Source organism: Marmota flaviventris, chromosome 9 (assembly GCF_047511675.1).
Source record: "Marmota flaviventris isolate mMarFla1 chromosome 9, mMarFla1.hap1, whole genome shotgun sequence".
Taxonomy (NCBI): domain Eukaryota; kingdom Metazoa; phylum Chordata; class Mammalia; order Rodentia; family Sciuridae; genus Marmota; species Marmota flaviventris.
In genome coordinates this window covers 118,228,501-118,372,679 of record NC_092506.1, presented here as the reverse complement: position 1 = coordinate 118,372,679, position 144,179 = coordinate 118,228,501, and the positions used below count along the sequence as shown (strand labels likewise).

The 144,179-nt window shown below is 44.2% G+C and overlaps 2 protein-coding genes across 2 annotated transcripts; both read left to right on the top strand.

The window, feature by feature from the left end:
* The first annotated feature begins 50,938 nt into the window (after window positions 1-50,938).
* Igsf9b (immunoglobulin superfamily member 9B) lies at window positions 50,939-98,452 on the top strand. Its single transcript, XM_027945534.3, has 20 exons — window positions 50,939-51,002; window positions 61,551-61,748; window positions 63,588-63,734; window positions 69,529-69,680; window positions 70,011-70,128; window positions 71,273-71,414; window positions 71,730-71,875; window positions 74,476-74,618; window positions 74,914-75,054; window positions 75,139-75,255; window positions 75,538-75,688; window positions 76,809-76,920; window positions 79,408-79,583; window positions 80,963-81,189; window positions 82,023-82,107; window positions 84,167-84,328; window positions 84,701-84,746; window positions 85,322-86,968; window positions 95,270-95,391; window positions 98,244-98,452. The coding sequence occupies exons 1-20, from the start codon at window positions 50,939-50,941 to the stop codon at window positions 98,450-98,452; spliced, it is 4,305 nt and encodes a 1,434-aa protein (XP_027801335.1).
* Window positions 98,453-137,732: 39,280 nt separating this feature from the next.
* Window positions 137,733-141,987, top strand: Spata19 (spermatogenesis associated 19). Its single transcript, XM_027945424.1, has 6 exons — window positions 137,733-137,810; window positions 137,981-138,037; window positions 138,696-138,788; window positions 138,944-139,035; window positions 141,444-141,521; window positions 141,921-141,987. Exons 1-6 carry the CDS (start codon window positions 137,733-137,735, stop codon window positions 141,985-141,987), a joined length of 465 nt encoding a protein of 154 aa, XP_027801225.1.
* The last annotated feature ends 2,192 nt before the right edge of the window (window positions 141,988-144,179 follow it).

Below are 144,179 nucleotides of genomic sequence, written 5' to 3'. Positions count from 1 at the left end.
CCCCCTCCCCTTCCCTCTCATCTTCCCTCTCTACCCCATCTGCTGTTGTTTAATTCTCTCCCTTGTTTTTTTTTTCCCCTTTCCCCTCACAAACTCTTATATGTAATTTTGTGTAACAATGAGGGTCTCCTTCCATTTCCATAGTTTCCCTTCTCTCTCCCTTTCTCTCCCCCCCTGAGGTGAAATTCTGAAAATCTGTCCCTTTAATTCTTCCTTCCTCTTCCTTCTTTCTTTGGCCTGCTCTGGCTCCTGTCTCCTCAGGTATTTAACCTACTGTGTGAGAAAATGCTGGTGTGGTCATACTGAGACTTAACCCATCTCAGGCTGCATATTCATAATAAAATTCACATTTTTAACAGAAAACATTCGGAAACAGTGCTGGAATTCAAGGGAGGGAGAGACCTCAAGTCAGAGCAAATGATTTTCATGTTAGTAAGCTATAGTAATACTATAACAAATACCTGAGATACCAACTTATAATGAGGAAAGGGTTGTTTTGGCTCATGGTTTGGGAGTTTGCGGTCTATGATTGATTGGCTCCATTGCATTTAGGCTTGTGGAAAGGCACCACATCATGGTGAGAGTATGTGGCAAAACCACTAACCTCATAACTGAGATGGTAAAGATAGGAAGAGGAAGAGAGTGAGGTCCAATGTCCCCTTTCAGGACATGCCCTCAGTGACCAGTGACCTCCCACTTGGTTCACTTCTTAAAGGTTCCACTACCACCCAAAAGCACCACAGGCTGGGGACCAAGCCTTTACCATAGAGGCCTTTGTGGAACACTTATCCATCTATAGAAAGCTGGTTAGGATATGTCACTGACGTTTCTTAGTGTATTTTTTTTTTGCTCCCAATATTTGTGGTCTTATTTAAGCCCACTGTTTTCTACAGATAGCTTAGAACTTAGTTTCCAGTTGGGCCATTAGATAAAATATTTGCTGCTGAGCTGGGGATTTTTGGTTAACCCAAAGCCTGATGGAGCCAGTAAAGAGATGTTTGGGATCAAGTTGAAAGTCAAACCAACTTGGAAACACTCTCCTTAAGATCAATTCCTGGGGCAAAGAATATCTGTCCATCTGAATTTAGGTGAGTATGTCCATGAGGCAGTCTGAGATTCTGGAAGCCTAAATTGGAGGCAGTCTAGAGAGAGTGAGAGTGGTAAGTGCCCATGTTCCTTGGCTGCTTCCTGTCTTGACAACTGAACTTGATGAAGTATTCAGAGAGACAGGGAAGACTCAAGCTGTTCTGGGATGACAGATATGAAGGGGCCACTCAGACAGGTGGCCCTGCTGTGGTCATTAGCACACTATTAGTCAGACTTCTGGAGATAAGCAGGGTTCAGAGTGGGACAGGATCTAACCCCCAGGAAAAAGCTGGAGAGTCAAGAGCAGAGGAAAGGTTGTGTCTCTGTGAGCAGACTAGAGGTAGAAAGAGGCCACCAACCCTGCCATGGGCAGAAACAGAAGTCTGGGCGTAGGCAATGCCTTGGTAGTTATGTAGATATCTGTTGCTCTTACTCAGGAATGCTAGTGTCTAAGATAACTTTTGCCAAAGGCACTCAAGAACCTACCCTTTCCCCCCAAAGGGAAGAGCTTATTCTACTTTGCATCTTTCAATGCCCGCATGGCATCCAGCACAGTATAGGTCCCCAATTTACATTTGATACATATTGACTTGGGCTTCTATTGTGTTATGAGAATATAGAAATGGGTGACTTGATGTCCTTACATTCTAGTGGTAGTAAAGAGACAATGGAACAGTAGGAAGCAAATGGACATTAGCATTTCATAGGGAATTCAGTGCTTTGTGTAAGGTAAAACAGATGGATTAATGTGTGTCTCAGGTGAGGGAGCATTACCCTGGATTTGGGTGAAGAGAGGCCTCTGTTACGTGCTATTCTATAAAATACCTGGTGAAAAAGCAAGAACCAGCATTGTGACCATTGTGGGTGAGCATGGGAGGGTGGGGTGAGCACAGGAGGAGGGGTGATTGCTCCAGAGTAGACCGTGAGTGAAAAATACCTACGCAGCCACTAGTGTGGTGTGTTTGAAGGACAAAAGGAGGCTAGTATTGCTGTGTGGATCTGGCAAATTGAGCCAGGCAAGAGTGGAGGGGATGAATTTGAAGAGTCTGGCAAGGGTTCCAGTCACACTGTCTTAAAGGAGTGTTTTAATTGAGATGAACATGGGGATTACGTGTTTATATAGAAACTTCAGGCCTCACCTACGATATGTTAGTAGCACCTCCTCTCCCAAGTCATTCTGACAACCAAAAAATTCCGCAGCCATTTTCATTCCCACACACTGCCTCATGAAGCCCCCTGGAAGATCACTATATTAGTCATGGTTCTTCAAAGAAGCAGAACCAATGGGATGTGTGTGGATGTGGATGTATAGAAACACACAAATGGTCCCAACTTACTATGGTTCGACTTAGAATTTCTTGACTTTACAATGTGTGAAAGCTATACGCATTTAGCAGAATCATACTTTTTGAATTTGGCTCTTTTCCTGGGTTAGTGATATGTAGTAGCACACTCTCTTTGAGGTGTTGGGCAGTGGCAGTGAGCCACAGCTTCTAATCAGCTGTAGGATCCCCTGATGGGTATTAACTGAACAGTAACTGAAGGCAGGTAGGGTGTGGCTGGAAGAGGTGAGTCATGAGGGGACATGCCTTTGGGGTATGTATTTTGTATCCAGTGAGAGGAGTCTCTATCTGCTTTCCGATCATCACGTGAGCCACCTTCCTCCACTGCACTCTTCTACCATAATGTTATGCCTCACCTTGAGCTCTAAGGAATGGAACCAGTTGACTATGGACTGAGACCTCTGAAACACTGAGCCTCCAAATAAACTTTTCCTCCTCTCAGATTGTTCTTATGAGGTCTTTTAGTCATAGCAGCAGCAACAACAACAACAAAAAAGCTGATTAAAACAGGTATATTTAACGTACTTTTACCTTATAATATTTGCCAACTTACAATGGGGCTATTGGGATATAACCCATTGTAAGACAAGGAGTGTGTGTGTGTGTGTGTGTGTGTGTGTGTGTGTGTATGAAGAGATTTATTAGAAGGATTTGGCTCATGCAGTCCCAAGTTTCATTTGAGTCTGACGGCAGGAAAAAGCCAATGTCTTAGTTTGAAGGGAGTCAGGTAGAAGGAATTCTCTTTTATTTGGGAGGGGATTATCCTTGGTGTTCTAGTCAGGGTTTCAACTGCTTGGAAATTCCCACCCCATAGGGAGGCTCACCTGTTTTACTTAGTCTATGAATTCAAATCATCCAGAGACACCTCGCAGACACACCCAAAATAATGCTTGACCTAATGGGCACCTCATGGCTCAGTCAAATTGACACAAATTAACTATCACAATCAGGTGGGGCCACAATATCCTTCCTGTGAGTCTGAGCTTGCTGGGCTAAGCCAGGAGCCACCACGGAATCTGAGTGGGGAAGGTAGGAAGAGACAGTCCCTGTCCATTAAAACTCAGTCCAGCTTTCCCATGATCAGGTTTGGGGTGAGTCATAATATAGGAATAATAACAGCAATAAGAATAACATGATTTTAGTTTCTCATAGGGTTTTTCCACTTGCAAAAACTGAAAACTTCCATGCACATAATCTCATTTTGCCACCACAGTAATCTTGTGAGGTGATCAAGTAGGCATGCTGTTGCTATTTCAGAGAGAAAAGAATAGATTTAGAAAAGGGCAAGAGATTTGCCAAGGTCAAACACATGGCTGCTGTATAGCAGGACTAGGGACAACTCAGGTTTCCCTTGATGCTGGGGAGTTCAGGGTAGAAAGCAGGATAGCCACAGAATGTGAACAGAGCTGTAGTGGGTGAAAGGACAACCAATATGCACTGCAGGCAGGAGAAAGTCAAGGACACTATGTGCTGCTCCACTGCAGTGAGGTAGCAGAGCTGTCACTTATTGAGGAGATAGTTGTGGCCGACAGAGCCTGCTGCGAGTGGCAGCTGGGGTCAGGGTGACTCAGAGGGAGCAGAAACCCAGGGCTGGCAGGGAGGCAGCCAGACGGTGGATGAAGAGCAGTCAAATCTGTCACCAATCAAGGGCAGGCCTGAAGCCTCAGGGGGGAGACCAGAGAGACATGCAGGCAGCAGCTCAGCCCTGCAGCCTTTTCCTGGAGATCTACTGCAGGTTGCTGCCCAATTCTGCTCTCCTACCGGGTTGCCTGGGCTTTTCATATTGATGGAGAAGGGACAGAAAAGTCTGCTGAGCTAAGGTCTCCGTACATCTCTTGTTAAAGTGGTCCATCTAATAGGATCCGATCATTTCATGCTGGAATCCCTGACACCTAGTACTGTGCCTGACACTTGAGAGACCCTTGGAATATTTGCTGAAGGCAAAAAACTAAAAAACTCTCTAGGCAGGGGTGTTCAAGAACAGTCTGAGTTTGTTGGGGTTATGGAGAAAGAAGCAATGAACTCTGTCCCAGGTTTTTGGTGTTGCTGGGGAGGACAAAATGCCATCTAAGGACATATGAGTGGTTTCTCAGGCAGGACCAGTTATGTCCAGGGAGCAGAGAACACTGTGGAGTGGGAACCACAGGATTCCCAGGAGAAGGGAGAGACTCAGGTGACTGGAGAAGAGGGTCAGGAAGGACAGAGGAAGTATCTGAGATGAGCAAGTTCACTCTCAGGCCAGAGAGATGAGCAGAGCAGCCAGGTTCAGATTTTGTACTAGGCAGGGGGAGTGTACCAGAGCTGGATGTACAGGAGACATGGGTGTGACAGCCTTGAACAGCATGGCACATCTCCTCTCAAGGAAACACAGTAGCGTGGAGAATTAAAAGAGGAAAACTTGTGATTTTGGAAAATGATAGCAAGAATGGCTCTTCATTCCTCTGCACACTCATCAGAGGTGACCTGATGGAATGGGGGACACAGATTTTGGAATTGGACCTGGAGTGGAAACAGAGTCCCACTTGGTGTGGATCACATGCTGGCAGAGATGGTTTTTCTCTGCCCTGTCCCTTCTGCTCCCATCCCTGGCGCTCTCTCGTTTTCATTGTTTGACTCTGCATTGATCTTCACATCTTTGGTCTTATGGTCATGAGTAGGAACGCTCATCTCTTTGCCAGTTTGACTGACACCAGCCGCTTGGGGTAACCTCTTGTTGCTTATTCTATCATCTATGCTAGTCAGCCTGAGGACATTGGGTAATGTCTGGTCAGTCTTCTGCAGTGCAACAAACACTCAGAATTGAGTCATGACTGACCCAAGACCCTTGGGGGAGATTTTTTTTTTCTGCCATTCTTGGAAAAATGCTTTATTTTTAAATACTTAGAAAAACAAACTTGCAGGAAATCTCAAGTACATAATATCTGAGTTATAACCTTCCATTTTGTGAAAGCTCATGCTTAGAAATTGGAAGGCTTACCATCTTTGAAAAAAGCATGGAGCAGAAAGAAACATGGAAAGAAAATATAATGGTACTTAAATATATTTATTTATGTATCTATATGTACATGTATGTATGCATGTATGTCTATTTACATTTTATACAAATATGCACATACACACATATATTACACATATATATTCTATGTAGACTTTGATGTCAAATTTCAAGTAACTCATTAATGAACTAAATTTTTCTTTTTTAGAAACAAGAATTAGATGAGGACAAAAAATACTCAGATTTTTAAAAAGAGTAAAATGTTCTTTTCCACCCCCAGCTTTATTGCAGTATAATTGGCAAATAGAAATTGTATAAATTTAATTTTTGCAACATGCTGCTTTGCTCTATGCATTCTCTGTAAAATGATTATCACAATCAACCCAATGAACATATCTATCACCTCACACCTTTTGAGGATGTTTTGGTTGTTTTGCAGAAATGGAGATTAAACCAAAGGCCTCAGGCATGCCAGGCAAGTGCTCTACCACTGAGTTACATCCCCTACTCCTTTTTTATTTTGAGATAGGGACTTGTGTAATTGCCCAGGTTGTCCTTGAACTTATGATCCTCCTAACTCAACCTCTTAAATAGCTGGGTTTAAAGTCATATGCCACTATACTGGCTCTTTTAAGGAATTTTTGATCAAGAAATTAGGCACAGACATGTCCAGATGACTGTCCTCCTCAGACCTATTGCTCCTCCCTCTTCCTCCTCTAGCTGGGGAATATCAGCTCAGACCGAGAACATGCCTGTTGGGTCAGTTTATAGAGGCCTTATGCTCAGCTTATTGTTGGTTTTTTAACTACCAAGGGTCTGGGAGCATATTAGCAAGAGTTCACCAATGAAACAGAATAGGTGATCTATATGTAAAAGATCTATTATGAGGAATTGGATCACATGATTATGGAAGCTAAGAAGTCTCACAATATGCCAAACTCAAACTGGGAAGAGAGAACCAGATTCATTCCAGTCTGTCCAAAGACCTGAGGACCTGGGTGGTTAGGGTAAATCCCAGTCCAAGGGCAGGAGAAATGACATGAGATGTCTCAGCTCAAGAAGGTAGGCAGGAAGAGAGAAAATCCCCTTTCCTCTGATTTTTATTCTACTCCTGGTTTGGTGGAAAAGGCATGTTTATTTACATGCTGGTTCTAGCTCCATGGGAGAATATCCTAGGAAGCTGCAGAGCTCCCTATAGCAATGCCCTTCTAATGCCCATTTTGTCCCTGTGGTCACCACTGACATTGGGTGAAGAGTCTGCAGAGTGGGGAGGCAATCTATTTTACTGAATCCCTGATTCAAATGCTAATCTTGCCCAGAAATGCCCTGAGACACACACACACACACACACACACACACACACACACAGAGAGAGAGAGAGAGAGAGAGATTATGTTTAGATTATGTTTATTCTGGACATCACCTTTTCCTCATGAGTGCCTGAGTATAAGACTTCAGTCCTGCCTTGCTTCCCCCAGGGAAACCTGTCCTTGAGGAACATTCCTGCAGGTCACATCATAAGGACTTGTGATGGATTGGGCAGAGCAGGGTAGTGGTTGGAGGTCTGTGGTAGATGCAGGGGATGGATGGGGCTTGGGCATGGCCACATCCTGCTCCTGTTTCAGGGTCCTCACACTCACTTGCTGTGTCTTAGGTACCAGGGAAAATGGCTGCCTGTTGCTGGTGACAATGGCTGTTCTGCCAGGCAGGTGGATTAATCAAATACACCACTCATCAGGTGGTATTTATAGTCATTTCCTCCAATTCTAATGTTCAAGTTTTTATTTTCTAAGTAGACATTTATTACCCCCTGCCATCATTTCTATGATAAAAGTGGGACTGTTAACTTGGATAACATTCAAGCTCTAATATCCTCTCAAATAACAGAGGTATTCACTAAGAAGGGACTTCCAGAACCTCCGCTCTCTGCTCTATTTCAAACCCAGCCCCATTTTAGCAAATCTCAAAGTTGAAAAGGTATGATTGTATTTAGTCCTCTAATGGAACATCAGTATCATACTAGACACTTTTCAAAGGATCCAAGGCACCTCCTACTATTTAATACTGTTTCCTTTAAGAGTGAGGTTTCTTTTTCTCTGCAGGGTAGGAAAACTGTACCAATAGACTGGAGTCTTGCCCAACTTCTGAAGTTGTTCAGGGCTTCAAGTTGACATAGACCTTGAGAAATACTCTCCAAGGTGAGAGAAGAGTCAGTTTCCAATTCCATCAGAGAATACACCTGGAGGCTGCAGAGCTCCCTATGGCATCTCCCTTCTAAAGCTCATTTTGTCCTGCAGTCGTCACTTAGTTTCTGACTATCAGCTGAGAGCAAGGCACTGGGCTGCATGCAAAGCCTCCTTCAACCTCAGGGTTGGCAAACATACTCCTTCCATATATATCCCAAATCTTAAAAATCCCAATGTGCAAAAAAGACATCTCTTCCCAGCTCCCACTCCCCCTTTTTTTTCTGGCAACTTCACTTATGATGATCTGAATCATGTGGTCCAATCTCCTGCTTCTAGTCTGCACAAACCAAGCTATAGAGCAGGCTCCCCTTGGCCTCATCTACACACTGGCTTGCTCTCTCCTGCACATTAACAGCCAGGGAGAAAGGAAAGAGGCTCTGGAAAAAACCCAAAATGGCCATTAGATGATTGTTATTATGTTGGTGCCTATTGCAATGATATAAGTCTGAGGTTTTAATAAAATCCAACATTTTCCAATTAGCTGTTGCTTAACTAGCACCATGAATATTCAGAGCCCGCACGCCTTTTTGCATTCTTCCCCCTTCAGCCTCTCCTCACACAGGCTGCTACATCAGATTGCATTAGTGACACTCTGCAGGGGTAGTGGGCATGGAGACACTGAGAGCTGACTCTCCTACCACTGTTTCAAAGTTGGGGGCATGTAGGGAGCCTGAGATTTAGCTTTCACAGTCTCCCTTCAACTTTCAGACACCTGAAAGCTCAGGCCATCAGATTGACCCATTATCAAAAATGCAAGATTCATGGGTTACCTTAGTTGCCAAAAAGCTTATGAGGATAATTATTTCTGAAAAGGGCCCATCCTGAGCTGTAGAATATGGGATTATTTAAGCGAAGACTACAAGAGCAATTAGAAGTCTGGTAATTCCCTCCCTCTCTCCCTCCCTTGCTGTCTCCTTTCTTTTCTCCTTTTCTTACATTTTTTTTTAAATGAGCAACAGAATCTTCTTTCAAAGACATTTTCCCTAGAGCCTGCCTCAGTATACATAACAGATAAAAATGGCACAATACCACCTCTTCTGCAATTGAGACTACGGTGTTTTGAATTTTTCACCACACATCCCATAAGATCACTTCTGTGATATAATTTTTCTGCAAACCTGAGGGAGTCATCTTCCATCTTTGGGGTTGAAAACATTCTTCTTCTATAGAACTCGTCAATCTCAGAAATACCAAAGTGCTGAAAAGACAACACCTCTCCCTGGCCTTCTCTTTTGGAAACTTCACACTTGATGATGTGGATTGTCTAGTCTGATCTCCTCTTCTAGGCTGTACAAATCAGGCTACAGAACTGCCTGCAGAACATGGACTAGCATTCTTTGTTTCCTAGGAAAGCAATACAGGGCCAGGAAAAGGAGGTAAGTTGCCCAGTATGGGAGGGCTCATTAGAAACAGAAGAAGGAATATAAAATTGGTGTTACTGTCTCCTCATCCAGGGCATTTCTCAGGTCACTAACCTGGGAGGTTAGACAAAAATGCAAGCACAGGAGGATTAGTACTCAGATGGAAGCAAAAAGGCTCTCTCCTTACTGCACTAAGATCCATTTTGCCTCCCCACCAGACAGTATCACTTCTCTCCACCCCTGATTAAGGGAAGAGAGAAGAGGAAAACTTCCATTCTCTGCCCTCAAAGTCCCTTCCCTGGCTGCCTCTCACCCCACCAAGGTTGAGTCTGTTGCAATGGCTATAATTTGGGCTTAGCTTGGAGGTAATTTCCTGGTGGTGCCTGCAGCTTCTTAATGCAGGCTGTCAAAATGATGTAGAATTGTGCTCTGCCAGCCTCCCGGCTGACTTTATTCAGATACATCTAATGTGACAATTTTGTCAAAGCTTGTTTTAAAGAGCTGTTTTGACTGGGTGTTAATGTAGCCTTCCTAATCAGCCAATTGCTGCATCTGATCCCCTCATACTAGCAATGAGACGATGTATTTTTCTCTGTAGAAGAATGTTTCTGGCCTCATCTCCCCTGTGCTGTGGGGGGCTCATCCCATTGCAGAGGCAGGTGGTGGGACAATGGGCTGAGTTCTGTGCAGCAGCCCTGACTCCGGCCTGGCTGTGATTACACCACTGGGATGATGGTCAGGTGATTGGGTGTAGGAGCTGAACAGAGAGGAACAGATTGGAAGCTGGCAGAGCACACAAGGAAAGGGGCTCAGGAAATTTGTATTAATGAGAAAGAGGTCCCAGATGCTCAGGGGGATGTAGTGAGTTAGACACATGGGGCTGGGAAGCTCCCAGGCTTGAGCTGAGGATCCTCCTGAGAGCAATACTGGGCAGGAAGAGTAAGAGGGAGGGCAATGGAACAATGACAGAGGTTGAGTGGTGGAAGAATGCTGCCCCAGTGCCCCAATTTTTGGTGAGGGATTGATATTCCTGTAACAAAAGCTGGCTTATAGTTTGATTAGAGATTTTTTGATTGGTCTTGAACCAATCTAGTGACGCAGGGGACAAGCATTAACAGAAGGCCTATGACAAGGAGAGGGATCAGGAAAGGAAGTGCCCACTGAAGAAGGGAGTTACTTAAATGCCATCCTTCAGTAGCGGAGAGCTGTTGTTTCTGATGTTCAAGATCCTGTTGGAGTTGTTATCTTGTCCTTTACTATACCAGATTGATTGACATAAAAATTGCATTTCTCCTGTAGGTACAAAATCCACCTTTTTTCAGCCATAAAAAGATCAAGGCCCTTTGGATTCTGCAAAACCACAGCAGCTAAAGAATCAAGCTGGGATTGTATGAGTAGTATGGTTTGAACAAGTTGCTGTAAGTCTCCTAGAAATTGGAATGATAATTCCTAGTAATGGTACCCCTGAGAAGTGAGTGCAGAATACGGAAGGAGGGCAAGAGTGAAAAAGGGAAGGATGGTACTCATGGTTCTGCAGTGTCTTCATGGTCCTCAGAGTACGAAGGAAGATTGAGGGTTCTGGCCTTGGAGAAATGCAGCATGAGAGGCCTGAGGGTGTCACTGTATAAAAGGGCAGAGAAAACCATTTTAAATGGGGTTATGAACCCAATAAAGGATGCCTTCAAGGCGGGCTGCTGAGGGAGTGATAAGAATGACCTGGTAGGGTCCAGTCCATTTTGTGGAGAGTTGAGAGGAGGAGTGGGGCCTGTTTGGGGGTTAAAAAGTAGCAGATTGCCAGGAGACAGAGTGGGAGAAGGGGAAGAGGCAGAACTAGGCTTTGCAGAACAGCATTAGTGTATTGCCAGAGAAAGTTCCTAATGTATGTAAGAAGGGGCTAGAAAAGATGAGGAGCAAGGGGTAGTGGAGAATCAGAGGGTGGTGAGCTGAGCAGGGAGATAGGCCTTCCATATAGGAGCTCAAAAGGGGAGCTGTTGAGTGGCTTCTTTGGAGGGGCTCGTAACCTAAGAAGAGCCAAGGGAAGGAGTTTAGTCCAATCTAAATGTAATTCAAGGGATAGTTTAGTGAGAATGTTCTTCAAGGTCTGGTTGGTATGTTCCACCTTCCCAGAGGACTGGGGATGGTAAGGGATATGAAAATGCCAGGAGATGGTGAGTGCCTTAGATACAGACCATGAAACATGGGAAGTAAATTCAGGACCATTATCAGACTGGAGCGAGGAGGGGAGGCCAAATTGGGGAAGAATGTGTTCAATGATGATATTGGCCACTGTAGGGGCACATTTATTGGTGGTAGTAAAAGCCTTGACCCATCCTGAGAAGGTGTCCACAAGTATCAAGAGAAATTTGTACTGCTTGACTGGGGGCATATGGGTAAAATCTAGCTGCCAATCAGAGCAAGGGAGATGTCATCTTGCCTGATGTAAAGGAAAGGCAGGTGGGCAGAGATTGGAGGTGGGATTGTTTTTTTGGAAGATTTCACAGGAGGCAGAGAGAGTAGAGAGAAATTATAGGTCCTCCGGAGAGAATTTAAGGTGGGAAGTAAGAAATTGTTTTAAAGATGTGGTGTTTGCCTCTGTGTCCTCTATTCTGTACCATTGGTCTGCCAGTCTGTTTTGGTGCCAATACCATGCTATTTTTGTTGCTATTGCTCTGTAGTATAGTTTAAGGTCTGGTATAGTGATGCCACCTGCTTCATTCTTCCTGCTAAGGATTGCTTTAGCTATTCTGGGTCTCTTATTTTTCCAGATGAATTTCATGATTTCTTTTTCTATTTCTATGAGGAATGTCATTGGAATTTTGATTGAAATTGCATTAAATCTGTATAGTGCTTTTGGAAGTATGATCATTTTGATAATATTAATTCTGCCTATCCAAGAGCAAGGTAGATCTTTCCATTATTCTAAGGTCTTCTTAGATTTCTTTCTTTAGGGTTCTGTAATTTTCATTATATAGATCTTTCACCTCTTTCATTGAGTTGATTCCCAAGGGTTTTTTTTAGGCTATTGAGAGTGAGGTAGTTTTCCTCATTTCCATTTCTGAGGATTTGTCACTGATATACAGAAATGCCTTTGACTTATGGGTGTTTATTAAAACTACAATTATCTTATATTAGACAAAGGTGCCAAGAATATGCATTGGAGGAAAGATAGCCTCTTCAACAAATGGTGCTGGAAAAACTGGAAATCCATATGCAACAAATTGAAATTAAACCCCTATCTCTAACCATGCACAAAACTCAACTCAAAATGGATCAAGGACTTAAGAATACAACCAGAGACCCTGTGTCTAATAGAGGAAAAAGTAAGACCTAATCTCCATCATGTCAGATTAGGCCCCAAAATCCTTAATAAGACTCCTGTGGCACAAGAATTAAAATCAAGAATCAATAAATGGGATGGACTCAAACTAAAAAGTTTCTTCTCAGCAAAAGAAACAATCTGTGAGGTGAATAGGGAGACTACATCTTGGGAGCAAATCTTTACCCCTCACACATCAGATACAGCACTAATCTTTAGGCTATATAAAGAACTCAAAAAGCTAAGCACCAAAAAAACACACAACCCCCCCCAATAACCCAATCAATATATGGGCCAAGGACCTGAACAGACACTTCTCAGAAGATGATGCACAATCAATCAACAAATACATGGAAAAATGTTCATCATTACTAGCAATTAGAGAAATGCAAATCAGAACCACTCTAAGATTTCATCTCACTCCAGTCAGAATGGAAGCTATTATGCCTACAAACAACAAGTGTTGGCGAGGATGTGGAGAAAAAGTTATACTCATACACTGCTGGTGGGACTGCAAATTGGTGCAGCCAATATGGAAAGCAGTATGAAGATTTCTTGGAAAATTGTGAATGAAACCACCATTTGGCCCAGCTAGCCTTCTCTTTGGTCTATACCAATAGGGCTTAAAAACAGCATACTACAAGGACACAGCCACATCAATGTTTATAACAGCACAATTCACAATAGCTGAATTGTGGAACCAACCTAGATGCTCTTCAATAGATGAATGGATTAAAAAATGTGGCATATATACACAATGGAATATTACTGAGCCATAAAAGAGAATAAAATCATGGTACTTGCAGGTAGATGGATGGGTTAGAGAAGAAAATGCTAAGTGAAGTTAGCCAATCCCAAAAAACCAAATAATGTTTTCTTTGATACAAGGAGGCTGATTCATAGTGGAATAGGGAGAGGGAGCATGGGAGGAATAGACGAACTCTAGATAGGGCAGAGGGGTTGGAGGGGAAGGGAGGAAGCATGGGGTTATTAATGATGGTGGAATGTGATGATCATTATTATCTAAAGTACAGGTATGAAGACATGAATTGGTGTGAATATACTATGTATACAACCAGAGATATGAAAAAATGTGCTCTATATGTGAAATAAATTGTAATGCATTCTGCTGTCATATATATATATATATATATATATATATATATATATATATGATGTGGTGTGGTGTTAGGGTGAAAGAGATTGTGAAGGAAGATAAGCATCTGTTGAGTGTCAGGTGGGTAAGAGTCCACTGGGGGACTAGCAAGGCAGAGGATTGCAGGTGGAGGAGGCTTTTGGAGGACAGTGGCCCTCGCCTCAGAGTCTGCCTTGTTGTTGCCGGGTGTCACAAAGGAGGTGTCTGTCTGATGGGATTTACGATGTGAGATTCCAATGGCAGTGGGAAGCTTTGAGGCCTGAAGGAGGAGATAAAGGGAGCATTGGTAATTGAAGTTCCCTTAGTGGTAAGGAATCTGTGCTCCTTCCAAATAGCAGAGTGGGAGAGAAGTATGTGGAAAGTGTATGTAGAGTCAGCGTAGACACTGAGGAGGCTCCCTTTGCCAAAGTGGAGGCTCTGATGAGGGCAACAAGTTCAGCCTGCTGATTGAGTGTATTATTGGGGAAGGGAGCCACTTCCACAACTGAGGTTAGAGAGACTATAGCATACTCTGCCCAATGAACTCCCTTCTGAAGGAAGGAGGAGCCATCTATGAACCACGTGTATGGTGCCTGGAGCAAAGGGGTCTTCCTGTATGTGGGAAGGATGTGGAAGAAGCTCCTCCAGAGTTTCAATCATGAATGGGTAAGAGGAAAAGAGGTGGAAGAGTCCTGAGGAGCAGGGAGGAGAGTAGCAGGGTTTAAAGGTGAGCTCATGTGGAAAATAAGACTGGGATCTTCCACCAGGGAAACCTGTAGAGATAAAAGGTGACAGGGAGATAAGAAATGTAAGCACTTGTAGGTGAGGAGTTCCTTCAGATAATGGGGAGCCAGGATGGTGAGTGGGGCTCCAAAGGAGAGTTTCTTTGACTCGTTAATGAGTAGAGAGTCTGCGGCCCATCCCTGAACAGTAGGGTCAAGACCCTTAGGGATTCAGAGAGTGGGCCCTGGGCCTCATCATATAGAGGCTTAGCCAATATAGAGTAGTTAGGAGTTCAAGCTCTGATCCTGCCATACCTACTACTTCCTGAGTAGATGACATTGGTATATTAGCAATAAGGCCCTTTCTAACAACCATAATGGCTTTGTGTGCAGGGGTCAGGAGGAGGCCTAGGTGTGTTACTATTGCCAAGGAAAGCTGTACTTTGGATGGAGAAACCCTTTAGCCACGGGCAGAAAGGAAGTTAGGAAGTTTACAGGTTCCTGATGACTGACCTCAAAGGAGGGACTGCAAAGAAGGAGGTCATCAACATACTGTAGCACCATAGACTGAGTGAGATGTGTGGATGCTAGGTCCTTAGCCAAGTCCTGTCTGAAGATATGAGGGCTGTCTTGGAACCCTTGGGGGAGAACTTCCCACGTCAGGTGAGTGGAGTTATAAGACTCAGGGTCTGTCCATGTAAAGATGAAAATGTCTTGAGAGTCAGAATGGAGGGGAATAGAGAAGAAGGCATCTTTCAGGTCTAGTACTGAGAGGTAAGAGGTCCTGGAAGGAATGGTGGAGAGAAGGGTATAAGGATTGGTTACCATGGGATGGATTGGGACAACCACAGAGTTGATGGAACAGAGGTCTTGGGCCTAGCAGTAGGAATCATCAGGCTTTTTTACTGCCAAGATGAGGGTGTTATAAGGGGAATCCCTTTGGCAAGAGGTCTTGAATGATAGACTGTATGCCTAGGAGTTTTTGTCGGGAGAGTGGGTTTGTGATTGGACCAGAAAATGGAGGTGGTCTTTGAGACAGATGTGAACGGGCTTGTGGTGTGAGGCGATAGAAGGACTCGAAACATCCCAGACAGTAGGGTGTACTTTGGAAGTGGGTAATGGGAAGGCACTGGCAGACAGAATAGGGGATGGTCCTGAGGTAAGAGTGAGGATCAGGGGAGCAGCAGGTGAGTCTAGATGGAAGCATATGTGAGGGGAGAAGGAAAGCCTAGCCCTTTGTGAGGATGTCCCTTCCCATGAGGGGAACAGGGCACTGTGGAATGACCAAAAAGGAATGAGTAAAAATTAGAAAGCCAAAAGTGCAAACAAGGCTAGGTTTCTATAAGGGATGTAGAGTTTATTCTCTACCCTGACAACATAGGTCATAGAATGAGTAGTAGGCCCCCAAAACTCCTTCAGGACTGAATATGTAGCCCTGGTGTAGTTACCCTGAACTCCTGTGAAGTGATGGTAGTGGTCAGGTGATGGGGACTTGTCAGTCCTCTGTAGCCAGTCCTAAGATTTGGAAAGGGCAACCAAATGGGCCAGATGGCCGGGGGCCACTATAGGCTTGGGAACAGTCAACAAACCAGTGTCCCTTCTGATGGCATTTAGGACAAGAACCTGGAAGCTTGTGAGGCTTAGGACATATTCAAGCCCAGTGACTCACCACATTTAAAATAGGGTCCAGGCAGTCCAAAGGGACCCTTCCATAGGCCAGTAGAACCAGGGACAGATGCTAAGGCCGGCTGGATGTCTTGAGTGATCATCTGATATTTCTGCTTCTGGGCCTTCTTGACTCTCCCCTTATATGCCCTAAAGTCCACTTCCAGAACCTCAGCTTGGGGAGTAAGGGGCTCTCTCTTGAAGTTAAGCCTTAATATCGGGGAAACTCTGGAGAAAAAGTAGGTCATTCGTAGTTGTCTTCCATCTGGAGTTTCAGGATCAGATTAGTATATTGTAATAAAGTCTTGGTCAGGCGGTCTAAAAATGTTGAAGGGTTTTCATTCTTATCTTGGAAGATTTCCTGGAATCTTTCATAATTGATAGCCTTATGGGCTGCCTTTCTAAGTCCTGTCATGAAGCAAGTAATGAATTGGTTTCTACTAGTTACTCCTCTAGGCGAATTATAATCCCAATTGGGGTCCTGACCAGGGACTGCTTCAGTGCCAATTGGATGGGCAGGGGAGGTCTGATGTACCTCATCAGCATAATTTCTAGCTTGCTCCCAAACTCTCCTGTGCTCCTTGGGCAGGAGGGTGTTAGAAAAGATCATATGGACATCGTGGAAGGTGAAATTTTTTGATTGAGTCAGATATTGAAACTCTTTAATATATGTGGTAGGACTTGAAGTATAGGATGCAAGCCGCTTTTCTATCTGTGAAAGATCTGACAAAGAGAAGGCACATGAACCTATATTACACCAACTACCCTAGCCACCTCTCATAGAGGACACAGAGATGTGGGTTGGGCAGCTGCAGCCTGTGAGCATGTGGCAGGATGAGAGAAGCGTGGAAGGGCTGAGGGACAGTTGCTGCAGAGGCTTCATCAGAAAGAGAATTGTGGTATTGCGGGGGCTCATCCTCTGTATTGAAGGAGAAGGAGTCCTGGGTAGGATCTTCTGTCCCTTTAAAAGCAGGCGTAGGGGAAGTGAGAACTAAGTGGACTTGTGCAGGAGAGCAAGAGTTGCAGAGAGGGCTTAGAATGCAGAAAGGAGAAGGCCTGAACATATGATATCTCTTTCCATTTCCCTGAATGCTCACAATAGTTGAAAAGATCCCTGATAATATTGGGATATAGAGTGCTGTTAAGTGACCATTTAGATCACTTAACATTATCCAAAGGATATTGAGGCCTGATCTGATTGCACAAGCAGATAAGTTTTGGGCGGTTTATGTTCAGGATGAGAGAGAGAGACCTCAGGTTAGCCAGGAAGCAGACTAGGGGACTAAGGGAGGGAATGGATGAGAAGCTGCCCATGGTGAGACGTAAGAGGTGAGTTTAGAGGTGAGGTGTCCCCCAGTCTCTAGTATCACCTAGTCGAGACGATGGTTATGCTCAGGGGGTCGTCACCACCGCTGGGTAAGAGTTGGGGCAGGTGCCCGTAGAGGCACTTGGGCACCTAGCCCGGACTACGTAATAGGGGCAGAAGCCTGTAGAAGGGGCAAAAGCCCATAGAGATTAACCCAAGACCACGAGGTAGTCTCACCAGGAACAACTCTCAACCATCCTCGGTGGTTCTTTCTCAAAACACAAGACACAAATAAAAGACCACCTATAGACCCCCGTCTACAGTAGGGATCAGCTGTACCTGTGAAAGCTGTAGCTGGGGGTGCCCCTGACCACATGGTAACCCTGGGAATGCCGGTCACTTCCCAGGACCTGTAGGTCGTTTAGGTTGACCAGAGACAGAGGTCTTACCTGAAATGTCCAGTGGTAGGTGCAGAGAGGGCGTTTGGCAGAATGGAGGGTCTGGTCCCATGATGGAATCCTGATTGGGGCCTGGGATGCTCAGTGATCCTTGAAGAGGGGAGCAGGCACACTGGGGAACCCGATCCCGGATTTTGGCTCCAAAATGAAGGGAAAGCAAGGAATGAGAGACAGGTAAGCGAGAAATGAAAGACAGACCAGGCAGAGATACATAGAGCTGACAAAGGCCATCTCACTAAAGGAGAGAGGCAAAACAGTCTTGAGTTCTGGGACTTTTATGGGGCAGGCTCAGGAATCAGGGCTGGGTGGGTCCTAATGAGGGCAGTTAAGGATTGGGTGGGTATGAAGGACTGGTGAGTCTTTCCCAGAAACGCCCTTGGGCAGGAAAGCGAAACTTTTTCCTTAAAATGACCACTGTCACTGAAGATGGTCATCCAGATGCTAAGCAAGGACCTTATAATAGTAAACACACAAACCAGTTTTTTATTATCATTGTCAAGTATTATGTGCTGTACATATTTGTATATGCTACACTTTTACACAATCAGCAGTGCAGGAGGTTTGTTTACACTAGAATCACCACAGACACGTAAGTAATGCCTAATGCCTTATACTATGACCTTATCATGTTGCTAGGTGATAGAAAATTTTCAGCTCCAATAGAATATATGGGACCGCCATCGTACATGTGGTCCGTCATTGACCCAAATGTCGTTATTCAATGCGTGTCTCTATATTCCAGTGATTTTATATATTCCTGAAGAATACTTGGTGCCTGATTTAGTATGAGAAAGTTCTCATACTTGATATTTAATCAAGATTTTTATCTTCTGTAATTTAAACTAATTTCTCTAAGAATTAGATTTTATCTTCAGAGGGAAATAGTATGAATGAAAAAATAAATGCTTGTTGAGCAGCCCTTATGCATTAAGTGTCCCATATAGGTGACACACCTGCATCATATCACCTAGCTGAGGTTCAGGAGTTGGGAAGTGATTGAGTTTGGATATGAGCCCATGTCTTCTATCTCCAATGCCCAGATTTGTCCTTGATATCATTGCTAATTATGAAGGCACCAAGCGTAACAAGCCATCATTGTTCCAGCACTGAAAAATTAGCATTCTGTACCTGGTCTGGAGAGGTGTGGGTTTGGGAGGTGATCTCCAAATCATCTGTGGGCAACTTGTGCTGAGGGGCTGTGGGGTTGGTGACTCTCCTTGCTAGGCTTTGGAACTTCCCATTTCATTTGCATTTCAAAATGTCACCTCCTTTTTCCATGCCGCTGGTTATTGATGTTTATTTTTAACTTGCATGTGATTAAGATGAATCAGAGCTCTCTCTAGCAGCTGCAGATGGGTATAATTGGTGTGTTGGGGGTTCAGGTCTCTATCCTTTTTGGGGGTCCTCTCTATACATGATCAGTTGAACAGCTCACACACATCTGATTTCCTATACTGCTTCAGGAAGCTGCTGCAAGAAATTCTTGATCTGGTCTGAATGCCCTGTCCCCTCCACCTCCACTTCCTCTGCACCCCTGGGAACATCTGTGCTACTAAAGGCACTTTATGTGTCTTCATGAAACAAGAGTTAAAAATAAAAATCAATAACCACCAGATTACCAAGAGAAGATTAATTCTACGTTTGTAAATGTTAATGAGATTTGGAACCCTTGCCAGTGAGACAGGCATGGATTAGTACCCTTCTGCCTGCTTCTAGAAGAGCTTTATGAGAGCTCCAGAGCTCTCCTGAAGGACCCCTCTGCTTCTCCAGCCTATGCTCCCCGCACACACACTCAGACTTGACTCGCTCCTGCATCCTACCCTGGGCTTGTCTGTCCTGCGTTAGCTGTCCAGAGGTGAGTAAGAGACCATGATCTTGGATGCTCTGAGGTGTGGCAGCCAGAGGGAACTGGGGAAGGCATAGTGGTGAAGCACCCTGTCTTGAAGAACTATAGCAGAGCCTGCCAGGCCTTACCATTCAGGGGTCTTTTTTTTTTTTTCTGCCAGATGGCTGTTCTTCCCTGGGGTACTGGCAAAGCTCGCTCACTCTTCTGTGAGGTTCTGTTTGAATATCTCCTTCTTAAGGGAACTTATCCTGACCACCATCTCTAAACCACAACTCTTTGCAACATTTCTGACTCTACATACCCTTCTCTATTTCCCCCATGGCACATATCACCTCTCTATTTCTCTTTTTCTAGTACTGGGGATTGAACCCAGGGGTACTCTACCACTGAGAGGCATCTTTTTATTTTTATTTATTTACTTTTTTTTGAGACAGGATGTTGCTAAATTGCTCAGGCTGTGATCTTCCTGCCTCAGCTTCTCAGGTCACTGGGATTACAGAAGTGCATCACCATACCCACCTCATACCTCATTGCTCAACATCCCATGTCTTTTTATGTATTATGCTTGTCATATACTTCTGTCTCCTCCCACTAGAATGAACACTCCATGAAGGCAGGGATTGTTGCCTGTTTTGCTTATTGTACATCTCTAGTCATTTCACAAGTGCCTAAAATATGAAAGATACTCCATAAATACCAATTTAATGAAAGATGAAGGCATCAAACTGAGCCTTTTCTTCTTGATTTAAGGTACTAAGGATAAGAAAGATATCAAGGATGTATGAGGTGGACCACAGGGGCAAGGGAGCAACTGTGGCTCATCCATATCATGGGACATTGCTCAACAGAAAAATAAAATGGGCTAATGAGTAAGGCAACAGCTTGGGTGAATGAAACCAGTCTCAAAGTATTACATACAGCATGATTTATTTGTTATACTGGATGAGACAGTATTATACTGATGGAAAACAACTTAGCGGTTTCTATGGGTTATGAATTGAATGAGGGTTTGAGAATATAATGTTAGCTTGAGGGAGTTTTGGGGGGACAATGTAGCTGTTATGTATCCTGATTGTGGAGTGCTTATATGATCCTGCACATCTGCAAAAATTCATAGAGGTATAAACTAAAGGAAAAAAAGAGTCAATTTTGCTATGTAAGGTTTTTAAAATTAATCAAAATATCTTTTAAAAATGGAAAGGGTAGAGTTTATTCAGTAGCACATATTCTGGGATGGTCTGTAAGTGGAGAATTAGCCCTGCTTAGAAAAGAGCTATTTACTCTGTGGAAAGTACTCTTCCGCATACCACCTTCATTAGAACTTGTGAGGCCCCACATTAATGAATGAGAGCCATGGATATATTTCTCTTTATGTACACACAGCAGATATAATGCATGGGTGTCTCTGTGCAATTTTGAAAGGACAGCAGGTTTTTAATACAGAGCAATACCATTCTGGCAGACCATTTACTGCGATAAGAAAGAAATATATTCTGAATAGAATTTTCTTTGCAAATCCCTTTTCCTGGCCTTAGAGCCAGTTATGGATTTCCTGCTGTTATTAGATTTCAGTTCTTTCACTGTCCCCCTCTTGCCTGTTCTGCCACTGCCTCTTGACAGCTCTCATTCCCCTGTAGGATCTGCCCTTCTCACTCACCACTGGGCCCTACCTTTCTATTTAGCCTGAAAGCCAGACAGAGCAGGAGTAAGTGGCAGATCCGCTGACTAGAAATATTTTCTTCAGTGGTGCCAAGCATTCTGTCATCAGCTAGTCCTGCATGTGCGTTAAGAGCTTTTTTATGCACTGCTGCTATCCCTAGACATGCAACCCACTAAATGAGTTTACTGATTCATAGGAGGGCAATGCACAGGGCAAGTTTATAGCAACCTTTGCTTGTCCACCACTGTTCATTTATTTTCTTCATTTGATCCACAAATGTTATTGAGCAACTTCTACGTGTCAGCTCTTTGCTAAGGCTAGGATGAGACAGTCTCTACCTTCATGTACTGCTTCTTCCACCAACCAAGTCAGAAACCTAGGCATGATGGATGTCTGAGCTCTCTATGTCCACCCTGACCAGTTGTCCCTAGTTCTTGGTATTCCATTGGAAACTTTATTCAGATATGCTTTTCCCCACCCTCACTGCCATTGTCTTAATAGGAACTGGCAACACCTGGCACCTGGACCATTGACCCGGATTTCTAAGGTCATCCAAGTTCCCTCTTTGTAATCTTTTCTTGGTGCCCTGCTATTGCTAGGGTTACTCTGCTCAAAGAGTTTATAGGTGCATTTCTCTGTTTAAGAACACTTAAGTTTAAAACTTGCTTATAGAATAGGTCCCAGCTTTTGTACGGAGCCCTTCAGAATGGAAGAACAAGCACCTTCTTAAATTAATAATTTGGTACTGCAACCCTCAACCCTCACCTTGACCTGCCCTCTGGCCAGCACCTGGACCAACCCTGGAATACAAACTGTACTTCCTGCTGTGACTATCTGCCCTGTGCAGGCTAGCTACTCTCTTTACATCATCCCCAACCCACACCCCAAGGGTCACATATAGCCTTCTCAGAACTCTGCCCACCAGGTAGAATTTAATCTTTTCTTCCTCTGTGCTCATATTTTACTAATGGTGTTGCAAGTATCCTGTCTGCATTGATCCTGGATAAGCTTACAGAGGGCAGGGTTTTATTTTGTTTTTCTTGGCATTTCTTTGTCATTTTCTTGGCATTGCTAGGTACTTGGCATAGAGGAGAACATTTAATGTATATAGGTTTGTTGAATTGAGTTGATTTCAATTTCCCAGATACCCTCTTCTCCATAATTTGTATGTTAGAGCTGAAGTGTAAGAGGGTAATGGAAAGAAAGAGTGACAGAAGAAATGAGGTCTCCTCTACCATTTGTCCTTAAGCCATCCCTCCCCTCCTGGGAGGCAAGTCTTTGTTTTAAGCTCATTGTTATTAGGGAAGGTGTTAGGTATCAGCTCACCTCTTCCCCAGCTCCAGGTTTCTTACTTCAAGTACATAACAGCTTGGTCATGGGGAGGCCAGTGCCTAATCCTGATTCCCCTTCTGTTGGGCAGTAGTCACCACAGCTCAAGGTTCTCTGGGGCTGTCTTCCAGAAGGCTCCTTATCAGCTTCGATAGTAGTGACCACAGGCTGGGATCAGGGTGCAGCGTGGGAAGGCAAGGTTGCTTCTTCCCTAGGGAGAGAGCTCTAGGCTTCCATTTCTGAGATTGTGTGAATGCAGAGTAAGCTTCTTGCCTTTCCCATCTGATTTTCAAGCCCATGTTGAATTTCCTGGGGAAGGGGAAGCCGTATAGTTAAGGAAGAATTTCTGTACTTTCTTGTTCAGAAATTCATGAGTTCTCCTGAATTATAGAGTTCTAAAAATGAGAAGTTTTCCACTTCTTCTACCACCCTTGCCCTTTTTCTCATCCCTCAAATCTGCCAAATGCCTCCAGCTGAGAATGGGGCTGTGATGGGAAACTGCTCTTCCTGTGGCTGTTTTATTATTTTGAGAAATTAATTTTTGTTTTTTTTAATGTTTTTTTTTTTTTTTCCATCCCTCTGTTTTCTAAGAAAGCGGCCAGGTCTTCCTTCTGTGTTCTCTTGATGACTAGACGAGATTTATATTGCCAAAAGAGAAGTTGCTTTTATAGACAAACTTCCTTTTTGGGTTTTGCTTTCTAAAAGTCTGGGCTTCTTGGAGGAATGATGCTGGGCTGGGGCCAGGTGGAGGGGAACTTCCCAGGGGAAGGATGCCCCTGGGTGGGGAGTGGGACAGAGGGCCTGGGATCTGGGAAGATGGGCATAGCCTCAACTGTCTGGTGAATGGGATTTTTTGCAGTTTTTGTTTGTTCAGTCTAAAATGTCCTTCCCTCAGATAATCATATGATTTGCTATTTTACTCCAGTCAGGTCTCTGTCACTTAAGATCAATCTGTCACTCAGATCAATGTCACTCAAGATCTTCCTGAGCAACTATGTAAAAGTGCTACCTTCATTAGTTTCTTTCATTTTTCCTGATTTATGTTTCTCTTTTGCATTAGAACTACCACATAGATTATATATGTATTTGATTATTCATTTATGGGTATTTTACCCTTTTCTAGTAGCTCAAATATTTTTGTTTGTTTGGGTTCACTTTTGAATCTCCAGAGCTTAGATCAATTAACAACATCTAGGATGGCTAATTTTATGTGTCAACTTGGATTGGCCATGGTACCCAGATATTTGGTCAAATACTAATCTGGATGTTGCTGTGCAGGTATTTTTTAGATGAGATTAATATTTAAATCAGTACACTTTGAGTAAAGTGGTCAGACTCTGTGTTAGTTTTCCATCACTGTAATAAAATTAACTTAAAAGGAGGAAAAGGTTTATTTTGACTCATAATTTCAGAGGTTTCAGTCCATGATTGATTGTCCCTGTTGCTTTGGCCCTACGACATCATAGTACATCTTAGCAGAGGGCATGACGAAGGAAAGAAAGAGGGTCCCAAAATACCCTTCAAGTGTGTTACCAAAAGCTTGGTTCCTAGGTTTGATGCCAATTCAATAATGAGGACAGGTTTTAAGAAAAAGGAAAAAGGAGTTTTATTGCTTTGCTACCAAAGGATAAACACAGGGGAGTCCCATCCAAGAGTCTGTGATTCTGACCATCAGAGAGAATACTGGCTTTTAAAGAAGTAATTCAAAGTTTGCATTTCAGATGTGCCCTGTGGAGGTCATAATTCACTTGTTGATTTGAGAGATACTTGTTTCTTAGGTCTTCTTACAAGTCCCTGAAATCTGAATTACTTTATTCCTGCTGTGTGTGTTTACTTAAGAACAGATAACTCAGCTTAGGATGAAAAAAAAAAAAAAGGGTAGTTGTCTTTCCCCCAAGGTTAGGGAGGGGGGGGATGCCAGTTTTAAAATAAGCTGCAGAGGCAGAGCAGCAAGGGCTATGTTCAAAGAATGAAGCAGACCCCTGTTTCAAGGGCACACCCCAGTGACTTCCTTCTACTAGAACCTCCTTCCTTAAGGTTCCATCACCTCCCAATAGTGCCATGAGCTGGGAACCAAGCTTTCAACCCATGGACCTTAGGAACATTCAAAATCCAAACTATAGGACCCTCTTAAATATGGGCATGCCTCTTTGAATCAATTGGAGAAAAAGATTGATCTTCCCCAAAGAAGAGAGAATTTGGCTAGTAGATGGCTTTTGGATTTGAACTGTAACATCACCCCTTCTCTTGGTTTTCAGTGCTAGTCCATGCTACAGACTTGGAACGTGGTGATTCCATGGCATGGGCCAATTCCTTGAAATCTCTTTTTCTGTATCTCTCTCTCTCTTTTTTTTCTCTCTCTATACATGCACATATATACACGGTCTATCTCTAAACACACACACACACACACACACACACACACACATACACATACACCACACACACTATTCATTCCGTTTTTCTGGAGAGCCTTGCTTAATACAACACTTAATATATATTGTTGAATAAATAAATGAATTGTGAGACCTCTCCAGGGAATGGCTTCATTGTATTTTTAACAATACTACTTTTGGACAGTGGGACTCCCAAGAAAGTTGTTACAGCTGTAGGCAAACTGGCTTTAAAGAGTCCAGGTGTGTGGGCCTTGAGGATCAGAGATGAACATATTAGACTTAAGAGTAGAGGCTCTCCCAATAAGGTTCTTTCCAAGATTCTTGAGGGAGGTTGATGTAGGAGTAGACAGGGGTCTTGGGTAATAATAATAACTTGGAATCAATTTATTCTTAATTATGGAAAAGAAGTATTCTGACATTTCTGGAATACACAAGTTTGTGGGTTAGGTTTTGTGTCTTTCTAGGTTTTGAGTATTGATTCTCCTGACTGGCCATTCCCTCTCTCCCATCATGATCACAATGTCTGACTTACTATCCTTCTGCTAGAAATAGCATTCATTCTTTCACCAATGAAGCATCATTTCATATGGCATATTTCAGTAATGATGTTATTGCTAGGGAAGTGTATTAGTTATCTCTGCTGTATAATGTATTATCCCTAAACCTAATGGGTTAAATAAACCACACCCTTTTCTTACCTCTCATAGTATCTGTGGGTCAGGAATTCAGGAACGGCTTGGGTTGGTGGCATGGATTCTCTCAGGAGAATATAATCAGAAGTCAACCTGATTGAAGGCTTGGTAGGCTGGAAGTACTGCTTCCACAGTGGCTTACTCACCTGGCTGGCAAACTGATTTTGGTTCTTGGCAGAAGATCTCAGTTCCTTTCCACATGGACTCCTGCACAGGGCAGTTAAGTGTCACATGGCATGGCAATGACTTCTCTTCAGGTGAATAATCTGGGGACAAAAGCAGAAGCCACAATGGCTTTGTGATCCAGCATTGAAAGTGACATACACACCATCATTTACATGGTGTGTCAGCTGAAGGAAGGGGACTATATAAAAGCATGTGGATACCACAAAGCCAGGAACATTGGGGCCACATTTGTGAACTGCCTGCCTGAGGGCACAAGATAAGTAGTGTGAACAATTATCTGTCATGCTTATATTTGGCAAATACATTTGTGTTTCTTGGGTTTAGCATATGCCAATTTATGTCCAGGTGCAATTTTCCTGCTTAGGAAGCCCTTTTATCTCTAGTATCATCACCACCAGCAGCTTCCTTCTTCTTATCATGGTAGCATTATTCGTAACTTTCAAGCAGAGGACATCATACTTTATGTCTGAGCATATTCTATGCCTTAGTTATATTGTGGATGAACATGTACAAAATAACCTTTATGGCATAAAGCATTCCTGAAAAAAATGAGGTCCACAAGGGTAAATTATAAATCACAGATGTGGAATCTGTATCTGTACAAATTCACTTAGAGACATCTTTCTGGATAGCTCCATCAGACCCATCTCATTGGTATATCCCTTTGGTCTTTCTTTGCCTGGTTAGTTGTACTGAATTCATTTGTACTTCCTTTCTACCTGACTCTACATTCCTTGAAGTCAAGGAGTGGGATTTCTTTCTCTGTGTTATTTTTTTCTCCTTCTGATTTAGCACCCTACCGTGGACTCAGACTTCCCTTTGAATGACTGGTTTGAACTATCTGAACTAGAAGGTCAAAGACCAAGAACTTCTGCTGTATCCCCTAGGTGTGACATTAAACCTCTGTCAGGAATAGAGTATCATGAGGGTAAGGACTTTGTTTTATTCACTTTCCCTAAAATAGTAATTGCCAAGGAAAGGTTTAAAAAATACTTACTAAATGAGTGAATGAATGCCTAGCACAAAGTAGTGCTAAATCAGCCCCTAGATGAGTCAACAAGTCCCAGAGAACCACTGATCCAACCTTGTTCTTCTTCTTTTGGGTCCCAGAAAACCACCCAAATCACCTTTCACCTTTTATGGATTTTATTTTGACTCCTGGATCTTGACCACCTAAGGATAAGGAAGAAGGATTAATGGGTATTAAATATCTGTGAGCTCCAAACCCTGGATTTGGATGTTGTTAGTTGGAATGTAGACACATGAAGATGACCCTCATCTGACCTTACCTGTAAGAAGGAGTGCTGAGAATAGAGCTGACTCCTGAGGGTGAGATGGGGTGTGGACATTGGGAGAGCAGATAGGTGCCTCAAAATCCAGGTGAGATCTCATATAAACTAAGGAGAGTAGCAGGGTTCGTGTACATCATTAGCCTATGATTAAGATATAGTAATAGAGTAATCACCAGGCAGAACTATGTTAGTACAACATTATGCAAAGAATAATATCATTTGAAGCCTCCCACAGCATCAACCATTTGGCTTTTCTTACTGTTAGCTCAAGTGAGAGTAAGAGGACCTGAATATTCTGGAATTTCAGACAGGGACTAATATTCATGTGGGAGAGTGCTGAACAGCCTAGGGATCTAGTTTGGCCTGCAACCTGGGAAAGCATCAGGATTTCCCTGCCTCCTTTTTGCCTCCCTCATTTCATGCACAAGTGGAAAGAAGATGGATTTCTTTAGGCCAACGACAAGGATGGTTTGGAACCAAGGTGCTGTAGGTGTGATGCCTTTCCTTCAGGATTTGGTGGCCTGGGACTTGCCTTCATATTGGTGAACTGTTCTGACTTATGGAATCCTGGGTGGGGTTCTGGACACTGGTCTCTAAGAAGAAATGCTTCTGCTTTCATATTGCACTTTTACTTGGATTCCCTTACTGCTGTGCTCAAGTGGGTATAGATCTGGAGAGAAAGAAGGACACCTGCTATCTGGAACTGGTCAAAAGGGACCTGTGTGTCTAGGCTGCTCAGCCAGGAACATTTGGGTTTGGCAGCATAAAATTCAAGATCATGTTTTGGCCTGACTTTGTGCTGCAAATATCTATCGCTGTAGCAACATCATAGGGGTTGATGAGAACTGAGAGTATCTGTGGCAGGCATGATTCAGGTGCACAGGACTCTGGGTCCTTGGCCAAGTATTATCTTTGCTAATGTGACTTACACAAATGAAAAGAATGCCTGGCACTCTAAGATGTGTAAGTCTTGGAGGTAGCGGGATGGGTAGTGGCTTGCCCTCTGCAAGCCCCCAGAATTCATCAAGTGTGTAGCATTTCTGGTTTGTAGCAGTTGTCCAAAAGAAAATGGCTCAAATGAGAAGCAGCAGCATTTCTGAATAGTATTTGGAGTGCAGCCAATGGTGTGTTTGCAGTGGGAGGAGCAATATCCCAGAGAAAAGTGGGAAGATACTTCCTGAAGGACATGGAGGACATAAAAGGAAAGAAAGGCAGATTTTAGCTTTAGAGACTGACCAAAGCCAATCAGTTGATTCAGGCAAACTATATACTTGTGCCCCCTTCCCCTTCCCCAACAGCCCTGCACCCTGCTAAACCTATGTTCTGGAGTCCTGCAAACCCCTGACCATTCACATCTCCTTTCCTTGGTGCCCGAGCCCCATCTTCCTGGTTAAACCTTCATCTTTAGCAGTTACCAGATGGGGAACACTACTAGATCTGTTGTAAAATGTGACCCCTTTTTTACTGCTACGGCTCAGTGCTCACCATGTAAATAAGAGCCAGTTTGGTTGTTGCTTATACAGCAAATTAAAACAATATACAATGCCAGCGTGGTGAGCAGGGAGTCACCAGTGTCTTGTTTTCTCCAGACATGAGTGGGACACCTGCCAAGGCCCTGGGGCAGTGGCGCCGGGTGCAGGTTTAGTTTCTTTGGCATCTTCTGTGTCTAGACAGACACAGATTCTCTGAGACTCGCTGCTGTCACTTACTCTTTTTGGCCTGAAGAGATGCTCTCTTGGGCCAATTCCTCTCTGAGAGGAATCTTCACCTGCTTCATTTAGGCAGGGTGGGAAAAGGCAGGGATGGAGGTTGAAGGCAGGGGAGAGAGGCTGAGAGCATGTTAAAAGAGACTTCTGCAGAATTCTCCTAACACTTCTTTTCCTGATTTGGTGGCTCTGAACCCATAGAAGTCTGTTGTGGAGAGTATAGGATTCAGGATTTCTGGATTAGGTATAACAACAAAAACGAAAAAACAAATCCAACATTGGAGCTCCACCTCCAGGCGGGCAGCACTTGTCCCTGAGATCAGTTCCCTGGACAGAGAATCTGGGGCAGCCGGTCACTGTGGCATTGCTCCTCTTTGCCAGGGTACAAGGCATCCAGGTCACTCTGCAGCCTCTGGGTCTGCATTTCTTCTCTCTGGACGAGGCCTGCTCTTTCTCATTATGGGCTCACTGTATCTTCACTGGGATGCACTGCACAACAATAACAGGCTTTTCTTGCCCATCCTCAGCTTCTGGGTGTTAACAAAGCTACCTTCTAGCAAGGGAAGAAGGTGAGATCTCACTACAAACTGATGAAACTAGTTTTGGAGAGATGGTAAGTGTATGTGGCTCTGTGATGCCTTTTAGGTACATTATATGTGCCTTTTCAGAGTACAACCCCAGATGTCCTTCCTCCACTATACTCCTGTAACAATCAATGGCACATAGTTCCCAATGAACTGTTCAGAATTCATGGCCACCTAAAAAACAGCTCTGTTTGTGGCATATAATAAAAAAAATCCTGTGACTTCATGTTGCTTAATTAATAAGCTCATTATTAATCCCCAATACCAGTATACATAACCAAATCTTTGTTATGACCATGTGCTGTCTTGGTGAGAATCTGATCATCTCTCTCTCTGGCTTAGCTGATGGGGAAGAAAAATATCTGGATTAGGAAACTGCTATCTTTTTCTTGACCCCATTCTGTCCAATTCTTATTCTCTAGGAATCCTATAGTGCATTTGTTATTTTATACTTCTTGCAATTGGAGCTCCTCCAGATCCTTTTTTTTTGGGGGGGGGGGAGGAGATGCTATACCTCTCCTCAGTGGCTCTGTGAGATTTGGCTAGTATTGCTCAGAGATAGACCCATCCTTTCAGGGAAATGCCTGGGAACTTATGCTTGCCCTCCACCTGGGGTCATCTGCAGTCATAATGAACTGATGCAGATTACAAAAGTCCAGCCCCTTTTCTTCAGTGTGGGACAAGTCTTTGGTGCCGCTAGTACTTCAAAACTCTAAAAATGAACTGAAGCCAGACTTCAAATGAAACCACATCCTCCTTGCCTTCTTCCTCTTCCCATCCTGTTTTCCTCAATTCCCTAAGGTTCCTCCTGAGAGCCCTCCCTCAATAAATCCCTGTTATATGAACCCCCTATCTCAGAATCTTGTGTTTGGGGACCCTCCCCTTAATCAAATACAGACGGTTCCCAACATAACAATGGTTGAACTTAGGATTTTTCAGCTTTATGGTGGTGCAGAAGCTGCACACATTCAGTAGAAACTCTACTCAGAATTTTGAACTTTGATCCTTTCCAAGGCTAGTGATATGCAGTATGATTCGCTTAGTGTATTGTGTTGCTGTGATATTTGATAGGTTAAGGGTATTAAATGCATTTTACACTTATGATATTTTCATTTTACAATGGGTTTATCAAGATGTAACCTTAATGGAATCAAGGAGCAACTGTAGTTTACTCAAGCAGAGTGTGTGTGTGTGTGTGTGTGTGTGTAAGAAGAAATGCTAGGATGGGAATCAGATTAATTCAACATATTGAATAGTTTCTGTGATGTATAGAACAAACACATTTATGAAGGAGATTCTGAAAGACCTCTTGGGAAGAGGCATGTGAACAAAGAGTGCAAAGGAGAGTAGCAATGCTGGAGGAAAGCAAAAACAACGGAATCTTTTGAATTGTTGCAATTTGGACCTTTAATGTGCCTGAGAGAGCTTATGTGTTGGACAATGCAGGAATTTTCAGAGGTGAAATTATTAGATTATGAGAGTTGTAACCTCATTAGTACATTAATTCATTTGATGGATTAACAATTTGAATAGACTGCTGCATGGTAATTAAAAGCAGGTGAACATGACTGGAGGCAGTCATAGTTTATGGGGGTGGGGTGTGCCCGTGGGGATTATGTCTTGTTCCTGGTTCCCTGCACACTCTCTGCTTCTTGGTTGCCATGAGCTGAGCAGCTGTTCTCCACTATGACCTTCTGCCATGATGTTCTACCTCACCTTAGGTCCAGTGCAATGAATTTGGCTGACTATGGACCGAACATCTAAAACTGTGAACCCCAAATAAACTTTTCCTCCTATAAGTCAAGCATTTGGTCAGGTATTTTGGTCACAGTGACAAAGAGCTGACCAACATATGAGTGAAAGCACCTTTGCCCAAGTTCCACAGTGAGCATGAGACCCAGGATTCAATACTTCTGATCCCAAAGGCTGCCTTTCCTTTGCCATATGGTCCTTCCTCTGAGCCCAGCTGACTGGGTAGAGACTGGGACATCCTTCCCACATCTTTCCTAACCTGAACATGTCAGGACATTGATTACCTGTATGCATGACTTACTTGTCTCTAAGATTACCTCAGCCACAGTGCCTTGTAGTTAAATGATTGATACTCACTAAATATCTGTTGAGTGGAGTTGACAGCATAACTGCTCTTAACTCAGCTTGTACCTTGTATGTCAATGTTCATTGAAGGGAAAAACTCTAGGTTATTCAAGCACAAAAGGACTTACTACAGAAATTTCAGTGCTTACACAATGGTTGGAAGGGCAGAAGAAGTAGGTTAAGGGATGAGATTACTAGAATGATTCCCACGACAATAAAGGATTTGGGAAGCTGTAACTTTGATACTAACATGGGGGCTTATCCATCCAGATAGGAACTGCCCAGAGAAGCCTCTGAAGAACTGAAGATGGGAGAAGAGACAGTAAAAATCTTTGATGAGGCAGTCAGATGAAGAGGCTGCTGAAACTTTGTTTTTCAACTCAGAAAGTGAAAGACTGTTCTGACTTTGATAACCACAGCATCCAGGGCTTCAGGAAGAGTACCTCTGCCTCCGTTTGTCTTCCAAATCTTGTGTGAGTACATGCAGTTGGTGAAATCAAACGCACACCTGCAAACATAGATGAGAGGAGATTTGGGAAATGCTTTCCAGTTTTTCATACAGATGGTGGGGTGGTGATAATGACATGTGGATGATAGAGCAAACCATTGGGATCTCAAAAAGGCCTTCTTCTGTTAGATGGACTTTCTATTGTGTTGATCTGCAGGGAATGATAAAAAATTCCCCTCAGTCCATCACTTATAGCTAGTGGGGTGTGATGGATTCAGGGGGTATAGCTGATGGTTCTTATGTCCTCAAGGGAGGGTATGGAAAAAAAGAAGCTCTGAATGAGGGGTGGGAATAGATTACACAGAAATGAATGTGAAGATCATGAAGACAGAGATTTCCATTTTCCATGCTGGGATGTAGGATCCAATGCTGGACAAGGTTTGGGCATGTTCATGGTACATGAGCAGCACTGAAAATGTCCTCTCTCAGACCTCATATATCTTATATCATCTGTTATAATCCTATTCACTTATTTTATTGTGGAGGAAGTAAGGCCCAGTGAGATGCAAGAACTTCCCAATGTTAGATAGAAAAATTAGTGTACAAAATTAGAGATGAAACTCAAAATTATACTTCTTTCATAGTTTGAAAAATATAAATGGAACTATTCTGAAAAGACCCTATATTTTATGTGAAACAGTACAATATTACTCCAAGTATATTGTGGTGAATTAAAGATTCATATTGTAAAATCTTAAAATATCAAGTAAAATAATTCAACAATAACAAAAAGAAAGATATATCTCAGACTTTTTCAAGATCTTCCCTTTGGATTTGAGAGGTCATAGAACCTGCATATTCTTCCAAGGGTCATTTTACTTCCAAGGTTCTTATCCGTCCCTGCAGAGTCTCATACTGAGAACTATGAGGAGAGATGTAAAATTGTGGTCCAACCCTTTAAGCAGATTTAATAGGAGGACCCATCATTTAGAATTAAATAACTTCTAGAGCTACTCAGGTAGAAAACTGACTTCTTGATGAGAGTTCTCCATTCCCCATGGAGTCTGTGAACATGTGCAGTATGATGGACAGTCATTTGTTGAGAATGTCAATATGAAAATTTAGACGTTGAAAGAATGCAGGCAGGGAGTGACTTGGTCTCCCAGGATTTTCTACTTCTGATGTTTTGTGTTTCTATGACTTACATACTGGCATGAGGCCAGTGGCCTAGGGGTGTGTGTGTGAGGGATAGTAGATAAACTTGGCCACAGGGTGGGGGCAGTGTAGTATGAGGGCTTGGGCATCTTGGTAGTCCTATGCTGCCTTTTCTCTCTTTTGTACTTGGGTCCCCTTTTTTGTGCTGGATGGGAGTGGACTAATGACTGTCATCCTGTGTTGATATGTGTAAGATTTGGCACCTCATTTCCAATTGTTTGAGGCCTCAGGTGCAGATGTACTCCAAGCTCCTTTGAGAACAGAGGTGTAGAGAAAGCCCAGCTGAGTTGTAATGGACCTGTCTGCTGGAAAAGTGGTTGGGCATTTCTCCAACACCCCTAGAGACTGGAGGCCAAGATTAATAGGCAAGGCATATCCCAGAGGAGGGAAAGCAAGGGTCCTCCCTGGCAGAAGTGCTTCTTCTCAGAGGTGTGTGCTACAAGCAAGCATGCTGGGGTTGTCCCATCCATGATTGATAGGTAGTATGTGCTCCAGAGCATGCAGCTAGCAGGGGTCTTGGAAAGGGGATGGTGATGTATAAGAATTCTGCTTGTTTCTTGGCCAGAGCACATTTTTTTTTGTGGTTCCAAAAGTGTCCTCTTCTTCTAGTCAGTGGCATGTGTATGTGTCTCTTTGTATGAGTGTACTTGTGTGCTTTTCAGTTATGTGTATAGACATGAGGGTGTCCATGTGTGTATATGACACTATATATGTGCATGTGGATACCTAGGTGTGGCCCTACACACATACACACATACGTGTCCTTGTGCTTCTTGGGCAAAGGAATGAGTGCGTGTGTGCACTTGCGTGTATCTGTGTGTGCTTGCATATAGTCACATGTTCACAAACATTCAAAGTTTGGGAATACAGAACTCTGTTGGGCTTGTCTTGGGCCACTGGCTTCCAAGAGGGTGAGTTTGTATTTGTCCTCCCTTTCCCAGATCGATGGCATTGATCCAGGAGGAGTGAAGAATCGATTGTAATTTGGTTGGCGGGCCTGGCTCCAGAGTGTGTAAAGAGTAATTAGAGGGAGAGGAGCTAATGCAGAGGGCTGGGCCCACTGCCCTTGTTGGGGGCTGGTGGCCTCTGGGCATATTGAGGCATATTGAGGCATATTGAGGGAGACTCATTCTAGGAGACCCAGGCAATCCTTCCTTGAATTCGTGACCTCTAGCCCAGCCTTCTTTCCTCTGATGGACCCCGGATGAGCTCTGAGGAGACTCCCAGGGAGTGGTGTGGACTGGAGGCCAAGCTTCACGCAGTTGTGGGACCAGAATCTCCTGACAGATAATATATCTTTCATTCTCATGCATTTTTTTACTTAATAATAAAATGTGTGTTCTTTATTCAAGTCTTCTGGCCTTTCAGTATGCTTTCACTTTTCTTGTTTGAAGCCTACATCATAATCATAAAGTGAGAAACAAGTATCATGCCCCATTTGATAGCTAAGGAAACAGAGACAAATATGTGTGGCAATATGCCAAATTCCTGTGGTAAGTTAGTGGCAGGACTGGGTTCACTGAGTGTACCCTTATTGTAAGTTGAGGAGCCTCTGTAATTTACTTCAATGGTGTTCTTGTGTGTCTGTATACACGTGATTACAGGGTGACTTGAAAATTATCTTCAGAAATCAGATGAATTCAACCAATTGAACAGTTTCTATGAAGTACAAGGTTCTCCTATAATAGCGATTCTCAAATAAGTCAAAGAGCTTGTATATTTCAGGATCATCAGATCCTCATCTGGAAGAAGGCTAATGGGAAGTGAAGTAACCCAGGTGGCTTTAGAGAATGGTTCCTGCTACTATTAGGGCATTGGTTCCTCAAGCTGTAGAGTACCTGAGCCACTGGGAGGCTTTGCAGAGAGCAGGGACTCAAGTCCTGCCCCTGACTTCTGATTCAGTCTGTCTGGGGTTGGTCTGAGCTGAGATAGAATTTATTCTGTGTTCCATGTGATTCTTACGCAGGTGGCCCACGAGCTGTGTTTGGAGAAACAGGGAGTGAAAGGAAGAGAGAAATGTCAGGAACAGGGAGTACCAACTCAGGGCAAAGTGACTGTCAAGAGGGAAGCAGGAGTAATGGGGCATTCTGTATGCCAGTGGCAAGTAGAAAAAGAAGGGAAGCTTCTAGAGAGAATAGGAGAGCCCAGTCATGAATAGAGGGAGCAGTGGAGTGACAATTCTAAAACCCAGGCTAGCCTGAGGTTCACTGGGATTTTCCCCTAATATTTCTAACCTCCCTCATTTAGTGGAGGTTCTTGAAGACTCTCATTCCTTGGGATTTAGTGGAGAAGCTATTTCATTTTTCTTAGGCAAAAGGGAGATACAGGTGAAATTGGAGGGAAGCCCAATAGGAGATGGAAAAGGAGCGAGAGCAAAATAGAGAGCTTGGATTGCTTGGGTGCCTTCACTGCACTGCTAATGGTGACAGATTCACAGCCATTGCCATTAAATGCCTGAGATAATTTTGCCAGCTTGAGGAACACAAGAAAAGAACTCTGTCCTAATGGATTCATCAGGATGGAGAGGAAGGAAGGGGGGCCAGCCTGGGGAAGGGGAGGACTGCTCAGAATTCTAGAAGGAAAAGGAGTACTGGGAAAAAGTAAAAGCGGGGAGGTTGTAAGAGGGGTTTTGAACAAAGATCCTCCCTCCCTGGCCAGTGACTGTTCTGTCCTATATTGTGGTTAGCCAAGAACAGAGGCACAAAAAGATGGGACTTGTCCCTGTATATATACATAAAATGATTCTTTTCTGAGAATCAGGAATCTTCTATGGGAAGCAGTAGATTGTTTCAGACTGAGTCAGGTTGGAAGCCAAACAGATGTCTCTTTTTTTCTTGAGAGATTTGCAAAAAAAGTTTCTGTTTTAATCAGCTTTTTTTTTTTTTTTTGACACTGTGACCAGCACAATTGTAGAGGAGGAAAAGTTTATTTGAGGGCCCATGGTTTCAGAGGTCTTAATCCATAGAAGACTGGCTCCATTTCTCAGGGCTTTGGGTGAGGCAGAACATCATGGCAGAAGAGTACGGTGGAGGGAAGCAGCTCACATGATGTTCAGAAAGCAGAGAGAGAAAAACTCCACTCTCCAGATACAAAATATGTACCCCATAGCCACACCCCCAATGAACCACTTCCTCCAGCCACACTCCACAGGCCTCCAGCTACCACCCAGTTAATCCCATCAGGGATTGATTAACTGATTAGGTTAAGGCTATAGCCCAACCATTTCTCCAAACCTTCCATTGTCTCACACATGAGCTTTTGGGGGACACCATATCTAAACAATAACAGTTCCTTATCTCCATGTCCTATTCTTGGAAACAGGAAAGATACCTTCTCTAATCTATTAAGGCCTCTTGACTTGGCTATATTTCTAAAACCTGTCCTGGGATGATTATGGGTTAATGAAGTGGTTCTCTTCTGATTAGTGATTCTCAGTATGTTACAGAGCAGGTGACACATCCGTGATGGGAATGTGGTCCAGGAGTGGTGATAGGAGGTACTGAAGGGGAAAAAAGATTGTTGAGACAATGATTATAATTAACAGGTGACTTGAAAATTATTTTCAATTTCTATAAAGTAGTTTGGGCTTCAAGCTATAAATGCATTGACTAAGGAAAGAGGCAAAAACCATGCAAGGATGCATGGTTGCTTGTCCCTTTTGGTCCGTCCTTTACCTATTTCTCGCTTCTCAGTGTGATATAGCAGTCCCAGATGGTACCCATCACCATCCTGATTCCTATATTTATTGCAGTTCTTACTCTTTGTACAATTACTTATCCATGAGCTAAGCTGGGATGCATAACAATATACCCCCATATTTGTATAATGCTTTGCAATCTTCAAAGAAGTCTTATACCTATGTGTCATTTGATGCACACAACATGCCATGAATGATGCAGTGCAATGTCATGAATTAAAAAACAGATTCTGCGAGGTTTTAGCCCTGTCTTTTTTCCTTCTATAGGTCTGCTCTTAGGCAAATATTTTTATTTATTCCTCTATAAAATGGGCAGCATAACAGATCATTCCATTTAGTGTCATGCAAATTCAATGATTTAATCTTTATAAAGTGTTTATAGCAGGTATAGCATATGGGAAACTCAACATTTGTGTTAGTGTGATTATTGTGATCATTTCAGGTTAATAGAAGGAGAAACTAAGTCTCAGATGGGGTAAGTGGTTTGCCTACATCTTAGAGTTAATTTGGCAAGATTAGACTGGAACCCAGATCTGCCTCATGACTCTACAATATGGTAATGTCATGGCACCATGTTAATTAGTATGTTTACACAGACGATTCATCTTCTGATAGTGAAGTTCATGGGGATGGAAATCAGAGCCTTCATTATCTTTATTAAGAATCTATCATGTGACAAGTATTGTTCTGAGTGCTTTGTAGATTTTCAGTCATAGGGTCCTCAACAGCCCTGAGAGGTAGGCATTTTATTCCTTCTTATAAGACTCCTAGTTAAAGGGGTTGAAATTTGGTCATATCTGACTCTAGTTGCTCTTCTGGATGCAGATAATGGGCTTCAGTGTCTTGTAGCTCTGAGTACTGTGCAGGGGCTTCCTGTCCCTGCTATGAAAATGCTGTCCACAGTGCTGGAGGACTCAGGAGGACCCATGTGGTGGGGATTGCTTTCTTCTATTCTCCCATTCTTCCTATCCTCAGACAAGAAGGGGGTGCTCTTTGATCTCATCCCCAGAGGCTCAGAAGCTAGTATGCTGTACAGATCAGAAAAGTCATATCTTTTCTCTTAACCTCTCTCTTCCTCTTTCCTGGGAGTGTGCAGACATGAGGATTTACCAATATACACAGAATGTTCAAGAGTGCACACGTGAGCCTGTACATGTTGAGCAGTATATGTCTTTGCCATATCTATATGTATCCCTCAGGTTCTCTACGGGGCCATATATAAGTGTGAAAGTGTGTGGGTGGGCAGGTCTGTATGTGGCAGCACAGCACCTGTCTGTGTGGGTGGTGTGAGAGTGTGTATGTGTGTGTGTGTGTGTGTGTGTGTTTCCCTGGAGTGTATGTGGTGTGGGGAGTGTGTGGGAGGAGGCTAACAACTGTGGTGTGTGCATTGCTGGCAGAACTGTAGTTGTGAGGAGTCCTAGTTTTCTCAGCTTCATCTTTATTCCCTCCCTGAATGGCAATGTGTGTAGCAATACATGCAGACATATATGTGCACAGACATGCTGAAGCTTTTTTAGACATGCTTTGCCCATATCCACTGAGTCATAAGTAACTCCTCAGCATTATAGTGCAGTACTCAGATGTGCATGCAAACAACTAATGTTTGTTCACACAAAACACGAATGTACACACACATCTACCACGGAAGGCCCAAACAGAAAGTGCTGCACTGCTCCCTCCCTCCCTTGCTGAATATCTGTTCTCTCCCTTGGGAGTGACTTTCCTTGGCCTGGGTGTTTGGTAGATCCACTCACAGGGACTTGATCTTGGCATATTAAGGAGAGTTACTTGCCTACTGGCAGGACTGTGTTTCCTCCTAGAAAAGTGGATTTTTCCTCATTAACGCCAATTCAGGTTACATGAGCTCCTGCTGGCGCCACCTGCTGGTGAATGTCCCCTAGCATCTGTAGCTGGTGCAGGTTGGGGAGCTGGGTACCCCAGAGAGCAGACCTGGACAATGGGCTCTGGGTAAGGGTGAAGAAGGTGGATTTCATGTGAACAAGTGTTCTTGGAACAAAACTTGGGCAAAAAAAAAATGTTATAGAGCTATCCATGCTGGAGTTTTGGTGTGGGAAATCACAAGGTCCCATGTACAAAAACTGTGGTTCAATGTTTGTTAACTTCACAATGCACGAGGATGAAGCACACAGTTTCCAAGAGAATACCTTCAGAGGGTGTGGACTCTTTAGGTAACACATGTGATAATACAAAGAGATTCAGCTCATGACTGTGTGCAAGAGTGTCCTGCATTGATGTGTACATCTACACACATGTGATTTTGCATACATGAGTTTGTCCCTATAGCGAGTATGCGTGTACTGTGCTGCTTATGTGTGTTTGTTTGTGGAGATATATGGATTTCAGTTGTATTAATATAGCATATGGTAAAAGCCTGGGCATTTCTGACTATACCAAACTCTTTAATCTGAAGTCCTGAAAAATTGTCAGCATTTTCTTCCACACTGTAAACTCCTGATCTCTTTCCTCAAAGGGAATCTTCACTTGATACTCAACCCTTTTTCCTTCTCTTCCTTTGTGCCCTTCTCTAAATGCCCATAATTTATAAGGTGGAGTTTGACTCTGTGGAATTTCACATATAGAGATTTCCCAGCTACCATCATCTCAGGGCCCAAGGCAGCTGAACCAACCCCTGATGTCCTTCTCATCCACCAAGAGTGGATGATTTGCCAGAGTGGATGGTTTGCCATTCATCACTCAACCAAACCACCTACTCTGCTTCCTACCCCCACTAATTTTTTTTTTTTTTGCAGGGTACATGCCTCAAAGAATCTCTACAAAGGAACAGCAGCCTCGGGCAGAGAAAAGTCCCTTCTCCCTGCAGCAAATGCTCTTTTCAAACCAGCCTCCCTCATGTTGGAATGTCGCAGAAGCTGCTTGGTGCCCCTACATTAACCTTGGGAGGTTGCCAGGGGAGCAGCCTTCACAGCAGCCTGGCCCTCTGTCCTTCTTTTTTCTACATTCCTCCTTCTATCAGCTCATTGTACTGGATTCCTTATGAGGCTCTCTTTTCAGAGTCTAAACTGGCCTCCCCCGCCCCCCTCAGGCTTCCCTGGCAGCTGTGCCTACCCGCAAGTCCATCTTTTTAAATTTTTTTTTATTTTACCAAGTTGATTTCCTAGAAAGGGATCATGTGTATTTGGTGGGGGAGTCTAGCTTCTAAGCCCTCTGAAGTTAGGGCTCTGGATAAACTCTTCTCCTTTCCCCCAATAGGTCCCATCACTAGTTATATATCCCTACCACCCCACCCTAGGAACACATCTTCTCATATACACCCAAAATCTCTCCTATAGAAAGAACTTCCTATGTCAGATGATTTTTGTCTCATTGTATGTTTGTCTTTGTTCTCTCATGTTGTCACTTGTTTCTAACCAACTAGAAGCAGATTCCAGGCAGTAGGCAGGCTCAGAGATTCAGCAGCATCCCCTAAATTTTAACCATGGCCATAGCAGCTGCAACTCATGGAATACATAGAAGCTATACTACGCTCTCCTCCCTGGGATTCTGATATATCTTGTGTACATAGCACCCCTTGAATGCCAACTGTGAACTGGTTCTGTACTAATGCTAAATTCACTCGACTCTGTGGAGCAACCCTATTGTCTACTAACTGCAAGTTCTGTGATGGCAAAGACGATGACTGCACTGATTATATGCACCCATAAATAATAATACATACTTGGAAGTGCAGGCTGCAGATTTAAAGGGTTGGACATTTATGAAATTCCTGATGAAGTTGATTAAATGTTTGGACATTTTTAGAATTCCCAGCAAGGGAGGTTACACAGCTTAAGGATATGCTGCTGGTGAGGTGAGGCAGGGATCAGACTCAGGTCTTCTGACTCTGAGGCCAGTTATCTCTCCTTAGACTGTATTTGCCTTGTGTCCAAGCACCATGGAAACTTGTTGCTGTGGTACCCTCTGTCATGGACATTTTCCAAGAATAAATCCAATTCTGTCTCTAGGCTCTCTGTACCACTCTGAAGCCCAGCAAAGTGGGGGGGGGGTGGATAGAGAGAGAGAGGAGAGAGAGAGTCAGAGAGAGAGAGAAGGAGAGAATTGAGAAGGGAGGTCTTGTGCTAGGGGGGCTGTGAAATCAGGATGGGGACAGAGGGGCAAGGGATGAATGATGGGATCACACTGAGGGTCAGAGTGGAGGCAGCAGGGGGAATGGAAGCTGACTGTTCCCTCTGACCTCTGGCTCCTGTCTGGTGGCCAGTCCCTCCCTTCCTGTCTCCTGCACCTGGTAGAGCGAGACTCATGCCAAGGCTCTGGGAAGGGGAGGGGAGCAAAGGCATAAAGATGCATTTGGCATCTCTCAACACTCACTCACAAGGCCCTTTTGTGTGGGGTTGAGAGCTAAGTGTGGAAAGGTCCATGAATGAGAGGTCTGGGGTCTGATGGGTGCCAGAAATAGACCCCCCTCAAGTCCTCCAGCTGTGTCTCCCAGGCCTTTCCCCCTCTCCCCATCCCCAGCCCATCCAACTGTAATTCCAAAGCAGAAGCACAAATCTTCTGTCACCATTACAGGGGCTTTTTATTCAATGTTCCAGCCCCCACCTTGGTGTTCCTCAGCTTTGTTGGAGCACCTTAGGTTTTCCTTAGGACCTGCTTTAGTCAGTTTTTTTTTTCTGCTGTGACCAAAAGACATGACAAGAACAACATAGAGGAGGAAAAAACAATTTTGTCACTCATGGTTTCAGAGGTCTCAGTCTCCACAGATGCAGACTCTAGTTGCTCTGAGCATGAGGCATGGCAGAACATTATGACAGAGGGCATGGAGGAGGAAAGTAGCTCAGGACATGGCACCAAGAGAAGGGGGAATGCTAGTTCTGCTCACCAGGGACAAAATATTAACTCAAAGTCACACCCTATGACCTACCTTCTCCAGCCATACCCTACCTTCAGTTTCCACTCAGTTAATCCCTATCAGGAGATTAATCCACTGGTTTGGTTATAATTCTCATCATCTAATCATTTCACCTCTAAAACTTCTTGCATTGTTTCATACATGAGCTTTATGGGGACACCTCATATCTAAACCATAAAAGGACCAAACATACTCCTCACCTCCTCCAGTTAACCCCTCCTCATCATCTGCTTATTCCAATTTGCCTACTCTTCATTCTGATCTTTCCCAACTGTGTATTTTTTCACTTACCCCAGAAGTCTCTATTCTGAACACAAAAACCCCTACTTTGTGCTACGGACTTCCTAGCCAGGTCAATTTATTATTGCCTCTGCACATCCATTTGCCTTGAATGCTTATTGAGTGTTCACTCTGGCCGAGGCACCAGGGATGCTTGGCATACCAGTTGCTGTCCTCTGCATGTTGCAGACCAGTGGTCTCCCTCTCCTGCAGGCTCATTTTGTCTACCCCATCTCTTAATTTTTGACGACTAAGCTCAGACTTGACTCAGCCTCACCAACTTGAACCATCTTCTTGCAGGTCTATTGCAATCAAGCTTGGGTTCTGGGATTTGGATATGATTTGTCCCCCAAGGATTCATGTGTTGAAATATTGCTCATTAGTGTGGTGGTGTTGAAAGTTGGCAGGACCTTTAATCTTTAGTTGTTGAGGACATGGGAAATACTCAGATCATTGAGGGAGCTGCCCTTGGAAGGAATTAAGGCAGTTCTTGTGAGACCTCTCACTAGAGTAAGTTGTAACAATGAGCCCCAAATCTGAAACCCTCTCTGGCTTCCTGGATTGCAGTAAATTCTCTCACTCCCACCATAATACAATCCATTGTTGGGCTCTTACCAGAGGCCAAACCAATGAAGTCACCTGATCTTAGATTTTTATCCTCCAAACCTGTGAGCTACATAGACATCTTTTCTTTATAAAGTTAAATCTCTCCCAGTATTCTATTATAGTAACAAAAATGGACAGGGCCACTATCTCTCTTGAGGTTCTATGTTGACAGAATTTAGTAATTGCTGTTCATGTGGTCAGCCTCAACTCTCCACCTAGATGCTAAGCTCCTGAGGTGATGAAGATGGTGGTTTTCACTACTATGTCTTCTACAATGCTTGGCATGGTGCTTATTTCAGATTGGTGTTCAGGGGCTACTGGTCCACTGAGAAAGTCCTTCTGTTGATTCTTTCTGGGCCTTGGTCCTTGGTCTCCCATTTCTGGTCTTCTAGTGTGAACTGCTCCTGGACTGAATTCACTATCTTCATTATTTTCTTTTTCCATCAACCTTTTGCCAGTTACAATGATGCCAGCTTTCTGACTTCATCATCTCACATGCTACATAGCTTCTATGCTATATTAGAATCCCTGGCCAAGAAATCCTTTGAGATAAAAGTCCAGGTTCAATTTGCCTCCTATATAGTATCACAGGGATATAAAACTTGGTTGTTGGGGAGTCTATGACAGAAAAACTTCCCATCAGAATGTTCAAATCCTTCTCTCCTGCAGACTTCAGTTCCTACCACATTCTACTGCTCCTTCTATGAATGGAAGAGGAAGAACTCAGTTGTAAGGGAATGGCCCAGACCTACAACCTACTAGGGCCAAAGCTTGCATGGTCCAGTAGAGACCTGACTTCTAGCTGTCTTTTAGACTCCCATATGCCAGCGTGTATACATGTGGATTACTGCTGCCCATCTGTACCTGCAAACCTCACTGATGGAGCCTTTACTCATGGGTGGGCACATGTATGCTCAGGTGGGCCAGAGTTGCCCAGGAAGCCTGAGCATCACACTTTCCATGAAGTGGTCTTTGGCAAGGTGAGGAATTGCTGAAGAGTGACAGTAGTGTGTTTCTGGGGGCAGTTCACAAATTTCACACAGAGCATTGAACCCCTTTTCTGCATTCCTAGATGAAGCCACAAAAACATGAAACATGTCTTCTCAGAGGTTGTTAAGAATTGACCTGGAACAGTGAGAAGAAAGAGGAGGAAGTTGAGGGTGCTATCTGTCTGGTTTTCAAATAAGCTTATCCTAAATTATAGATCTACTTTCTGCCTTGGGAAAGACTTGTTCCTTTTTCATCCAGAAAAGAAATGAATACAGTTTGACTAAAATTTCAGGAACTGGTTTCTTTATCACTTAATTTCTACTACATTGCCATAAACACATCTTTAAGAACTCCAACTTCAGGCTCAGCATGAAAGAATTCTACTCTGTAAATATACATGTTCATACACACCTGTGCAGATTATAGAAGAGTGGCATCCATCACTTGCTTTCAGGTGAGCTGTATCTGATATATATGTGTGTGTGTGTTTGTGTGTGTTTATCTGTCTGTCTGTCTGTCTATCTATCTATCTATGCAATCTTAGACTGCATGCCCGCAATGGATGTGGTTCTGGTAGATCCTCTTCCTTGGTGTTATGGTTTGGATCTAAAAGTGTTCCTCAGTAAGCTTGTGTGTGAGACAATGCAGAAATATTTAGAGGTGTAATGATTAGATCATGAGAGCTGTAACCCACTTAGTGAATTAATCCATTTTATGAATTCATAATCTGAAAGGACTACAAACAAGGTGTCTACAAATTTTGAGTCTAAATGGATAAAATTTTGAGTCTAGATAGAAATCTAGAACCATTCCCACCATGCCTGTCCAAATTGTAAATACATGCACAAGCAAATGACTTGTTATTTTAAGCCACTACATTATTTGAGGATGGGTTTTTGTATTACAAGATAACTTATACAGTTTTCTAATCATATAAGTCCTAACACTGTACAGAGTGTTAACTGTAGTCAGGTAGGGTGTAGCTGCAGGAAGTATTTTACCGGGGGCATGCCTTCGTGGTTTATATTTTGTCCCTGGTGCCTTGATGTCTCTCTTTCTGATTCTTAGCTGCCACAAGTTGACAGCTTTCCTTTACCACACACTTCCACCATGATGTTTTGCCTCACCTAAAGTCCAGAGCAATGAATTTTAAGATTAGATATTCATGTTTTAGATTCTCATGGTTGGACTGAGACCTCTGAAACTGTGAGCCAAAATAAACTTTTCCTCCTTTAAGTTGTTCTGGTCAGGTACTTTGAAAATCTGACTAACATACTGGGCTATGGACTCATCTGGACAAGATGTCATGAAATGATCCTACAGTGGTCCGAACAGGTATCACATGCCAAGAAGGACTGTTTCAGTCTCTTGAGTCATTCAGCATCATTCAACAAGACTTCAGGAGTAATTGCAACTGAGGAGGAGAACTCTATAAGTCTTTAAGAACTAATGTTTGGGGCTGGGGATGTAATTCAGAGGTACAACACTTGCCTAGCATCCACAAGGCCATGGGTTCAAGTCCCAGCACTACAAAACAACAACAACAACACCACAAATAACAACAGCAACAATGACCCACTTATTTTTGAAGAGGGAAAGGTGGACTATTAAAATAGCTACTTGGGTCCATAAAAACAACTTATGATCCTAGGTCACCTGCCCAAGAGACCAACAACTATTGGCAGAGAAGGAAGCCAAACAAGGTATCTACAAATTTTGAGTCTAAATGGATAAAATTTTGAGTCTAGATAGAAATTTTTCATAATAAGAAGGTTTGAGAAACTTGCAGAGCTTTTCTCCACTTCATCTGCATCAGATCTTAAGATTAGTTTTTTATATTTTGGAGACCCAATTTCCTTTATTTTCTTCTCTTCTAAGTTGTTTTAAAACATGCTGACTGGTATCTCTGTATATTTCACAAGGTGAAAGGGGTAGTATTTTATCAGGGCTAAGGGCACATCCTCAGGACCTGGGATTGAATTAAAGCATCAGGTCCAGATACTGTATGTCAAGCTCTTTATGACGGTTAATTTTAGGTGTCAACATGACTTCGTTAAGGGGTACTCAGATAGCTGGCAAAACATTATTTTGTGTGTGTGTATGTCTATGAGGTTGTTTCCCTCAAATGAATGAAAATTTGAATCAGTAGACTGAGTAAAGAAGGTCCACCCTTACAAATGCAGTGGACACTGTCCAATATGTTGAGGGCCAGGATAGAACAGATAGACAGAGAAAGGGCAGATTTTCCATCTCTGCTAGTGTTGGGGCATTCTCCTGAGCTTCAACATCAGAACTTCAGATACTCAGATCTTTGGATATCAGGACTTAAAACAGTTTCTCAGGCTTTTGGACTCAGACTGACTCATGCCAGCTTCCCTGAATCTTCAGCTTTTTGATGGCATGTTGTTGGACTTCTCAGCTTCCATAATTGCTGAGCCAATTCCCATAATAAATCCCTTTCTTTCTTTTCTCTCCACTTCCCTCTTCTTGCACACACACACAACACACACACACACACAGGTTTTATTTATCTGAAAACTGTGACTAAAAGCTAAAATCTAAAATACCTTTCTAGATATTTCCTCTAGAATGCATTTTTGTTTTAATTTAAAAAAATGTTTTCATGGAAATTTTTTCAGTTCCAAAATTGCAACACCATCTCCCATCCCACAAACTCTTCTTGTAATGTGGAACAGATATTGCTGTTTCAAGAGGATAGGAAAGGTAGAAGAACACAACAGTCACTAATATGGCATTATGTAAAAACGTGGATGTGTAACCAATGTGATTCTGCAATCTGTATTTGGGGTAAAAATGGGAGTTCATAACCCACTTGAATCTAATGTATGAAATATGATATGTCAAGAGCTTTGTAATGTTTTGAACAACCAATAAAAAAAGAGATGGAATCTACATCCTCTCCCTTTAAATTGGGGCAAGTGTTTGATACCTATGGAAGTGGCACTACGTGTCTTCCCAGTCTCCGGACATAAAGGACAGTGTATCTTCCAGCTGGTTCTATTCAGATGTGAGGTCTTAGAAGCCAGACACCAAGTCATATGTAAGCACAAGCAACCTATAGAGAAGTTCACATGAGGATAAAATACCACTCTTTGCTGATAGCCCTGGCTAACACCCAACATCAACTTGCCATCCATGTGAGTAAGCCATCTTGAATACATCCATGTTCTAGTGGAACTGATGCCACATGGAGTAGAGGACCATTCCCACCATACCTGTCCAAATTGTAGATACATGCACAAGCAAATGACTTGTTATTTTAAGCCACTACATTATTTGAGGATGGGTTTTTGTATTACAAGATAACTTATACAGTTTTCTAGTCATATAAGTCCTAAACACTCTTTTGTGTTCATTTGGGGCACATTCTTTGATTTAAAATTTCCTCTTTTTCCTGGAAAGAGCTGTCCCAATAACATTCTACAAAAAAGACTGGAATCATTGAGGAAGGTTAGAAGTGGGAGGTAAGCAAACTAATGTTTTTGAGTCATGCTTGTTCAGTGGATGGGAAGAAGGAATGAGGACACTCTTCTCTTTTAGACTTGACTCTCCTGTGAGTTACCTTTCCCATTTGTTCTTCAAGAACCTATGGGCATGGTGTATGGCTAGGTGTGGTTTTACATTGGATAACTAATAAGCCTAGCATTCTGTATTTCCAAAAAAAACAAAACAAAAAAAAAAAAAAAACACTTCTGTGAGGTTAAGAGAAGATGACAGAAGTTTCCATACCTGACATATACAACATTCCTAGATAAAGCACCACATTTATTAGGGACATCAGTGAAAAGCTAGGTGCATCTTGGAGTTGTTCTTGGAGTTTGGTTATGTTTCTCCTTTGATAAGTTGGGATCTATGCTGCCTTTGAATACTCAATTTGGTGTCCATGTGAGGGAGGAGTTTCCATCCTTCCTGGATTCAAAGCTCAACAATATGTTAAGAGGAAAACATTTGATTGGTCTCATTCCTCATTGTCAGTTGATACAGCATATCTCTCCTGAGCTGATCTGTAACTCAACTGACACAAATTTGATGATAAAGATGATGCTAAATTTCCCCTTTGTATCCTGAATTTTTCCTTTTCCTCTCTTTCTTCACTTCCTTGTTCTACTCTACTTCCAACAGACTTATCCAGAAAGTTATTCTCATTTTAAGAGGTTCCTTTGAACTATCTCATGAGTTATGCATTTAAGCTATACTGTGTACTTTTTTCTTTCCAGCCTGACAGCTTCAGTTTCCTAGCAGAAACCACCACCTTGAATAGGACAAAGTGGATGGCCAAGCAAATACGACCAATTTGGATGGTGATAGAGGCTCTGTCCATTTTCTTCAGTTTGCTGCTATGAGCCCAGATGCTTCGCATTCCCCTACCTATTCATGCCACTAAAGAATAAGGAAGTAAGGTTAGACCTAGAGAACCCTGTAGGCCATAATGAGCTGCTTATAGGTTTTGGAAGGGGAAGAATCCTATTATTACCATTTGTATTAGTCAATTTTCTTTTTTTACCTTAACAAAATGCCTGAGACAGTTAACTCCATAAAGAGAAGAGGTGTATTTAGCTCATGGTTTTGAAGGTTCAAGGTCATGGTACTTACAGTTCAGTTCTGGTAAGGACCCCAGAGCAGATAGCAGATGGCAATAATGGTGACATGTGTTAGGGCTTGAGGTTACATTTCAACACAAGAAGCAGAGAGGAAGGAGCCAGACTTGCTTCTTTTATAACAAACCTTCTTGGGAGAACTAGCAAGGGCTCCCAACAGAACAGCCTTCTGAGACCATTCCCCTAAGGATTTAGCACTCATATCTTAAAGGTTCCGTACCTCCTAAGACTGCTGCTTTGGGGGTCAAGCCTCTAATCACATGAACCTTTGTATTATGGTTTGGATGTGAGATGTCCCCCAAAATGTCACGTGTGAGACAATGCAAGAAGGTTCAGAAGAGAAATGATGGGTTATAAGAGTCTTAACCCAGAAAGTGAATTAATCCCCTGATAGAGATTAACTGAGTGATAACTGCAGTGGTGGGGTGTGGCTGGAGGAGGTGGGACTTGGGGGTGTAGCTTTGGGGTATATATTTTGTATCTGGAGAGTGGAGACTCTCTGCTTTCTGATCATCATGTGAGCTGCTTCCCTCTGCCACAATCTTTGCCATGATGTCTTGTCTTATCTCTAGCCCCAAGGAATGGAAACTGCTGTCTATGGATTGAGACTCTGAAACTATGAGCCTCTAAATCAACTTTGCCTCCTCTATAATTGTGTTGGTTGAGTCTTTTAGTCACAGAAGCAAAAAAAGTTGACTAAAAACACTTTGAGTGAGCACAATTAAACCATTTCCAAACTATAGCACCAATCCTGCAAATGGATTCCAGTTAGACTTCACAGTTCTAGGATTCAGGGAGATTGTGCGTGTGTGCCTGTGCTAAGGGTGGAGTTGTTATTTTGGGGGTATTCTGTTTGGGAATTAGTACACCAATGAGGCCTAGAGCTTCCAGCTCACTTCATAGTCCCAAGAAAGGCATTTGGTCTTGAAAGAGAACCTAAGTCAATGGTTCAGGTAGAGTTGTCCCCAGAGTGATATATCTTTAGTGTGTTTGCATGAATAGAATGGGTGGGTAGGTAGCAGGTTACTTAAGAGTGCTACAAATATTCTGGTGCTACAGATAATATTCAGATGTCAAACTTTATTAGTGTATTTGCTATTCTGCTTGGGGTCCCAGCTTTCTATCTCTTGTCTGGTAGTGAGCTAAGAGAGTTCAAGTTTCAGGGAAGGCTGTTTCTCCATCTTCAAGACTACTTTCTATGCAAGGTGTGTGTTTCTGTCTATGTGTGTTTTCCTAAGAGCAAGTCTCCTTGTTCTTTTGGAAGCTTCATGTTCTAGAGGCAGGGCTTTGTGGCTAATGAGTGCTCTAAGCTGGTGAAATTCCTGAGCTCTCCTTTGCTGTCCCTTTGTCTTCCTTCCTAGGCCAACAGCCCACCTTAGGGAGCAGTGTGATTCTTACCACTGCTTTCACTCCTTGAAAGAACAAACATCTTCACTGCAGCCTCAGCATGCTGGGTGTGAGGTGATTGTAGTAGATGTTTCCATGACACTCATTTATTCCTTCTGCAAATACAACTGTATTGGGGGAGGGGATGAGGAGAGGCTAAAGTATGCAGATTGGGAAATATGAAGACCACCCAAGATCTGTAATTATTTTTCTCTGTAGGAATAAGAGGCTCTTCCCTTTCTCTGGGTCTTCTCCACCCCCAAGCCTCTAAACTGCTCCCCAAATTCATCTTGGTTTCAAGTTGCTGAGAGGCGGCTAGGCACTCAGTAAGGTGGGGAGGGTGGGATCATGTGCAGGAGGAAGCAGCGTTTATTTAGGAGAGGGGGAAAAACTTTTATTACTGAAAGTTGGGATTTAGTAATGATGAGCAAGGAGGACCGGCACTGGGGGTGGCAGTGTGTACATTGTGTTCTAGAGGGGTCTATGACACGCCTCAGCTGAGTCAATGACTCATTTAAAATCTAAGCGACTTTTAGAGGTCATTTTAGTCATCCCCCTGCCTTCAGGCTGGATGGAGCCTAACTTGATATCACGTTTGGTGGAGGTGGTGTATCGCTCTGGGCTAAGAGTGTCTGTGTGTGTAAAGGAGTGGGGGTGGGGGAGACAGCGCGTGACCTCTTTGGAAAAGATCTCCAGCGAAGGACATTCCCGAGCTTCCCCAGGCTGCCCGCTCCAGGGTTTCCCCATCACTGAATCAGCATGGTTCTCCCGGGAACTGCTTTTTGCTGGATGGAAACCGGATGTTGGGTTCCCTGGGTGGGCGGGGGCTCCATCCCCTCAGACTTGTCAGGGGTAATTGAGACTCTTACGGTCCCGTTAGCCAGCCCGAGAAGCTAGCTCTTCTTTCACCTTTAACTTGCCATGCAGTGTGAAGAGAGAACGGAATACAGCGAAGACGCTACAACGCCTTCTCCCAGGCAATGCGCATGATTCTGCGGCTCTATGCTCGCCACACTTCAACGCACCTTGAAATGGGCTCGCCTCCTTCGCGCCGCAACGGGCAGATCTTTTAACCAATCGGTCCGCAGACTTATGAAAACAGACCAATAAATAGGCGGCGGGGGCGGGCCCAGAGGCCGGGCTAGGCTTCACCGTAGAACTGGCTGTGCTCTGCCTCCACTAGTAGTGCAGGTGCCGCTGCGCTGGGGCCGGGGAGGCTGCGCGCCGAGCCAAGCTGAGCCAGGGAGGGATGGAGAGCGGGCAGCCCGGGTTGCAGAAGCACCGGCGCGGGTCGTAGGCGGGCGAGATACGGGCGCTCGGGCACGAGAAGTGTGCGGGTGCGAGAGCACTTTGAGATAGGATGAGGCTCTTGGCTGGCGCGGTAGTACTATGATTTGGTATGTGGCCACTTTGATAGCAAGTGTGATCAGCACCCGAGGTCTTGCGGCTCAAGGTGAGTTGAAGTGCAGCGTCCCTCCTCTGCCCCTCCCGGCGCTCTCAGCCCTTTGCTCCTGGCTCTAGCTCCCCGACTCCGCAGAACGCCGCTGCTTATTGCGGGTGAGGCTCCAGCTCTGGCCAGGCGCGCCTCGGGGCACTATTGGGGAGGGCCTGGGGGCCGCGGGCTGGAGGACCCCGGCGGGAAGGGGCTGGAGCAAATAGGCTACCGGGCACTTGAGGAAAGAATGTTTTGGAATCGAGGTCGACTTCGCTCACCTTGGGCCCTATGGTCCACACCGGCACATCGAACCCGTTGCCTCTAGTTGGAGCAGCCTCCTATTCGAGCTTTGGGGGAGGCAGTGGCTCTCCTAACTCTGGCTGCTGGGGAGTTTGCAGGTCATCAGGCAGTCCGCAGCACGCTCCAGCCCGGTGCAGTGCCACTGCTCCACTGAGGGGTTCTTACTGAGAGGCGCGACACCGAGGCTTGGGACTCTGCACCCACGTCTAAGAGACAGGCTTCTCGGCCCTGCGGGCAGCTACCGCTCCAGCTCACGCCCCTCCTGCCCATACAGCTTGGCAGTTGGAGGTCAGATCACTCGCTGGGGCGGGGGTCCTTAGACACCTAGTGAGAAGAGAATTGATGAACCCAGCAGAGGAGTGCCCGCTTTGGGCTGGCCCTGGCAGTCTCCCGCGCCGGTTTTAGCCGCACCTTGCCCCCGGCCAAGCAAAAGTTCCCCGGGAGCGCGTAGCAGCTGCGACGACCCCATGCTGCCCTCCCTAGCTACGAGGCAGAGCTTTCTAGGGGCGAAGGCGACGCGGGAGAGGTCCCCACTAATGCATCAAAAATGGGGTGGGGGATTTTCCTCTTTCTGCTTTCTCTGTTCTGAGTCGGAGAAGAAGCAAGAGGGAACCCTTGGTGTTGGGTGATGCGTGCGTGAGCGCGCGGGCTTTTGCTTTGGAGAGGGCAGAGCGACCTGCGAGCCTCTGGGTGGCACCCCCGGCTCTCAGCCCTTGTATGGAAGTAGAAGCGGAGCCTGGAGGCTGCCCCGACTCTGAGCTCATGGTTCTCAGCGCGCACACACGACCTGGTTGAGGGCAAGTTCACAGAGCCTGTAGGAGATGGCGGCTGGAGAGAACGGGTCTGTAGGTGGAAGTAGGCGGTGGAGACCCGCCAACCAGCGCACCCACTCTCAGCAGAAGGGGTCTGCGGGAGGCGTCCTTTCCAGGGTCTTCTCGCCTCCTTGTCTAGGCCTGTGTGTGTGTGTGTGTGTGTGTGTGTGTGTGTGTGTGTGTTGAGGCGGGGGGAGGGTGATTTAAGAAAGTTTCTGGAATGGAATATGTCGCTATGCTACTTGGGAGGGGGACGTCTGAAAACAGAAGGAGCGAAGGGTGAAGGGAAGGATGATTTAGTCAAGTGGTATGTTTATTTGAATAGTTTTGAAACTCTCCATTTGTCAGGTGGGAAAACTGAGTCTAGGTTGACTGCCAAGGCTTATGGATTGAGAGTGGAGGTGAGGTGACTCGGGTTATGCCCGAGAATATGTGCCTCATCCTCATCCTCTCCCCTGTTTCCTTGTAGTCTTCCTATGTCCTCATCCTCCTCCCCTCCAGTTTTTGGTATGTTCCTGCTATGGGACTGTCGCTGAAAGCACAAAAGGATGTGCTGGGATCTTTGAATAGAAGAGACACTGAAGGAAGGCTCTGATATAGCTTCTAAACCTAAGCCAGGGTAGGGGCAATGGACTTTAAAAAAAAAAATTTTTTTAAAGTTTATGCACAGAATAAAGGCAAATGGATTTATATTGCAGCAACACACAAAATGTCAAGACAGGAAGAACTTCTCAACATTTCAGGTTGTTGGGCATGAAGGTTAGGTTATGCCTTCTTATAGAGTGCAGAGGTCCTTCTGTCTGAGATGGTTTGGCATGCACCCCTTTCTGAAAGCAGGGATACCTTATTGGTCTCAGGGTCTTTTTACCATAGTGGCTCTAGGTATGGTGGCTAGGGACCTAGGTTTAGAGTTAACTCACCCTTTTGGGACTGTTTGGGGAGAAGTTAAGGGGACTGCCTCTGTCAGAATTGGAGATCCCTTTATGGACTGACCTTGTCTGGGCAGAGCCTCTTGTTTCCTTGCATCCAGAGACATGTGCAGGGTGTGCAATCTTCAGAGCTACTTGGAAATCCTTCTAAAGGTCTGCAGAGCTCAATTGTTAATGGACAAAGGCTTAGGGAAGGATGCAAAACCTAGCCTTTGGAGTGAGTGGGTGTCTCCTCCTGTGAGCAGCACCAGCCAATGTTGGGGTGCTGGTGGGACTCCTTGTGAGAGCTCAGCTATTCTCTGCCTGACAGAGGTGACTTCTGGGGAGATCCCTAAACTGGAAGGACATTTGGATGCCACTCTAGGATTTGGCTGAAGCAGGGGCTGCTTGGGCAGAGGGTAAAATGGGATGGGTTCCTCAAGCCATGTTGGTTTAGGACTGGGTCAACCCAGGGATATGGGGCAAATATGGAGATAGACTTCTCTTTTTGACTTTGGTGGTGTGTGATTGAGGTCAGTGGATAGGTTGGGAGGGTGAGGAAAAGAGAGGGACTATTGGCATAGTTTCTCATCCCAGATGTCTGCCTAGCAAGTCGAGGGGAGTTTCCACACTGTGGGAATACCCTCGGCCTTGCTTGGCTCACTCTGAACCTCAGACATAGTAGGAAGTCTGGGCTTTATTCTCAAGGCTGCCTCCCCTCTTTGCCACAAATTCTATGGTTGAATTATTCCTGCCTCCAGTATCCCCAGATAAAGTGGGATTCTGATTCAGATCTTGATGGTGGTTGGACCAGTGCCCTTTATTCTATATCTGGCTTTGACCTATGCTTTGTCCTTTGGCATTGAACATGGGAGAGAGGAGGTTTAAACCTCACTGGTCCTATCAAATGAGAAGTCTTGGCCCAGGAAGTGTTCATTGTGTGTGTGTGTGTGTGTGTGTGTATGTGTGTGTGTGTGTGGTGTGTATGTGTGTGTGTATGTGTGTGTGTGTGTGGTGTGTATGTGTGTGTGTGTGTATGGTGTGTTTGTGTATATATGTCCCCAGTGCATATATGTTGGAGTCAGGGGTGTGTCTGGCAGCCTGTACCCTGGGAGAAGCTGGGGAGGCCATGTTTTGGAAAGGGGATGGTCAAGAGACAGTGGGAAGAATGAGCTTTCAGTTGTTGGCCTGTAGCTTGACATATGCCAATCTCTGGAGTTGTCAGGTCCTAGGTCCTAGTTGGTTTCATGTTTATGGTTCTGAGACAGAAAGCTAGAATCTGGTTACCTGAGGAGCAAAGACTGCCTCTCTGAGAAATGCTGAAACCTATTCTCTCTCTGGCCCTCCCTCCTATACCTTCCTCCCTGCCCTTTCCCCAGCCAGGTGCCAGCTCTCAGAGGCTGACCCTCTGTATGCATTCTCCCTTGGCCCACTCCTTGTCAGCCCTGCTGGATCCTGGCTTGTTTCCCCATAGCCTTCCTGTTTGCTGAGCTGAAGATGTGGGGGTTGGTGATAAACCCCATAGAAGGCAGGGCCTGAGATTTAACCAGTTCTCTTCTCCAGGAGAGTCTCCTTCCCCAACATCCTATGGCCTTCTCGGCTGGGGTTCAGGGTCCCTAGGGAGAAGTCTCCTTCCATTTGCTTGCTGGGATGCTTGCTTGCTGGAATGTGTTAAGCAACTTGTTAAGAATGGATTTCAATGGTGAAAAGATCTGTAATTGGTGAGAACTTCCAGATGTGTGTGTGTGTGTGTGTGTATGTGTGTATCTGAATGTGTCCCTGCATTGTATGCATACCTGTATGTGTGTGCATTTGTATATATAACTGTATGTATACCTGTACTTGTATATGTATTCCCATATATGTGCACAGGTTTGTGTACAGCCTTTTGTATGTTATATGTGTGTGTGCAAGCACCTGTGTATATATGTGCACATATGTGGACTGCAGCAGGGCAAGGTAGTTAGGTGCAGCCATGAGGTAGGAGCCACTTCTCCCCTAGTGCTGTGGGTGGCAGTGAGACTACTGCTTCAGTATATTCCTTGCTTTCTGATCCCCTTGCTCTGTACCTGAGTCTAGGCAGCTCAGCAGTTATTAACATTAAAGGATGGCTGGGGTTCTAGAGAGAAAACTTAAATGGTAGGACAGAGTCTGAGCTTATGGGGACACTGAAAATGGTCTATCTGTCTAAAAGGGGGACTGTGGCATCAGATGCCATTATCCAGGCATAGTGTAGAACAGAGAAGGGGCTGGGTCCCTGGGGAGGTGGGAGAGGAGGCAGGGGTGGGAGAGGCAGCTTATAGTCAGCCCCCACCCATTGCCCAGGGGCACTGCCAATGGGTGTTGGCCTGGTCTGCTAGAGGCAGCTGACCTATTTTTCGTAAGAATCTTCCTGCTTTTCTGTTCTCTCTTGCGTGAATAAGCAGAAGAGTGGTGAGCAGAGATGGGGCCTCTGTCCATGAGGGTTTTTGAGAAAGATTCCATGGGGCCATGGCTGTGAGGGAGGTCTCTGTCAGCCTGACGACCCTTTTGAGAAGATAGGGGACTGACAAGCAACCTTTCCCCCCTTGTAGCCCCTTACAGCCCCTTACTTCATTCCTGGTCACATGTGCCCATTGAGACAGGGCTGTGGCATACGACTTGCACATAGGCAAATATTGTATGAGGTGAGTCACTGTCCTCATTTTCTGGCTCCAGAGTAGGGAGTGTTGATGTTTCACCAGGAGTAAATATGGAACTTTGATTTCCCACTTAGTAATTGTGCCAATTTGGCCCCTTACCCCAGGATCCTGGCCTGGTGGCAGGCCTAGCCTGTAATGCCCTCACTGGGCTGGCCTTGCTGCCTGCCTTCTGGCTTGGGGGTGAGTGTACAGGGGCATGCCTGTGCCCAGGTGGTAGGGAAAGAGTTGTGGGTATGGGAGGGGGTGTGGCTTCACTTTTCTGCTGAGGAGCCATTAAAGGAGCAGAACTGAGATTGAATTACTGACTTCCTTCCTGCTAGTGGCTCATGGGGAAAGGGCTCTTGGAAATACAATCTAGCCAAGCAAATTAAGGTTGCTAATAGCATCTCTGCCTCACCAGCTGCTGGGGGGGGAGCCCAGCTCAGAAGGAGAGGCACCCACAGAATGAAGGAGCCAGCCATTCCTGTCTCCTACTCCAGTACCTTGCTTTTCATAGTAAGGTTGCTAGGATTTCTGGATAGGCTTACTTTAGGCACACCTGACCTCTGACTGTAGACCCTGAGGCTTGATGGGGAGGTACAGCTGGACAGGCTGTGAAGACACTGGTGGGGAGGATAGGAGTAGACATGGGGGGTGTGCTTCCTAGAGGCAGAGGGATCTCCAAGGTGGTCTCTAGCCCACCTGCCTTGTGAGAAGAGCAGAACAACTTCTTTGTCTGGGCACAGGTCTCTTCTCCAAGCCAGACTTTCTAGGTGTTTCCTTTGCTTTGGGCAGTAGAGAGCCAGCCTCTGCCTTCCTCACGCTGTCCTCTGGGTGTGAGCCTCCCACTTGGTGAGAGCCCTGAGTCTGCCTGCTTCCTGGAATCTCCTGGAGCCTCCTGGCTTGTTGAGGAGGAGGGATTGGGGGACTATTGGGGGCTGCGCCTTTTTTGGACTCAGCAGGGATTATTTTTAGACTGGCAGATGGAGGTGGCGGTGGCTGTCGCTGGTATTATTAGACAACAGGCCTGTGGTTTGAGAGTCTGGTGCCCAGAGGAGGAGGAAGAGGAGGAGGCTGCAACAAGGATTAATGAGCCTTGGAGGCTGATGCTCAGCCCGCGTCCCTTCCCTCCCTCAGCTACCACCAGACTTAGGCAGGGGCTCCAGGTTCTCAGACAGAATTACATTCATGCTATGGAGGGTCAGAGATGGTCCAGCTACCTTCTGAGACCCCTGCCCAGTAATCCTTCTTGGGTCCTCCTGGGCTGTAGAATCTGGACTCCCAGAACCTGTCCAGAATATGGGGTGAGAGTGACTAAACTCTGTGCCACAATGAAGGGGTGGGGCTGTAAAAGAGAGGGCTTGGTTTTCTAGGTCTGTGGTTGGGGCAGGAGGGTGGCATAGAGTGCGAATCCGGATTTTGCCACCTGCATAACTTTGGGGTAGGCACATAGCCTCACCATTTGCACAACAGAGAAAATAGTATTCGTGGCAAGGTGGCCATTGAGGCTGTTCAGAGAGATCGATTTCACAGAGCCTGGTAGGTAGTAGAGTTTTGCCTGCTGAGGCTTTCTCTGTCTTGCTCTTATCTCTTCCCCTATAATTTAGATTGTTTCCAAGACTCAGGACCCTTCTTACCCAGCTCCAGGCTTTAGAGTTGGATGTGCAGCCATGTCAGGCCCTGGACACCTTGTTGTTCTGTGCCTTCAGTGGGGGTCTGCTGGCAGCCCTGGACTCTCACCCACTGGGTACCACCTGGCCCAGGGAGTGGGAGATTTGTATCCTATGGGCTTTTTGAAAGGTCAGCCAGCCCATGGGGAGCCACCTCAAAATCCCTGCTTGCCCCTCCTTTTCTTCCCTGCCAGAGTGGCAGAGCTCCAAGGTGGGCTGGGCAGCCCCCCAAGATGCAAATTGGCTAGGCTCAGGGTGTCTAGTTTTCTGCCTTCTGGATAACGGGTATATGTGACCTGTGGCTCTTCATAGCCTTTTTCTTAATGTGCTCACCTTCTGCCAAGGCCAGTTTCCTCTCTGGATGGATAAGCTTGGCTTCTCTGGGCCCCTTACTAGCTGCTGTGAAGGGGAGGGGTTAGGGTCCCCTCCTGCCGCCCCTGTCCTCAAGCATTTTCCCTTCTCTTCCCTCTGCTTTCCCTTCCTCTGTCTTTTCTTCACTCCAGCTGGCCCTGCTGAAAAAGAAGACCTGCCTGGATGCCCAGGCTTAGTTTTGTATCCCCCTCATTCTGGGGTGCTCTGAGGGTCTGTGTCTTTGTATCCCTGTGTTCCTTTTTGTTGTATTGTACCCCTGAGCTATCTCCTGGTTGGGCTTGGCCTGTGTCTGGCTAGTAGGATGGGCCTCCCTCCCTCCTTGCTTCTGTATCTCTTTCACTCCTGGCTTTGGGTTTGGTTTCCTCCTGTGTTTGAGCTTTTTGTATCTCCTCCATTAAGCCCCTCTTCTCTCTTTACTGCCAGCCTGATTTCTCTCTCTGTCTCTCTCTCTCTCTCTCTTTCTCTCTCTCTCTCAGCATTTCTGGAAAGAGTGTTGTATTAGACACACTCTTGTGCAGAAAGGATCAGGCTTAGGGAGAAGTACTTGTGGGTGATGGGGTGAGAGAACATGATCTGTGCTTGTGCAACTGTGTGTGTGTGTGTGTGTGTGTGTGTGTAGGAAAATAAGAAAAGCAGATGAATATTTTAGGATCCAGAAAACCTGGAGGCCTTAGGCTGAGAGTGGAGGCCGGGATTAGCCTGCCCCCTCTGCTTTGTTTTTTCTTTTCTTTTTTTTTTACATAGTTGTAGATGGACAGCATGCCTTTATTTTATTTATTTATTTTTATGTGGTGCTGAGGATCGAACCCAGTGCCTCACACATGCTAGGCAGATGCTATGCCACTAAGCCACAACCCCTGCAACCCCCTGCTTTCTTTTGGAGAAATCCTTCTCATTTTGTTGTGTCATCTTTGGGATGTGTCATCTCTGTAGCTGCTTCTCTGTGGTTGAAAAGTTCCTCCAGAGGAGATGCTAGGTGACTGAGGCCAACTGCTTTGTGGGTGGGCCTTATGCTGGGGGCTTGGTGCTAAGCTTAGGGGCTGGCTGGGACTGGAGGTGGCAACCTGGAACCTTCACCAATACCCTGGAAGTTAGGCGTGAAGGAGGCTGCCTCATTTCCATGCAGTGAGAATAAGGCAGGGCTAGGTGCAAATGAGCAGCTGGCACTGTGGGAAGCCATGTCAAAGCCCACCTGCCTCTTGGTATTGCCCCCCACAGCCTTAAACCCCAGCAGCCAGCTCTCCAGAGCAGTTTCACTGTTAGAAGTGCTCAGCTGTTCCCCTACCTCTGTTCTCCTGCTTAGATTCTAGGGCCAAAGAAACCCCTCACTCTATCTTTCCCAGGTACCCCGGCTCCTGGGAATAACTCCCTTCCCTACCACCAGGTTCCTGTGGTTTGTTTCTTCATCTGTGCTGTGGATACTCAGTTGTTGAGTGTGCATATGCACATATGTGTGTGCATATGTATGCTCATACAAATGTGCACATACATGCACACGTGCTGCTTCTCCTGCTTGCTCAGGTGCTGCTGTTCAATGTTCACCCGTTCCTCTTGGTCCAGCCTTGGCCTTTGTGCAGATGCAGTAGGCAGGCTCCCCTACCCAGGTGCCTCTGGGGGTGTGGGCGAGGCGCCAGCTGCAGCTGGGCTCTCTCCTTTCCCTAAGGGACCTTGCTGCAAACCTAGCCTGAAGCAAGTTTGGGGGAGGGGGAGTTGGGAAACCTGCTGGGGCCTCGGGCAGGTGAGTGCAACACTCTGCTTTGCTCCAAAAATACTCTGTGATCTTAGCTCTTTCTCTAGAAAACAGTGATGTCACCGGGAGCCAATCAGCTTCTGGGAGGGCTTGCCTCCTCCTCCTCCTCTTCCTTCCGCAAGTCGAGAGGAGGGGGAGGGAGAAGAATGAGACACTCACACAGACGACATACAGACAGACACACGAAATTCACAGAAGCACACATGAACATAGAGACCCCCTCCCCCGAGTCAAGCAAAACCCCTTCCCCTCCCACAAGCCAGTAGAAATCTTGGACCCCTGTTCCACACACACACACACACACACACACACACACACGAATAGAAACAGAAACAGGGAGAAAGGCAGGCAGGTAGACAGAATCACCCACACAGAGTGGGAGCAAGAGACAGAGAGACTTACAGAGAGACAGAGACGTGGAGAAGGATCCAGAGGAATACAGAGACATGGGAAGTGGGGAAAGACAAACATAAAGAACCAGAGAGAGAGACACACACAGAGAAGGAGAGAGAGAATAGAGAAACAGAGATACACAGAAAGAGCCAGAAAGAGAGAGGAAGATAGAGAAAAATAGACACAGGAGACACAGAGACAGAGATATATAGAGAGACATAGAGGAGACAAAGACAGAGAGAAAACTGACAGCGGTAGACACAGGACACACACATACTCGCAGCCAGACACAAAGACATAAATGACAGAGAGAGGTGGGAGCCCACAGGGGTCAGAGATGCAGACAGTCAGAACTAGGTGGACAAAGATCTAAAGATCAGTGCTGCTCTCCTCTGGCATCCTCTCTGGGTAGGAGGGCCCACAGACTCCTGGCTTTGAGCCTGCAGCCAGTCGGTTGCTGTCCTAGGTGCTGCCCTGGAGAGTAGAGATGTTCACACTGGACTGGGAGGGTTGGGGATGGGGAAAGCCTGTGGTAAACTTGGGAGTGGTGGGTAGAACAGGGGAGGAAGGGGACAAGGCTGCCCCTTTCACTGGATGTACTGAACAAGGTGACCTTGCCAGTTGCCTTGCTGTGTCTGGTCATGGAGGAGACCTGGTATGGGAGGAATGTCTGCTGGAGGTAGGCTGCACACATGCCTGTTTGGAGTCCAGGAGTGGGTGCTGTGGGCATGGACAGTACTCCTGTGGTTTACTCTTTTCGCTGCTTGGGTGGGGTTGGGGGTTTCTCACTCCTGCTTCCTTCCTTGCCACCCCCCACCACCGCACCCACTGCCAGCCAGGATGGGTGTGTCCTATCTAGCTGCCTGTTTTTGATGTTCTCTGCCAAAGGCAGGGACCAACACAGGGTTCCCCTTCTCCTCCCCCAGCATCCTACTCTCCTAATGGTAATGTCTGGGGCTTCTGTGAGAATCAGCTCGATTTGGGGCTTGGAAACTGGAGGACTGCAGCCCCTCCCACTCCCCTCTGCAGCAGGGCTGGCTCTGTGTGCTGGTAGGAGGAGGGGCTGGAGAAGCCAGCTCAGACTGGTGGGGTTTTCCCTCTGGTGTTGCCATGAGCAGCCTCAGCTTTTCTTGTTAGGGATTCCCCTGATCCTGTATGGAGTACTCTTGTTTAGTGCTGTGAACATCAGGCTGAGTTGGGGGTGGGGCAGTGGAGGAGAGCTGGCTCTGTCATCTACCAGGCTCTAGTGGGAAGTATCTTGCTTCAGGGAGACTATTTCACATTCCCAGGCCCTGAGGCCTTTCCACCTCCATGTCTATGGCTCCTTATAATTCGGGTGGGGGATGTTGTCCCAGTGGAACAGGGCACAATTATACCTGCTATTCTTTGGAATTGGGGAGGGAAGGTCTGGCTTCTAGGACTGAAAAAATTACTTCCCTCTCCTTTCTTCCTTTTAGCCCCAAGCTTTGTGGATGCCCAAGTACCCCCAGGGCAGAGAGACCTACGAATAGACAGGTGGAGAGCAGGTGGAGGGTATACTGGGACCTCTCAGGGAAAGCAGGTGGGATAAGCCTAGGATTTGAATGGAGGATGGTTTTAACAAGGGAAGCAGAGGCCACCCTTTGATAAGGGGTGCATAAGGCTGCTGGAGCAGGATCTCTTTGTCACCTTTCCATGTCCCAACTTGGTTGTCTCCATTAGGTGCCCACGGCCTTCGAGAGGAGCCCGAGTTTGTGACTGCAAGAGCTGGCGAGGGCGTGGTCCTGCGATGCGATGTGATCCACCCGGTGACAGGACAGCCCCCGCCCTATGTTGTAGAGTGGTTCAAGTTTGGGGTCCCCATTCCTATCTTCATCAAGTTTGGCTACTACCCGCCCCACGTGGACCCTGAGTATGCAGGTAAGGTTTGGATACTGAGTGCTGCTCCCTCGGGAGACTTAGGACCTGAGCGCAGTGGGTACTATAAACCTGAGGACAAGATCTTCCTCTCATTTTGACCTTTCTGCTCCTATCCAGGCCTTAGTGGTCACCCACGAGTTCCCAAGTGCCTTTGCTTTTATCTCTATCAGTTTTTATCTTTGTCTTGACTGATCCATTATCTCTGTTTTTCACCATTTCTGCCTCTTTGCTCCCATCTTTTCCCACTGATAGATTTTCATTAAGTGGCAGGAGGGGAGGAAATAGGAGACAGACTTAAAGCCCTCCTAAACCACACAGCTGGGGGTTTGGAGAGAGGCCAGAAGTCCCAGGGCAAGCTAGAGAGAGAGGCCCCACTGTGAGAAAGCAAGGACTCCCTCTCCAGGGAAGGAGGGGAGTCAGACTGCCCCACCCTTAGGCAGGTGTGCTGCAGAATCTCCAGTCTGATTAGGCCCACTCACTCCCTCCTGGTTCTGAAGTTGGGATGGCCTTCCATCCCTAAGTGTAGTGTGCATCTCCATGACCCCGCCTACCCACCCATCTGTGCCCCTGGCAGGTGTCAGTCTCTCTCTCTTCTGCCACCTGTCCTCCCCTTCCCTTGGCCCTGTTTGTGTCCTGCTCTGCAATTACTCTGTCAGCAGTGGCCTCCCTGTGACTCACTGCCGCCGCCCGCCAGCCTGCCAGGGAGGAGGGTGTGGGGAGTGTGTGTGTGTGTGTGTGTGTGTGTGTGTGTGAGAGTGTGAGTGAATGTCTGTGAGGATGAACATATGCTGGTATTGTGAGGAAGACAGGAAACAGGCAGGGCACTGCTTTTATTTTGTCTTTGCTGTGGCTTATGAGGTCTGAGTTGCCTTCCTCTAAGAAGGCTTCTTTTTCTGCCTCTCTTTCTTCTAAGCTAATATCTCTCACTCTCCTTTTGGCTGGGCTTGGTTTTAATAGTTTGTTTTTAGGCAGATTTCCAGTGCCAAACAAGGAGGAAAACAGATAGAGGTGGGGATAAAGGAGTAAAGGTGGGCTGAAGGGGACCCCGAGAGCTGCTTTTTCCTGCTTGTGTGCAGGAAGGGGTCCTGCAACAACACTTACTTTCTCAGTGCTTGGAATATCACAGGAATTGCCTCCTGATGGAGTTAAGGAAGGGTGGCTGCAGTATTTTTGCTATGTTTGCCCACCCTTCCCTTCCTTGTCCTCAGGTTTATGGGAGTCTCTGGGTTTTATTGAGATATGTAGTTTTTCTGGCTCTGGCAGCAGGATGAGGAGGACCCCTAGTCCTGATTCCTGGCCTGCCTTCCTTCTGCCCTACCATAGGGAAGGCAGAAACAGATAGAAGCTGAGTGAGGCAGTTCTGGGCATCCTGCCTAGGATAGGTATATTGCTCAACTGGAATGGAGATGCACTGGGACCTTCTGGATACCCCTGGCCTATTCTTTTCTATTCTTACCTTCTCTCTTTCATCTCTTCTCAGCTCTGTATCCATCTGCTTTTCTTTTTTTTTTTTTTTGTTTCAAGAGAGCTCCAAAAGAATGGGTGTGTTCTAAGGAGATGAAGGTTTTCTCAGTGCCAAGTGCACTGAACTGCCAGTGTAGGCTGGGGCAGGGCCAGCTGGGGAGGGACAGTGGCTCCATGGCCAAGTGTCATGCCTTTCCCTTTACCACCTGCTGCTGGCAGGGATGGGTGCCAGCTGTCATTTTGGGGCCTTGCTGTGGAAAGTGACCTGAAGGTTGTGATGGGTCTCCTGTCTTTAGCTTGGTTTGGGGTGGGGGTAGCAAGCTGCTGTTCTTGCCCTGATGGCCTCTTGGGCTTTTGTCCACTGTGTTCCCCCAGGCCGGGCCAGTCTTCATGATAAAGCATCCCTGCGGTTGGAGCAGGTGCGCTCTGAGGATCAGGGCTGGTACGAGTGCAAAGTGCTCATGCTGGACCAGCAGTATGACACCTTCCACAACGGCAGCTGGGTCCATCTCACCATCAACGGTGCGTATGGGCCCCCTTCCTGGAAAGAGCCCAAGAAGACCTCCTCTGAGGGCCTGCTCTAGAAGGAATCCCATCCCTTCCCCCAATTCTTGCTGCAGAGGAGCCTGGACAAACCTTGGCCCCATGAGATCTCAGCTCACTCCTCTGCCTACCTCCATTGTCTTCCTGGAGCCTCTGGGGTCAGTGGAGGTGCATAGAAGCAGCAGTTCCCTATGTACAAGGTGGTCTCAGAGTTCCTAAGAGGGAGGTGGGAATCTGTTTCTGGAAACCAGGAGGGCTAATACTAGTGTCATTCCAGCTTTGGGATATTAGTGCTACCCCAGAGAGTGCATTCCCTCTCTCCAGTGGAGTTCCTGGAGTCTAGTATTAGTGTTTTTAGGTTGATACTGTGGTTTCTTGTTAAATATATTTATTTGGGTAATAAGTATTGAGGGTCTATTATGCGCCTAGCCTTGCACCAGATGATGGGTAAATAACAGTAAGGAAACCCAGACGCAGTCCCTGTTTGTACACAGTTTACCAGCTAATAAAATGTAAGAATCCTGGCAAGAGGAACAATTTTAATGGCTGTCAGTTATTTATAGCTCAGGTTAAATGGATCATGCTGCGTACAGATGTTTTTCAAATATCCATATGGGGGCAAGGGAGCTTGAGTGAACTTGCCCAGCTCCTTTGTGTTGGCTGAGGCTGGGGACCTGGGTCTATGATGGTGATGTCACTAGAGGCTGGGTCTTCAGGGTCTCCTCAGAGGGAGAATGTACCCTCTGTGTCTCTGAGGGTTCTTATCTGGGAACAGATGCTCTGGATAGAGAAAGGATAGAGAAGAAGTGGTCTTCAGAGTGGGAGGGAATGGCATATTTTATTTTTGTTTTGCTTTGTTCTTTTGGACAGATGCTTATTCCTCTTTATTCAACTGATGACAAAAATGTATTCAGATCCACTGTAGACACCACTCTGGTTATTGAGGCTTTGACAGCACATGTGCTTAGATATGCCACATACAATGTAGGTCTTTCTGGTTTGGATTCTGATACTATAGCTGCTGTGGTTGGAAAAGAGAAATTAGAGTTGTTCCTGGCTTGGAGGCTTCTCTCAGTATTGATCTGCCTTGAAGGATGACTCTGTCCTACCTAGTAGGGTTGGATCAGACCCATACTCTTTCTGAATCTGAGAACCTATCCAGGGTCTTGGAAGAACAAAGCCTGCTATCTCTCTCTCTCTCTCTCTCTCTCTCTCTCTCTATTTATTTATTTTTTCCCAGGCTGGGGATCAAACCCAGTTTTGTGCATGCCAGACAAGCATTCTACCACTGAGTTATAGCCCCAGCCCTAGAACAGAGTATTTAATCAAGAGTGTTGGCCCAGAGGACAGGAAATGTTAAAGATGGTAGCCCTAGGTCAGTGTTGGCTCAGGCATTAGATGTGGTTATTTCCTGCCAATCAGTCTGAAGAGGCTAATTGTAGACAGATTTTAAATCTTGGATGGTTTGTCCTTACCACCCAGCAAGATTTTGAGTCACTTCATTTTGATGCCAGCTGTTGTGTGTGCAGTGAATGCAAACTCATCTTAATATTAGCCCAGGCAAAATATAATTAGGAAGGTGAATCTGCTGCTCAAAGTTTCTCTGGTTGAATAGCAAGCCAAGAGTCCCCACATTATTTCCTTTCTCTCCAGGGCCCTTTCCTAAATGGTTGGAACCTGTCTAGAGCTGCTGCCTCCTTTTCTTTTGCATCATTCTGGATGGTGGTGTCCATTTCAGAAACCTGAGATACCAGGTGTTCAGTTGACACATGGTGGGAAAGTAGAATCTAGTTTGGAAATGTATGTTTTTTTATTGTATGTGTTTCTTAGTTTGCACCAGTGGGAGTTGATTCTTAGGAAGTTTCTAACTGCTCTGAGTAGAATAACCATGGACCATGACCCATAAAAGAGTTTAGTTTATTTCATGAACTCACTATGTGTTAACTATGTTATTGTGGACAAGTTAAGTTACGTCACTGAGCTTCAGTTGCCTCAGGGGGAAAACAACAGCAACAACAAAAAACGATGTCTATTTGCACAGTTGTTGTGAGGATTCAATGAAATGCTGTGTGAGAAAGTATCTTGCACAGTGTCTGGAACATTAATTACATATGGGTAGTTATGGATAAAATGCTGGCCACCCTCCTTCTCAAGAGATAAAGCCAGTTAAAGGTGTAGTTAGCAAGGATGTCAGTCTGGAAGATGCAGAGGACTTTGGTAGTCTAAAAATTCTCATGAATTCACTAATAGTTATCTATTCAAAACTTCTTTTTGAGTGTCCAGTTTATGGCAGGCTCCAGGTATATGGCAAGGGGCATGACCCAATTCTGGCTTTGAATATCCTTCAAACTCCAGAGACAGTCAAGTCCAGAGATGATTGCCATGTGGCTTTGGGAGCACATAGGAGGGACAGCTTCTTTGAAGAAATAGCCTCTGTTCAGAGGCTTGGCTGGTGAGAAGCATCAGCCAGGAGCAGATGGGAGGTTGGGAAGGCAACTCCAGGAAGAAGGAGCAGCATGTCTGGAACCCTTGAGTGAGGAAAGTGGCTCTCCTCATTCAGGGAGTGCAGGCTGGTTGTTCATATGGAAGCACTGGGCAGGAACGCCAAGCATGGTACACCATCTGCTCCACGCTTGAGAACCGGGGCTTAATGATAGAACAGTTTGCTATAACCAAGAAGCTTATCTGTGAAATGGGCAGAACAGAACAGATGCCTCCCAATAGCAGAGAAAGATCTCTCTCCTCTTATTCCCCCTTTCCCTTCTTAACTGAATTCTGAGGTTCCTCCCATCATAAATATTTCTATTATGGAACAGTCTAAGTGCTAGCATTCTATTTCTTCTAAACTAGAAGGTTTAATGTCAGGCATTTTTTTTTTTTTAAATTTTAAACAGGATCACCTTGAGAAATTGAAAGGCCAGTGAAAAATTAGAATTACAAATTGTCTCATTCCCCTTCTGTGCTTTCTTTGAAGACCAGTTGGGTGGAAACAAACCCAGTTATTTCTTTATCATATATAAAATACCCCCAAAGCTCAAGCCAAGTCTTGCTTTAGGTTGGCAAATTACTTGGAGGAGAGGCCAGCCTGTTTCTAACCTGCACTATTAATTATAGGGCACTTGCAAAAAGAATTAAGCTTGGAAATGCAGCTGGCAAGCTAACACCTAATTCAGTAAATAATCGAGAGTCAAACCATTATTTTCCTGAAAACTCGAAATTGTTCAAAGTACTTTCCTGATTAGCACCTAAATAATAAAGTAATTATGTAATTAGTAATTAATTTGTCACTTCAGGACGTAGTTTAATTTATTATCTTTTCTTTTAAGCTTGAGACCAGAAGTAACAGAGGCTATGGCTGTATTAACTGTATTTCAGGGAGCAGGTTGGGTGAGGATGGCTCTGTTGGAGATGAGCACATGTTCCTGGGGCCTAGGGGCTAGGACTCCAGAATCCCTTTACAAGGATTTGAAATGATTTTTTTGCCATTAGTCTATTATATTCTTAAATGCTGACTGACAATTGATTTTCTCAAGAATATATATTATGTATGCTTTTGATTGTGATGATGTGTGCTTCTTGTCTTTTTTTTGGGGGGGGGTGCAGTTCCAGGGATTGAACTCAGGGACATGCGACCATTGAGTCACACCCCCAGCCCTGTTTTGCATTTTATTTAGAGACAAGGTTTCACTGAGTTGCTTAGTGCCTTGCTTATGCTGAGGCTGGCTTTGAACTCACGATCCTCCTGCCTCAGCCTCCTGAGCCTGTGGGATTATAGATGTGCACCACCATGCCCAGCAAGTATGCTTCTTAATACATTCCATCATCCCTCTTCAAATGCCTCCTGTGTCTCTACATTGAGCCATGGGGCTTTGAAGATTATAGACCAAGGTGATCTTTCCATGGTCTTGCTCTTAAGAAGTTTTATGTATTTAAATTTATGTTGGAAGAAACCTTCATTCATTTGTTCATTCATTTTACTTATTCTTTCATTCAACAAATATTTGCTAAGAACCTTGTTTCATCCAGAAATGGTGTTAAAAGCTAGACATTCAGTGGGACTGCAGAAAAGGTGTCTGTTTTCAGGGAGCCACTATTCCCCAAAATTGGGACTTATAAGAAACATGTAAGCAAATACATGTATTTGAACTTGGGAATGTAGCTCAGTTGTAGAGTGCTTGCTTACCATGTATAAGGCCTTGGATTCAACTGCAGTACCACAAAAAAAGAACAAAACACACACACACACACACACACACACACACACACATATATATATATATATATATATATATATATATATGGATGTTAGTTCTGATAAGTTCCTTAACAGAAATAGAACAGTGCAAGGGAGCAGGGAATTCTAGAAGTGCTATCTGAAATGGACTGATTAGGTAAGGCAGAGGTAACATTCAACAGACTTGTATGAACAGGAGGAGTGAGATATGGGTATAGAGTTCTAGAGAGGACCTCAAATACATAAGACCCTGAAGTTGGAAGTTCTTGCCACATTGGGGGAAGACTAAGAAAGTGATGTGTCTAAAGCACAGGAGGGGATGAATGTTTTAGGAGAAGAGGTTGGGGCTGGTCAGGACCAAATTCTAAACTCTTGTGATGAGTTCTAAGTTCAGGGCTGTGTGGATGAGAGGGAGCCCCTGGAAGCTCAGTAGCTTCAGTAGCTCTCAGGGAAATGATAAGTATGGAAGTAATAGCAGAATAACTATTTAAAAAATACGTTTGTATTTTATAAGATCCTTTTCACAAACATGATCTCATTTATTCCTCACATCAGTTCCAGAGGGTGGAGGTTTTAGGTAAAGCCCAGAGAGGTTGAGGAACCAAGGTTATAGCAAGTGGCAGGCCAGCAGTTGAATTTGGATCCTGGGCTTTGGGTGCCTTTAGAGGTGCTCAGAGTGGCTTGCTTTAGGGCTGGTATTCAGAAATTGGGGCCATCCCTATCTTGCCATTTTGGAACATCCTAGAACCAATAGTCTAAGGGTTTAAGATTTACTGGATGACTTCTATAAGCAGCTCAGGTGATGGGACTGCGTCTCTTAAAAGTTGATTATACAAACAGGATGGAATTTTAGTCACATTTCAATGCAGGGGAAAGATAATCTGGCATAATCAGAGGACAGTTATGGAGGGAGTAACCTGCAGAGGGAGCTGTTCACCTTTACCTATGGAAGCCAGATAGGGAGGCAGATAGATACTTTTCTCTGCAGAATCTGGGAATTTAAGATTATTTTTAAATTAGCCTTGGTCTGGGATCTGTTTTAGGTCTGGATTGGGCTCAGATGGCAAATGTCCTAGAAATATGAGGGCCTGGCTGAGCTGGAATGCAGGAAGTATAGTTCCTATGCATCACGATAATCCTGAGTGGAAACACTGAAAGGTGGTAGAAAATTTTGGGAACTTAGAGAGCTCTCTTGTGTATGTCATTTACCTAGTGCTGACTATGGCAGCTTCCCTGTAGTAGATGCTCAATAAATATTTTACTGGGAAGTATTTAAGTTTGGTAGATAAATCATAGAATTTGGATCCCGAGCTTTGGGTGCCTTTAGAGGTGCTCAGAGTGGCTTGCTTTAGGGCTGGTATTCAGAAACTGGGGCTATCCTTAAAGCCAGACTGAGATTGGATCCCACATCTCCCCTTCCCTATGATATCCCTGGGCAGGACTTTCCCCATCTCCACTTTCATTGTTCTGCTGAGTTGCAATGAGAGTTCTGTATGGGTGGGCTGGTTCCATTCCTCACCTTCGTGGTCTCCTTTGCAGCCCCTCCCACCTTTACAGAAACACCCCCCCAGTACATCGAGGCCAAGGAGGGTGGCAGTATTACCATGACCTGCACAGCTTTTGGGAACCCCAAGCCCATCGTCACCTGGCTCAAGGAGGGAACGCTCCTCGGTGCTAGTGGGAAGTACCAGGTGAGCGTGGCTGTAGGCTGGGACTGCTGCAGTCACTCTTCTTCACCCTCCCTCCCTGCCCTTCTCTCCCCACCCAAGGCAGATGACTATTGACACTACTGTGCAGGTAGAAGGTGGAGGCAGAAAAGCCCACAGCCTGGCCTGGCTGCAGGCACTGGGTGTCTTGGAGGGAGACAGATAGATAAGGAGGCACCTACTCTCTGGATCCCCTGATGCATGTGTTCCTGGGACCTTCTCCAGTCCAGCTTCTTTGCCTGTTTCTCTCAGCCTGAGGGCTACATTCGTGGGGCCCAGAGGTGGGTGTGAACTGTGTTTGTTCTCCACCCCTAGGTGAGTGACGGCAGCCTGACGGTGACATCAGTCAGTCGTGAGGACAGAGGCGCCTATACCTGTCGAGCATACAGTATCCAGGGGGAGGCTATGCACACAACCCACCTGCTGGTACAAGGTAGATGGACTATTTCCTCTTTTCCTCCTGAGCTCTTGCAGGGGATGCCCAACCCTGCTGAGCTACAGTGGTATTTTCCTGGGCTATAGGTTTCATAGCTGGGGGTGGTGGAGATACGGGCAGACCACAAAAGCTGGACAAAGGCTCCTGTATCACACATAGCTCACTGGTTGCATCTTTCATCCTGGCCTGCCTGGGAAAGAGCATCACACAGTGTAGCAGGGAAGCACTGTGCTAAGTAGATTTCTGGTTTTCCTCTGTCTGGATAGCATCTCTACCATGCCTGCACCTCCTCAAAAGAGGAGACCTCCCTTGGGTTATCTATCCATTAGTGATGGCATCAATAAATAAAGATAAGGATTTGATCCAAGCCCCAGACATTTAAACAACACCAAGAGCATTTGGCAGAGCTGGGTCTGTACAGTCAGCACCGAGAGATGCCACTCTGTCCAGCCTTGGTCCCAGGAGTGCCCCAGAAGGGTTGGATACTCACTGCCCAGAATGTGTGGAATCCTGTGGTGAGGTTTTTGCCTCTCCACCTACCACCTGCTGGAGGGATAGGGAGAGTTGGTGGCAGCTGTGTCTGGCTGAGAGAGTGGCTACAATAGTATTTGCTCCTTCTGTCCTAAGGGTTGAGCAGCAGCCAGGGCCAGAGGTCCCTCTATAGCTTGGCTGGAAGCTGCCCCTCTCAGGAAAGAGCTGGCTGCAGCTCTGCCTCTCTTTCCCACAGCAAGTACCAGGAACTGCTGGAATTTCACTCTCCCTTCAGCCCCCAGCCTCTTCTCTGCTGAGTTGCCATCTTTACCTCTGGCAACTAAGCAGTCACAAGGCTCTGTCTCCTCCAGAAACAAGATTATTCTTTACTGCAGATTTTTATAAACCAGACTTCTTCCCTCCTGCATGTCTCCTATTCAAGCTTTGCAGGAAGGGTTTGTGTGTGGGGTGGATAGATGGCTGGTCTGGGAACATGAGGGTGGGGTAGAGGGAGGATGCTTGAGCCTGTAGTGGCTAGAAGTCTTTGTGACAACTATTCAGGCTGTACTGCCCATAGTGCTCCTCCCTGACCACCTCAGACCTTCCTGGGAGGCTTGGTGTCATTGCTCTGCCCCATCAGGAGGTGATGTTTGTTTCCTGTTCTCTCTAGGGCCTCCTTTTATTGTTTCCCCTCCTGAGAACATCACCGTCAACATCTCCCAGGATGCTCTGCTCACCTGCAGGGCAGAGGCGTATCCCGGCAATCTCACCTACACCTGGTACTGGCAGGATGAGAACGTCTACTTCCAGAAGTGAGCAGCTCACAGGGGTTTCCCAGATCAGCAGGGGGAAGGGGCTCTAAACATGGGCTTTGCAGGCTGCCTGTGGGCTCCAGAGACTTGCAGAAGGGGGGAAAGTGGAAAGTCTGGGTCTTGTGTCTCACATACTCAGGCCAGTCTTTGCATGAAAGGACCATGAGAGAGGGACTCGAGAGTGACAGGAATAGTGGGTCTCCTTGCTGCACCTAGGGGAGGTGAAGGCAACCCTTGCTTGAGTGTTTGCTATGAGATCCTCTTCTCCCACCTACCAATAGCACTCGCCTCCTTGTTTCCTTGCTGGCTTTGCAGCGACCTGAAGCTGAGGGTGCGCATCCTAATTGATGGGACGCTGATCATCTTCCGGGTGAAGCCAGAGGATGCTGGGAAGTACACCTGCGTTCCTAGCAACAGCCTGGGGCGCTCCCCCTCTGCCTCGGCTTACCTGACTGTGCAATGTGAGTAGGGGTGAGGGAGAGCATTTGTGGGTGTTCCAAAAGATTCAAGCCACATTACCCAGATTGGAGGCTGGAGGATAGCTAAGACTAAGCACCTTTCAGGGGAGTGTGGATGGAGGAAAGAACAAACCAGGACAGGGCTAACTCTTGCTAGGCATCTTCTATGGGTCAGGCATCACTATGTGATCATTAATTCATTGCATCAGCCAAGCATAGGTCTGGTTCAAGGATAATCTGAACTTCTCTTTGAACAATTTCCCTTCAGAATAGTTGTTCTGGCATTGAATTCTATACCTTGAACCAGTCACTGTTGGTTGATTTTTCTCTCAGGTTTTTAAGGGAGCACAGCTTAGAACCAGTACAGGGTTAGTTTTTCTGCCAGCCTCACTCTGTCTTTCCACACTATGGCCAAACCTGGGGTGAGGGGAAGAGGACCCTCTTCTGGAATAGGTTGGTCCATTTGCCATGCCTGGCTCCCTGTGTCTGCCTCCTTGCTCCTTTCCAGGGCTGTAGAGATCCCAAATGAATGAGCCTCATTCTTGTGCCAGAACGATTGAGGCCCTCTGTGTGAGCACAACAATTCAGTTTGCTAATCTTTAATACTTGAGTGTCTTTGGTTGCTTTCCCACCCCCTGGCAAGCTGAGCATTGTGAGAAAGACAGAGAAAGAAGGATGAGTAATGAGGATTAATATCCTGCTTTTGATTTGTGGATAGCCCCATCACTCAGACAACAAAGGCTCCACAATGTTGCTGTAGGTGACAGACACTTCATCATTGGAGGGCTGGTATGGGAGAATCGCATACACCCAAGGCACAGAGTGGCAGGAGTGAGAAGTATAGCAGTCTGGAGACAGGCTGGCCCCTAGTCAGCCTAGGAGCTGAAGAGAAGTAGAGGAATAGTTGTGGCCCGAAGAGGTAGAACTCCTCCAACTCTGCTGCACCAAGCTGAGTGTTTGGGACACAATTGCCCTTGAGTGGCCAAGGTAGTGGAGCCAAGATGGACCTACTGAGCCTCATTGAACTCCTCACCTCAGACTTGTATCATCTTCTCATCTCTGTGGAATGACTACGTGGGATGGCAAAGGTCTCTGTTCTCCAGTTTTACTGACAGCAACTTGAAAGGACTTGTAGCATGGTATAGTATAAGTTCCAAGCTTTAAAGTGCTGTGACACCCAGAACATTGGGTGAAAACCTGACTAGTAGGTGAAGAAATTGCTCCTAAGTGACTTGGGATATGTCCAAGTTGTCCAGAAGCTGAAGATCCTGAAGGAAGGAGCAGACTCCATCTCATAGATGTCTCCTATCCCTCTGGGCTGTATGCAGGTGTGCCACCTGAACAAGAAGATGGCAATGACTGTGGTGGACAGGGGTGTGAAAAGGGGTGGTCTTCAGAAGGATGATGACCCTAATTAGGATGCAGATTCCATGCTGGAAGATGTAGGCCATCTTTCTGCTGGGAGAAGTGTTTGGTTTCCCCATCTCTCCCCAGCGCCGGCACCACCACCCACTCCCACTTGTCCTTTTTTACCTCCTTCCTGCCTTCAAAGAGAATCCAGGGGGCTGAGATTTACAGGTGGGTGAGAGGATCTTTATTTCTGCTAAAGATCAGCGTTCAGAGTATTTCCCATTCATAAACCCTTTGAAAACCTTGAAGGAAAAAAAAAAAAAGACTCTACCATACAAAAGTAGGAAGCTATGTCTAAATATATAACTCGGCCTGGTATTTATGTAATGCTGTTCTCTGAAGAGCTCAAATGCTTAAAAGTTACCAGCTCATTCATCCTCACAGCCTCCCTAGTTCTGGATCCTTCTCCATAACCCTTGGAGGGACTGGGGAGAACTGAACGGAGGTGACTCAGCTGCATCACAGGGATCCAGGGCCGTTATCTTCTGTCTCAGAGCCTTTCATCTGCTGTGGCCAGGGTTGATTCTGCATTTCAACTGCAGGGGCCAATGACAAAACAGAGGCAGAGGGAGCTGAACAACCAGCAGAAGGAACAGAGAGGAGAAAAAGGACCCACTGTGATTACACCATGATAGCCTCATGCCTAGAACTGAAGTTGCTATGTTGGCTCAGGATGCGCAGAGAGAGCCAGCTGCTTGCTGCTCAAGAGAGACCTTGGGATAAAGAACTATAGGGGAAAGACATGGCCACTGTTGGCTTTGAGGTTCAGAATTTAGGGGCTGAGGGAATTGGACATGGAGAATATCTGTGAATTGAGGAATTTAGGAGAACTGAAAACTGGGGCCTTTAAATGCCACCAAGCATTCTTTAAAAATGCTTAAAGTTCTTAAAAACATGGTAGATGTGGCAGACAAAAGTCTGCAGCCTGACCTGGCTGGCTATGTGTGCCCCCTGGGCCAGAATTTCCAGAGAGCTAGGTTTATTGGCCCCCATTAACCATTGTGGCCCTGGCCCATAATGCTGTGTTGAGCACTGAGGAGCCATGTGGTAAGTACTTGCTGACTGCTGGATAGATATGACGGTGTGCCTTGCAAGCACAGTGCCTTTTGTGTCCTGGCTCATCTCCTGCCTAGATTTCTCATCTGGCTTTTCTCATAGAGCTCTTCTCTCCCACCCACACTACCCCTTTGCAGACCCAGCCCGTGTCCTCAACATGCCCCCTGTAATTTATGTGCCCGTGGGAATCCATGGCTATATCCGCTGCCCTGTGGATGCAGAGCCACCAGCCACCGTGGTGAAGTGGAACAAGGACGGCCGCCCCCTGCAGGTGGAGAAGGTGCGAGTGAGATGCTTGTTGGCATTCAGAATGAGAAGTGCCTTTCTGATCCCTTTGCTAGCTCTGGGTTCTGGTTCTCTGCCAGAGCTCCTCCATCTCTAAAAAAAAAAAAAAAAAAAAAAAGATTAAAAAAAAAAAAAAAAAGTCCCACAGAGGTTTGGCTGTTTTCCCAGGGCACCTAGGTGGCGCCTGCCCCAGGCTGTAGCTGCTGTTCTGTCCTGTGCTCTGTCTGGAGTGGTGGGTCAGAGCATCCGCTCCCTGACCACTGTTCTCTGCTCTTGTCTGTCTCTGGCAGAACCTGGGTTGGACCTTGATGGAGGATGGCTCTATCCGAATTGAGGAGGCCACAGAAGAGGCTCTTGGCACTTACACCTGTGTGCCTTACAATACCTTGGGGACCATGGGCCAGTCTGCGCCTGCACGGCTTGTCCTGAAGGTGAGACTCTAGGGCTGCATGTGGCTTCTTGAGCGGGGGGCACCTGAAAGCCCAACTTCACGCACATGCCTTTGCTTCCCTCAGGATCCCCCGTATTTCACGGTGCTACCAGGTTGGGAGTATAGGCAGGAGGCTGGCCGGGAGCTGCTCATCCCCTGTGCAGCTGCAGGGGACCCCTTCCCTGTCATCACTTGGAGAAAGGTACCTGGGCTCTTGATCTCCTGGGCTGTGGTGTAGGTGGGAGAACCCAGTGACCAGATCTGCTCTGGACCCACTCTAATGGGTCAGATGTCAAGCCGGATGTTAAGGGGGATGTAGATCAGTGGGTGATCTGAGAAGGAACAGTAGGAGGGTGTGGTTCCCAAGGGCCTGGGGATTGTCCTTCAACATCCTTATCCTCCTCAGACTCTTGAGCTATTGTCTGCTCCTTTCCTAACCTTGGTCTCTGCTCCCACGTTTTCCTTGTCCTCTTGTTTGGCCAAGGTAGGGAAGCCCAGCAGAAGCAAGCACAGTGCCCTGCCCAGCGGGAGTCTCCAATTTCGTGCTCTGAGTAAGGAGGACCACGGGGAGTGGGAATGTGTTGCCACTAATGTGGTCACAAGCATCACTGCCAGCACCCACCTCACTGTCATTGGTATGTGAACAGTGGGCTGGGCAGGGTGGGTGGTAGGGCAGAGTTGGGTCTGGGCATTGGACACCAAAGGGGCATTCTACTATTCATGCTCTGCAGCTATCCTTCTTAGGTCAGTCCATCCTTGACCCCAGAGCCTTTGTCCTCTGCAGGCTCTGTAAATGAAGGTCCACATGAGTCTAGTTCTTGGGAAGGACAGGCAAATAAATGTACCTAGAAACCCACCTGATAAAATAAATGCAGCTGTGTGGTCAACAGGGACACTGGAGACTTGGAATTTAAAGAGCTGTGGGAAAGCTGGTAGAACTGAAATGAGGGACAGTTGGGCCATGTGGCATGTTGGACAGGGAAACAAGCTGAGGCCTGAGGGCTCAGCTGGCATAGGAGACTGGTGCAGGAGAAAGTGACTGGTATTCCTATTTGCAGGCATTTCTGGGTCTGATTGCCTATGGTGTGCATCCCCAACCTCAGCCTGTCTCCTTGTAGCCTGTCTGTTCCACTGGGTTCTGAGCCATAATCATAACTATGGCTAACTGTCTCTGAGCATTCACCTTCAGTGTTGCGCTCTGAACCAACTGGTCTGCATACCTAGTCATTTACAACCTGGGAGGTGGGAGCTGATGAATCCCCAGGTTACATTAGAATGAGACTGGTGTGGACTTAGCACATTGACCAGTGTCATATAACAGGTGGGACCAGGATTCAGACCTGAGTTGCTGTGTTACCTGCCATGTTGGGTTGTCTCACACCAGTGTTTGGATGTAAGGTGACTCTTTATAGGAAGTGACACTTTTTGTTTGCTCAGGACCTCAGAGGAGCACAGGAGTTTGGCCTGGGTTGAAGAAGGTTCAGATTACCCTTAGTTCTATACTCTTAAAGTTCAGGTGGCCTCTTGCTAGTGAGACTAGACTGCATGGTGAGATAGGCTTCTCTATCTGATATTGGTAGGGTCGGGGGGGTGGGTGGCAGCACCTCAGAGATTCCACTTGTCTTCAACCATTTGAGGTATTGCATGTTGGTACTCTATACTTTGGTCTCTCTTGAGTTCCCTGCAGCAAGATTATGGGTGCCCAGCAAATGGGTTCATCTCCTTTCAGTCTGAGAGGTCTCCCTTGGTCTCCAGGCACCAGCCCCCATGCCCCGGGCAGTGTCCGGGTCCAGGTCTCCATGACAACTGCCAACGTGTCCTGGGAACCAGGCTATGATGGAGGCTACGAGCAGACATTCTCAGTTTGGTACGGACCTCTGTGAGTCAGCCCCGCATGCTTTGCTCTCTGCTTCTCCCTTTCCTGTCCAACACAGGCAGTCCTGGGGTGGGTAGAGGGTCCAAGGAGATTTTGGGTCTGAGCCTGCTAGCCCTGTAGACAGCAAAGTGGGTCAGACAGTGACTAGGTTCTTATGGGCTCTGGGGATTCATAAGGGATTCAGCACTCCTGAGTTCCCACCCTGAAGATTAGGGAAGTCTGTTTGAGCCTTTGCGTAAATTGTCTGTGACCCTCCGTAGCTCTTTCCCAGCTTGAGATAAATCCCCCACACCTGTTGTGTCCTCCCTTTCTTTCTTTCTTTTTTTTTTTTGGACTGGGGATTGAAGACAGGTGTGCTTAACCACTATGCCACATCCCCAGACTTTTTACTTTTTATTTTGAGATAGAGTCTTTCAAGTTGCTTAGGGCCTCGCTAAGTTGCTGAGGCTGGCCTTGAAATTGTGATGCTTCTGCTTCAGCCTCCAGAGTTGCTGAGATTATAGGCATATGCCACCATACCTGGTGTATCTCTTGTTCTTTTTTTTTTTTTTTTTTTGAGGTTCCTCTGGAATCTGGAAGAGATTCCTAATTGTTAAGAACTTTATGAAATAGCTTGACCTGAAATGAAGGGTATACTTTTTATTCTTTCCCATGCCCAGTGGTTCTAGAAGCCAGTATGGAGAGCTTCTGTTCACGTTACTGACCCTGTCTCCAGCAGCTGCACTTTGCAGAATCCTATATCTATTTGTTTTCATGTCTCATTATTAATTCAGCCAGATGCAGTGATGTGAGATTTTTGTCTAAACTTTAGGATAAGTAAAGATTTAAAAAATGTGTGAACCAGAGTAAGCACAGGAGGTACAGGAATGGTGGAAGAGAAGTCCAGTGGAATTCCCTCCCATCACTGTAGAGTTCTGTCTCTCCACACTCTTGTCCTGAGCTAAGAACTTCCGCCTGTGTCACTGTTCACGTCCTTGTGTAGGGAGGTCAGACCTCCCCCCTTCCTCCTTTTCTCCTCTCCCACCTGGGCCTATGTTTCTAGCCAGGCTCAGTCTGAGTGTGTGGGGAGGGGGAAAAATTAGATGTCAGAGCAGAATTCAGGGGGACTCTTGGAGGCCCCATGAGATGCTCCTCAACAGCACAGGAGCTTAAGAAGGGAGCCTGCTCCTTTTTCTGTCATAGTGGTTTAGGGTTGTTCTCAGGCTGAATATCCTGGGTATCTTGAATTTTGGATAGGTGATGTGTTCCTGGAGGCGGGGAAGCTGCAACCAGAACATCATTCAAACTCATTATCTCTTTTCCTTCCATGCTAGGGCAAAGGGAGGGAACTCCTCATACCACCCAGGGGCTGCTACAAGATGCTGGCTAGGGGAAGGGGTGTTTGGCATGGCAAAGCCATCTTTGGGGGTGCCCGAGTGGAAGGGTTGGGCACACATCTGGGGGCTTCCTTGCTGCTTGTGGTGCTGTTCCACACAGCTGCTCATCTGCATTGCTTTATCATACTCTGCTCACTTGCTTTGGTGCCCTAGGTGGGGAAAAGGTGGGTGCCAAGGTTGGGGAGGTTTCTTTCCCTCTTTTCTTTTCTGACTGCCTCCAACTCTCCCTGTACTGACTCAGATGTTTGACGCTACTTCTTTTTGCTATGCTTTCTGCTGCCTCAGCTCACCCTCCTGGGCATACATGGTAGCGGCCTTTAAACCTAGAGGGGAAGCCTGTGGGCATCAGATAAGTTACAGTGCAGGTCTGCCAAAGTGGGCCAATCCCACAGGACAATGTCTCCTCTCTGTGGTAATGTGGTGGTACTGCACCTGCAGTAGATGGCTTCATTGCCTGTTGGAAGTTTGGGGGCCCTTTAGAACAATAGAAAACACTCATCCCTATACACACACACAGTGTGACCTCCTAGATTATGATTTCTAACCCTTAGGGCCTTAGGGATCCTGGTCCCACCATGAGAAAACCTCTGGTCATTTTTGCCATATTCTTTGGACATCCTCAGATGACCCAAATCTGATTGGACTGAATGAGCTTCCTGGGTTATTCTGGGTCTCACTTTGAGCTCTCCCTGGGAGGTGGGCAGCCATGGTCACCTGGGTTCCTTCCCTAGTCCTGCTATTACACAGATGCTTATGTTTACTTCCCAGTACTCCCAAGACAGAGCCTACTCTTAGGGGTGTGCAAGATGGGATTGTCCCACAGTGCAGCTCGTAATCTTATCAGTGTCTTTAGCATGATTTATATGGGAGACTGCCTTTATGTAGTAGAGGTACCAGTGGTAGTAGGTGACCCTGCATCATGAGGGTTGGCACAGCCAGAGCCAGACAGGTCACCCTACCTTGGCCATCCCCTCTTCCTGTCCTGGAACCTGGGAATGCTTGTCCTCTCACTGCCTTATCCTTGAGGACCTTGCATGCATGCTCTTCTCTCCAGTGTGACCCACCCCACCCCTTGTCCCCCATTCTTTCTTTTTTCGGCCAGGATGAAGCGGGCACAGTTTGGGCCCCATGACTGGCTGTCCTTGTCAGTGCCACCGGGCCCTAACTGGTTGCTGGTGGACACCCTGGAGCCTGAGACTGCATACCAGTTCAGTGTCCTGGCCCAGAACAAGCTGGGAACCAGCGCCTTCAGTGAGGTGGTCACTGTGAACACTTTAGGTGAGGGTCCGGGACTGGTACGTCTGGGGCTATTTTCTCACAGAGCTGGGATAAAGATGATAATGACCATGGTCTAGAGCTATTGTTTAGGGCTTAGCACCTTACTAAGTACTCTCTATAGTGGTTCCCTTTGATGACTTGTCATGTTCTTCTGTTGGATTTGTCTGGTCCAATGTCATAATATATTTAGCCAAATTCCTATTGCATCCTCAGATAGAAAGAAGAGCTCTTCTATTTTGCCCTTCCTCATTAGGCCACATGTTTACATGTCCTGTGGGTTTACAGGGGAGACTGGGAATCTTTTTCCTACTGATGTGTTTGCCCTCCTCTTTTTTGTTTTGCTCTTGGTAGGTAGAGTCAGGGGCACAACTCAGGCCCCATTGTCATAATCCTTTCCTGTACTTCCACAAGGATGAGCAGCAGGGGTAGGATGCTCACCTCCAGATCTAAAGTACCTCTGCTGGGCCTCATTTTGTGTCCCTGGGCTAAGAATGGAATTGAGAGAGTAAACAGTGTGCCACAGGAAGATTTTCCTAGTTTCTAGGAAGGGAACAAAAGATACAGTCATATGTCACTTATTAGCAGGGGTGCAATCTGAGGATCCCTGTGAAATGTGCTATTAAGCAATACTATCCTTGTGTGAACACTATAGAGTGTACTTAAGCAAACCTGAATGGTACAGCCCAAGAGAAAGTGATGTGATCAAGAGACACTGTAAACATGAGATGTATGAAGCTGATGCTGTTGGAACAGGTCATGTTTTATGGGAAATGTTTTCTTTTAAATAAATAGGAGTATACTGCGATGATAAAAAGTATAGTATAGTAAATACGTAAACCAAGTGACATTGTTGCTTATTTTTAAGTATTCTGTACTGTACACAATTGTATGTGCCACAGTTTTACATGACTGGCGGCACAAAAGGTTTGTTTGCACAGCATCACCACACATTTGAATAAAGCATTATTCTATGATGTTACATTGGCTACTATGTTATTCACCAATGGGAATTTTTTAGCTCCATTATAGTCTTATGGGACCAGTACCATATATGGGTCCTTACTGACCAAAATGTTGTGCGATGTATGATTGTATTTAAATTACACTTAATTCTTCCTTCTTCCCTATAGTTCCCATTTTTTCCCTTTTAAGTACATATCTGATTCCTTCATGTATGTTCTTTAGACCTACTCTGATGGTAGCCACTGTCCCTGACTTCCTTTCCCTTGGACCAGGAGGGCCACTCTAGGTGACATCCTCTTCCCCTCTAAAATGGTGCATTGGTTGGTTCCTGGTCGACTCTTTCTCCCAACATGGGTGGGGGAGGACATGGCCACCTCAGTGTTCCTGATGCCATCTTCCTTTTCCCTCTGCTGCAGCATTCCCTATTACAACTCCAGAACCCCTGGTGCTGGTTACCCCACCAAGGTGCCTCACAGCCAATCGGACCCAGCAGGGTGTGCTCCTGTCCTGGCTCCCACCTGCCAATCACAGCTTCCCTATTGATCGCTATATCATGGAATTCCGAGTCGGGGAGCGCTGGGAGATGCTAGATGATGCCATTCCAGGCACTGATGGAGATTTCTTTGCCAAGGATCTATCACAGGTGGGGGCCTTGCTTTTCCTTGCCTCTTCTTCCCAGATTCTGGAAGTGTTACAACTCTTTCTAGAGCCACCAGAAACTTGGAGTAACTCAGATCAGGGGCCTGAGGCTAAGCCCTACACTGTTCCTCCCTATAACATTCCTGGATTCTCCTAGGTCTGCTATTAAGGTTTGGATTCCTTGGGTCATGGCTGCTGAGGTCCCTCAGGTTCAGGGCCTGCTTGGTGGCACGGGGTACTTGTGCTGCATAGATGGCTTTTCTTAAGGACAAACACCAGTTAGGGCAGGGTGAGAGGCCAATGTATGTGTTCAAAACACTGTCCTTAGCTTTTGCTGAGGGATGGGCAGAGGAGGTCCCAGAAGGATTGTCCCCTAGGTTAGCCCAACAAAGAATGTGTCTTTTAACAATTTAGAGCCACTGGAGGAAAATACTTTTTTTTTTTTTTTTTTTCAAGCAATCTCTCCTTAATCATGCATGTGTCTCTATTGGGAGAGGAAGCAGCTCAGATCCAATCTCATGTTATCATTCTGTCTTTTTCCCCTGGACTCTCATTTAGTGGTATGCTGAGATGGGCTCACAGTGACTTTTGAGAGCCCATTGCACATATATCTGTGCAAGTCTTTCAGTGACCTCACGTCTGTAGCTTTATATCAGCCATGGTGGGAATATTTATACCATAGCAACTGGCCAATGCTAGCAATCACCATTAAATACTCACCAGGGACCCCAGTACTCAGGTGCTCTTTCTGTGGAAGTCATTTTCAGGATCTATAGTGATGGAAGAAGTAGTGTCTCAGGTTCCTCCACTGACTAGGTGTTGTTCCTGGTGCTGTAGGACACCTGGTATGAGTTCCGGGTTCTGGCTGTCATGCAGGATCTGATCAGTGAGCCCAGCAACATCGCCGGAGTCTCCAGCACAGGTACTTTGGGGGTGGAGGTACTGCTATAGTAATAGGGACATAAAACCCCAGAACTGCATGAAAGTCCTTTTGTGAAACAGGACAGATTGGGCTGGAAACTAAGATATTTAGTTGAAACTGCATAGTCAAAGCATTTCTGAAACCCTTCAGATCCATGCTTCCATGATGCATGGCATTTTATCCTATTAAAAAGCTGGTTTTCTGACAGTTCTTTGGGATAACCATAGAAGGAAATTCAACAAATCTCATTATAGTTGTCACAAAGAACTTGATTTAAATATTGTTTTGCTATACATTTTCTGTTTTCTCTAGTGCTGTACTGTGTTCTGGGGGTGGGACATGCATTGGAGGGAAGAAGCAGAGGGTCAACAAGTGTTTATTGGATGCCTATTATAGGCTTCTTTATAATTATATGGGTTTTATTTGGAAAATTGTTGTTTGGTGTTGTTTTCTTGCCTTCCTTCCTCTCCCTAGATTTTTTTCAGGCTAAATAAAGCCAACTCCCTAGCATTTTCTCCATTTATCTCTCTTTCTCTTGGCACCAGTCCAATTTCTACACGTCTTCTCTCCAGCTCAAGTTCCTGAAACAGAGCAAAGTCCCCTCCCCCAGGGAAGCAGTATCCTTGGTATGGAAGAGGCTCTTGCATAGCAAGCAAACCATGGCCCAATTCCTTGGGCTCTGCATGCACAGAGGCCTCTGGGACCAGGGACAAGGATCTTGGCCAAAAGCTCACTCACTGAGCCTCCTGAAGTTACAGAAGCACTGATGAGGCCAGATTGAGGAAGGGCAGAACTGGAGCTTCAAGGGAACTTGGGGGAGGGGAAGAATTGGAGTGTGATTTCTGTCATATATATTAGGCACCCTAGGGTTTTGTTGTAAAATAGAGTTACCTGCTATAGGCAGTAGAACTTTACTTACTTCTGTCTTGGCTTCTCTCCAGGGAAGACTCAGAGAGATGCAGGAACAAGGAAGCTAACAGCCAAAGCCAAAGTTGAAGGCTTGAGCGTTTTGTGGGCTCATTTCTGTAAACTCTTCTGTATTTGGTAGCTTTCTGCTTGGCCTCCGAAAGGAAACATGCCTAGTCAGATGATTCCACACAGGCAATGAGGATGTAGCAATCTCAGCATTCCCTGTGTTTAAATCCCCCATTTGCAAAGGTTGTGGCATTCAATTTCCACTCAGCCCATCAGCATAATTTGGATTATTTTTATCCATTATTATTATTGACATAGCAAGGACTTGTGGCCAAATATATCACTATATATCGAATTTCCCTTTGATGAACCTGAAGAGTGGCACTTATTGATACAGTTGTCTTTTGGGTCAAATATAATAGATTGGGGTCCAGTCATGGCTCTGGTACTAACTAGCTCTGGGAATTTGAGTCCATAGTAAGGCTTAGATCTTTATGTATAAAATGAGAGAACTGAACCCATCTTTACCTTCCCTGCCAGCTCTAGCGTCTTCTGTAACTTAGGTGACCTGGGCATGCTAATCCTTGCTATAGGAAGCTGCATGCCTGTCTGTATTGAGTTGAAAATAGATGGGTCTGAATACTATTGCAACAAGCCCTCTCCTGCTCTAGAATTTTACTGTCAAAGTGCTTTCACCCCTGGGCTCTCATTTGGCAGACATGGCATGGGAAAAAGCAGAAATTCCTGGACTGGAGGTCAAAACAACTGGGCTGTGATTAGGATACTGATGTAACATGAGCTGGTCACTCAAAGTGAATCACAGTGTTTACATTTAGGGAGTGAAAGCAGTTTGTGTGCTCTGTCTTGCTCATGGGGTTAATGTGAGAAGATCTAATAACATGCACAGAAATGTTTTGCACCAAGTAAAGCACTAGACAAATATAGATGATCATTGAAATGGATGCTGTTTCTTTTCCTCTTCACATAACCACACCTCCTTAGTGTTGGAGTTGAGCTTCGAGGCTGAGCCCCAACATTGCCTATTATACAGCAATAGGGGAAGAAACTTGGAGATCGAGTGTCTGGGTGAGAGGAGGTTGTAGAGAGGGATGGGACCTATAGTGCTCCCTGGTCTCCCTTGCAGACATCTTCCCACAGCCGGACCTGACTGATGATGGGCTGGCCAGGCCTGTATTGGCTGGAATTGTTGCTACCATTTGCTTCTTGGCAGCTGCCATCTTGTTCAGCACTCTGGCTGCTTGCTTTGTCAACAAGCAGCGCAAGCGCAAGCTCAAGCGAAAAAAAGGTAGGTGTCTGTCTCCTCCCCTTCTCTATGTGGCCCTGTTTCAAATGCTCCCCATCAGTAAGGATGGACCATTTGTAGCATCCTCCTTCAACCCAGTCTCTCCTCTTCCTTGGAATTTGGGAAACTGGTATCTGCTAATAGAGCTGCCAGTGTGGGACTTGATTTGAAAGAGAGGAGGGAAGCAGGTTACAGGGAAGACTGAAGGGAAGGCAGGGTCTGGTGGTGGGCATAGGCCTCTGAGCTGAACTTGAAGATGCAGTACAAACACAGTGCCTTCCCTTGTGTGGATCTGCATTGATACCAGGGTGTGGGATGCTGTGTTTTTGTGAATTCAGGACTCAGAGGGCTTTCTCCATTCATTTGCCCCTCTAGACCCTCCGCTCTCCATCACTCACTGCAGGAAGAGTCTTGAGTCTCCGTAAGTGTCTCGGCTGTTGTTGGTATGTGGGGAGGATGGGAAGCCTAGATGTAGGTGGACAGTTTGCCTTGCTTTGCCCCATTTCTGTGTTTCTTAGCTGTTGACTGATCTGCATGTTACTTTTAAGTTGTCCATAGAGATGAAGGGAGTGGTAGTGTAGATAATCCAAATCAATAGGTTATTTATTTCTCTTTAGCCTTGTGATGTACTTCTATAATTTTTTATCCCCTAACAGATTAGCCTAAATGATGTGTTATACTTAAGTTGGTATTAAAATGAGGTTGAATTTCTTGAACAACCTGGGAATGCAGTTGGAGGTGTGCTTAGACAGAGTGTGCCAAATATAGGGGTAGGCCAGAATAAAAGTAGCAATGTGGGTGTGCATTCCAAAAACGGACAATACATGTCTAGACAATTGAGAATTGGCCAGAGTATTTCTCACCAAATTATTCAGCCCATCTTTGCTCTGTTTCTTCGGTGTTGCCCTCCTGGGTGGTAGTGTGTTTTGTTAAGAGAATGAAAAGAAGCTGCAGGCTGGTGTAAGCACCCTAACCCTGCTCTTACTCTCCCTGCAGCTTGTCCTCGGGCAAGGTGAGTCCGGAGAGCATCCGCACACTTCGTGCTCCATCTGAGTCCTCCGATGACCAGGGCCAGCCCGCAGCCAAGAGGATGCTGAGTCCCACACGGGAGAAGGAGCTGTCCTTATACAAAAAGACCAAGAGGGCCATCAGCAGCAAGAAGTACAGTGTGGCCAAGGCTGAGGCAGAGGCTGAGGCCACGACCCCCATCGAGTTGATCAGCAGAGGCCCTGATGGCCGCTTTGTAATGGATCCCTCTGAGATAGAGCCTTCCATGAAAAGCAGACGCATTGAGGGCTTCCCCTTTGCAGAAGAGACAGACATGTACCCTGAGTTCCGTCAGTCTGACGAGGAGAATGAGGACCCGCTGGTGCCCACATCTGTGGCTGCCCTGAAGTCCCAGCTGACTCCCTTGTCTTCCAGCCAGGAGTCCTACCTGCCACCACCAGCATATAGCCCTCGGTTCCAGCCCCGTGGGCTGGAGGGCCCCAGTGGCCTGGGAGGTCGACTCCAGGCCACCGGCCAAACCAGGCCCCCTGCCCCCCGGCCCTTCCACCATGGCCAGTATTATGGGTATCTGAGCAGCAGCAGCCCTGGGGAGGTGGAACCGCCACCCTTCTACATGCCAGAAGTGGGCAGCCCCCTGAGCTCAGTCATGTCGTCCCCACCCCTGCACACAGAGGGGCCATTTAGTCACCCAACCATCCCTGAGGAAAATGGAGAGAATGCTTCTAACAGCACGCTGCCCTTGACTCAAACCCCTACGGGAGGGCGCTCCCCTGAGCCCTGGGGCAGGCCAGAATTCCCCTTTGGGGGGCTGGATACCCCAGCCATGATGTTCCCCCACCAGCTGCACCCCTGTGATGTGGCCGAGAGTCTGCAGCCCAAGGCCTGCCTGCCCCGAGGACTGCCCCCCTCCTCCCTTCAGGTGCCCGCAGCCTACCCAGGCATCCTGTCTCTGGAGGCACCAAAGGGTTGGGCAGGCAAGTCACCAGGCAGGGGCCCTGTCCCAGTGCCGCCCGCCGCCAAGTGGCAGGACAGACCTATGCAACCTCTGGTGAGCCAAGGGCAGCTAAGACATACCAGCCAAGGTATGGGCATACCCGTGTTGCCTTACCCCGAGCCAGCTGAGCCCGGGGGGCACGGCAGCCCCAGCACATTTGGCCTGGACACCCGGTGGTATGAGCCCCGGCCTCGGCCCAGCCCCCGGCAGGCCCGGCGCACCGAGCCCAGTTTACATCAAGTGGTGCTACAGCCTTCCCGGCTCTCACCTCTGACCCAAAGTCCCCTCAGCTCCCGCACTGGCTCTCCAGAGCTCGCCGCCCGTGCCCGGCCTCGCCCGGGCCTCCTACAGCAGGCAGAGATGTCGGAGATCACCTTGCAGCCTCCAGCTGCAGTCAGCTTCTCTCGAAAGTCCACGCCATCCACGGGCTCCCCTTCCCAGAGCAGTCGCAGTGGGAGCCCCAGCTACCGGCCCGCCATGGGCTTCACCACTCTGGCCACAGGCTACCCCTCCCCACCGCCGGGCCCTGCCCCTGCGGCACCTGGGGACAACTTGGATGTGTTTGGACAGACACCTTCCCCTCGGAGGATGGGGGAGGAGTTGCTCCGACCAGAGCCCCCAACAACATTACCTACTTCAGGGTGAGTATGAACTGCTGTCTCTTACCCACCTCACCTGGTCAACTTCCTCCCCACATGCCTCACCTTGCCCTCCACCTTTCCATCGCCCCAATGACAGGGCTTGTGTGGACATGCTGCAGCATCCCTTTGGTAGGAGTTCTGACCGCGGCATTGGCAGGGTGTGGTCACTGGGGTGGGGTGGGATAGGCTTACCTGCCCAGGTATTCTACCAGGAGCTTAAGGGATCTTCTCCACCCAGCCCAGAGCTCGCAGGAGGCCCACAGCATACTGGGGAGTTTGGGGCAGGGGAGGGGAACATGGTGTAGGAGTGATTTCTGTGAGTAATGCCCTTGAAGTCGAGGCCTTCCAAGTCCCTATGATCTTGACATTGGGTTGTGGTTCCCTGGAGTTGCCCAGAGACCTCCTGTATAGCTTCCTTCTCTTCCCTCGCCCCTCCTTCTTGCTAAGCAGGACTCCAGAGCCTGACTTCCTAGGACTACCAGGTCAAGGGATGCTTGTTCCCAAACTCCTGCCCATTAGTAGCCCTAGTGAGCGCCGGACTCCAGGCCCTGTCCACAGCCTCTACAGGAAGGGTGCATCCTGGAGGCTGGGAGAAAAACCTTAGGCCTTGTGTGCTGGGAGCCACATCCCCCATCCCCACCTGTGTGCCTCACAGGAAACTGCAGAGAGACAGACAGACAGACAAGCTCCCGCGATCAGCCCGCCTGAGAGAGCACACTCTAAACTGTAGCAGCTGGTATTCCAGGTACCAGAGTCAGCCTGGACATCTGTCCATACCTCTTCTTCTCTGTCTTTCTACCCTACCTTCCTCCTCCTCCTTCTCCTCACCCTTCCTTCCTTCTCTAGTCAGTCTCTGTCCACCTTTCTTTCGTTTCCATTGCCTTTGGGTTGACCCGACTTGCTCAGAAGAGCCTGCCATGACTCTGTAGTACCCCTTGATCTCCCCCATCCCCTTCCCTTTCTCCTGTCTCTTTCCCTCTCTCTCTCTCTTTCTCTCCCTCTGGTTCCGTCCTTTGGTCTTTCTTCTTGATGTAGCCGCCTGTGGAGGGGAGCAGAGTTCCAGAGGAGGCTGGCCTGGTGGTAGGGGCTGGTAGGTGGCTGGGGAAGAGGAGCCCGGCAACCTTCCCCTGCCCCCATTCCCTCCCACCCTCTCTGGTACCTGGAAATGCAAGCCCACCTCCCACCCTCAGTACCACTGCGGGGGCTCCTGGTGGGTGGGTGGAGAAGGGTGGAGAAGGTAGGGAGGTGGAGGAGAGCTCTGGCTAGGGCGTCCCGCCTCTGTCTGCAGGAGATGCTGTCGTCGCCCTGTCTGCTTTGTGCAGCCCGCTCACCTGCTTTGTTCCATCGTGCGTCTGGTTCTCCGTCTCTCTCCTCTCCTCCCTCACCCCATTCTCTGGCCTCGCCTGTGGGTCTCTGCTAGCTGTGCTTCCCCCTCCTCCCCTCTGGGTGTGCGTGGGTGGTTCCCCCTGGCCGGTGTTGGTAACTGCTTTGTTTCTGATTGATCTCAGCTATCTGGGCAGTGTTGTCGAGACAAGCCTCTCCTCAGCTCAATAGGTAAGGGAGCTCCTCGGGGGCGGGCGGGGGTGGGCAGGTGGACGGGGCTTTGGCAGGGCCATCGCTTCCTTGACAGGGGATCCAAACCACATTCCCTCACTGCCCATGGGGGGGCAGCTGCCGCTCCTGGATTCCCATGGCTTCTGGGTTCCCCACATTGTGCTTCTCAGGCTGCTCCAGCTGTACAATGAGCTCTTCCCAGACACCCCTAGCTGCAGCTTGTAACCTCCCAGCCCATGTCTAGTCCCTCCCAGAGCCCCTGCAGTTGCTCCCTCTCAGACTCCCATCATCCTGCTGCCAACACATCTAGAACCTCTTCCCCAGCAGCCCGGGACCCTGCATGCACCCAAGGGACCCAGGATGCCCAAGATCTGCTTTGCATCTCCACCCTTGGGGACCTATCTGCACCCACATGAATATTTAGGACCTTCCCCTTACCCTCAAACCTCTGCCCTGTTTTCCCAGCAGCCTTAGGCTTAGTGTCCCTCTCTTCACCACCCATCCTACAAAGGCTTGGATCTTCCCCTGGGGTTGCTGGTCCCTCACCCACTTCTTAGAATCATAATATTAGGTTATCTTAAGGAGCTCGAGTGTATGTTACCACTTGTCCCATACTCCTTGCATTTGCAGCCTGTTCTTGGTTGTTTTAAGACTGAAGTGTGACCTCAACCTTGGTCCAAATTGCTTTTCAAGGTCCCTGTAATTGCTATGCAGACCTCCAAGAGAAAGGGCCTTGGCAGGAGCTCCCTCCTCTAGGCATAAGGAAGTTGAGTTAGTAAGAGGGAAGAACAAGGGATCAGCACTGCAGGAGCCTGCCCTACATGGGTGACTCCTTTCTCTACCATCCTTCTGGGTGGAGGCCAAAAGAATATGGCCATTGTAGGGGGCCATTGAGTCTCTTCAACAGGCCCAGGACACTCCAGGCTCTCTCTCTCATGGTTACCTAAAAAGAAGCTTATTTTGGTCACGGATGACACTGACCATGCTTCTGAGAGCATGGCACTGCACTGAGCACCTGCATGGGAGGGAGAGAGTCTTTTATCTAAGTGCTTTTGGCTTCTCTAGATGAGAAGTAGTTATCATTTTCCACCTTGCAATGCCAAGAGAGGCTGATTTTTCTAATTCAGGACTCTAAGTCTCTTTAGGTCTTAAGAATGGCCTAACATAAAGAGGACTGCCTTGACATAGTTTTCGATCACCCGTAGCTAAACAACTGTCAGTAGCCAAGAGGCCCTGGAATTGTGTATGAGGTTACTAGTGTCATGCTGCAGTCCCCAGGACTGGAGGGAGCATGAGGACCAGCAGGCAACATTAATAAGCTCACCTGCTCCAGGATCCTCCCATGGCTTCCTGGTTAAATACTACAGAGGAGTGAGAGTGACTGGCCAAATTGCACCTTCCCACTCTTCCTTGTTGTCCCCCAGTTATGACTCTGTTGCCCTTGGGATAGGTAGCTCTAGACTAGCTTTCACTCCAACTCCTGAAAAGTGCCTGGACTCCATTCTCATTGGTTACTTCTACTCCCCACTCCCTATTCTGTTGAACCTCTTTTTCCCTAGTGACCCCACCATGCCAGATCTGAGAGAACCCAGCTATCCTATCACTGTTGTGGCAAACCCAGAAACCAGGGGCAGCAATGAGGAACTTGTTTCTCTCTCGGGGTGGCCAGCATCTCCTGCCTAGGAGAACGAAATCCTCCCACATCCTCCGAGTTAGAACTTCATGGTGCTGGGCAACAGGAGCCTCTGCTCGCTCTCCTGCTTGCTGAGAGCCTCCCTGGGGCGCAGTTGCTGCTGGGGCCATGGGGAGATGACAGGCTCCTCTGTAGATGCTGTCTTCATGCTGCGCCTTTGCATGTTTTCCCCCTGGGTCTTGCTTGGAGAAGTTGTGACGCCTCTTGTCTACGTTCGTTCTCGCTGTTTCTTTCCCCTTCAATTTCTCTCCTATTCCTTCTTCCCATGCCTGTTGTTGTCTCCCCCATCTCTCCTCTTTTCTTTCTCCCCCTTTTCTCCTCTTCCCAACTCCCATCTCAACATGTGGAGTTGTATTGTGTGGACCTGTCCTTGTGTGGATTGCTAGGGGCAGAGCTGTTCGCTCAGATGCTGGTAGCACCCCTGTGCTCACATCTTCATCTAACTCCCTTCCACCTTACTACCTGTTGTGACCTCAGTGGTGCAGGGGATTTGGAAGCAAGGGTGCATCTGCCTTTAATAGGTGAACATAGGAGGGAACCCCATTTGTTTATAAACCTCTCCTGAGTTTTGAGGTTCTGAGGCAGAGACTTGGTCTGTACCCTGTCCTTACTGAGAGGGACTATCTTGGGGTCAGGCTGGGTTGGTGCTGACCTGTACACTCCTGGCTGTCTGTGAGGCACTTGGAGAATGGACTCACCTTTTCTCTGGTCATAATGTGTACATGAGTAGATTTCCTCTGCCTCCCACCCACAGTATCTCACTGAGCAAGTGGAGTTTGTGTTCAGGCAGTGAAGAAGAGGAGGAAATTGCTCTTTAAACCACTGTTTCTGCCTGTTGACTGGGGGGTAACTGGGAACTGTGTTGTAATGGTTAGCTGATAGGGCATCCAGGGAAGGAAGTGTCCAGATGATTTTGATTTTTTTTTTCCCTGAAGTTTGTCTATTTTGAACCTGACTGCCTTGTTCCTTTGCTATCTTACTTAAGTAAAGATCCAAGCAGCTAGGACCTCTTTGTTAAATAAGCATGATTGGGGTTTTGTGTGCATCGTTGAGAGAGAGAGAGAGAGAGAGAGAGAGAGAGAGAGAGAGAGAGAGAGAGAGAGAGACAAGGAGGAAGGGAGAGGGAGAGGGAGAGGGAGAGGGAGAGGGAGAGGGAAAGAAGGAGGAGGAGGAGGGGAGTATTAAAATAGAATCTGGGCTGGGGTTGTGGCTCAGCGGTAGAGCGCTCACCTGGCATGTACGAGGAGACCCTGGGTTCGATCCTCAGCACCACATATAAATAAAAAATAAAGGTATTGTGTCAGCTACAATTAAAAAGTATTAAAAAAAATTAGAATCCTAGCAATTTTTGGTAGTTCTGAACTTCAATAAACACTAAAATGCCATTGGGTCAGTAATTGAAATATATGGAAAAAGGGGAGACCCACTAAACTCCATAGGCTTAGGCTCATTTTTCAGTGGTATCCTTTACTTCCTGGAAGGAGAACTTCAGAGTTTGCAGCATTCTTATATGTTTAGAAGGATTTTGGCTGATTGGGGGGAAAATAGGGACCGTAACTTCTTGGAGAGCCTGAGGTTAGGTTCTGTTGCAACAGGGTCTTTTATAGGTCAAGCACAGGTTTGCTTGATAGCTTTATTCTGGGGTTAGGAATGGAGTTGCCTAATCCCAGCTTCCTGTCCAAGATATCAGCACCAGAGGCTCCAAGACCAGAAGGGTATCAGTTGAGCTTGATATTAACTGGGGAAGATGATCACCCTTGCTAAAAAAGGGAGGCATTTTGATTTCAGAGGACTTCATGCTGTTGGTAAAGTCTGTTAGAACACATTTTATGTGTCTTTTCTGTAAAATTTACCAAAAATAGATCCATTTTTCCTGTCCCCCTTCCTTCCCACCTGTCCTGCTAGACACTTATTTTTTCCTCTGGCATTAGGCTAGTGTCCTGAGGTACCCAGGAGACTTTTGTCAGATTGCACTGAGTCAGGAGCTATATCAGGTGGGGAGCAAGTATCCTGAAAGGACTGGAGTCTGGCTGTTTCTCAAGAGGATATTTCTTTCTCCTTCTCACTGAATCATTACTGTTTGGGAATTTTTGCCTTGAAGACATAACTTCAGCCAGTTTTTCCCCATCTCCAGTCTGTCTTACCAATAGCACATTGGTGACTAGCAACTACTATATTACAGGGAAGAGTTACTTCTCAGGTGTGGTATGGAAGCAGTGTTCTCATTTTGTTGGAGCGTCTGTATCTATTTTTATTGGGGAAATAATTTGAAGAGTAATTTAGTCTAATACTAATGAATCTTGACTCTTATTTCGTGATACTGGATTATTGGATAAATTGCTCAATCTCTCTAAACTTCAGTTTCTCCATCTGAAATGTGAAGTTATCCCTTAGGGTAAAGATTAAAGACAATTATTGTAGACAATATAGAACAGGGCCTGGCATGGTAAGTGGTAAACAGATGCAGTGTGGTAAAAATGATGATAATAATAATAATATATTGATTATAATAACATCCCTCCTTCAAGCCTTCATCTGGCTTGAAGAATCCATAGGAATTTTCAGGGTGCCCTATACCAACTTCTCACCAATAGTCTGTATTCTGACCTCACTGAGAGTGACTAGCTTGTGGTCAGGCTGGGTTGGTGCTGACCTGTACACTCCTACCAGTCTGCTGGGCGCATGGAGAATGGATGCACTCACTTTTTCCCTGGTCTGAGTGTGTACGTGAGGGATTTCCTCTGTCTCCTATCTACAGTATCTCAGCAGACAAGTGAAGTTTGTATTCAGATAATGAATAGAGGAGGAAACTGCTTTTTATTTTGGGAAAGGGTTTCTCTAAATGGCCCAGACTGGCTTTAAACTTATGATCCTCCTGCCTCAGCCTCCAGAGTAGTTGGGACTATAGGTGGATACCACCATGTGTGCCAGAAACTTCTCTTTAAACCACTGCTTCTGCCCATTGACTGGGGGGTAACCCAGAACTGTGTCTAACTGTAGCTTACCCAGGATTATATTGGAGAACACTATTCTTGCCTATTGTGTGCCTCCTCAGACTGTATATTCCTCAGCTTTATGGTCTTTCTGAAGAAACTGCCCAAGACCAGGAGATGGAGATAACTGAACAGTTGGATTCACATCTTTGATTTTCCTTTTAGGCAGCATGAAGAAGCCTTGGTCAAGGCTGATAAGGGGATGAGGACAGTCTCCCAGCCTCGGGAAGGCAGGTTCCCTCCTGCCCTAGCCATCCAAATTCCCTTCCAGCTGTTACTATGGTAGAAAGTCTCTCTGGGTAGACTCTGGGATTTGTAGAAAAGGAAGGAGTGGGGTATTGATCTATGGGGACTTGGGAAAAGACCCGACTTCTGATGTGAGTCAAACTACTACTATTTCATGTGACACCTGTGGGCTGCTTAGCACTACTGTCAGGAAGCTGTGGAGAGTCAAGAAAAAGTTGTCTCTTGACTTGAACTTTGAGGGGGCTTCTTGATACTTTATGTGCCCAAAGACTTCAGAATGGTGACATCCATCAAAGAAGATGGAGGCCACTTCATTGCCAATTACTGCGGCAGAGACCAGAGGCTTATCGACAATGAATCTGTAAGTTTCCTCTTCCCTGGTGCTCATAGATACATCTGATGTTGGGGAGATGGGTTTACAGTCTTTTCATTACCTCTCTCATTGTTTTTCTTTACTTTTTTTTTTTCTTCTTTTTAACTTCAGATGGCTTCCTGACCTTTGGGGACTTCTTTGGCCCTCCCAGTGTTAATCTGTCTTTTGATTAGGATTTAAAAAAAAACATGATTGTGATGGAGATGGGGGAGGGAGATGTGAAGATTGAGGAGGGGAAGAATGTGAGTCGCCTCCGCCGCACCATGGTCCTAAAATGTTTCTACTTCCTTGCTCGCGTGCTAATACCAGTGCTGTGGGAAGAAAGAGCGTCTTATCTCGCTTTTCCCCTTTATTTCTCAGGCTCCAAGCTGGCTTCCTTTGAGAAGAAATGACATTGATAAATATGTCTTGATAAATACGTCTTCCAGATTTTCTTCAGTTACGACTTATGAAAATTCTCTCTAGTATGCACAGATGGTCACACACTGCTCTCCTCTCAGTTCACTTGGATCTCCTTGATTACCTGGACTGCATAGGCTCTGGTTAAACAGTTGCCTATCCTTGCCAGGTAGTCAGTCCATCAAATAAATAACAAATTCCACCTCTTCCCCATACCTGGGGTGAAGAGACCTATGTACGTGGTTCCTCCCTCCTAACCTCAGTGTCTTTGTTAAATCTTAAAATGTAGAATTCACAGGATACTTATTACAGACAGTAAGGGCTTTGTGAAGCTGCAGATTTGAATACCCTGTCATAATCTACTTCTACTCTCTTCTGTTCTCTTATAAGATGAAGGAAATCAGCTTCATCTGCAGAGGGTCAACTAGATATTCCTGCTGAAAATGTTGCTTTGTGACCATTATTTTTTGCTATTTGCTGCAAGATTCTGGCTCAATATTGCAGACAGAGGGGAAGCTACCCAGTGCAGTTGGGTTTTATGGAACCTCCATCACACTGGGCATTGGGCTTCTTGTTTTGCCCTTCCATTTTCTAGAGATGGAGGTCAGTTAATTGGGATTAAGAGTTGCTCACCTTCTGCTTAAAACTGTCCTTTTACTTTTCAGCTAAAGGTCTTGATTGTGCTGATTTCTAGGAAATGTGGACGTTGAACTCACTTTTTCTCTGACATTTACTCATCCCAGCCTGAGTCATGTGTGATGGGGCTTACGATTAAAGTCTCTCTCTCTCCCTTTCTTAGGGTCTTCTGATGTTCTACAGGTTTCTTTCCGAGATAGGCCACCTGGTGCTGGAACTTTCTACTGGGTTTTCTTCCTTTCAGGAGCAATAGAAAGGCAGGTGTCAAGGAACCATTGTGGATACCTCGGACTCTGTAGCCCTGGGCTCCATCCTTCTATGGGCCAGCTCTTTGGCTTTCTTCCAGCCCTCTTCCAAAGCTCCCTCATGTGGGAGCTGACCTGTACCTCTCTAATTGTCCCTTTCAGAACACTTCCACCTGCGTCGGGGAATGCTGCTGCACCTGAGAGGCTGGAGGCTCTGAAATACCAACGGATAAAGAAGCCCAAAAAGTCATCCAAGGGCTCTTCGAAGTCAAAGAAACGATCCGGTAAATGGTGGGAAGCACCTGCTCCTCTCTTTCCACCTTTTCTATTGTCACGAGGCTTGTCAGTTGGGTCCAGGATTCCAACCTTGGGTTTTCTCTAGAATCAAATTCGTTAGCTTCTCTTGTTCTTGGTTTAAAAAAAAAATTTTTTAATACTCATTTTTATGTGATGCTGAGGATTGTACCCAGTGCTTCACACATGCTAGCCAAGTGCTCTACCACTAAGCTACAGTACCTCGGTCCTCTTGGTTTCTTTTTAAACATTCATTTTCAAGTAATACACAAATGTAATTTTCATCTATAAAATGAGAAAGATAAGGTTCAAATCTGACTGCCCCCCTCACTCAATTAATTTCCTCTCACCTAGGAAACCACCACTCTATGTGTCTGCAGAGTATTTTCTGTGCATGTAGCTTTTGAACATATAGCTCATTGTTTTAAGGTGTTTTTGAATAACATAAATAGCACTGTATTTTGTTTTGCATTTTGTAGCATACTGTGAAAATATACCTTTTCCTTATGTATGTTTCCTCTAAAATTTCAAGTCTTCTAGTTTAACACAGGAGTAACGGTGCTTAGATTACATGTGGCATGGACCAGCCTCTACAGGTTGATCAAACTTTTCTCAGTTACATCAAGTAAAGTCTCATTATCATGTAAAAGGCACCTCCATTGAAATATGTCTAATGTTTATCCAACAGTGAAAGGTAGCTTCTAAAATAGCACAAAATGACTCAGTCCTCCTTCAGAAAAATTCCTTGAGATTTAGCAAAATACTGTTTCTACCAATGGTTAAGAATGTTGCTGTCAGGAAGAATGCTCAACAGTTTCTTTGCAGACCTTTGATCTATAGAGCAACTTCTTTCATAGATAAGATTATAGAAAAGTGTTACAAATGTGAAGCCATCTGAATCGTTAGGATATGGTGATTGATGGTCTATCCCTTAGCCTTGTGTGGTGCTGGTTTCCTATCAGTTTATAGATGGTCATACTGAGGTTAAAAAAAGAAAATGAATTTTCAAGGTTTGGGGGAGAAATTAGACCCCAAAGCTGAATTTGTGATCTGTCTAAACCCATCTTTTTTTTTTTTGTGTGTGTGTGTGTGTGTGTATATGTGTGTATAGTCAAGTATCACCTAACAATAGGGACATATTCTAAGAAATTTGTCTTGAGGCAATTTTGTCAAGTAAAACTGGGATGGCTAGGATATCACTAGGTGGTATCTTAAGGGACTATTGTTGTACATGTGGTTCACTGTTGGCCAAAATGTTGTTATGTAATACGTGATTGTAAGTTATAATAACAAACAAAATTTATTTTCTTATTGCAAAATAAGCCTCATCAGATTCTCTTGTTCTGATGATGGTGGACCTGGAACCTGCTCTATGTTGACAACTCTCATGTCTGTCCTTAGCTCAGGTCTCATCTGTAAAGTCAAATTTTGTGTTTCCAGTTGACTGTTGAACATGCACTTGGATGTTTTAGAAACTTTTATAATGTCCCATAGAGTTATTGATTATCCTTTCCAAATTAGCTCCTTTCCACTTCTTCCTCAGTTTAGTAAATGACATTGGCTTTTTACCTGGATTCTTCTTTTGCTCTCATGGCTTATGCCCAGTTCCTTTGGTAAGGTCTGTTGGCTCAACCTTTATAACATATCCTGAACCTGGCAAGTGTGTGCTGTATCTACTGCAAAAATTGCAGTCTGCATCCCTCTCCTCTCCTGCCTTGACTGTTGCAGTACCTTACATCTGGTTCTCCTGTCCTATCCTCACTCCTTGTGCTGCACATAGCAACCAGAGTGAGTGTTAGAGGACAGAACAGTTTTCTCTTTTTCAGTGGTATGTGGGTACATACATGCACACATTTGCTTCTGGTTAAAACCTGTCAGAAGCCTACCCCTTGCAACCAGAACAGATCTCAATCTCCTTCAATACTCCTGTCAGTCTTCCTGGGCTGTGGAACATGTCACATTTGCTCTTAACTCAGAACTTTTGCACTGGCTATTCCTTGTGATGGAATAATTTTCCTTTAGGTCTGTGGAAGTTTTATAATTGAAGACTCAATTCAAGTGTTAAACCATTAGGGAGCAGAAGCAGTGCCTCAGTTGTTTGTTATCACAGGAGTGCTTTATCTTTCATTGTTGTACTTATGGCATCTGAAAATTCTGTTTCTCTTTCTCCCAGCCCCCATACTGAAGTATAATCCTATAGAAAGCAGGCCTTTCCCATTATACCCAGTTCCTTTGGTAAGGTCTATTGGCTCAACCTTTATAACATATCCTGAACCTGGCCAGTGTGTGCTGTGTCTACTGCTAAAATTGCAGTCTGCATCCCCCTCCTCTCCTGCCTTGATTGGCCATGAGGCAGAAGAGTGCCCCTGGCAGTATAGGAAGGGTCCAGGCCTGAATCTATTGCAAATGATTAAAATCAGTGTAATGTTCATCACTGTTTGAGGTAGATGCGAAAAATGTATTGTATCCCAGCCCATTCTTAGAATCCCTGATTCCTGGTTCCTACAATGAGACCTGGTACCCTGTAGATAATGCCAAGGAAATATTTGCATATTGATTCATGAGATCTATGAATTTATAGAAGGAAAAATCATATCTATCCAACTTTTTTGACTCATTATAATGAATAAGGTCAGGTTGAGCAAGGTCAGGTTGGTTGTTGCCTTAGCAGTAAAGAAGGTGGTTTCTCTTTAATTCAGTCTCATCTCTAGTGATCCCTTTGTTTCACTATTAGAAACTTAGCATATATGTCCTCGCTAGTGCCAAAGGTGAGTGCATGAGGCTGCATTCTTCCTTTTCACGTCCTTTCTCTTTTCTTTGGTGTGTCTGTTTCCTTCTCTAGACGGTTCTGCCTCCCAGGCTCAGCAGCTTCCCAACTCTCAGGTTCTGTGGCCCGACGAAGCTGTCTGCCTCCGAAAGAAGAAGAGACACTCTCGTCCTGACCCTTTTGCCCGGCTCTCAGACTTGTGCCACCGCCAGCTTCCAGAAGACCAGACAGCAATCCTCAACAGTGTGGATCATGATGACCCAGGCCATGCCACTCTGCTATGACTCCACACCACTCTAAGTGTCCCAGGGCAGGGTCCTGGGCTGTGGGGGCAGGGAGGGACATCATGTGGGGCCTCATCCTCTGTCCACCAACACATGGCTCAGACCTTTGTCCTGTGTGCCCTCTCTCCTGCCAGAGTGGGAGTCTTCCCCCAGATCCTGGCCAGTTGGTCTTGTCCACAGGACAGAGGGCTGGGGCAGACTTTCTGCCTGTGGGTCAAAGTCAGGGAGCAAGCTGGGGACAGAAGGGCATCTGTCTCCACCCACCTCTCCCTTGATTTTTCTCGCTTCTTCAATGTCTTTGAAAGTGAAGAAGAGGAAAACAATGGCTTTTACTGCTCTCTGCTTCTGTTTTAGTTTTTTTGAGTGCTGGGAGATGGCTAGACTTCCATACATCTTTCAAATTCCACATATATATAGATATAGATACAAATGCACATGTATGTAGTTGGTGGGTTTCTCTATGTGTATATATATGTACATTGAAGCAAAATGCTGTTTCTTTCTGTGGTCAATGAAAGAAGGAGGAGGGCAGTGGACAGCTGGGGTTTGTGAGCAGGGTTGGCTGTGAGCTGGCTGGGTGCCCTCATGTCTGTCTCGAGGGATTATTCTTGCTGAAACAGGATTCATGTCTCTCAGCTAAATTTACCATTGTTCTCTCTAACTTGCCCCAACCAGAACAGAAATGGGGCCCTGCCATGATTGCCAGCTGCCTGCTTTGCAGGTTTAGCAAACCGTTACCACTGAAATAAACACAAGCCTTTCTTGCTTGGTTGCCAGGTGAAGAAAGGGTGGCCAGGCACAAGGCCAGACTGGCATCTTCTTACCTTCCACAGTTTGGCCCATGTGACAGAAGTAGATGCTGCTTTGCAATGGCAGGCCCCGGTGTACAACCAAGCAATGGCAGGCCCTGGTGCACAAACCCGAGCTCACACAATCATGCATCAGCTGTTCCTTTTGGTCTAGCCAGGGCCAGGAGCCCTGCGGCCTAAGGTTCTCTCATTCTGGGGCCACCTGTGCAGAGCACCAAGCTGCCTCAGCTCTATTTATATCACTCTCCAGCTCTGCACTCTCTGGAGTGTTGCTCCATGGTGGCTGATTGGCTCCTCCTTTCCTATTGTAGGAGCTAATTCTCCAGATTGATTAATTGCCACTTGTGTAGTGCTGCCTGCGGCTCCTTTGCATACTTGCCACTTGTTTCCTGCCATCTCTGCTTTACCCTGGGGTCCCCCTCCACCCTGGGGACCCAAGCTCTAGTAGCATATCCTGAGGATGCCTCAGATAACTGTGTTCTGGGGTACTCTTTTCCAAGTACTCTTGAATAAAGCTTTTTGAGGCATAGGAATGGAGGTGAAACAGGGAGTAGGCAGGGATGTGGACCTTGGTCCTTCCTCTACCAAAATCTTATCATAGTTCAAACTAGCACCCAGAAGCTCTTTTGAGGCTATCTTCCTACTCAGATATCTCTTTCTCTTTCCATGAGATAACGGTGCTGCCCAAGAACAGAACAGAAGACCAAGAATGGGGCAGAGAGAGGAACTGTTCTCACTCTCCCCTCTTCTTGTATAGGAGGCTACCCTTTTGGCCTGGCCTAGAATAATGGAAATTGCTAGGAACCTTGAAGTATTTCCTTCTTGGTGCTATTGTCTTGGTAGGTGTGGGGACATTCACTTCTTCCCCCAGTGACCTGCCTGGACATTGACCAAGTAAGTCAGAGCACTAGAAGGCTTCTGCTAGTCTCATTGCAGTTGCCAATGGCTCGGCCCAATGACCTAGGCAAGACATGGCCTCTGAGGGCTGGGAAGCTGGTCCTTTGTTGGAGCTTCCACTTTGGGGGATGGAATTTGCCTCTGTCAGCTAGGCCCTGGTGCTTCCTACTCTTTCCTAGTGAACTGGGGACCAACCCTTGAGGCTCTGCCATGTGAGCTACACCACAGCTACAGATCATTTATGGACAAGGGTGAAGAATGTGCAGCAGATGGTGTTGTATTGCTCTGGGACTAGGCTGTGCACCCTTGGTGTGGAACCTGGACCCTCAGCTAATGCATTCTGTGGGGCATTGGAGTCCACTTGACTACTGGGCAGCATCTCTAGCAAATTGGAAAAGTAGAGTTGTGTGCCTCTTTGCGTTTTTTTTCAGAGGTGGTGCTACCACTGCCACTGTGCCACATGGGCTGCTAACTAGAGCATCTCTCCCAGGATGTGTGGGGAGCAGACCTACCTGAAATATCAGTGTGGAATGTGGGGGCTTACAGCAGGTCAGTCTGTAGTCTTTGTCCCACCAGGCTGGCCAGCCAAGGTCCTGCAATGGAAGGTGATTGCCATGCATCAGGTCTGGAGAACTATGGGATAAATTAGGCCAACTTCTTAGCACCCTCCTGGGACTTCTAGTCCCTGAGGCCATCTGGGCCTTGAGGTTAGAAAAGAAGAGGAGAAGCTGGTATAGAAGGCTTTGCTTCTTTAGGATGTTATACAGGGCCAAGAGCCCAATGCTGTGGGCTGAGGTGTCTCTGCCTACAACTAGGCTTTCCAGGGGTCCTGTGCCAACAAAGGTGCTGACTCCCTTCTTTTCTTGCCTCTGCCAGTGCCCTTTACCTCAGCATATCAGACCAAATGGTGGGAGCTGTGTTTTCTGCTGGCCACTAGGTGGCAGCTGTGCTGTGGTGTCCTCAGGGCAGGGAAAAGACCCAAGGCCTACCTATTTCTCAGTGGCCTTGGACTCATTCTCCTTCCAATGGAGGCTTCCTTCTTGTGACAGTGTCCTTGGAGGCCATCAGCCTTCCTGCATCCCTGGGAGCTATTTTAGTCTTTACTTGAAGGACTGCAAAGGAAATTGACAAAATATGGTCCTCTCTGTGTCCATGGGGTGGATGGCCAAGGTGTCACACTACATGCTGGGTATGGGCACATGTGTAATAGTCCAGTTGGGAACATATGGATGCTGGGGGTGTTTCCACTTTTGGGAACCAATGCTCTTTGCACTCTGCCTTTGAACACAGCAATGACCACTCTTAAGTTTTCTAGTACTTTCCCCCTCCACTCTGTGGGAGATCACATGTCTTCCAAACCCCTTTAGGATCTGGTAGCCTCTCAGTAGAAGTAACTCAGATAAAAACCTATTCCTGTAGCTCAGATTTTTGTCAGCCTCTTCCTTCTGCATCTTGACTGGCAACAGTGGCTGTTTCACCATTTGGTGATCCGCAGAGCAGGAAGAGGATAAAGTGGCTCTTTAAGAGACATGAGAGACTGCAATTTGTTTTAGGGAAAGCGAGCAATAAGAAGGAGAAGGTGGATCCTGTTTCTTGGTTTGATGGATGGCCACCAGTGGAATCTGGTGTGGATTGTCAGTGTGGCCCCAGCAACTGGGAGTGGACCCTGCCTGTTGGCCAACTTATCTTCATAGCAACTTCCCTTGAGAGACTGGGGATGGGAGAGGCCTTCTCAGATTCTACTTTCTCAACAGGAAGGATGCCTTTATTCCAAAGGGCTGACAGGGTCTGCACCCTTCTATGAGGAAGGGTTTGGGTCACATGATCATGTCCTTGGGGGAAGGATCCAGAGGGGTGGATAGGGGTAAGTACTTGTTGATCTTTTTCCATGTACTCTGTCATTATTTTTGATTTGCAATCTAAAATATTTGGGGTTGAACAGATTTCAGTTTTATTCTCCTGCTATTTTCGTGCATAAGATTCTCAGTAAGGTAAATTCAGATGTGGAATTTTCTTTTTTTTTTCCTACAAGGTTGACAAACAGTAGCTTCAGGAGAGAAACAGATGTCACAGAGCATCATGGTATCTTTGCTACTGCCTAGAATTTGAATCCAGAGCTGAGATGTCTGTGGCTGGGGCTGTTTCTTTCAGTTTTGTTAGCAAAAGCCTTTTGGGGTTCGGGGGTGGGCTGAGGGAAGAATTGTAGTTAAGTACATTTTTATTAATATGTAGAAAACCCTAGGAAAAGAAAAGCTAATGGTTACTCTTGGGCTTGCTTTGCTTGCATGTAAAGGAGCTTTGGGGGCACGGCAGGGATTTGGGGGGAGCAGTGGGAAGAAGTCAAAGGGCAGTGATGACTGGGAACATAGGGAAGCTCTTGGATGCTCTCAGTGAGAACCATGAGCATTGCCAGTAGTGCTCCTGGGGTCAGTCCTACCTTTTGTGTCTTCTCCAAAATAAAGTCAGAAGCAAACTCCAGTAAGACAGAGATTCAGAGCCCTACATGGCTGCATTTGTGGAGTATTTGGGAGGTGTTTTGATGATCAGTTCTATGCTGAGTATGGTAATGATGGTGCAGGGGGACTCTAGGAAGGGTAGTTGGAGAGGTGGAGTATGGAGAAGAAACCCTGATCCTTTGCCAGGTATATGTGAGGCTGGAAGGAAACAGAATGTTAGATTAGTCTGGAAGTAGGGAGTGAGGATCCAGGGATTGTAAACCCCAAAGCAGGGGACATCGAGCCTTACCATTCTCTTTGGGGCATGTGATAACTTAGTTACAAATAATAGAGTAGTGTACACATTCCAAGAAAAAACAGTGCCTGCCTGGTAGGGGACAGGCTGAGGAGTGGTAGCAGTGAAGAGCCCGAGAGGCAGGATCAGTGGAGGAGGGGGATTAGCCACTGAGAGCAGATTGTGGGTAGGGGCTGGCACGCAGGCTCAGACTGGGTCTTGCTCTTAGCTGAACTTCTTTGCTTCTTCCAAAATTAGCCTCTAACACTAAGTGCCCATGTATGAACATCTTCACCATCTACTTCAGCTTTATCTGTTGGTTTTCAGGTTTCCTCAGGTCTAAAGCTAGGAGGGTTCCTTGAAATGCTCCTTCTATCACTAGCTCTTGGTCAGCAGAGAAGGAAGGATCCTTTTTATGAGCTTTGTGTGTTTGCTCTCATAAGAAGTGGTCGGTTGCTTTTCCTCCTCATTCATTATTTAAAAATGTTCACAAGACTTTGGAGATGACGGTAGAAGAGGAATGGGGCCTGGCATCCATATTTGTCATCCTTTCTTCTTGAGGTCTAGGAAATTACTTCAGGTCACGAAGCTACACAGTGGCTTCATGCCTAGTCTTCACTTTGTCTTTTGATAAGTTAAAAAGTCACTAGTTTGGCTGAGGTGAGTAGATGAGAATGTTTCACCCTGTAATCAGAGACCAGCCAATCTTCTCTCCTCCTTAATGTCTCCAACTCTGCTTCCTTTTGGATCAAGAGGCAGAATTTAAAATCTCTTCTTTAGAAGAAATCTATAAACCAAGGATCAAAGCCCAGATTGGAATTTAGCATTCATACCAACTTAAAGTTTAAATAGGGGTGTCTCTTACTACCCCCTCCCTCTGACCCATAGTGAATCTGCACAGGTCCAGAGCCTTATTTCTGGACCCCTATCTATACTTTCAAATAAGTCTTTCAGGAGTAAATAAAACATCCCCACCAGAGGTTTTGTGCATTTAATTGTGGAGAAGGTAATTTTTTTCATGATCTTTTTTTAAGTTGATAGAAAAATTCCCCATAAATTAAGCCTGGACCGAAGCAATCCATAGTTCTGTGTAGGATAAGGAAAATTAAGCATTAGTGAAATATTGTTAATGGCTGGCATGGCTTAGGGGAAGAAGAGTCAGGATATCTCAATCACTAAGTACTTTGGTAGAATAGCAAATGGTCATTGAAATCACTTGGACATTCTCTTCTGTAGTGGGTCAGTGGCAGTAGTTGGGATTCTGAAGAGAGCTGATGACATAGTCGTCTGACTTGGACCACTTGCTGGGAAAGCTAGTTTGAGAAATTCAACTAGTGTGGTACAATTTCTCAGGTCCCATCCTTGGTCTTTTGGTTGTCTACCTTTTTCATCCTACTTAATGGTGACATGAATGACTATCCAGCCTGTTTTTCTTCAGGGTCTTGAAGAAATGTTCCCTACCAATCCCATCTCCTCCTGGTACTAGGTTTCTTGGATTTATTTTAGGAACTAGGGCAAACTGTCCCTCTCTACCTCTTATACACATCAATTAGGTTCCCTTTCCTTCTGTCCCCCACTTCTGTGTGGCTCCAGGGATCTTGAAATTGTGCATGGTTTATGATAGGGAGGTGGTTGGGTGGGGAAAGGAATTGGGGAGGGCACAGGGGTTGGGCTGGGGAGGGGAATTTGCATTTGCAGCCTTAGAAATACTGCAAGCATGCTTTTGGGCACCATGTGGGATCTTCACATAAGTAGATGGTAGGGGCAAATGCTTGATGCTCCTCATTCTGGTGATGAGGGCATAGGGGCATTTTGCTTCTTTTTGACTTAGGGACTTATGGAATCTTTTATCTGATGGAGGGGAATGAATGGTCATCTTGCTATCCGTGGAAGGGAAACTGTCAATCATTCTATCAGTGAATATTTATAGTGACTTCCATGAACAATGATAAGCCTGTCATGAGTTGACATTGTCCTGACTAGGTCAGAGAAGTTGGATTACCTCACCTGTCTCTCTGCAGGTACCAGGTTATCTTCCTGTTCTCTATTTCAGTGTTCCTTTCCTGGATTCAGGAAGTAAGTGTGATGGGGTGTGCAATGATTGTGTGGTGTGTATGAGTGTGTAGTGTATACATGGTATCTATGTGTTCGATGTGTGTTTGTGGCATGTATGGTATCTGTAAGTGTGTTGTATGTATGTGTATATAGTATGGTGTGGGTGATATGGGATGTGTGTGTGGTGCATGTATGTATGCATGTCGTATGTGTGTGTAATAGATTTATAGAAACACACTGCTTTGCCTGAGTAGCATCAGGCCTAGGAGACACTCTTTTTGGTTGGCTTTTTCTTTGCTAGACAACTTTTATTTTGGGTAGGAGGGTCAAATTAGTAATACACTATCGTAAGTGTATTTTTTATGGAGATTGTATATAAAATTATATAAATATATAAAACTTGTTCTATTTTAAGGAGAGAGGGGAGCTTACGTGGGGGGGTGGGCAAGAATCAGATGCAATAGTGGTGACTAACAGTGGAAACTTCAGGCAAGTGGTCCATGTGGGGAGTTGGGAGTGGGTGGGCAAGAAATGCAAGCTGGGCAGGATGAGTGGGGACTCATGCCCTCTGCACACATATATAAATATGAAGAAAACCTATATAAAGTATATCTGTCTATCTTATCTACATATCTATATACCTATATGCAGTCATAGTTTGCTTTATTTTTGTACCCGTGCTTAGAGATGCTTTGAGCAGTATCACTATCCCCAGGTGGTCTGGGGTACTAGCTGATGCCTGATGACACCTCTTCTCCATCTTTCCTGAGATACACTGTCTGTTCAGAGTTTCTTGGGTCTCTCTGATGGAAATATGTATTTGTGAAACAAACTTTAAAATAACAAAACAAAGAACTCTCAGAAAGGACAGGTGAGTTGACAGTTGTAGGATATATTAGGTCTAATAGCTGTAGGGAATCCAGATCCACATGTCTCTTGCTACTGGAGGGGACACTGATTTGAACTATTTGAAAGGGGTGTTTGATATATAGTAAGAATGATGGAGAGTTGGAAACTGTGATTCCATCCCTGTGTGGCTATGGGTTGGTACCCAGTTCCATGGAAGGAATTCAGCTTAGTAGCTTGGAAAGTGGGAGTTTGAGATTATCTAGGGACTTAGAGTTAACACCTGTTTCAGTTTATAGCACCTGGGCTTAGCAGTTCTTGGAGGGTATGGTGGTAAGAGAGATTGTGAGGCTGACAGCTTGGGCTCAGTCTTGATGAAGAGACACCCTGATAATTATTGCTATAGATTCTTGGAACAAGTGTGAATGTGATTATCTAGTATAAATATGTCATCTCTCCTGTTTTCATTTATTTTTAATTGGAAAATAAAGTGCCATTGGAAATGGGGTGCTCCAATCCTAGGACAAGTGGAGGATCAGGAATGGGAGATTAATTTGGGGCAAAACTGGAAAGATGGGTCCTAGGAGGATCTCCTTCTGCACTCAGCCTGGGACTTAAAAAACTGAACAGTGTTTTTGAAAGAATATGATCAAGAATGGAGCAGGAGTTCGTTTGTGTTTGAATAGGAAACCGTGTGACCTGAAGAATACCTCTTTGAGAATGCAAGACCTCACACACCCTGCAAGGCCATATGTCTTGTAACCACTGCCAGCATCTCCTAGGTGCTTGCTCGTCCATCTGACTTGCCAAGAACTCACAGGGATGTGTTTGAAGCTGGTGCAGTGCCAGATGGTGCATGCAGCCAGGAGAGACTCAACTGCAATCTCTCAGCTCTTACTCCTGCTTGTCACTCAAAAAGGGCAATACTAACCCCTCTTTCTCAACCAAATGTTATGCTATCTAAGAGCTCTGTCTATGGAGTTTGATCATTAGAGGAATTCAAATGCCTCCACCATGGGAAAGGCTCTTTATTTACTTGGGGGTATTATGGGAAGAGTGGGTTGGTGAGAAGCTTGAGTCTAAATCCTGATCCTAGACCTTATGTGACCCTGTCATTCATGAGGGCATTGTTCTTGGCTTTCCGGGGTTATCTGCTCAAAATACTTCCTGTTTTTCAAAGATACTGCAGGAAAATTGGCTCTCTCCAATAATATTGGAAGGGCTCTGATACTGGGTCCATCTTTGCAGGTGACCAGTCTTTCCTGTAATCTCCTCAGGAGGCTTAAGGAGTACACAGCAAGATGTTTCTTGTAAGATTTTTCTGGGAGGTTGAGCAAGTGGAAGAGCAGCAAATTCTATGTCCCTTCGCAGGTTGCAACCTTTCCTGAGCTACCAAAGAAGGATTTCCATTACTATTCTTTTGGCTCTTAGAGCCCACCTCTTCTTCTCTATAGACTCTCTCCTACTTGTGGTTGTATGTCACCAGCAGAGTCAATCACTTCAGCTCACGAGCACCTTAGAGGGCTCATACTCCATGAGGCCCCAGGGCTCCTACAATACTCTGCTCTTTCTACATTGAGCCAAATGCTTGATCCTTAGAAACCTCAGTAGCACCAAGGTACATGAGATTGGGAGTCTGTACATTTCCATCCCATTCCTCAGTGTCAACCAGGACCCTTCATTTTGGGGAAAATAGAGAAGATAATTGCAATTTTAGAGCCTGGAGAGAATGTGTTACCTATGTCCTTTCCTTGACACAGCCCTCAGCAAGATGGTGCAAGGGGTGGGCATTAGAGAAGAAAAGACTGCTAAGTACAGTATCAATCTCCCATTTCTTGGAACAAAGGGGATTGAGATCTGATTATATATGGAGTAAGCAGGATGTCTTGTCTTTGAACCCCTCAGTTAATTGGAATGGTAGGTGGGAGAGGTGCTCTGATGAGGCCTTTGAGACCTACAGCTGCTTTCAGGACTCTGAGTTCCTCCATGTGCTTGTGACTTTCTTCTTGGTCCCCAGGATACAGAAGGGATACTGAATTTTGGTGCTTTCTCTTTGAGAAGGAGGTGGGGAAAAATCTTTATAGAGTTGTAGTTTTGCTACCTCTGTCTACTGTGTGGAATAAGACTGTGGAGTAGACTGCTGAGAATTGCTGTCCCAGGGACCAGGGTGGAATCTGTCTTCGCATTGTCATCAACCAGGAGCTTGGAGAAGAGGGGCTTGTCCATTTCTCCTTGGCTTTGGCTGGGCCCTCCCACTCCTCTTTGTTCATATTGAACCACTTTGGGCAATATCAGTGTACGATGTGGAAGAACAGGTGAGCCTACACATGGCTCACTTTCTCTCCATGAGGAATTCATCATGATACTGGAATGTGTGGGGTCTCTCCTGTTTAGTAAACTACTAATGTTGAATCCAGGGACTGGGAAGGGTAGCTTTATGGAAGATCTTCATGCTAAAATTTTTAGACTGAGGTGTTAGATGGGGAAATGGTTGATCTAACACTCCATTTACTAAGTTCATATACATCAGTATAAGAAAGTTTTAAAGCTCCATTCAGATTTTGTTTTCTGTCTGCCATTTGTGGGACCAGAGATTGAAGGTGTGGATGGGGTTCACTTTCCCTGGTTGCTTGTTCTTGTCCAACTTGTTGACTTGAAGGGGCTACATCCTGCTTCCTGTCAGTAACTTTTGGCCTCTTTTATCATCAACTTTATCTCTTCCACCAGGAAGGACTGTATCATCTGGATATATTTCTTACATTGCATACCTGGAGGTCATTTTGATGTGAATTTCTTTCCTCCTGTCACCCTGTGGTCTATAGACACAGAGGGTGGGGGTGAAGAGATGGTGTGGAGGAAGGAGCTCCCAATGCTTCTTCCCCATGACCCCTTACCAACTCCATACCTCCAGATGCTTGGCAGCCTCTTGCTTTTATTTCTTCTTTTCTAACAAGTCTGGAAAAGACTATTGGTTTCGTCATGAGATTTCTTGCTCTCATTTCGAACTTTTATTCCTTGCTCAACTTTTTTTGGGGGTTCCCCCATCCATGCCAGATCTTCTTGTAAAGACCATTCAAACCTCATTTTCATTTCTTGAATGTTGAGTATTACAACATCACTGCGCTAGGGTGCTTTTTGGTGCTGTTCCTGAAGATGCCAGCTGGACAGAACTGCTTTTGTCCTACTGGTCCCTTAGATCTTGCTGTATTTTATCTTCTATGAGTTTTTTTTTTTTTTCCTCTAGGGATTTGGGGTGGGAGATTTAGGGGTGGCTTTTGTGTTCTCTCTCTTTATGTCTTCTCTGTATGTATGGACTGGTTAAAGTCAGTTACCATGGGCAGCTGACTTTGTGATATTGGTTGGCTGACTTTGGTTCCAAATTAAAGACAAACCAACAAATTGTACAGCTGTGCACAGAACACCTCTCTGTGTGAATTTGATGGCAACTAGAGGCTTACTTTTTGAACTTCAGGTATGTAACTCAAAAGTAAATAAAAACTATTTTTTCAGTAAGCTTTTTTTTTTTTTCTTCTAAAAGATAACATAGAAATCAAACTATAAGAACATTAAATCGGTGCTGTACCAAAGCCTTATTCAAACATATTCTACACTCTGTATAACCTGTCTCTGGGGAGCTCCCTGCTCCATCACCCTGTTCTCAAAAGCCTGGGAATGCCAGCATGTGCCAAGCCTGGGGCTGCGTCTTAGGGACCTGTGAGCCAAGGGGTCCCCTGGGAGTAGAAGATGATGGTAAAGATGGGGTACTATTCTATTGAGCAAATGCTGAAAGAGAACCAGGCATTTGTGTGTGTGTGGAGTGCATGTGCACATGTGTGTGTATGTGTGTGAATGTGTGTGTGTGTGTGAGTGTGTAAGATTACAGGTGCATGATGCCAAAGTGAATGTGCTAACTGGGGGCTTGAAAGGGAGACCCAGGTTGGCCCTGGGAATGGGGCAGTTGTGGGAACGAAGGGGGACATGCTCTCTTCTGTTTCCCACATCCTTCCCTTTTTTCTCGGTCAGGGAGTGGAGGTGTATTAGAAATAGCTACACTCTCAAACAGGTGCTTTTTCCTCAAAATATTCAAACTCTAAGCATTTATAAAGGGCCCATCCTAGGGGCAGGTACCTCTAGCCACCAGATCACAGACATCCAAAACTAGAAGGAACCTTTCTTCTCCCTAACCCTTGCTTGGTTTCTTGGGGAAGAAAGTTGCTCCAACAGGATGCCTGCACCTTCTGTTCCTTGACCTGGGGCCTATTGTAGCTGCCACCTCTCTCTAGGCTGCCATTTGGCTGTCCTACTCCTTTCCAACCCACTGAGAAGACCCCACTGGAGATGACCCATAAGCCACACCTGCTCCATGGCCCTAAGCAATAATTCCTGCTCTGGCTACCAATGACAGTGATTCCTTTGGCCTTAGACTTGCCAGTTAAAGGTAATACCCAAACTCAAGTAGGGAGAGAATTAAAGTCTGCCTTAGTTCAGGCTGTCATGCCAGGCTCCACTAGCTGGTATTTTCAGGCTTGCTGAATACTATCCAACTCATTGCCAGTAACACTGCATGTTCATATCCTGAATTAAAAGTCAAAATGAGCAAACAAGTACATAAGCAAACAAACAAAAGGGGAGAGAAGAAAAAGCCACATCAAATGACCAGATGTGTAGCCAGTGAAGGTAGCCCTGGGAGTGTTGCAAGTTAAACTGATTAAAAGAAGTTTAGTATTTAATTGCTCCTCATGTAACATTACTCTGCTTCAGAAATGTTTTGTATTTTGATATAAATAAACATTTGCTAAAAAAATTCATTTTCTAATTATTGTTTGTACCTAGGAAGTATTTTCTGATGTTACCTGATTTCACTGCTGGTCCTAGGTCTCCCTAATCAACCCTTTGTAAACTCATAGCTGAACAATGATTCTGAGAAGATTTAAGGCTTAGAGTTAAAGTAGGTATTCTTCATTCATTGCACAAATATATGCTGAGGGTATATTATGTGTGAATCACTGAAATGTTCTCTTGGGATCCACCAGTAAAGAAAATCGACAAAGTTCCTGTTCTTAGAGGATTTATATTCTAATGGCAGGGGGAACAGGTAATAAATGATTATTGCAACAAGAAAATTACATACAATGCAATAAGGTGGTCAGTCTTTTGAAAAAGAAAAAAATCCAATTGGATCCGGAGCAACTGATGTCTAGGAGGAGGGAGTTGATTGGAGGCGAAACAGGAGTGATCGGAGTGGGATTCACCAGGAAGGTAGTACTTGAGCAAGAACTGCAAGGGGATAACCAATTTTAGTGTTGAAGGTATATTTTATAAACCTCTTTACTTTGTAGCCTTTTTACAATGCCTGAAATCTTTTCTGACTCTGCAATGATGTGATGAAGTCATTTTCTGATTTGACTCCACCTTTGTCTAAATGAGTCCTCCAATAGAAAAATTTCATATGCTTTGAGTCAAGGTCAAGTGACTTCTTGCCATTGAACTGTGTCTTTTCCTTCACTTGAAGGGATTAGCAGCTTTCACCATTTTATTCTCCAGGGTGGTGTGGTATAGTCGCCTGTCTTAATTGAAATCCTTTCCTTCCCTGACCACATCATCATTCTCATTTGTTAACTTCCTACCTTCTGTCTAGGCACTACCCCCAGGCTATCAACTCTGACTATGCTTACTTCTCATTTTATTTGGGATTTTGTTGGAGGGGAAATATACTGAAATATGATCTTTTTATGCCTGTTGTTCCAAGTGAAGAAAACAAACAATCAAAAAATAAGTCCATCTACAAATTTCATAACATCTGTTATGGTTAAAAAGTCTGCATATAAAATCCCCTAGAAACTGTCAGGTGGAGATGTTATACCCTGAGAACCTTCTAGAATTCATTCAGCTTTCCTCTGCTTCAATTGGCAGTCACAGTTCTCATTCTTAACTCATTTCCAGTTCTTCTTTCCTCTGTCTTTTAATATCCAGGTCATAATGAAAATACATATTTTTTTGTTTCTTATATATTTGATCTTTTTTTTTAAGAACTTAATTTTTTTTAATACTTATTTTTTTTTTAGTTTTCGGCGGACACAACACCTTTGTTTGTATGTGATGCTGAGGATCGAACCCGGGCCGCACGCATGCCAGGCGAGCGCGCCACCGCTTGAGCCACATCCCAGCCCCTATATTTTGATCTTAAATTTTTTGTATTTCTTTTTAAATTTTTTTTCTTTTTTAGATGTATGTGACAGTAAAGTGAATTTTGACATATACATACATGGAGTATAATTTATTCTAATTAGGATTCTATTTTTAATTTTTAAAAGCTGATACATGGAGTGATTTGCTGCCTCCCTTTTATACAAATGAACACTGCCAACATTGCCAAACCCATCTTATGAACGCGAAGTCCTGAGTTTCACCCACATCAGGTTGTGAACCCCTGGGTCCTCCCAGGGAATAGGTCTTTTACAGGTGAGGTTGTTGACTTCGATACCCGCCCCCCACCTTTTTTTAATATTTGCAAAAGCAAAATATAAATAATTAATAAATAAATAAAAAGGAGTGAGATAAAATAAATTTTTAAGGAGGACCTTCTGTGTTAAATTGTGATATTTAAAGAATTTTAGCCTTTTTTTTTTTTGGTACCAGGGATTGAAACCAGGGGTGCTTTACCATTGAGCAACTTCCCTCTAGCCCTTTTTATTTTTTATTTTGAGACAAGGTCTTGCTAAGTTACCTAAGGCCTCACTAAGTTGCTGATACTGGCTTTTAACTTGAGATCCTCCTGCCTCTGCCTCCTGAACTGCTGGGATTACAGGACTGCACCACTGTGCCTGGCTGAAGTTTAATGTGTTTTAAAATTTGGTTCTAACTTCATGTTGACAAAGTATTTCATAGTTTACATAGTTTACATGTTTATTTTATTGGCACTGAGAGTAATTTTATGTGTTAAGTAAAATACTTAGTGGGAATATTTGGTGGGAACCAGTAAGTGAGCTAATCGATGGCTCTTCCTTTCCTTTCCTTTCCTCCTTGCTCCCTCCCTCCATCTTTCCCTCCTTTCCTTTCCTACTCTTGTTCCACAAAGGCTTTAAGGTACCAAGAAGTTGCCTAGAAAGTAAAAATGAGGCCTCACCACTTTCCCCCTTAGAATTCCTTTCATAGGGACATGGCATAGTCCCCAGGATTCCTGTACTCCCCCAAGTGAAGTCATATAATCCCTTGGAAATCACTGAGCAGTGCAATACATTTATTAGTGAAGATTCAGATAAATTACTGTGATGAAGAAAGAAGGGCTGTGGGGAGCCCACGTTACAGCAAACCTTATAGGCTATATATAAACCTCAGGACAACTGATTTTGCAGGTCAAGACCCCTTGCTTTTAGGTTTGTTGAGGTACCCAAGTCAGTCCTACAGATTAGCCAAAGTCTTTTTTTGTGTGTTCCTAATCTCCCTTTTTGGGCCCTCTTTCCATGGAACCCTTTTTCTCCATGGCCAGGGGCCGAGGACCTTTGACTACGAACCTAGTGCGCAAGAGGAATTTTTAGATGCTCTAGTTATTTCATCAGTGGGGGGCATGAGCAGGACCCTGAGGTCCCAGCTTCTTTGTCCTGTTGCTAAGAACAGTGCTTTCCCCTGACTCCTCAGTCCATGTGTATAAACCATCTGCCTTTACTAGGGCTTACTTCTGTTCCCTCCCAGGGAAGAAATCCATGTCCTTGTTCTACCATTTAGTCAGGGATGAACCTGGGGACAGCACTTAACTATTCTGAGGGAACTCTGGAGGAGGAGGCCAGTATCCTCCAGAAACAGTGACAGGGAGGAGTACCTTCTTTGTGTTTGTATACCCTCTCAAACACCAAGGAGCAAGCTCTGTGGGACTCCCATAGCAGCTCCAGGTTGAGATACCACGTTCTGCAGCTCAGTGGCAGCCATTCCAAGAAGGGGCATGCCACTTTCCCCTTCTCACTGGCAACTCCAATCTCTAAAAGCAATTATGTTAGAGCTGTTATTTCACTTGGTTTTGAGGAGAAAGGACTTAGTTTCCACCAACAAAGGGAAGGATGGAAACACCTCCTAGCATTTATAGGTGCTCTTCATGAGGCCAGAGAGTCTGGATTTCAAACCTCCCTTTCATCTCCCTCTCTAGCTCTATCTTACCAGCCGTAGAAATGGTGAGGTGGTGCAGAGCCAACTGCAATTCCTTTTGGGAAGCTGTGCTGGAGGCAACCAGCTTTCTTGAGGAGAGGTACTTAGCTCCTGTGTGTCCTCAGTTTGGGGCATTTGTCACGGGCCATAGGAAGTATCTCTTAACACTGTTTTCCTTGCTCATTGTATGTCCACTTTACTAGTGTGTGAACTATTTGGAGGTGGGTGCCTCCAAGGAGTTATTTAAGTCCCAGTTGCTAGTAGAGTGTGATAGGTCCCGAAAGAAAAACTTAAAATACATTTATCAAAAGGGTAAATGACTGTTCAGAAAAAATATCTTTGATATTCGACATCATTTAACTTGGAGGTCGTCTGTGCCCTTGGTAAAAACAACTTCTGTGGAATGATGGAAGCAGAAACCAAATCAGGGTGAAGCAAAGAGAAGAAAATGAGTGATTAGAGAGATAAGGTTATATGGACAACACTTTTGAGAAGCCTAGTGTTTTAAAATGGAATATTTAATAGAACATTTAAGGTATAGCAAGGCCAACAGATAAAAAGACAAATTATCTTTGGAAAGGTAGTTACAGTTCCTGAGAGAAGGGACATGCCATGGCATGTCAAGCCATGCCAAGCCATGGGGGCCACAAAGGGCAACTGTACAGTTGGTCAGGAGACGGAGAGAGAGAGAGAAGGAAAATATGGACAAGAGAATTTACTGTAGTTTCTATGGGAAGGAATGTATGATGCCAGGTAAGAAGATTTAGTTATTGGCTAGTTTCAATAACTGCAGTGGGTTGTTGGGCATAGGGATCCCTGTAGTCTGGTGTTTGGCTCTGAATTGACTAGGGCAGGTGGATAGTGGCTCAGCAGGTGAGATCCTCATAGAGCAGGAGGTAAAGGTATGACCTTTGCATTTAAAAATTACATTCATAGATGTGTTTTTTACTCTTTCTAGGAATTGGCTAGCTTTGGGAGGTCAATCCCTCCAGGGTCAGCAAGGCTCACATGTCAAATCTTAGGAATACGGGAAATAAAGACAAGGTTAACGTATTTATTAGCAAATGGGTGCAGAGACATGGATGGTAGCCAGTGAAAGCATGTGCCCAGAGGATGGGCATCATTTATTTTTTAGTTAGATGACATTAAAGCATATATATATATTTTTTTTGCTTCCAAAATCATCCAATAGAAGAAGTGACTGATGATACCAGAAAAACGTTGACTCAAAGAGCATGGTCACTCATGCAGTGAGAGTGAAGGGACCAGACCGCATATGGATGTATTGTCCAGAAGGAAGAAGAGTCTGTGATGTCATGAGAATTGGAGAGAGCTCTCATTTGAGGACTTGTGTTTTCTCATGAACTGAGAAACATATTATCAGCTGAAAGGCCAGAGGTGCCATAGCGGTGGGGAGAAAATGTGAAGAATAAATGAGCTTCCCAGAGAAATGCTAAGAATTGCTAGGCTAGGTTTTGTGTCAGTTTGAAGTTGGTGATTATTAATAGGTTGTGGTTTAGCCAGAATTATGAATTTTCTAGGAAAGTATATGAAGGGAAGTGGGACAAAGTAGTCGAGGGCGATTATAAAAGAACAATCATTTGCAACCATGGAATCTGAAGGTTGTTAAGTAAACAGGAGGATAAGACTGATGACTAAGTGATGAGTCTTGATTACTACTCAGTTTTTGAGTGTGACAGGGATAGCATTGAACTACTGTGATTAAAGAATAGAAACTTGTAGTCACATTCTGGTTTTAACAATTTAAAGAAAGATTTTCTGGTAATTACTAGGTTCACAGTCTGATAGTGGGAAGAGATGGCTCAGGTAAGGTAAAACAACAAAAAAAAAAAGTTCACCAAAGGTTAAGTGCTCCAAAAATTAAGAGACCAGAGTGATGGATGGATCACCTGGGTGGATTTATCACTGAGAAAATTGGAAAATTGAAGTTGGAAAGAGGAAGATCGAGAGGCGGGTGCTAAAACTTTCAATGAATAAAAAGGGGATCTTGACCATGGGAGATGGAAGCAATAGAGAGTGGGGTAAGATGGCCCATCCAAAGAGCACAGATTTCAGAGGAGCAGGTGTAAGGAGGGAAGAACAGCTCAGAACCAGCATATGTTCTCTTTCCTGCAACCTGTATTCTGGTGTAGAGAGTCAGTAATCAGTTGTCCATCAGCTGATTAGTTAATATTAAATTGTAATAGGAATATGCAGAATTGAGTGGGATAGTACAGCATAGAGTAACTGGTAGTTTGCTCTCTGTTGGGAGGTTAGGGAAGAACTCTCCAAAATAACCTATAAGCCTTGTCACATTGCTTTTGAGAAGGGACCAGCTAGCTGAAATTCTGTCAAAAAGAGCATCCTAGGTAGAGAGTACAGTTAATACAGATCTAATGGAGAAGTGAGTGGGCTCTGTTTGATGAATAGAAACATAAGTGAGGAGGGAGAGAGTGGGGGAAGATGGTACTGCAGTGATAAAGGATTTTGTAAGCCAGAATGAGGAATTGGTTTTTATTTTTAGGGTGATGGGAAGTCATTAGAGAGTTTTAGGGTGGGGAAAAGACATGAGCTAATTTGTCCTTTAAAAAGATCTGCTGGTGGAGAGTGAACCAGAGAAGCAGGAGACCAGTGAGAAGATCACTAATATGACCCAAAGTTGGGAAGATGGCATTTTAGACTGGGGCATCTATAGTGAAGATGGAAAGAGTTCAGGTAAATTTAGGTATATATGTAAGGGAGAGTTGTCAGGCTTGCTGAGAAACTACACTTCAGAGGTGAGGGAAAGAGAGTCTGTTAGCTTTTCATTTCTGTGGCCAAGATATCTGACAAGAACAAATTAGAGGAGGAAATGTTTATTTGAGAGCTCACGTGAGCTCACGGTTTCAGAGGTCTCAGTTCATGGTTGGCTGACTCCATTGCTCTGGGCCTGAAATGAAGGCAGAATATCATGGTGGAAAGGCATGGCAGAGGAAAGCTGCTCAGCTGATGGCAGCCAGGAAGGAGGGAGAGTTGAGGGAGAGGTAGAGAAAGTGTGAGAAGCCAGAGACAAGATATAGTCCCTGAAAACATGCCCCCAGTAACCTACTTCCTCCAGACATACTCACCTGCCTATAGTTACCACCCAGTAACGTATTAAATTATTAATCTATCAATTGGATTGATCCACTGATGAAATTACATCTCTAAAATCCCATTTTTTCACCTCTGAACATTCTTTTATTGCCCAACAAATGAGCTTTCAGGGAACATTTTTTATATCTAAACCATAACATTTAAGAATCAAGAGTGACTGTCAGGTTTCTATATGAGCAACTGGGAATGGGAGGACCGAGGAAAGAGGGGAGGGAAATCAAAAGTCACAAAGTTTGAAATGATTATTAAACATCCCTTTGGAGATGCTCCAGATGTATGAGGTTGGAACTCTAATGGGTGGAGATGGTATTTAAATGTGAAGAAGAGAAGAAAGATGGAGAAGAGAAAGGGTTCATAAAAGCCACTGGGGTGGAATGAGTTAAAGACAAAGTTGAACAATGACTATGGACTAATCAAAGGCTAGGAGGCAGAGGGGATGTTCTGACAACACAGGGGAATTTTAGCAACAGGGGAATTTGCTAATCACTGAGTGGGTTTTCCAAGACATTGGTTTGAGATTTAGAAGCATGGTAGTGTCTCAGTGTACTGGATGGGTGCACTGAGTATTCTTTTAATGTTGATGATAAGTGGCTCACAGGTTCCCTGCTGGAGAGCTAGCCTTGACTGGCATAAGCCCCCTTGCCTAAGAGGTTATATATTTCTCCCCCAAGAAGTAATATAAAAAGTTGTGGCTGTTACAGGAATAAAAATTGCTACCCCCTTTGCCACGGAGTAGAGCACCTCTCTCACAATCTCCAGGGTCAGGCCAAGGCTAGAATTCACCTGAGACTATCTGGTTGCTTCTTACCCTGATTCTGTCTAGCTTTCTTTATTACCTTATGGTTTTTCTTTTTCTTTTTGAAGGGTAAACCTACATACCCCTGATTGCCTGTCTTAGGCTCTGCATATAGAGATCCCATTCTAAGACATATTTCCAGGAGTCTCTATGGATGGAATTCTGCAGCTGGATTCCTTACCAACTGGCTAGCAATAAGACCCTAATATAGTAGTACAGTGTTAATAGACCCTGTCATATGCTAACAGTGTAGCTGCTTGTACTAAGAACTGCTTGTAGCTGCAGAACTGAGGCTGGGTACAAGCAAAAGGGATTTACTGGTTCATAGAACATTTTACATTAGAGAGATACTGGAGGAAGAATTTTTCTAGGAATTGTGGGATGGAGTGGCTGTTGAAGAACAACAGCCTTTGCTGTTGATGCTTTGAAGAGAGAAAATGCAAGATCAAGACATCCAATTGCTAATTTAATACAAAATGGGTCAGAATACTTCTTTGTCAGCTTTAACGAGACCCCCATAAGTAGAAGAAGGGCAGACAAAGCCAAGGACCTGAACTGGTATGCAGTTATGAGAGTTGCAGAATTTTGGAATCTTAGCCTGAATGAGTCTCCTATGCTGAAATTTTGGTCGTGATAGGAAAGCAGTAAGACCCTGAAATCTGTGATAGGAATGTATAGACAAATGTGTTAGAAGACCTTAAACCTCCCTGAGACCTCTAGTCCTTGTTGGAAGATGAAGCCCCTTCTTGCTTAAAGAACAGGTAGTTGCTTCAAACGAGGCACTTAACTTCCTCAGCAGCTGCCTCATTTGTCCCTTCTTATCATTTAGACAAAAACTATGTCACTGACCTTACTGGTGTGTTAAGTCTGCTGAGGGAGGAGAAGATTTCTTCAAGGAGATAGGGAACCAGGCTAACGTGTATTGAGCAGGAACTTGGAGGAATGTGCCCTGGAATAGATCCTTGGGCTACTGGGTCAAGGATGACAGAGTATAAAGTTCTTTAGGGGGGATTTTAATATGGTAACATTCCCCCATGATACAGGATTTAGCAATTTTTCAAGGGCCCTGGAAGGTGATTCTAGTAGCTACTGGAATGGTTCTTGGAAGCCTAATAAGAATAATGGTCCACATGAAATGAAATAGATAGGTGAGAACTTTATTGTAGAATATGGAAGACATAATCTCAGAGCTCAAAAAAGATGGCATACTAAAATGGTCTGCTATAAGAAAACCAAAAAAAATCCACCAGCTGACTGTTTTCTGGTTGAGCTAGAGTGTTTTCCATTCACCAAGGAAAGGATGGGTTGGGGACTGAGCTTCTCAGCAGTGATTATCTTTCAGAGGCTGATGCTAATGGTTGAACATGTTGTTACAGTACTGAGTGCCTACCAAAACCCCACAGGAAGTATCATTATCTATGGTGAAGTATGAGCAGCATTCCTTTTAAAGTATGGAACAAGAAAAATATATTAACTTCAAAGTGCAATATTGTTTGGAAATTCAACTGATGGTGTTAAAAAAGAAAATTGATAAAAATTTTGGAATTTAGAAAGTAAAACAAAACTTTTATTATCTTCAAATAATATAAGTATCTATGTAGAAAATGTGAGAATCTATGGACAAACTATTAGAAATACTAAAATAATGAGGAAAATTTTCTGGGTCTGAGACTGATGTTGTTGCTTTATTCCAGCAAAAAAATAGCATGACTTAAAATGTACATTTGTAATATGATGACAACAGCAAAATAAGATAAAAAGGAATAAATCTAATTAAAGATGGGCAAATAGGAACATTTAATTGAGAGATGTAGGAGAAGAAATAAATAAACTTCAAGCTCAGATAAAGACAGATGAACATTCTATCTCCCTGCATTGTTCCTTTCTTGAAGGATTGGTCCTTTGAGGATCCTGGCTTTATGTGGTACATCAGGACCAACAATTTGCCTTGCATAAGCCTACCCTCTCCCCTGGTGATAAAACCCGGCTTTTTCCTTATGAGCCTGAATCCTCACCTTTCCTCTTGCTGTCTTTCTCTTCCCAGGTCAACTGGGGCATCAGTTCATGCTTAGAACTCTGGTTTCCAGTTCCCTCTTCATTTTGGCTAATAGCAATTACAAACTATGCATTCAGAAGTATGCTTGTTACAGTTCATTCAGCTTTCTAGATTTGGGGGGCAGGAGTCTTTTAGGATGGTGTTTTTAGTCCTCTTACCAACACTGGAAGTCTCCAATATTTCTTTGTTTTTATTTAAAAATATGCTATTTTTTTTCCTAAATAGGATACTTATAAAAGTATTTAATTCCATCTGATAGTGGCTGTTTCTCAAATGAGCATTCAGTTAATTCACATTGAGTGACAACTGTTACACTTTATGCGTAATTCTCTTATCTTGTATTTTGAATTCATCTTATTCTGTGATTTCCTGATTTTCCTTTTTCTTATTTTTGATGGTTTATGCTGTTCATTTTTTAGCTGCTATTTTATTTCTTTTTTACTTCCTCATTACATTTGGGGCATCAGTTCATGCTTAGAACTCTGGTTTATAATTCCCTCTGTTTTCTGGAGCCCTGTTTTTAAGAGCCCTCATTCAAGGACATATGAGTACTGTGCTCCATAGGCTAGAGAGATCCTGAAGTCCTACTTTTGTTTTGTTTCGTTTTACATGATTATTTTTGTTTCCTGTTAGAACACCCAATTCCTAGAATCTCAAAGAGTAAAGATCAGGGATTCTCTCCATTTTTTTCCCTTATGTGTCATATATAAATTATGTAATTTATTGAGCAGAAGAAACAATATCCAAGTCCAAAATGCAAATGGATATATACTAGGGATGGAAAGAAGAATGCTGAATGATGCTGTATTATGTAAGTTGGGGTTTCAACAAGAGATAGATACATTTAATTGAATACAAATCTATTCATTTTGCAGAAACATTGATTCCTAAAGAGACAATTTTCATAGATGTGAAAATCAACTATCATTTTCCATTCCACTAAAAATTGTGCTTCATTCCAAAGCACCCAATCAAGTTCGTATTTCCTTTGCCACTGTGAAATGATAACAGATACCCACCTCTTTCTCCACTGAGACACTCTATTATCTGACTGCTTCCTCCATCTTGAATATTATGAGACATTGGAGATTTGTCCCTTCCCTATTTTTCTCTTTCCAAACTTGAAAGATATTTTTGAACATTTTTATATCTATCTCCTCATTTTAATATCTAGATTTTGTGAGAGTTCAGTACATCTATTTTAAACTATTATTAGAATTAATTTTGCAATTCTCATTTCTCAGATTATGCATTCTCTGATACTTATTTTAATATATATTTAATTACATGTGTGTATAAAATGATATCTATGAATGCATACCTGTACATAGATATGAATTTGTGAATGTTTATTACTTAGCAATCCTTTATCTTAAATATTCTGATTTTTTTTTTGAGAGAGGTAAGTCTGTTTGCAAGTTCTTTTCTTAGATATATGTTCATAGGAGATGAAGTCTCTAGAGTATGCACTTCTGCAAATAACATTTTAGACCCTTTGTGTCTGCAACATAGCAGCAAGAGGTTTCCAACCTACCTTCAAGACACCAAGGGGAGAGAAGAACTCCCTTGCCCAGTCCTTCTCTGCTCCTTGGAGGACAGAGAAAACAGGCACAGACTTGTGGCTGTAATTGTCTTCCCCTGGGGTTCAGCTATCTCCACATACCAAATTTCTCCCAGAACCATGGAGTTTACTATCTGGCCCTGGGATTTTTCCAACACTTTTTCCTAAGTCATTATGTTGCAGAGGAAGAACAGGTGAAGCCTCCAGTTAAACCACGAAAGTGAATATGTTTGCTTATGGAGAGAGGGATGGACAGTGGCCAAGAATAGAATCCTGGTGAATTCCCAAGTTGAAGGGGCAGGTAGAGAAAAGAACACCTATGAAGGATACCTAGAAGGATGGATCAGAAAGATAGAAGGAGAATCAGGGAGCAGAGAGTCAAGAAGGAGAAATGATCATAGGGTCAAAATGAGAAAGGTCATGAATATTTCCTGTATGTCTTCACAAGATGGGGTGGAAATCAGGTTAGCTTTATATTGGAACCATATATTTTAATGAATGTGTCTCATTTGGCAAGTAAATAGGAAGGGCAGTTTTTCAGGGTCCCTTATTCTTTTGTTTCTCAGAATCCTCAAGAGTGTTTACATGAAGTACAGAACCCATCCTGGATATCTTTCTTGCTTCTGATGAGTATAGAAACTCAAGAGCCCTCATTCAAGGACATTACAGCAGCTGATTGTATATTTCAGGATGTTTCCTGCTCCTGCTATTACCAGCATAGATAGAGATGAGCATATCCAAATGTGAAGAATGCACATATGAGTACTGTGCTCTATAGGCTAGAGAGATCCATGTACTGTTTACATAAAGTCCTATTTTTGTTTTGTTTTGTTTTACATGATTATTTTTGTTTCCTGTCAGAACACCCAATTCCTAGAATCTCGAAGGGTAAGGATCAGGGGTTCTCTCCATTTTTTCCCCTTACGTGTCATATGTAAATTATGTAATTTATTGAGCAGAAGAAACAATATCCAAGTCCAAAATGCAAATGGATATATACTAGGGATGGAAAGAAGAATGCTGAATGATGCTGTATTATATAAGTTGGGGTTTCAACAAGAGATAGATACATTTAATTGAATACAAATGTATTCATTTTGCAGAAACATTGATTCCTAAAGAGACAACTTTCTTAGATGTGAGAGGGTATAATTAGACCATATGGATAGTGCAAGATCCAAGGCAATTAATGGCTGGCTGTCACCATTCTAAGCCTGAAGACAAGAAGGAAGAAGGGCCTCTATAGTTGGGAAAGAGGAATGAAATAGATCAGGTCTCTATTTGAAAGGGGTGGTGTTAAGAGTTTCAGCCAGCCCAAGATGACCTCATGGATGTGAAACTAAGGGAAAAAATACCTTGATCTCACTCATTTTCCCCACCCATCTCTAGGTAAGAATTCCTGCACGTAAAGGCCAAGAGAAAACTAGAAGGCATAAAAGTCCATTGATGTGACCTAGGTAGTAGAAGAAAGGGAAGGGTGGAATGGAAAGAGGATCTTGAGGGACAATAAGAAGATGTCTAGCACAAACATGACCTGACTACAGAAGGAATTGACTTAGGCTTATGCTCAACTAACGTGCTGTAACATGAAACAATACATGTTGGGTTGGCCATTTAGAGACTATTGGCAACCTTGTTGAAAATAGTATGATAGAAATATCAGGAGAGGAAGCTGATTTGCAGTAGATTGGGTAAAAGGGAAAGGAGGAAATGGAGATAGTGACAATGACTCTCAAGAAACCTGAGATGATGAGAAATCTAGATTAAACTAGATCTGGGAGACTACAGGATGTAGTATATTGCAAAGATGACCTCTATCCTATACCTTTCCTATATTCAAACCCTCTAGAGCCTTTCCTCTTTCCTCTGGGTTTGACTAGGCTTGCCCAAGGGGATGTCAGCATATGTTACACATGTGAAGGCTTGAAATGAGCCTGTGTTAGTGCTTGCTCTGTTGTGGTTTTGCCCTTGCCATGGGAACATGCCCATGATGGCCTGCTGGAAGATCACTAAGACATGAAGCAGAGCCACATTGCTCCAATTGGAATGAAGCCTGTATAAGAAGCCAGTATGTTAGCTGATTCCCAGATATGTGGGTGACCCTAGGCAGGATATGGAGAGACAACTCTGATGTCTAGTTGATTCCAGAAATAGGAATCCATGTCTCCAAGTGTTTATTATCCCAAGAATTTATGAATAATGAAGACTTAATTTTTCGGTCTCACTGACATTTTATAGTTCATTTTTAATACACCATTATTTATACAATCAATAATGATACTAAGATAAACTGATATTTTTAATTAACTCCCAAAGGATTAGAGAGCTAAAGTATAAATTGTATCCACACAAGTCCTGGAAGAAAGCATAGGTAAATTCCTACATGATTTAGGTTGTGGCAAAAAGCTTTTTCACTATAACTCAAAATCCTGACACAATTAAAAAAATACATTTGACTACATAGAAATCAGGAAAAATTTTCCATGGCAAGACACCATAAACAAGGCTGAAAGTGAAAAATGACAAACTGAGAAATATATATTTGCAACATGTATTAAAGATAAAGGTCTAGTATACCTAATGCATAAGAAAACTCTCAAGAATCCAAACAATAGTTAAATGTTCAATAGGGAAATGGGGAAAGCATATGGAGGGGTCACACATGCAAAAAAAAAAAAAATGACTCCTTCTAACTCTTTGAGCTGTAATATTCAATCCAGAATCTCTGCTTAGTGGGCCCATATGAATAAACTCAGCTTAATCAAGCTTTATGTTCCTTTCACCATTCTCCTATACCCTTAATATTCTTTTAAATATATCTTCCCCAAATTTCTGTCTGAATACACTTAAAAAACCATTTAGTTCTTTTCGAGGCTTGCTTATCCCCTCATTGGCCACACTTTGTCTTATGGTGACTGTTGGGACTTGAATGTACTTGCAGAATAGAAACAAAGGGGTAGTGGGCACAGCTCCTGAGGAGAATGAGCATTTTCTTGCAAGGCAGATACTGCAAGGGAATCTATTACAGGTTACTCAAGCAAAGCAGGGCTGATTTCCTCAGAAGGAATGGAAGAACAGCTTCTGGAAAAAAAGACTCAGAAGAATTTAGGTTTTTCATGTCCTCAGCTACCTGAGGATCTTTCTATATATTCTTATTTTGAATTTGAGGGTCCCACTATTTCACAATCAATGTGCTCACTTCAACAGCAAACACCTTGAACACTTGATGCTCTGATGACTGGTTTCCTCTTAAAATTAATTTGTTGAAATCAGTCCCTGATATAATAGTGTTAAAGAGTTAGAGTCTTTGGTAAGTGATTAAGTTGTGAGGGCTCCACCCTCATGAGAGGGATGGGTGCCCTTATAACAGAGGTTGAAGGGAGCTGCCTTGTACTTTCACCATGTGAAGATGCACAGTTACCACATATGGAGTAGAATGAGCTCTTGCCAGATGCTGAATCTGCCAGTGCCTTGATCTTGAACTTCCCAGCCTCAAGAACTATGAACAATCAATTCAATTTGCTTAGAAATTATATACTCTAAGGTATTTTGCTATAGAATTCTGAAAGGAGTAAGAGAATTGGGAATTCAATTTGTGTTGTAATTCAACAACTCACAGGGAGACTTGGTTTGGTTTTCAGCAACCTCCTTTCTGTGATCAGAAGAGATAAGACTTTCTTTCATGGCAGACACAGAAACTTTCATGTCATTTATGCAGTGCTTAACCTAAAAATCTGAGTCCCTGCACACATTCTTTTCTTTTCCTATTATGTCCAGTATAATTAAGAGCTATCAGGCAAAGTCATTACAATTCCTTAGTTTAACAAAAAATGTTCTAACATATCAAATACAAGGTTACTGAGAACCTTGTTTCTTATAAGTATTTTATTAGGAGAACCAGTGGTTATATTTTTCATATCTCTATTGCCATCTCATGCTATAAGTGCTCTCTTTACTAGTGGAGAACCAAATACAGAAATCCCAAAATCATTCAGAAAAATTATCCTTAATATTCTGTCCTCTGGAACCACTCTTGGTACCAAAATCTGTATTATTCAGGGTTCTCTAGAGAAATAGAAATAATAAAATATCTATAGCTACACCTTCATCTAAAACTATATCTATCATCTATCTGTCATCTATTGAGCAAAACATTTATTTAAGGAGTTAGGTCATAAAATTATGGTTTCTAGAAAGCCCAAATCTTCAGAGAAGACCAGCAGGTTGGAAACTGGCAGAATTTCTATGTTGCCTTCTTGATGCAGAATCCATTGTTCTTGGGAACTCCTTGGCATTTTCTCTTCAAACCTTCAATTGATTGAATGAAGCCCACCCATCTTATGGATAGTAAGGATATGAGGTGTCCCCCCAAAGCTCCTGTGTTGATGCAGGATTGTTTGGAGGTGAACTGACTGGATCATGAGAGCCATGACCTAATCAGTCCATCCTAATTTGAACAGACTAACTGGGTGGTAACTATAGGCCGCAGGGGCATGGCTGCAGGTCACTGGGGTGTGCACAGGAAGGGTTCATCTTTCCTATGGGCCCTTCTCTATCTTTTTCTGCTTCCTGGCCCCCATGAAGTGAGCTGCTTTTCTCTGCCCTGACATTTGGCCTCATCTTGGGCCCAGAGCAATGGAGTCAGCCATCTATGGACTGAGATCTCTGAAACAGTGAGCTCCAAATAAACTTTTCCTTCTCTAAGTGATACTTATCAGGTATTTGGGCCAGAATGACACAAAAATGACTACTTAGTCTACTTAAAGTCAACTGATAGTAAATGTTAATCACATCTACAGAAGATATTCATGGCAACATCTAGACTAGCATTTAACCGAACTACTGGGCACCATGGCTTAGCCAAGTTGACATGCGAAATTAACCATCACAAAGAATAGAAGAGGAATGATTTATCATATACAAGGAACAACAATATAATTAATATAATATAATTAACAACATAAACAATAGAGGACATACAGTTAGCCCTCCAAATCAACAAGACTGAATGAACCACAGATTGAAAATATTTTTAAAACGTTGTATCTGTATTGAACATGTACACATCTTTTACTTTGTCATTATTTCCTAAGCAATACAGTATGACACATAGTATTTATACTTCATTAAGTATTATAAGTAATCTAGAGATGATTTAAATAATATTGGAGGATGTGAATAGGCTTATGAAACTACTATGTCATTTTATTTAATAGACATGAGCATCTGTGGATTTTGGTATCCACAGGGTTCTGGAACCAATACCCTGTGGATACTGAATGAAGCCTGTATTGAAAATGATGAAAGGACAAAAAAAAAAAAAGTCAATCAAGACTTTTATATTTAGAAAAAAACAATCTTTTTAAAAAAAGATGAAATAAAGAGATTTCCTAACAAACAACTGAGAAAATGTGTCCTATCACACTTGCCTTATAAGGAATATCAAAGGAATTCTTTCATACTGAAAGGAAATGAAACATGTGGTAACTCAAAGTCACATGAAGAAATGAAGAATACTGGTCAAAGTGAATGTGTGGGTGAATAGAAAATTCATCTAAATCCCCAGTTAGAAGATTAATAAGGAAATAAAGGGCTTGAGTAAGTCTAAACCACTGTGACTTAAAAGACATAAAAAAACACTACATTCAGCAACAGGTAAATACAAATTTTCCTCAAGTGCACATGGGACTTTCTCCAAGATACACCATATGTCAGGTCTCAAAACAAATCTTTTTTTTCCCCTTCCTTTTTCTTTTCTTTTCTATTTTTTTTTTCAGTGCTGGGGACCAAAATAAAGGCTTTGTGCATGCTAGGCAAGTGTTCTATCACTAGGCTCCAGTTCCACAATAAATCATACTACAATTAGAAAGATTGAAATAATACTTAGTATTTTTCCTAATCATAATAAAATAAAACTAGAAATCAATAGTGGAAGGAAAACTGGAAAATCCACAAATGTTTTCCAGAATGTAAACAACCAGTGGGACAAAAAGAAATTACAAGAGAAATTAGAAAATAATTGAGACATATGAAAATGAAAACACAATATACCAAAGCCTATGGAACACGATGAAAACAGTGGTGAGGGAAATCTGTAGCTGTAAATGCTTACATTAAAAAGAACAAAAACTTCAGCTGGGCATGGTGGCGCATGCCTGTAATCTCAGCAGCTTGGGAGGCCAAGGCGGGAAGATGACAAGTTCAAAGCCAGCTTCAGAAACCTTGAAGTGCTGAGCAACTCAGGGAGACCCTGTCTCTGAATAAAATACAAAACTCAGTGGTTGAGTGCCTCTGAGTTCAATCCCCAGTACCATTAAAAAAAAAAAAGAAAGAACAAAAACTGCCAGGTGCAGTGACACATGCCTATAATCCCTGCTAAGTTTATACCCCGAGGAATGAAGAAAAGAACAAACTAAACACAAAGGTGGCAGAAGGAAATAAATAAATAAATAAATAAATAAATAAAGTAGCAGAGGTAGCAGAGATAAACAAAATAGAGAATGGAAATATAAAAAACTGATGAAACCAGGAAGTCCTTAGAAAAGATCAACAAAATTGACAGGACTTTATTTAATCAAGTTGACTAATAAAAAAAGAGAGTAATCAGATAACTAAAATTGGACATAAAAGAGAGAATACCATAACCAAGTTTATAAAAATGAAGATGATTATAAGACAGTGCTATGAGCCAACAAATTGTATAATACAGAAGAAATAGACAAATTTCTAGAAATACGTGATCTACCAAGACTAAATCATTAAGAAACAGAAAATCTTAATAGGCTTATAACTATTAAAGAAATTGAACCAATAATAAAAAACTTCCCACTAAAGAAAAGCCAAGGACCAGATGCCTTTGCTGGCAAATTGTGCCACACATTTAAAGAGGTAACAGCAACCCTTCCAAAACTCCTCCAAAAAACTAAAAAGGAGGGAACACTTATACTCATTTCCCCCACTTGTACCAGGCACTGAACCCAGGGGCATTTAAACACTGAGGCACATCCACAATCCTTTTAAAAATATTTTTGTATTGAGATGGGGTTTCCCTAAGTTGCTTAGGTCCTGGAAAAATTGCTGAGGCTGGCTTTGAACTTGTGATCCTCCTGCCTTAGCCTCCAAAGCCATTGAGATTACAGGCATGCACCACTGTGCCCAGCCTAAACTCATTCTTTTAGGTCATTTATGTCCTGATACCAAAGCAGACAAAGAGGTTGCAAAACCAGAAATATAGAAGCCGATATGCTTTATGAATATCAATTCAAAAATCCTCAAAAAAGGATAGCACACTGAATTCAACAGCATACTAAAAAATCATATACCATGACCAAGTGGGGTTTATTCCTGGAATGCAGGGATGGTCCACTATTAAAAAATCAATCCATATAATACCTCACAGTAACAGACTGAAGAAAAAAAGCATGCTGGAATTTTTTAAAAATTTTATTATTTTTTGGTACCAGGGATTGAACTCAGGGGCACTCAACCACTGAGCCACATCTCCAGCCCTATTTTGTATTTTATTCAGAGACAGGGTCTCACTGCGTTGCTTAGTGCTTCGCCATTGCTGAGGCTGGCTTTGAACTTGCCATCTTCCTGCCTCAGCCTCCCATGCTGCTGAGATTACAGGCATGTGCCATCATGCCCGACCATGCCGGAATTTTGATAGGCATTATTTTGAAGTTATAGATCAATTTACTTAAGTTGTCTATTTATGGTGTAAAGCATATCATAGTGTATCCATAGAAACTTTTTAATGTCTATGAGGTCAGTGATAATGTCCTCTCTTTAAATCCTAATTTTGGTAATTTATATATTCTCTCCTTTTTCCTGTTCATCCTAGCTAAAGATTTGTTAATTTAAAAAAATGTTTTCAAAGATCATTTTTTGTTTATATTGAGGTCCCCCATTGTTTTCCTTTTGATTTTCTGTTCTCTAATTTATTGATTTTTAATTCTTGTTTTTATCATTTCTTTTTTCCACCTATGGGTTTAGTTGTTCTTTATCTAATTTATTAAGGTGGAAGATTAGATTATTGATTTGAAATATTTCTTCTTTCCTAATATAGGTGTTTAGATATAAATTTCCTTTTATACATAGTTTTAGTTGTATTCTATCAATTGTATATTCATATAAATTCAATTCTAAAATATATTATAATTTGGTAACTTATCATTTTACTCATGTGTTGTTTAGAAGTATATTATTTAACTTTCAAATAACTAGGAATTTCCAAATTTCTCCCCATTGTTGAATCCTAATTTAATGCTTTTGTATTCAGATGATATATTTTTTTATTTATTTTTAAAGAATTTATTGAGATTTCTTTTATGACAATAGCACATATTTATTTTATAGAATATTTCGAGCATACTTACAAAGAATGTGTGTTCTGCCAAGATTAGCTAGAATGCTTTCTCACATCAGGTCAAGTATGGGTCCTGGTGTAAGATGGAGAAGCTGCACCTGGTGATGGCCTTCTTGTGGGCAGAGTCATGATAGCGCAGGACGAGAGACAAGGAGTGTGCAGGAGACCTGGCCAAACTAACTTTTTTTTTTTTTTTTTTGAGAGAGAGAGAGAGAGAGAGAGAGAGAGAGAGAGAGAATTATTTATTTTTAGTTTTTGGTGGACACAACATCTTTGTTTGTATGTGGTGCTGAGGATTGAACCCGGGCCGCACGCATGCCAGGCGAGCGCGCTACCACTTGAGCCACATCCCCAGCCCCCAAACTAACTTTTTAAAGCATATACTTTGGAGATAATTTATTAACACATTAATTCATAAATTCACTAATTGCATGAATGAATTAATCCATTCGTGAAGGAAGAGCCATAATCACTTTTAGATCTCATATCTTACTTATAACTGGGATTAAATTTCAACATGAGTTTCAGAGGGGACAAACCACATTCAAACCATAGCGTACATTACAAAATGACTCAGAGTGAACCATACACCTACACATAAACACTAAGATCATAAACTTTTAGGAGAAAACAGGAAATATTCTACTTGACCTTGGACTGTGCAGATGTGATACCAAAAATATCCCATGAGTGGAAAAAATTGATTTCATCAAAATTAAAACTTTTTTTCCATTCAAAAGATAACATTAAGAAAATGAAACAAAAAGCCACAGATGGAAGGAAATTATTTACAAATCATGTTATTTGTCCAAGTATCTGCATTCAGAACATGTAAAGAACTCTTGTAATTCCATAAAAAGAAAAAAAAATAAGTGATTTAGATGTTACACTAATACATGTAGGAAATAACACACATAAAAGATTAATAACATAATCAGATCTAAAAAATTTAAATTAAGACAGACGATATATAAATATATATATATATAAAGATATGTCTTTTTATACCCCAACTAGAAGAGCCATGTCAAAAAAGGCAATATGAATGTCATGAAGATGGGGAGAAGGTTGAACTTTATACAATTCTGATGAGAGAGTAAAACATTACAGTCTTGTTGGAAAACTTTAGGCATTTATTAAAAATTTAAATGTATACTGAACATTTAAAGATCTTCTGGTCATCTTTTTATAAACTCTTTAGAAAAACAGAAGAGAAAGGAACATATCCCAGTTTATCCTATGAACTCAGTAGCAATCTGATGCCAAAACAAGACAAGATACCTGAAACAAGACACCTGAAAACACAACCATAGGTAGGCCAGCATCTCTCAGAGATGTGAAGATCCTCAGCAAAATACTAGCAAGGCAACTCCAGCACAATAAAAAAGATTATATACCATGATCAAGTGATATTATCCCAGGAGGGATTTGACATCTGAAAATAAAGATAAAAATGTAACATGTGATATTAATAAGATAATAGGCAGAAACCAAATGATCACCTTGGTAGAGAAAAAGCATTTGACAAAACCCAGTGCCCTTTGGTGATAAAAACACTAAAAAAAACTAGGAACAAGAAGGGTACTTCCTCAATCTGATAAAAGGTATCATCTTTAAAAAAGTAACCCTCATCTAACATCATCTTAATAGTAAAAAGGGTGCTTGCTCTCTCCAGTTTTACTTAATAGTGTAGCTGGGACTATTAGGTAAGCTGGGTGAGGAGCAAAAAGGCATCCAGATTGGAAAGAAAGGAAAATTATATCTATTTGCAGATCGTTTGATCTTGTATTTAAGCATGTCTGGATACCGAGACGAGAAAACAAAATATATGACTACAGAAATTAAGGAAAAAGTCTTACTAATTTCAAAGTGGACATGTGTTCTCAGTCTTCTTGTTAACTGATGAACTGGTAAGTTCTTATAGTGAGTATATAGAAAATCTAGGTAAAACAATATTTTTCACAAATTCTTATTTGTTTTCATAATTTACTTTTCTTCACCTTGTCAGAATATTCTAACAAAACTAGTGAGAAGGGTTCACATTCGATATATACTCTCCTTATATATGTACACATACAAACTATATACCTTCATATGTATGTATGTATATATGATCATATTTTATATATTTGACTTTCTTTGTTGATTAATTAAAAAAAGAGAAATTCTAAGGAAACCACTAAAAATTGGTTACAATAAATGAGTTCAACAATATCACAAGTACAAGACCATTGTTCAAAAATCCACTGTACTTCTATAGAGTAACAATGAAAAAAAATCCAAAATGTAATTAAGAAAAAAATCCTATCTACAATAGCAAGAAAAAGAATAAATATTTAAGAATAATAACAAATGAAGTAGAAGACTTATACATTGAAACTTCAAAAAATCACTGAAGGAAATTTAAGATCTAAATTAATAGAAAGATACTCCATTTTTATGAATTGAAGACTTAGTATTGTCAATATGATAATACTCCTCAAATTAATGCAATCCCTAATGAAGTGCCAGCAGATTTTTGAAGGGATAGAAATTGACAAACTAATCGTAATAGTCACATGGAAATTTAAGAAACCTGTAAAGACAATCTTGGGGGAAAAGGGAAGAGTGAAGTTGGAGAACTCATGCTTTTCCAATGTCAAAACATACCAGAAAGCTGGTCATAAAACTGATATTTGCATATAGTCAGGCAAAAAAAGGTTAACTTACACTCCAAAAATAAACTCTTACCTTTATCATTAATTGATTTTTGACAAAGGTGCCAAGACAATCAATAGAGAATGTTCTTTTGACAGTGCTGAGATAATGAGACATTCACATCCAAAAAGATGAAGCTGGACACTACTTCAAACATTCTATAAAAATTAAAAATGGATCATAAAAAAACATAAGAGCTACAACTATTTAATTCTGGAGAGACATAGGAGTAAATCTTCATGATCAAAAGACGAGGCAATGGTTTCTTAGTCGTGAAACAAAAGTAAAAATAGATAAATTGGACTTTGTCAAAATTCAAAACTTCCAATTATGTTGCCAAAAATATGAAAATACAATCCACAAAATGGGAGAAAATGTTTGCTAGCCATATATCATGCTACTACATATGTTTTATATATATTACAGAATATGTATAGGGTGCTTACAACTCAATAGTAAAAAGACAAACAATCCAATTATAAAGTGACAAAGGATTTGAATAGCTATTTTTCCAAAGAAGATATACAAATGGCTGTTAAACACATGAAGAAATGCTTAGCATCATTAATTATTAGGAAGATACAAATCAAAACTATGACGAGACACTACCTCACACTCACTAGGATGGCTACAGTCAGAGTAATGTATTCAACAATGTTGACAAGAATGTGGTGAAATTGGAACCCTCATGTACTGATGGTGGAAAGTTAAAGTGGTGCAGCCATTTAGAAAACATTTAGTTTTCTCAGAATGTTAATCATAGGGCTACCAAGTGATTCAGCAATTCAGCTGCTAGGAATAAAACCAAGAGAAAACATATCCACATAAAAACCTGAACACAATGCTCATGGTAGTATTGTTCATACCAAAACATAGAAACAATCCAAATGTCCATCAGCCAAAGAATGGATAAACAAAATGTGGTATATCCAGCCAATGAAATAGTTGTATTCAATAAGAAAATGAAATGACTGCTATATGCTATAGTGTGAATGACCCTCAAAAACATTGTGTTAAGTTGCAGGAATTAGTCACAAAAGAACAAGTATTGTATGATTTTATTCACATGAAATGGTAAGAATAAGTAAATCCACAGAGACAGAAAGTAGATTAGTGGTTGCCTGGAGCTGAGGGAAGGTTAGGGGGAAATGGGATTTGACTGCTAATGGGTACAAAGTGTCTTTTTTGGGAGTGATGAAAATATTCTAAAATTGGATCTATCCAATCACCTCTAGGTGATCATTGCACATCTCTGAATATACTGAAAACTACTGACTTGTATATTTTAAATAGGTGAATTTATGGAATATAATTATGTCTCAATAAATCTGTTAAAAAAAGAGAACTGGGGATATAGCTCAATGGTAGAGTACTTGTCTAGCATGCATGAAGTCCTGAGTTTGACCCATGGCACCATGAAACATAAAGGGGAAAATGTTAAGCATAAAATTACCTGCTAATCTATACATTCCTGCTAATCTATACAAGAGAATAAAACACATGTACACACACACAAACATACATATATGTAAATATATATAGGAAACCATCTATATGCTTGTCAACTAGTGAATGGGTAAACAAATGTAGTATATATATACGGTAGAATATTACTCCTTGATAAAAAGGAACACATTTAGGATACATACCACCCTGTAGATAACCCTCAAAAAACATCATGCTCAATGAAATAAGTCAGGGACATTATGGTATAATTTTATTTGTATGAACTGTCCAGACAAAGCAAGTTTATTGAGGTAGAAAGTGGACTGGGGCAGAGAATAGAAACAGTGATTAACTGGAAATGGGTATGGCAGACATTTTTGGGGTGGTAGAAATGATCTAACACTGGATTGCTGTGAGGGTTGCATAATTCTATAAATCTACTAAAATCATTTAATTACACGTTATGATGGGTGAACTGTATAATATTTAATCAATAAAACTCACTTTGAAAATTAAGCCTCAGGACTGGGAATATAGCTCTGTGGTACAGCACCTGCCTAGCGTGCAGAAGTCCTGGGTCTGATTCTTAGCAACACACACACACACACACACACACACCAAAAACAAAAACAAAAACAAACAAACATAAAAATTAAGAGTCTCTATTCCTTAAAAGACAATACTAAAAGTGAAAATCCACATCATAGATTGGGATAAAATAGTTGTAAAACACATATTTATAAAGTACTCCTATACACAATAAAGAAATCCTAGAGCCATGTGCGGTGGTGTATGCCTGTAGTCCCAGTGAATCAAGAAGCCAAGGCAGGAGGATGGCAAGTTGGAGACCAGACTCAGAATTTAGCAAGACCCTCAATAACTTAGTGAGACCTCACCTCCAAAGAAAAAATGAAAAGGGCTGAGGATGTAGCTCAGTGGTAAAGCATCCCTGGGTTCAATCCCGAGTACTAAAAACAAAAACAAAAGCAAAGAAATAAAGAAAGAAAAAAAGATCTACAAATCAATAAAGAAAACACTGATATTTGAAGGGCAGCACCAGACTTGAAGAGGCATTTCACACACAGAGAATACCCCAAAGAATCAATTGGCAAATAAAAAAGATGTTTAATCCCATTAATAATCAGTTAAAGACAAATTAAATTATTATAAATTATAACTTTACCAGGCTGGCTGAATTAGAGAGGTGGCTATACCAAGTGTTGACACAAATATGGAGCAATTATTACTTTCACACATTGTTTATGGGCAGTAGATTGGTACAAACACTTTGCATTACTTTTTGATATATACTAATTTTGAATATCTTTAAAACTTACCATGAACAATTCCAATATCTGGTATATACTCAGAAGATTTAGTTGTATGTCAATCAAAACACAAGTAAAGAATGTTCATAGTAGCATTCTTTAAAAAAATATTTTAAATTGTAGATGGACAAAATATCTTTTTTAAATTTTTTTATTTTTATGTGGTGCTGAGGATGGAACCTAGTGCCTCACAGGAGAGGCAAGTGCTCTTCCACTGAGCTACAACCCAAGACCTAGTAGTATTATTTTTAGAAGCATCAAGCTAGTTATAATAAAAATGCATATTAATAATAAATTTGATAATTGGCACTACAGTAATAGAACAGAATACTATTAGGAAATGAAATGATAAACTACAGATTCGTGAAACAACATAATGTTAAGTGAAGGAGGTTGGAGAGAAAAGAATACATACTGTATCTTTCTAGGCAGAACTTAAACTATAGCAAGTGAGGTAAAAAATGCTATTGGGAAAGTATTGCCCGAAAGTTGGCTGGCGTATTAGAAATATACATTTCTTTATGTGGAAGTGGCCAAATTGGTGTATTTGCAAAAATTTTTCTGGGTACACATATATTTTTACATTTTACTAAATGCTTTTATATAGTAATAAAAAAGCAAGAGTATATTTATGTATCTGCTTCATTTTGATAACGTAAACACAGAATATACATCCTAGAAACTATGAAAATTTACTTCTGAAGTGATTTAGAATGGTCTAGGGGAGAAGATGAAATTTCTCTGAATTTATCTTTTTCACATAGTTTTGATTTTTGAATCATATTAATATTTTGCTATTAAAAATAAAATTATTTCAAAAGGAAGAACACATAATTTTTAGGAGGTGGTAGCAGACACAAATATAATGACAATAAATGTTTTCTGTACAATTTCCAGTCTCTTTTGGAGATATGTTGGGGCCCTGTGGCTAGTACCAGCCCAAAGGCTCTCTAAGTAAGAGCAGCCTCTGGACAGAAACCCAGAAGAGCTGATTTGACCCCTCGGTGTGCTCTTTCCCCCTGTTTTGTAAAGGAGGACACATCCTGAAAGGCATGCAGCGGCAAAATGGAAGTTTCCAGCATCTCTGAGTCACCACGTGGAGCACAGCTGCTCTGAAGAGTTGCCTACTTTGCACTGGAGCTTTTGAAAGTGCAAAAGAAACCTTTTTGATTTGGAAGATCATTTGTTTCCTCAACTTTCAACACAGTTTATCCTATTCTGCCCCAATCAGGGATGACATAAAATTGAGGTGATTTGTTGAGAATGAGGAGACATAGTGGTTATACTGGGAAAATTGAGGAGAGAGAAAAAGGTTTTCTACAGTACTTAGAAGAATAAGAATGGGGAGATTGATAGAGGATTAGAGCCAGATGGAGACTAGAGATCCCATTTTATTTTCATTTTAAGAGCAAAGAAACTCGGACCTGAGATCAGGTCAAGGGCATGGAACAAGTTAACGGAGAGACAGAATTATAGGCCTAGTTTCTGAGACCTTGAGAGTAGCCTAATGTCTCAGAATCCACTGAGTTGAACTCCAGCTGCTGTTGAGAGCCGCTGCACATGGCTCAGGGTCCTTCGGGATGTTCCGAGCTTCTTTCAATTCCTGGTAAAAAGTCTAGATGGGAAGGGTAGCTATCTGAACGCTTATCAGGTTTTGTTTTGCCCCCAAGTCTCAAGTCACAGGAGATCTCCTTGTCCTTTTCACTTTATTCTTTTTCCACCCAGGATGAACTAAAGTCATCAGGAAATGTCTTTCAAAGAAATACGCTTTCACTGTTTACTCCCTACTTCTTATTGTTTGCTTTTTTTTAAAAAATTGTTTAAATCACTTGGGTGAACAAAGTAGACAAAAAATAAAGCAAATATCCCTGAAGAGAAAATTGTTGTCCCATATTTGGTGTTTTCTGGATGGATAACAAACTGTGTTGTGCCCCTGTACATAAAGAGAACAGGAAATACCTCTGACATTGTGGTGAATGACTATCTAGAGGGCTCGGGTAATTTTTGCCACAGATTTATTCTTTTGATTTGAAAAAACTCTTTTTTGAGCATTTTTCAGGACTTGAACCAGTCATCAATCTACCCCCAACTCCAGGCTCCACCCTAACATTTTCTATCCATGGTTTGGGTAAATTCTCCTTGGTGTCTTCTTGGGCTCTTACTGGCAATAGTTTACCCTTACTTCTCATTCCCCACCACCCTTCTGAGCTAGGATCATCACTAAGATGGGAATTTCCTAGTCTCTCTTCTCCATCTCTACTCTGAGCCTGGAGATTAAGAGAAGTCATTGTCACATCATCATTGGTCAGCCAATCAGATGGGCATTTCCCTCCAATGACCTCTCTGTCCTATAGAAGTTCTCAGGCAGCTTCAATGGAAGGAGGGAGCTAAGAAGGTGGCCTAGTATAAGTTCAAAGATGATCATTACAACATGGATTTTGTACATTCTCGCCCGGAAAGGTATAGGGCTCCCCTTCCCACCAAGGATGAGTTCGGTAAGTGGTTTTGGTGGTGGCCATGTGAAATTTTTCCCCATTTACCTTCTCCCCACTGCACCCCCACTGCACTTCAAAAAGAGATTAAAGTATTATGTTTGGATAAGAGACATGGGGTGGGGGCTGGGTTCTAGGTTTTCTGAGATTATCCAATTACCTATTTGTTGCAGGATGTTGAAGTTGTGGAAAGTGAGGCTGTATCGGTAGTAGAGCACTGGTTGAAAAAGGTGAGTAGGATACTTCTCTGATTCTGGGTATCCAAAGATCTAGAGAGATAGTTTTGGGGGGCCAAGGATCTAGGCTTCTCTCTTCATAAAACTGGGAAACTCAAGTTCATTATGAGATACCTGCTTAGAGTTGAATCTAATTCATCCAAATGTCCACAAAGACAATGGGGCTCTTGTCCTGGTAAGATATGTGTTAGCATCAGCATAAACCAGGCGCATGTCTCAGGAACACTGCGAGATAGGGCCAGGGACTTGGGGAGTTCCCTGGGACCTCAAGGAGAGTAGAAACAGAGGAGCTTAGTGCAGGAACTGTCGGGTATGGAGTATATGTTCATGGATGCATGTTATGTGTGGTATGATGGAGAAGAAAAGAGAAGGAATAAGAGAGGAAGACTCAGAATTAAAGGGGAGTGATGTTTGGTGTTGTCATGAAAACCTATAATCCCAGAGGCTCAGGAGGCCACGAGGCAGGAGGATCACAAGTTCAAAGGCAGCCTTTATAACTTAGCAAGCCCCTAAGCAACTTAGCAAGACCTTGTCTCAAAATAAAACATAAAGAGGGCTGGGGATGTGGGGATGTGGTTAAGCACAATACTTGGTACGAAGAAAAAATAAAAAGGAGAATGACACTCTCAGGAGGAAATTACTCCCTTTTCAGACAGAAGAGGAGGCTTCCCAGGACATAAAGGAGAAGATGTCCACCAACTCTTCTCCTACTCATGGCCAAGATGTGCACGTGACCAGAGATGTGGTAACTGTGTTTGAGATGATTACCCTGGGAATGAGGGTTTGAGGAGAGGCAGGATGACCCACTATGAGGGATGCTGGGCCAGGGCTCAGCTCATTCCCAGCTATGGGGGCCCATGCTGGTCAGTAATCACATGGACCCCTGCCTGGATTTCCTAGGTGAAGCACCAACTTTCGAAGTCTGATCTATTAGCAAACCAGAGTCAAGAGGTACTGGAGGAGAGAACAAGGATTCAGTTCATAAGATGGAGGTAAAGCATCATTTGCCCTGAGCAAAGAGGTGGGGAGGGCCGATGAGAAAGCACAGGTACTTCTCTCCAGGACCCACTGGGCCAACACAAACCTACAACCGCTCTTCTCTAGAGATGCCATCTCCTTTGGCTAAGAAATTTCTCAGTCTTTTTTGTTTGTTTATTTGTTTTAATTAGTTACACAAAATTTCTCAGTCTTGCTTTGGGGTCTTAAGGGAATATTTTTGCTGTCTTGAAAGCTCAGATCATTTGTATATTTTTAAATGACTTGAGGGGTTGGGAAACTGGGCTTGCTCTCCATTCCCTAAATGCTTCTGAATACATTTCAGATTTCTGTCATTTTTTTGCACTTGAATTGTTCAGAAGTGCCTGTACTTTAAGAGTTACCCGAAAAAATAATCTTTAAAATGCAAAAGTCAAAGCCCTCCTCTGCAACTGAGGTGTGTGGTGGTTTCCCAGTGCCCAAGGCTAGAATGCTGTGACAAAACCACATGATGGTGGCTTCGTTATTCTCTGCAGGCCAGCCTTTCTCTGGGTTGTGATGATGCTAACACTAAGGGAAGAGAGAGCTGGTGTGAAGCTGCCCCTCTTTGGGCAGAGGCATTTAACTTCCTTTCTGGTCCCTGAATTTGGCTGAAGCTTTGGACAACTCCAAATCCCTTCCTAGTAGACAGACTGTGGGCTTAAATGGGTCTATAGAAAACTGAAGAATACTCTCATCTTTCAACTCTTCTGCACCAATCTTTGGTTTTGTTCTTTGCTCTCAAGGAGGCTGTATTTCTTAAGACATGTATTTTTGTTTCAGGATATCAGGTTTTCCAGTGGCACCTACATTTTAGGAGAATTTAAATGTGCAGTAACCACATAACAGGAAGGGATAACCAATGGTGGAATTTGAGAACTCTCTGGGAAGGAGCTTTTTGAATGAGAAACTTGCCAGGGATTCTTAAATCATTAACGCTGTTGATTGTAATCCAAGGTTTTCCATAGCAGTTGCACTATGGAATTCTAAGTGTTGTATTTCTTGGATAATATGCACATCATCTTCCAATATTTTAAAACCTTTGCTGTGTAGCCTAATTAGATTTAAGCTTTAGAAAAAGGATATAGGAACCAGTAGATTTTCAACATACAAGTTTTTTACTCTGGATTTTCAATGTAGATTTTAAACCAACAGCATCTTCCTGTTTCCCACCCACACAAATGGTTTAATAGACAGGTACTCACCACCAATGTTTGTTGGCCCCATTGGAGGAGAGAAAAGAACAAGACACAGTCATTAATTTCAGAGGGTTAAAAGTTGACCTGGTAGATATGGTGTGAGAAAGTTAAAGATAGTGTTAGGGAAGTCCTAAGGAGTATCTGTGAGCACAGCATGGGGGACGTAGGTCACACATATGCTGGGCTGTGCTGCCCAGGATTTTTGAGAAACTCCATAGCAGGCCTTTTGCCAGGACTGGCTCTTGAACTAGGCATTACTGGAGAAACAGGGGATAGGACGAGAGTTTCAGAGACCAGGAGAGTCAGGTACCCATGGTATCCCATGTGTATCCAGGGTTCAAGGCTGTGACCCCTTCTTCTCTGGAGCACTCCTTTCCCTCCCAGGCTGGGAATTCCTCCCTCAATTGGGGACAATTCCTTGTTTTCATCTCCTCATCTGGGTGCTGATCTGTCTCTGCCTTGTAGGCTCCATATTCAGGATTACACCTTTACCTCCTTATGGCAGAGGACCATTGGAGGCAGTATCAATGCTGTTGTCACTTTCAAATGCCCACAGCACCAGGAAAAGGTCATTGCCTTGGGAGGGCAGTGTTGATGGGCACTGAAGTGGGGTATTCAGTGGACAGATCACAGGTTTCTGAAGGGAACTGGGATTCAGAATCTGAAAGGGTGCCAAGTGGGCTAGAAAGCGGGAGGCAAGTCCAGCTTGGTGAAATCAAGCAGAAAAGATAACAAGGAGGTGTCTGCAGCTTCCTTGTGACAGAATTTTCTAGAAAATTCTCTAAATCATAGTATATATGGTATGATACTGATCATAAGAGCTGAAAATAAAGTTAGAGGGGAATTGAGATTTCCACAAGACCAATGTCTTGCTGGCATTAGTAAGGATTAAGCTTTTTTTTTTTTTTTTTTTTTTTAACTCTCCTTAGGAACATTTGCTGCCTGCTCAGCATGATTGGGTGGTTCACCAGTAGTTGGTTAGTTAAAAACAAAAACAACAACAACAACAAAAACCAGAACAGAATAAAACAAAATCAAAACAACCTTACATGAGAACGGTGAGGAGTCAGCTTCAAAGTTCATAGCAATAGGCAACAGCGTTGTTCCTATGATCTCAACTCTGGCAGTTTCACTATGCCTAGTTCAAAAGAAGCTCAGAATCCCCATGTCTGAATCACATTTTGCAGCCATACCCGTGTCTTCCAAGTGCCAAGTGAGATGATGGATGACGTCATACAAGATCGAATAGAGCAAGTGAGACGAAGGTAAGTCACTGAGACTGGATGCTTTGCATTTCTCACCTGGGGTAGGTGGGGTGGGAGCCACTGCTGGATTTCCTGCCCAAACCCAGCTATGTTATTTTTAGTGTTTTTTCTAACACCAAGGGCAGGGACAAGCAGTTCCCAGGGCTACTGTTCTCTCTCCTGTTTTATACATGGTGGTGGCTCCATAGGCCTCCCACAGTGCCTTCCAACTCACAGAAGGGCTCTGGGCTGTGGCTCTCTTCCTAGGACTTCATTCCTAGGTCTACAGGTGGTGATGGCCCAGCCACATCCTGCCCACTGCAGCCCCTGCCCCTGTGCTGTCATCTGGGTATTTGGTTTGGATAGGTTTTGCCACCCAGCAGATTCCTCTCCACCCCACCCCTCTCCTGTCTCCTACAGCATTTCCCATCTTAGGACCGACTCATGTCAGGACACAAGTTTCCGATCTTCCCTCTCAAACTGCTGAGAGTCACAGGTGAGAGAGCAAGCAGGTGAGGAACTGGGCTGAGCAGATGGTTATCCTGGGTAGTAAGAAAGAGTTCTGGGATGGGGAACTCCATAATAAGGCATAGTTTATATCTCTATCAGTGTGTGTGGGTGGGTGGGGCAGATGTGCTCTGGGGCAATGAAGCCCAGGGAGACGGCAACTGCTGTTAAGTTCTTACAAAAGACTCTCTTAAATTTCTGGAAGGACATATCACTAAGTTTCAGAATGGCCTCTCTGTCTCTCTTAACTGTGATGCCAGAGAGCAGTATTTTTCAATCCTTCACAGGCTTAGTACATCATATTTGAGGTTTTGGTGGGGCTGCATTTCTGCATTTCTAATAGTTCCTGGGCAGTGCTGCTCGGGCTTCTGTAATGCCTCATGCTGGTCTACCAACCTCACTTTGAGTCACAGGATCACAGAGAGAGGGTAAATCGATTTTGGGCCTGGCACCAACCAGGGATATTGTACATGACTTTTGGTACATGTCATACATGGTCTCTTTGATTATACTCAGTACTAGTTGTTGTAAAAGTGGCTGTTCATGTAGTTTCAGAAGGTAGAAGGTCAATGGCAGGGCAATCCCAACACAGGATCTTTGCTAGAAACAGTCAGTGCATCCCTGCTGGGATGAAAAACTGCTCTGGTTGTTGTGGGGGTTAAAGGCATGATTTACTCACAGCCAGCCTTTATATACTTAAAGAAGGCTATGGAGACAAAATGTTAGCATTTATCAAGCACTTACTATATGCCAGCTTTTGCATAAGACGCTTTGTCAAGGTTTCTAATTTGATCCCAAATCAACCATTTTACAGACAGTAGAGGGTAAACCAAGCCAGGGTCTTAATCCAGCTGACCCATGACAGGTGCTTCTGTGCCTCTATTTCTTCATCTACAATAGCAGTGTTTACGTCAGAGGGTTGTCCTCGGGGGGCTGTCTAGCACATGGTAAACGCACATCAATTGTTTGCTAATATTCCTGGAGATGAGAAATCACAGGTGCTGGGATGGGTGTAAGCAACTCTCAGGGCCTTCTGAAGTTAGAATAATCAGAGCCAGGCTTCAATCCCAATAGTCTGATATACCACTGCCACTTTTCTTTTGTGAGTTTTCCTGGTGAGAATATGAAAAACAGTAGGCTTACAAGAAGACATCACATCTGCATGATGCGCCCCTTAAACATTTGTCTGCTTCCCTGTTGAAGGCTTTCAGGGTCAAGGAGCAGCCTGTGTCAGAAGAAAGTCCACCTCCCGCTTGACCTGAAGGGTGACCAGACCTGGGCAGAGAGACTCCAGTGGGTGAGCCCTTCATTTTGACAGTGGTAGCACTGGAATCTTCTTGCTGAACTGCTAATAAAGAGACAAGCTATTTAACAACCTCCCCTGGTGTTGGCACAGATGCTATGCCTGCCATCTACCCACCTACTCATCCAACCAATGCTGGAAGTCTGGCTCTGGGGACATGTGGCTGACAAATTTGAGGGGAGATGATGGGCAATTTTCAGCAATATATGTTGAAGGCAATGTGGATCCTCCTGGAACATTAGAAAGGGTGCTGGTATGGGCTAGGCCAAGGAGAGGTGAGAAGAGGGTGGATTTGAGACAGGATAGGTGACTAGCAATATGTGTTTCATGGACAAGTGATGATAAAGGTCCTGAGGATAGGATAGACCAAGGCTAAAGGGAGAAGTTCAGTTTGGGTCCTGAACCCATCGAGGGTGGACACAAGGCTGAGTTCCAGGTATAAACTGAGGTGCAAGCTTGGAGAATGTTCAAAGTGGAGAAGTTGCACATCCAAGAGCTGCTGGCAAGGAAAGGCCCTTGACTGTTTAAGGAAGGGCCCTGCCTAGATCTCAGCAGAAGAGAGGTAGGAGAGGGTAGGGAGCCTTCTGAAGGGAACACCTATCTCAGGACCTCAGGGGTGAAGCCTTTTGTCCACTATGACAAGCTGACGTGCTGTTTTGACTCAAACCACCAGATGGCGCCATTTGCATGCAAAAACCACATTTTCTGACAGTGACTTGGTCTTTCCTGAGTCAGCTCCTGTGCAGGGCCTGGTATAGATTTTAGCACCTTTTGGGAAGCCTAAGCAGATGGACTGCCTTTGCATATTTTATTTAGTTATGAATATAATTCATAGCCACATACATAAAATGATATAGGTGCTATTCATT

What these genes read in the sequence shown, in the direction of transcription:
- Igsf9b (XM_027945534.3), top strand. Translation starts at nt 50,939, where the DNA reads ATGATTTGGTATGTGGCCACTTTGATAGCAAGTGTGATCAGCACCCGA. An exon ending in GGCTTACCTGACTGTGCAAT is followed by an intron (nt 71,876 to 74,475) that starts GTGAGTAGGGGT and finishes ACCCCTTTGCAG; the next exon opens with ACCCAGCCCGTGTCCTCAAC. An exon ending in GAGCAGACATTCTCAGTTTG is followed by an intron (nt 76,921 to 79,407) that starts GTACGGACCTCT and finishes TTTTTCGGCCAG; the next exon opens with GATGAAGCGGGCACAGTTTG.
- Spata19 (XM_027945424.1), top strand. Translation starts at nt 137,733, where the DNA reads ATGATCATTACAACATGGATTTTGTACATTCTCGCCCGGAAAGGTATA. An exon ending in TAGAGCACTGGTTGAAAAAG is followed by an intron (nt 138,038 to 138,695) that starts GTGAGTAGGATA and finishes CTCCCTTTTCAG; the next exon opens with ACAGAAGAGGAGGCTTCCCA. An exon ending in ATAGAGCAAGTGAGACGAAG is followed by an intron (nt 141,522 to 141,920) that starts GTAAGTCACTGA and finishes TGTCTCCTACAG; the next exon opens with CATTTCCCATCTTAGGACCG.